The sequence below is a fragment of the Diceros bicornis genome, chromosome 27 (assembly GCF_020826845.1).
Source record: "Diceros bicornis minor isolate mBicDic1 chromosome 27, mDicBic1.mat.cur, whole genome shotgun sequence".
Classification (NCBI taxonomy): Eukaryota; Metazoa; Chordata; class Mammalia; order Perissodactyla; family Rhinocerotidae; genus Diceros; species Diceros bicornis.
Window position 1 is genome coordinate 41,541,788 of NC_080766.1, and position 144,179 is coordinate 41,685,966.

General features: G+C 49.4%; 2 protein-coding genes across 5 annotated transcripts in view; both read right to left on the minus strand.

The window, feature by feature from the left end:
- Positions 1 to 26,997: 26,997 nt before the first annotated feature.
- PRDM15 (PR/SET domain 15) lies at positions 26,998 to 95,809 on the minus strand. 3 transcript variants are annotated; one of them, XM_058523146.1, is made up of 24 exons: positions 95,764 to 95,809; positions 77,320 to 77,365; positions 76,641 to 76,734; positions 74,888 to 75,041; positions 72,680 to 72,932; positions 66,881 to 66,976; positions 65,317 to 65,541; positions 61,846 to 61,975; positions 60,231 to 60,412; positions 59,928 to 60,022; positions 59,431 to 59,518; positions 54,444 to 54,611; positions 52,933 to 53,027; positions 50,399 to 50,530; positions 48,514 to 48,648; positions 47,459 to 47,622; positions 46,444 to 46,523; positions 45,925 to 46,044; positions 39,948 to 40,079; positions 38,256 to 38,339; positions 37,657 to 37,832; positions 33,228 to 33,308; positions 30,904 to 31,113; positions 26,998 to 29,643 (listed from the first exon to the last, which is right to left on the minus strand). In XM_058523146.1, the coding sequence occupies exons 2-24, from the start codon at positions 77,354 to 77,356 to the stop codon at positions 29,164 to 29,166; spliced, it is 3,411 nt and encodes a 1,136-aa protein (XP_058379129.1). In that variant the 5' UTR covers positions 77,357 to 77,365; positions 95,764 to 95,809; the 3' UTR covers positions 26,998 to 29,163. The 3 variants fall into 3 exon arrangements, with proteins under 3 accessions (XP_058379129.1, XP_058379128.1, XP_058379130.1); XM_058523145.1 differs by having other exon boundaries at positions 66,881 to 66,982; XM_058523147.1 differs by lacking the exons at positions 26,998 to 29,643; positions 30,904 to 31,113; positions 33,228 to 33,308 and adding an exon at positions 35,356 to 36,976 and having other exon boundaries at positions 66,881 to 66,982.
- A 5,610-nt stretch (positions 95,810 to 101,419) lies between these two features.
- The window catches only part of C2CD2 (C2 calcium dependent domain containing 2), a 55,619-nt gene continuing 12,859 nt past the window's right edge, over positions 101,420 to 144,179 (minus strand). The window contains exons 3-14 of one of the 2 annotated variants that reach the window (XM_058523148.1): positions 136,454 to 136,573; positions 133,314 to 133,418; positions 129,889 to 130,011; positions 125,607 to 125,730; positions 124,013 to 124,121; positions 121,895 to 121,959; positions 119,909 to 120,033; positions 119,236 to 119,410; positions 118,290 to 118,403; positions 116,223 to 116,350; positions 114,008 to 114,317; positions 101,420 to 105,336 (exon numbers count right to left, since the gene is read on the minus strand). In XM_058523148.1, the coding sequence (XP_058379131.1) occupies positions 105,116 to 105,336; positions 114,008 to 114,317; positions 116,223 to 116,350; positions 118,290 to 118,403; positions 119,236 to 119,410; positions 119,909 to 120,033; positions 121,895 to 121,959; positions 124,013 to 124,121; positions 125,607 to 125,730; positions 129,889 to 130,011; positions 133,314 to 133,418; positions 136,454 to 136,573 (1,719 nt within the window). In that variant the 3' untranslated portion in view covers positions 101,420 to 105,115. The remainder of the gene's footprint in view (positions 105,337 to 114,007; positions 114,318 to 116,222; positions 116,351 to 118,289; positions 118,404 to 119,235; positions 119,411 to 119,908; positions 120,034 to 121,894; positions 121,960 to 124,012; positions 124,122 to 125,606; positions 125,731 to 129,888; positions 130,012 to 133,313; positions 133,419 to 136,453; positions 136,574 to 144,179) is intronic. The other variant, XM_058523149.1, reaches the window with a different exon arrangement.

Genomic DNA, 144,179 nt, shown 5'->3' on the forward strand with positions numbered 1-144,179 from the left:
ATAGAATTACCTATGATCTAGCAACTTCACTCCTGGGTATATGCCCAAAAGAATTGAAATCAGGAATTTAGACAAAACGTTGTACACAAATGATCATAGCGGCATTATTCGCAACGGCAAAAGGTTGAAACAACCCAAGTGTCCATTGGTAAACGATTGGATAAGCAAAAGGTAGTAGGTACATACAATGGAATAGTATTCAGCCATCAACAGGAATGAAGTGCTGACACACGGATGAACCTTGAAGACACTGTGCTGAGTGGAAGAAGCCAGACACAAAATGCCACAGGTTATATGAGTTCATTTATATGAAATTTCCAGAAGAGGCAAATCCACTGAGAGAGAAAGCAGATTAGAGGTTGCCAGGGGCTGGGGGGGAAGGGAGAATATGGAGCAGATGCTTAAAGAGTGTGGGGTTTCCTTTCGGGGTGATGACAATGTTTTGGAACTAGATAGTAGTCGTGATTGCACAACATTGTGAATGTATTAAATACCACTGAATTGTACTCTTAAAAATGGTTAAAATGATAAATTTTATATTACGTATATTTTACCGCAATAAAAAAGGTTAACTTTAGGTGAAGTGAATTGCACTTCAATTTTTTAAAAAAATATATATGTTCTAACAACTTAGGAGCTTTAAAAAAAAATCATATAAATTGAAGGACAAAGATGTATTTCGCTCTTAAATAAGCCCAGTTATGTCCTAAGGGAATGGTTATGCCTGTTGGGCACTGTACAACTTCTCAAACCTGGGAATCAAATTGGCCCCTGCCACCCTGGTTTATTGTCCCACACTGATTTTCACACAGTAATTGCTTTTGATGACAGCAACTGCCAAAAGCCCAACTTTGCAAAGATATGACATCATCTCATGTTGAAAGTGTGAATTACCTGGAGTTAGTTCACATGGTTCCTGATAGATTTCACTGGTTCTCTCTAAAATTTAAAATATCCTGCTGCACACCTGTGAGTTCTTGCTGCCCCAGGGCACCAGGGCACACAGTCTGGGGACTGTGGTCGTAAGTATATGCTGAGTTAAATTAATTGTGAAGTTAACACTTAAATACGTACGTCCATAAGATATCCATCCATTGCTTCTTCTTCCTCTCTCTTTTTATTTGTAATCAACCTTTCCTTCCAAATGATCTTGCAAGTATCTGGCCAATTTCTTCCAAAAAACACCCACTTCTGGAAGAAATATTGCACACCCTGGAGAATTTCTTTGCACATACACCCACTCTCACTAGAGGCGGCAGGAGTTTGATACGAGCTGGCTGGTTTGCATCATGAGACACGAGAGCCCAGGAAATAAAATGAGCCTAGGATTTTAAAATCGTGACACAAGCCAAAGGCAACCTCGTCATGTTGCTCTGAAGTCAGAAAAGAAGTGACAGACCAACTCCAGGTCCCATCCTTGCAAATGTTACAGAGCTTGACGGGAAGTGTAGACCCTTAAAGTCTCTGTTCAGTGCTGTACTGACTTCATTCCAATGCATGTTATCGTGACAAAGCATACTGAGGAAATGTGAAACTCTAAAACCCTGGAAACCAGCTTCCATTTTTTTTTGAGAGATAGAAGGCCAAAAGAGGAATAGCACATACTTTCTGGACCAATGATCTAAATGTCACCGAGCAGGGTCCAGGGGCCTGTGTTTGTTTATATAAAAGGGATTTGAACTTAGGAACAGGTAGTGAAAACTGTGAGCATTGAGCACCTGAGTGCTTTAAAATAACCCGGGGCAGGTGGGGAGGGGAAGGGGGCTCTAATCCTGAAAAGCCATTTTATTTTCCATGGTGGACATGGGCCTGGAGCTCACAGCTGAAGCTTGCCCACCCTGGGTTATAAGGATCAGGATCAGATCTCGCGTCATTAAACATGGTCTTAGTGGAAAGCAGGGACTAGTCCCACTTTATCTACGGCTGGGGGCAAGGCCCAGAGGGGTCCAGAAACACAGCCAAGCCATCCCTTCTAGCACCTGGATGCCTACTTCGGGAAGTTTTTCAAAAGCAGAGCTGACTTCAAAAAGCAGATCAGGGGATAGTCCAGTGGCGCAGTGGTTGTTAGCTCTGCTTCGGGGGCCCAGGGTTCTCAGGTTCGGATCCCGGGCGTGGGCCTATAATCCTCTCATCAAGCCATGCTGTGGAGGTGTCCCATATAGGAAAAGTAGAGGAAGATTGGCACAGCTGTTAGCTCGGGGACCATCTTCCTCAAGCAAAAATAGGAAGGTTGGCAATGGATGTTAGCTCAGGGCCAATCTTAAAAACAAAAGAAAGCTGGTCAGGAGAGCCCCACGACAGAGTGATCCAGGGACCAGAAAGTGACCAGCGGTCCCTGGTTTATTTTTACTAGACATGCAGGGGAAGATCTGACCAGTTAACGTGCCCACTGGCAACAGCTGGTCGGCCGCCCTCACCTGGAGCTCACAGCCGTGAGGGGACGGTGATGGCGTGCCCCCCACCCCTCCACCCTGAGCTCTGGATGATGAGCCAGGCAGAACTGTAGGAAAGAGCCCAGCTGGCAGGGCCTACACTTGGGGCCCAAGCCTATCCTAGGTGGTGGGGCCCATGGGGGACGGGGCCAAGGCCCGTGAACAGGGCACAAAAATCCGGCAATGCTTGATGCAGTCAACCCCACGGACTCATCCCAGGGAGAGAGGGCTGCAAAAATGATCAAAATGCTCCCCTAACTCCTCGAGGGGAGTGTTAGACATTTTGTCAGGGTCGTCTTACGGCTGTTGAGTTGCTTGTGGGCTCTTCACAGCTGTTTCAAGGGTCTTGGCAGTCCAACTGGCAGACAATTCTGCAAGGATCACAGGATGGAGGTAAGGAAAGTGGCAGTATCAAATGGATACCCAAAACCCCGGGACTCCCCAAGTCCCCCAGGAGCGGCTGGGAGGAACCTGGGGGCTGGGTGCCCACAGGACTTGGTGAGACCCACTGTTATGGGCTGAATTGTGCCCCCCTCCCCAAACAGATAGGTTGCGGTCCTAACCCCCAGTGTCTGTGAATGTGACCTTATTTGGAAATAGGTCTGTGCAGATGATCTGGTTAAGATGAGGTCATTAGGGGCCGGCCTCGTGGCTTAGCGGTTAAGTGCGCGTGCTCCACTGCTGGTGGCCCGGGTTCGGATCCCGGGCGCGCACCGACATGCCGCTTCTCCAGCCATGCTGAGGCCGCGTCCCACATACAGCAACTAGAAGGATGTGCAGCTGTGACATACATCTGTCTACTGGGGCTTTGGGGGGAAAATAAATAAATAAATAAAATCTTAAAAAAAAAAAAAAAGATGAGGTCATTAGGATGGGCCCTAATCCGATATGACTGTGTCCTTATAAAGAGGGGAAATTTGGACAGACACATATGTGCAGAGGGAAGACAACGTGAAGACACGGGGAGAAGATGACCATGTGGCCGGCGTGATGCATCTACAAGCCACAAGACACCAAGGATGCTGGCAAACACCAGGAGCTGGAAGAGGCAAGGAAGGACCCTTCCCCAGAGCCTTCAGAGGGAGCACGGCCCTGCCGACACCTGGATTTTGGACTCTGACCTCCAGAACTGTGAGAGGATGAGTTTCTATTGTTTTAAGCCACCTAGTTTGTAGTACTTGGATATGGCAGCCCAGGAAACTAATATACCCACTTAGATCAATATCTTTGTCACATTTACAGGGATCTTTATTTTGTCCGAAAACGAGAGACACTGAACTTCTCTGTGTCCACTCTGGGCCTATTCTCCTGCTGACTGTAGCTGGTTAATGAGCTCACCTGGGAGGTTTATGATAGTTAATTTTATGCGGCAACTTGATGGGGTCACAGGGTGCCCAGATATTCGGTTAAACATTCTGAGTGTTCTGTGAGGGTGTTTTTAGATGAGATTAACATTCGAATCAGTAGACTGAGTAAAGCTGATTACTCTCCCTAACGTGGGTGGGCCTTGTCCAAAGGGTTGAAGACCTGAAAAGAAGTAAGAGAGAACTCCTCTTGCCTGGTGGCCTTGGAACTGAATCATGGGCTCTTCCTGGGTCTCAAGCCTGCCATTCCTCAGACTAGAACTAAACCATCGGCTCTCCTGGGTCTCCAGCTTGCCAATTCACCCTGCAGATCTCGGGACTCATCAGCCTCCAGAATCATGTGAGCCAATTCCTTATAATAAATCTATCTATCTATCTATCTATCTATCTATCTATCTATCTATCTATCTATCTATCTATCATCTGTCTATCTACCATCTGTCTGTCTATTTATCTATCATCTATCTATCTATCATCTATATATCTATTTATCTACTATCTACCTGTCTGTCTACTATCTATCTCTCTATCTATCATCCATCTGTCTATCTATCATCTATCTATTTATCATCTGTCTGTCTATCTATCATCTATCTATCTATCTCTCTATCTCTTTATCATCTATCTACTATATCTATCATCAGGCTATCTATCTATCCTCTATCTATCTATCTATCTATCTGTCTATCAGTCTATCTATCATCTGTCTATCTCTCTCTCTCTCTGTCTAATTTCCTCTTGGTTCTGTCTCTCTGGAGAACCCTGACTAATACAGGGCTCTAAAGGTTTCCTGTTTCCCTTTAACACTATTCCCTAAAGCCAGGCCAGTCTTTTTATTGGCAAAACTGGTAGACTCACATTTTTGCAGGCTGTTTTGTGTTTTATATTTTCTTTTGTCTTTTAAAAAGCCACTTCTAAGCCACTACAATGGGCCCTGATCTGCTGTTCACGGTCAGTATAATGAATCCTCGGCACGAGGTCTCGCTTGTCTGGACAGGTCCTCCGACAAAAAGAAGCAGAGAAACCAGATGCTCTTTCTGGAGCTGAACTGGCTGTATTAAAATGATCTTAACAGGAGGCGTCTGAAGGTCGGGCTGCCTCCCGTTCTGCTCAGTGAGGGTAGAGGGTTTAGCTTTCACGGCTTCCTCTTTCCCACCACCCCGGCCCCAGGAGGAGGCTGCCTCCCCTCCCACCGTGAGTCCCGCCCACCCCCCAGGGCTGTGAGTCCTCATGCCTGTTGCTCTGCCAGCGGGGTCTCTCCTATCGCCGCTAAGCATCAGACAGCGCCAGCCAAGACTCTTCTCCCCCAGACGTCTGTTTGGAAAGGAATTCTCCCTGGGTTCTACTTCTCACACACACGCCCCAGTGGCTTTGCCAAATTCTCAAGGGAACGTTTCCACAAGGCGGCCATGTGCCATCTGTGGGCCGAGCACGGGAACTGCAGCCGTGGCCGCTTGGGAATCAGGAGGGCCCTAAGGATGAGCCGAGCCTAACTCCCAACCAAACGGTCACTCATTCACTTAACAAATATTTTTGGTTAAGTGCCTTGTGCCAGGCACTGCTGTTGGCACAGACAGCCGTGGCCCGGCTCTGCCCCCTGGGTCTCTCAGTGAAATCCTAGGGACCCAGCCCGATGGAAGCAGGCAGCAGGGTGCAGCAGCCAGGCTGCCTCTCAACCTCACAGCAGGGGACCTGGGCTCTCCTGCCTCAGTTTCTTCATAGAACCGTTGTGGGGCTTAAATGAACGAATGTGTCCTCAGAACAGTGTCTGCTGTCTGTGCCCTTCACCAGTGTTGGCTCCAACTGTCTGTCTTCTCTCAGTCTGGGCTGCTGTCGCAGGCTTTCTGGGGTGCACTGAAAATGTCTAGTCTACCGTTAATCCCAACTAGTGTGTCTTCCCATCAATGTGGACAAATATAATTTACCAAATTATCTTCAACGAAAGAGCAAGTTACAGGCATTTACATAATGAGATCTAGTTCTGTTAAACTATTATACTATTTGTCAAAGCAAGAGATTGGAAGCAACCCAAATACCCACTGATGGGGCACTGGGTGAATTATCATCACTCATCCACATGGAGGAGTACTATGCAGCCATGAAAAGGGAGAATAATGATCTCTACACATGGCTCTGGAGAGATCACAGAGATCTCTGTGAAGAAAGCAAGGTGGAGGAAAGTGCAAAGTGAATACTACTGTTTATCCACGATAGGCAGGAGATAGCAAGACAGCCAGCTATCTATCTATATCAATCAGTCAATTTATCTATCATAATCTATCTATCAGCTACCTATTAACTATTTTTCTATCACTTACCTATCATAATCTATCTATCAACTCGTTATCTATCAGCTCTGTACCACTTATCTATCATCTATCTATCCATCATCTGTCATCTTTCTATCTATCAACTGTCTACCATATATCTATCAACTATCTACTATCTATCCATCTATCTACCTATTATCAATCATCTATCTATATATCTATCTATCTATCTATCATCTGCTTCTATTTTAAAACTAAGAATTGGGAGAATACTCCGTAAGTATTTCTGAAGGGTACCTATAGAGGGAGGGAGAGCAGAAGGACCTGGGATGGAAAAACAACTTTATTGTGTGTGTCTTGTTTTATAGATCTGACTTTGGAACCATGCAAACATTTCACATACCTATAAAACAAATTAGCCTTAAAAGAGCAATCTCTAAGTATAAAAAATAAAATTAGACAAACAAACCAAATGGGTATCCATTTGGTGGCCTGACCAACCAGAGGGGAGCTATTCCAAGTGACTTTAAAATGTGGAAATCTGAAAGTCCTCCTAGTGGAAAATACGCCAAGGGTGAAAAGAACTACAAAACAGAAAGAAAAATCATAGACTTTTCCGATAATCAGGCTGTGGATGTTCTTATTTGGAGGCTGGTGTGTGTGTTGAGGGATAAAAAGAATGTGATGTTCAGGCTGTCAGCACCTGTGACCTGGGGAATGGAGATTTTTGGTGTGAGGGAATGGAAGTTAAGGAGCTCTGAATTTGAAAGGGAGATACCAGCACGGAATAATCAGCAACATTAGTAAGAATTGGTAATGCAAACGTGCTGGAAGTTGCGCTAGTTCTCCATCAGAATGTGAAGACATATTTGGAGGGATTTCTCCTCCAAACAGCAATGTTCTCTCGTCCTCCTCCACACTTTCCGCCAACTAATTTTATATAAATACGGAACTCCCATTTCTACCAAAGTGAGATGCATTGTGTTTAATGTAGGGAAACTTTAGGTCATTCTAAGAACAAAAGGTGAAATACATTATTCAAACTTTGCTTACAGTTTCTTAAAATGTCAACCCCTCCCCAGCTGATCAGTTATTTCTCTCCATAAGCAATAGTGAGATCGTCATGATTTTTTATTTTTTACTGTTAATTCTAAAAGTCAGTAATACATATTTACTTTTCCATAATAATATAGCATTTAAAAGTTATGAAACAACAGTAGGTCCAAGTTATATATGCAACTAATAAAATAAATTTTGCAGGGGCCGGCCCGGTGGCGCAAGCGGTTAAGTGCGCGCGCTCCGCTGCGGCGGCCCGGGGTTCGCTGGTTCGGATCCCGGGCGCGCACCGACGCACTGCTTGGTAAGCCATGCTGTGGCGGCGTCCCATATAAAGTGGAGGAAAGATGGGCACAGATGTTAGCCCAGGGCCGTCTTCCTCAGCAAAAAAAGAGGAGGATTGGCGGATGTTAGCTCAGGGCTGATCTTCTCACAAAAAAAAATACATAAATAAATTTTGCAGAAATCAGGGTTTTCATGCTCTCAGTGACCGGTTCCGGTTCTGAGTCCTGATCCGAAGGTCTGGAAGTCACACCCGCCCTGTCCCAGCAGAGGGGTCGTGGGCGCTCCCATGCGCTGACTCACGGAGGCAGACGCAGTTTTAAAGCTGGAGGGAACTCCGTCCGAGGAAAGTGACATCAATTAATGTCGTCTGTAAATTATTTCCAAACACACCCCTGCTTTGAGTTGTCACAATGACGACTCTTTGCATTTGTAATTTAAAGCTTAAACAAACGATGCGTTATTGAAACACTCATTTTTAACCTGTTGAAGGAAAAGTCAATATTATTAAAGATAAGGCTCAAATATAAGACCTATTTAGTGGGAGGCAGGAAAAGGTCAAAGGTGTGACTGTAGGATACATGAAAAGTTTATTAATTTTTATAAAACTTTATCCTTACATTGACTTCCCTCCAAGGGGGAGGTACTTTTCTTTACCCTGTGTGTGTGCATGTGTACGTGCACGCGTGTGTGAACCTGAACCAGTCTCGCCACTCAGCTGCACCAGACTCCCCTCCCCAGAGCGCCGTCACCAGAAGTACCCCCACACCCACTGCCCGCCACACAGCCCCACTCCTTCTACACTGGGGCATTCGGGGGCCCTCTGGGGAAGTCCCTGGTGAAGCTCATGGGTCCACAAGCCCTACTCGTCCCCAAAGAACCTTCAGGATTGGCGGAGATTTGGGGAACAACTCCAACATGAGAACACTCGGAAAATAATCAGAAAATGGGCACAAAGAAGAAAGAGAGACAGTTCAGAGGTGAGGGGCGCAGGCACCTAAAACAAAAGACCTGTGTGTCATCTCAGAGGAACAAGATGCTGCGCCGATGACGCTAGGTCAGAATGGGTGACAGAAAGAGGACTGAGAACCAGAAAGAACTCTTAGAAATTAACACACGATTGTCAAAACTCAAAATTTTAAAAAGCCAAGGAGATCCTCTGGAGATTACAAGAGGCAAAGAGATAAGATGTTAAAGAAAAAAGTGAAGCAGATCCACAGAAGAGGCCCAACATCCAACCAGCAGGAATTCCAGAAGGGGGAGGAGAGAAGACAGCAGGGTGGGAATTATCCAAGAAAGAACACAGGGAGTTTCCCAGGGTCGACTGTGGGACCTGAGGCTTCAGTACCTGCATCACGTGGATAAAAGTGAAAATGGGTAAGAGAAAGGCAACAGGGAAGAGAAGGCCGCATAGCATCCTCATCTTCCCGCATCCTCATCTCCCACCCGCCGTGGGTGCACCCACCTTAGGGCATCCCCGTAATAGCACGCCATTTCTCCTGGGTAAATACCTAGGAGTGGAATTGCTCAATTGTGGGGAGTTGTATGTTTCACTTTAAAAGATACTGACCAACAGTTCTCCAAGGGAGCGAACCACTTTGATCTCCCACTAATGCTTGCTATATACATACATATACACACACACACACACACTGTGTTCACACATATTTACATATACACACATACATATAAACACACATATACATACACATGCATACACACATACATACACACAGCTATACATGCTTACATACAGCATACACATATATACACTTACACACATATAAATGCATGCATGTACACATACATATACAACACACACATATACATACACATATACATACATATATGCACATACACACGTACACATACATATGTTATTTTATATGTATACATACATATATACATGTCTTTTAACAAAATTAACAGCCTTTTTTTAGACCAGTTTTAGGTTTACAGAAAAGTTACACAGAAAGTACAGAATTCCTGTACCCCCTTTCACTCAGCACCGCCCCCCCCCCCAGTTTCCCCTATTATTAACACTATTATTAGTGTGGCACTTTGTTACAATTTGTGAACCAATAATAATAAATTACTATTAATTAATCATTTAAAATAAACATTTAAATTAAGGAAACTGACATTAACATTTAAATTAATTAAACATTTAAAATATGTGAATGATTTTCTTAAAGCTTTCCGTTTTTCCACAGTTTTAGGTCAATTTTTAAGTGCGTTCACTTTCTGTGGAAATCATTTTTTCTGCAACTAGCTGGCATGCACATACGCCTCAGCACCGTGCAGAGAGGGCAGAGGTCATGCGTGAGAAGGGAGCGCACTCCTTACCTGGGTCAATATTGACAGGCTGGCGCCCGGAGGAGGCACTGCGGCTGGGCGGCCTGTTCCCCGAGGGCCTGATCCACTTGGGTTTAGAGTTCACGGGGGAGAAGGGGGATGCCCTGCCTCTCATGCCAAAGGGTTCTACAAGCTCCTCTTGGAGAGTATTTTGAACCTATTACATAAGAAACCACTCATTTACTTTTCTCCAAGACAGTGAGAAGACTGGTATTACAGTTAAGTAACAACACCCACCATACATCTGTCGTTCAGCTTTCCACCAACGTGCCCTGATTCACAACCAATCTCAGTGACTTGTGTCTGTCTTCCGATTTGTCTGACTCTTCCCTGTTGTCACAGATACCACGAATGAAGGGCCATTAGTCTCAGGGACGAGACATTTACACAAACCACGGTGCACAGTGGACAGCTCGTATGGCTAACTAAAAAGAAATCAGTAGAAACTTTAAAACAGTACGGTTTTTCTAATTCTTGATTTTAACCCTTCAATTTGCAAAACAAAACAAGGCCTCTGCAAGCAACCACCATGTCTTGTATTGTATCACTTACTAAAAGCACAATCTAGTATCAAAGATTTTTAAATAAGGTCGACTGTCTTGAATAAATACACATCTCTTGTCTCGAACAAACCCTAAATATTTGCAACGTACTTATGGCATGTTTTAAAGCGTAGTTTAAAATATGTTAGCCTACAGCCCAAATGGGCCCATATTTCTAGGACAGTCTCCTTGACAATGTTCCCGGGTGAGCGCCATGGCCCCTCCTTGCTGGCTTCCTCTTCCTTTCCTTGCGTTGACAAGGGAAGGGTCGATGCAGGAGGGAAATCCTAGCTGGCAGAGGCTCTCCCTGGTGACTCAAAAGCACAGGGAGAGTGGAGTGCCCCACACATTGCAGGTGAGCACGAGAGAATGCAAATGGCCATGGGTCAGAGAGAGGTAGGAATTGAGAGACAGAAATAGTAATTGTTGTGGAAACCACACATTTTTCTGTGCTAAACTATTCAGCATCAAATCATGGGCTGTGTGCCAAGGAATGAAAACCACCATAAAAAAACCTCATAACAAGGAAATTCAGAATATAAAGAGTCAATTTTTCTTCTTTACAATGAATTCTTCACTTTCTCTAGGGATTCATCTTAGTTTTTCTTTCCTTGGTTTTGGATTAATTAATCCTCTAATTAATCAAATTATAAAATTTAATAGAAATATAAATATTTGACTTATATCAAAATATAAAATTTGACTTATTCATACCCTTTTTAGAATAGACTACTATGTTAGAAAGTGACATATCTTATTGTATTTAAGTCTAAAAATCTCCATAAAGTGATCTGTGCTTTCAAGAAAAGTACAAAGAACTCTAACTCACCATCCATTCTAACCTGGCTCCACAGAATTCTCTTACTGGCAAAGTATTTGCTGCCATACTAATCCATAGGTGCTCTAAAGTTAAACATAAATTCATCAAAGTATGGTTTAACAAAAGATTCTTAAAGAATATAAATCATATTTTTCCCTGAAAATTGACACGAGATAAAAATAATGTCAACGAGGCCCACATGCAAAGTGTAGAATTGAGCACAGATAGAAATAATTTAAATCAAATAAAACCGCAATAAAAAATTTAAATATAAAATCGCAAGAATGATCAGCAAATATCAATATTTCAGAAGATGCATCTACCCGGACTCTAATGCACTAATGTTGAACACTCATTTGCAAAAATAATCTTGAATTTGCGTTGTGTATATGAATGTGTGTGTGAGAGGGACTGCATAGAAGAAAGTATTATCTTATTTCAACTGACATGTTCTACAAGAAAAGCTTCCTGTGAACAGGGCCTCAAATTTTGAAAGCAGAAGTAGGCCTGCAGCAGATTTTATTATGGGACCTGAAAGCTGAACCATAGACTGCTTGATCTTAAAACACGCTACACACGCATTCTTCCCATCTAGAAATGGAGAACTTGGGGCCGGCCCCGTGGCTCAGCGGTTAAGTGCGCGCGCTCCGCTACTGGCGGCCCGGGTTCGGACCCCGGGCGCGCACCAACGCACCGCTTCTCTGGCCATGCTGAGGCCGCGTCCCACATACAGCAACTAGAAGGATGTGCAACTATGACATACAACTATCTACTGGGGCTTTGGGGAAAAAAAGGAGGAGGATTGGCAATAGATGTTAGCTCAGAGCCGGTCTTCCTCAGCAAAAAGAGGAGGATTAGCATGGATGTTAGCTCAGGGCTGATCTTCCTCACAAAAAAAAAAAAAAAAGAAATGGAGAACTCAAGGACACTGTGGCTCATTCCAATTCAACAGAGATATTTGGGACTCAAGCGGTTTATAAGGTTATGAGGCAAGGGGCCTCAGCCTCCCTGCATCAGTACAAAATCAGGAAGGTTTCTAAGAGTTAATGCTTCAGAATAGTGCTAAATTCTTTTCTTGTTATTGTACCCAGAGAGCCCGATATCACCCTGATTCCTTATATAATCTGAGACTACCCCAAATTTGTCAACACAAAAGAAGTTTGTGTCACCCATAAGTCACACAAAGTTACGATAGGATGTGAAGAAAAATGCCTTTAATGGAACCTTAGATTTTTGGTAAAATGACTTTCCTTATCCTTATATCCAGAAGGAGATTTTTAATAGCATAAAGATGTCAAGGAATTTTTAAGTTGGGATGGAGCCATTCATTGGATGGCTATCCAAAAACAAATGCGTTACACTGCCAAAGAAAAAAAATATCTCTTCCTTTAAATGAACTAAAACCAATAACTGTAGAAAAATATGCTATTCTCTTTAAAAAATTCTAAACCTTTCTAAAACCTCCAATTTCTGAACTTCCATTTTTTTCTCCTGTGTTAACAACAAGTAATGCACTTTCTAAACCTTTCTTAAAAGAACTTCAAATTGAAATATAATTAACGTGAGAAAAGCACTCCTACCAAATTGCTCATAGGGCGTTTGCACAGTGACAGCTGGGAGGAAGCAAGGCTATGAATTTAGCCTCCAAGGGCATTTGCCTGGATTCTGAACCCATTTGACATCAGCATTAACGTCCATTGTCTGAGACTTCATTGTACAATAATGACATGGTGTCACTGATGTCACAGTCTTGTCAGTTCAGCTCAACTCTAAAAGAAGTTGTTAAAGACCTATTAAACTGCAATGATTAATTGAGGAGTTATCTGCCAATCTGTCCAGAACAGTTGTCCATCCTATATACATAGAGTTCATCCCCAGAACAGTAGTCCATCCTATATACATAGAGTTCATCCCCAGAACAGTCGTCCATCCTATATACATAGAGTTCATCCCCAGAACAGTAGTCCATCCCTATATACATAGAGTTCATCCCCAGAACAGTCGTCCATCCTATATACATAGAGTTCATCCCCAGAACAGTCGTCCATCCTATATACATAGAGTTCATCCCCAGAACAGTAGTCCATCCTATATACATAGAGTTCATCCCCAGAACAGTAGTCCATCCTATATACATAGAGTTCATCCCCAGAACAGTCGTCCATCCTATATACATAGAGTTCATCCCCAGAACAGTAGTCCATCCCTATATACATAGAGTTCATCCCCAGAACAGTCGTCCATCCTATATACATAGAGTTCATCCCCAGAACAGTCGTCCATCCTATATACATAGAGTTCATCCCCTAACTTTAGATTCAAAAGGAAGTACAAATTTAAAGCATATGACTATGATTCAGAAACCTTCAAGATTTCGTACTTTTAATGTCCTAATTGAATCCGCCCACAGAAAAAAAAATTTTGCAAGAGTATTTTATTCATTACAAGAAAAAAAAAAGCAATTGACTTACTGTCTTCTGGAATCTATTGTTTCACAAGATCAAAAACTTACCTTTTTGGAAAGCATTCCTGGACAAGAAACACAAGCCAGAACGTTTTCCCGAGGGTGCGTCCTGAGCTCACCCAGTTGGTGCCTGCTGTTCTACTCGGCTCCCACCCTAAGGACACCCTGAAGGCATGTCCTTGTAGATGATAGAAAGAGCTCCTTTAGCTGGGTCATGTCATAAAGGTAACAGTACTTTTTGCGAGGCATTCTAAAAATGAAATTAAGGTGATTATCTTAACATTTACAGCCTTTGTCTAGTGGAGGACTCTATTTACGTCAACTTAAAAGGGTAAAAAATATCAAGCACTGAATCAAGAGAGGATGATTCCAGCTACAGAATCCTGAAAGCTTCATTTCCCATCTGGTTATGACGGGACCATAAGGAACTGAAATTGGTCGGTCCTGCTACATGCTCTTTTAAAGAACAGGAAAAGACTAAGAAGAACATCAGCATCCAGGCTTCCAATATGTGCAAGCCCAGTTTAATATTTCAAGTTTTTAAAATGCATTCAGATTTGATGTAACCACAAGGCTTTGGATGCTGGAGAGGTTAAAAATGTAAATCCCCCTGGAAAACTGAAAAACTGATCATCAAAGAAATAAAGTTTGAAGTTTCTATGGAGTAATATGCTTAGAAAAGAAAACCACAAAATGTACAATAATGAACTGTTTTTGTGCAAGAACAAGAGATGGAGTTCAGACCGCATAAAAACGGGCATCTCATTTATGCACATTAAAAAACAGAACCACAGTGAACAACAAGCAGTTTTTCCCTTAGCCTTATCACTGCATTTTTTATTAAGTGTGTAAGGACTCTATATTTGAGCAATGTTCCTTGTACAGGATCCTTCAGAGGCTGCGTGCATTCCCCCATGAGCTACTCTTCATTACCTGTGCATAGATTCATGACACCACCATGGTTTAAACACATTCAGTTTTTCTTTCTCAGATCACAAGAAATTGGTTCAGACACTCCCAGGAAAGTGAAGAATTTAAAAAGGTTATCATCTCAGTAATGTTCTCCGAACATTTTTTGCCAAAGACAGAACAAGACTTAAGTCATGTTTAATTGGTATAAAATGATTCAGGATTTCTAAGTCACTAGACTTCAATCACACCCAGCCCTTGTCAGAAAGATCCTTAACTAGAAAATGCAAAATAATACTTAAGGTTTACAATCAATATTTGGAAGCTTTGAAGGGTCAGAGGAGAGTTGGAGAGGAAAAAGCATCTGGAGAGAATGCTGAAGGACTACTGCTGGTTAAGGAGTTGGTTGGTGGGTTTAAGAAGTGGAAAGTTATTAGACACAAGGCTATGATCAACTTTTGTTCATCTTTACCACGAACAGAACCAGAGGGAATACCCTCAATGATCCTATACAAGGATGTTTTTGGACAGGAACACAGACCAAGGTGTGATGCTGGGAAATCTCTTTTACTTGTTTCATTAACAGTAAAATAAACTGTGTCTGGGGTAGGTTAGCCATCTTTCTGTTCTTGGTTTGAAATAATGCTGCCAAATTGCAGCTGAGGGCTATAAAACTTGAGTTGGTCTCCAGTTGAGGAAAAAGACGCTCGGCTCAGCTCTGAGTCACCGGAGCCAGGAATGAGCCGTCCACCAGGTAGAAGTTCCCACGGCCATTTGTGCTGCAAGCCAGAGGTGACGGTAAGCCCTGGAGAGTCAGAAGTCTGACTGTGGCTGGTGACTAATCACTTAAAATATTTAGGCTTTGAGTCCACTTGAAGGCAGATGTCGGGCGGGGGTTAATTACAGCCAGAGCGGGAAAGCTCGCTGATGGGAGCCATGGGCGACAGTTGGTTAGGAGCCAGTAAAGTTATCTAATTTTTTCTTGTTCCTTTTTAAATTAAAAAGGAAAAAGAAATAGGTCTCTAGTTAAAAAAAAAAAAGTCTCTGTCGTATTTGGTGCCTCATTCAGATGCTGGTTATTTCGAGAACATTCTGACGAATCCTGGTGGGATGCTCTTAATCAGGAATATCAGCTTAGTGTGGGCTGTCTACACCAATATCGTTCTTTTCTTAAAAGGAATTATTTGGCCCGAGTAGGGGACTAACAGCTTCTCAAAATTCACAATTTCTCCAAAAGTACTGACACTGTTCTAAATATGAGAGAAGAAACCCAATTCCACAAACAGGGCATTACAGATTCACTAAGACTAAATCTTCTAACGATCACGTTTCCCTGGCAATGAGGTCCAGCTACCCTTTTGTCAAGAAATCACACAGCATCTCACAATGGGAGGACAGCCATCTCTGGAGGTCATTGCGGGGATTAACTGAGCTAATGTGGGTGGAACCCCTGCCCGACCAAAAGTTGGCTATTACTGGTCTTGTCCTAAACTCATAGGCTGGATATTTAAGTACAATTCATTTCAGTGATATATTTTTTTGTGATGCTTACAAGATGTACATAAAAACCGAAAACCGAGTAACACACATTTCAGCTCTCAGTTTCTAAAGAACTCGAAAAATCAGTGTCCAACCACCAGGAAGATAATCAACTGCAGTAAAAGATCTTTGCTTGAGATACTCAGATGCTAAGAACATGAGGCAGGGGTATTTTTTCATGATAGTATTTATTGGAAATTTCCACTGTTCCTTTAGCTCATCCATCAAGAGTCTCTAATGGACTGTTATAGAAAGGATACTAGAAAGTTCTGTAGGAATGATTGTGATATGTGGGGGAAGTCCGGGGAATACGATTTTTGAAAATCCAATGGGGTACAGTAATATTTCACCAGTTTCTATATTTGAACACTGATATAGACTTCAGGGTCTTCAAAAATGGGCTACAATTTTAGGCACAAGACTTATATGATTGTGTCAAATAAATGTATTTTTTATTTTGCCATTTCCATTATGTGAACATTTAACACAATGAACATCACTTTTCATAAAGAAAGAACCATTTTCTACCTCAGGGTCACCTCCATTAATCATTAAGATAGTGTGAATAATCAAAAGGCTTGAATAATCATGTTTTACTATTTGCTAACAAGGGACAAAAATTATAACTTAATAAACAAAGTTGAAGAATTAATTAATAATCTTATTAATAAGATTGAATCATTGGAGATCAGGATTTCCAAGAGTCTCATGAAGACAGAAATTTCAAGTGATTAATTCCAATATGTATTAGATATAACAAATTGTTTTTTTTTTTTTTTGGTGCTTCAAAAATTTGGCAGCCAAGGAAGTATGTTTTCCCCCAACACTTAGGAAAACTATGGTTAAAAATAAAAGATGTAGGGACTCCTCTCTCTCCATGATCCATCTGAGTTGGGCAAATTCTTTTCCTTATTTCCCAAAACCACAGTCTCAGATTTTTAAGTTTTGCCCTTAGAATACAGCATGAATAATTTTTACCACCTCTGTAGCTTATGACACCAGTTGCACGGAAAATACAAACCACACTTGAAAATTCCACAATTATTCCCCAGGTAAATCCACGTCCTGACCTGACAATCCAGTAATTGCACTCCGGGGAGGTTTCCTAGAGAAGTGAAAAACTTATGTACACAAAAATATCTGTATACCAATGTTCAAAGCAGCTTTTATTCATAATAGCCCCAAAGTGGAAACAACTCACAATGTCCTTCAACGCATGATTGGTTAAACAAACTGTGGTATATCCATACAGTAGACTCAGCAATAAAAAGGAATGAACAACTTGGGTGGATCTCTGAGTAAAAAAATGCCAATCTCAAAAAGTGACATTCTCAGTATTTTGACTGTGATGGTAGACACACAAACCAACACAGGTGATGGTATTTAGTACACACACACACACACACTGAGTGTCTCAGTCCATTCGGGCTCCTATAACAGAATACCACAGACTGGGTGGCTTATAAACAACAGAAATTTATTTCTTCACAGTTCTGGAGCCTGGAAGTCCAAGATCAAGGCACTGGCAGGTGAGAACCTGCTTCTTGGTTCATAGACGTGTCTTCTCACTGTGTCCTCACGTGGTGGAAGGGGCGAGGGGGCTCTCTCAGGTCCCTTTTATAAGGGCACTGATCCCATCATGGGGGATCCACCCTCACGACCTAATCACCTCTCAGAAGCCCCACCTCCTAATATCATCACATTTGGGGTTAGGATTACAACATATGAATTTTGGGGGGACACAAACATTCAGACCATCGCAATGAGTAAAACTGAGGCAACTGAATAAGACCAGTGGATTGTAGCAATGTCAGCATCCTGGCTGCGACGTTGTAACAGTTTTTCAAACTGTTACCACGGGGGAGACTGAATAAAGCATTAGGGATGTCGCTGAATTATTTCTTACAGCTGCACGTGAATCTATGACGACCTCAATAAAAGTTTCAATTAAAAAAAAATCACGTTGGCTAATGTGTAAAGAATAATAGCCTGATGGACAAAGATATCATACGTTTTTAAAGTTGCATTAGGTATGATTCCATTTTATGTGACTTTCCTGAAATGACAAAATTATAGAGATGGAGAAGAGAGGGTGATTGACAGAGGCTAGGAACTGTGGGGGGACATACAACTGTAGGGTCAGTTCTGTATCTCGATTGTGGTGGTTACACTAATCTATAAATGTGATAAAATCGCATAAACCACACACACACACGGTGAGATCTGAACAAGGTCTGACGTGCGGTTAATGGTGTTGACCCAGCGTCAGTTTCTGGCTTCTCTACTGTACTCTGGTGACAGAAGTCGCTCCCACTGAAGAAACTGAGTCAAGTGTTCATAGGACCACCCTGTCTTTGGCAATTTGCTGTGAATCTATAATTATTTCAAAATCTTTTCAAAAATCACTTTGCCTACCGTGCCTAATAACTTTGAAATGCACAGCATCAACTTCCCATTTCTTAGTTCCAGTACAAGAAAACCTGTGAGAGAAAATGAAAATGATCAGCATTTTGCACCTGCGTAGAAACACTGTACTCTGCAAGTACGGGCACCTTGTCTACCTCATCCCCGGGACTTTTATTTCAGAACACACCATTCACGACCCTTGTCATTAACAGGAAAGGGTCTTTACAACATTCCACAATACTTAAATACCGGACTCCCAGATTCAAACCTTCAGAAACTAAATCGGCAACAACAAAATGTTTTCAGGACAGTGAACAATCGCATTCATTTGAACCATATGAAATAACCAGTGTTGCACGTTTTTTGCCTACAGAAACAATGTTGTATGATTCAACCTACCACAATGTTCCTTTGGAAGATTTCCAGGCACTATCGCCTGGAGGCCAAGGGCACACAAAATCCTTGGCGTTGGGTATGAAATCCTAACTCCAGGACTTACCGACAGTGTGACGTGGGCAAGTTAAGGGACTTCACTGTTCTTCTCACTTGTCAAGTGGGGAGGATAACGTTATCCACCTCGTGGAGTCTGGGGTGCTCATTTGTGCTGCTCTGCAGCGATGCTCACTCCTCATCCCATCCAGGCCCACTCAGAGCTTCCTGCCCCCATGGTTGGGCGGGCTCTGTGACTGGCCCTTGCCAAAGAGCTGGGAGCAGAGGTGGGGACGGGCACTTCCTGAGCACAGAGTCTTATTTTAAAGTACGTTTCTTATCTGCAGCATAGGTTCAGGTCTTGTTTGTTTGTGATCCAATCTGACAACCTCTGTCTTTCGTTGGTGTTGGGTCATGTTGTTCCATGTGATTATTGACGTGGTTGGATTCAGTCCCCATCTTGCAATCTGTTTTCCATTTGTCCCCTCTAATCTTTGTTCCCTTTTTCCTCTTTCGCTGCTTTCGTTTGCATGAACTGAGCATTTTTTACGATTTCATTGTAGCTCCTTTGTTGGCTTATTAGCTGTAACTCTTTGTTCTCTGATTTTAGTCTTTGCTTTAGGGTTTCTAGTACCCAACCTTTACTTACCACAGACAACTTCAACGGATAGTCCACCACTTCATAGACAGTGGGGGAACCGCACAGCAGGACACTCCCCCCTCCTCCTCTCCCAGCCCTGGTGCTACTGTCATCACACAGTTTTATTTCCACAGATGATATGAGCTCCACAGTACATAGGTTTCATTGATGCTTTCAGCAACCGATTAGCTTTTGTTCAGCTTTATTGAGGCATAACTGACACAAGTTATATACAGGCATGCCTCGTTTTATTGTGCTTCGCAGATATTGGGTTTTTTACAACACCCTCCATCAGCAAAAAAGATTACAACTTGCTGAAGGCTCAGATGATGGTTAGAATTTTTTAGCAATAAAGTATTTTTAAATTAAGGATGTACATTTTTTTTTAGACATAATGCTATTGCACACTTAAGAGACTACAGTATAGTGTAAATGTAACTTTTATATGCACCGGAAAACCAAAAAATTCGTGTGACTTGCTTTATTGTGGTGGTCTGGAACCAAACCTGTGATATCTCTGGGGTATGCCTGTATTTACGGTGTACAACTTGATGTTCTGATATATGTATACATTGTGAAAGGATCAACACAATCAAGCTAATGAACATATCCATCACCTCACACAGTTATTATTTTTTTTTCTTTTTTCTTTTTTTTTTGTGGTAAGAACACTTAAGATCTTCCATGTTCACTGCAGCATTGTTTACAACAGCCTGGCTTTGGAAACAACCAAAATGTCTGTTGATGGATGAATAGATACAGAAAATGTGGTCTATACATGCAATGGAATATTATTCAGCCTTGAAAAAGAAGGAAATTCTGCCATTTGTGACAACACGGATGAACCTGGAGGACATTATGCTAGGTGAAATAAGTCAGACACAGACGGATAAATACTGAGTGATGTCACTTCTATGTGGAATCTAAAATAGTCAGACTCACAGAAGCAGAGAGTAGAATGTTGGTTGCCAGGGGCTGGGGGGGATGGGAAATGGGGAGATGTTGGTCAAAGGGTACAAAGTTTCAGTTATGCAAGATGAATAAGTTCAAGGGTATAATGTACTGCATGGTGACTACAGTTAGCAGTCAATTAACTTTTAAATACATTTAATGAGAAACAAAGTCTTTTGTATGTACCCACATAGCTACCATTCTCAGTGTTCATTCCTTTGTGTAGATCCACCTGGTGTCTCCCTGCTGCCTGAAGATCTTCCTTTCAGATTACTGTAGTGCCTGTCTGCTGTACGTAACACTTTCAGCCTCTGTATGTTTGAAAAAGTCTTTATTTAGCCTTCTTTTTTGAAAGATATTTTTGCTGGGTAGAGAATTTATGTTGACAGTTTCTTTCAATACTTCCAGGATGTTGCTCCCGTGACTTCTGGCTGGCATTACTTTTTTTTTTTAAAGATTTTATTTATTTATTTTCCCCCCAAAGCCCCAGTAGACAGTTGTATGTCATAGCTGCACATCCTTCTAGTTGCTGTATGTGGGACGCGGCCTCAGCATGGCCGGAGAAGCGGTGCGTTGGTGTGCACCCGGGATCCAAACCCAGGATCCGAACCCGGGCTGCCAGCAGCGGAGCATGCGCACTTAACCGCTAAGCCACAGGGCCGGCCCCCGGCTGGCGTTACTTTGATGAGAAGCCAGCTGTCATCGTTAACTTTGTTCTTCTATATGTAATGTGTCTTTTTCTCTGGGTGCTTTTTTATTTTTTTATTTATTTTTCCCCCCAAAGCCCCAGTAGATAGTTGTATGTCATAGTTGCACATCCTTCTAGTTGCTGTATGTGGGACGCAGCCTCAGCATGGCCGGATAAGCAGTGTGTCGGTGCACGCCCGGGATCCGAACCCGGGCCGCCAGCAGCAGAGAATGCGCACTTAACTGCTAAGCCATGGGGCGGGCCCAACTCTCTGGGTGCTTTTGGGTTTTCTCCTTATCACTGGTTTTAAGCAATTTGGTTATCACATGCCTTGATGTAGTTTTCTTCATGATTCTTGTGCTTGGGTTCATTGAGCTTCTTGAATACCTGGGTTTACAGTTTTCATCAATTTTTGGTCATTATTTCTTCAGATTTTTTCAGTCTCTTCCCTGCACCCTCCAAGGACTCCTAAGGACTTGAATAACACATATATTGGGCTGCCTGAAGTTGTCCCACAGCTCACTGATGCTCAGTTCATTTTTCACCCCCGTCTCCTTTTCTGCATATTTCATTTTGGGTAGTTTTCACTGGTCTAAGTTCACTGACCTTTTCTTCTGCAGTGTCTGACCTGCTGTTAACACTGTTCCGTATATTTCTCAAGTCATCATGTTTCATGTGTAGAAGTTCAATTAGGTTTGTTTTAAAAAATATATCATCCATGCCTTTAATATGATCAATCTTTCCTCTAGCTTTTTGAACATACGGAAAATAGTTACAAAAATAATAACTGTGGGCCGGCCCCGTGGCTTAGCGGTTAAGTGCGCGCGCTCTGTTGCTGGCGGCCCTGGTTTGGATCCCGGGCGTGCACCGACGGACCGCTTCTCCGGCCATGCTGAGGCCGCGTCCCACATACATCAACTAGAAGGATGTGCAGCTATGACATACAACTACCTACTGGGGCTTTGGGGGGGAAAAAATAAATAAATAAAATCTTTTAAAAAAAAAAATAATAATAACCGTTGGGCCAGCCCCGTGGCTTAGCGGTTAAGTGTGTGTGCTCCGATACTGGTGGCCCAGGTTCGGATCCCGGGCGCGCACCGATGCACCGCTTCTCTGGCTATGCTGGGGCCGCATCCCACATACAGCAACTAGAAGGATGTGCAGCTATGACATACAACTATCTACTGGGGCTTCGGGGAAAAAAAGGAGGAGGATTGGCAATAGATGTTAGCTCAGAGCCGGTCTTCCTCAGCAAAAAGAGGAGGATTAGCACGGATGTTAGCTCAGGGCTGATCTTCCTCACAAAAAAAAATAAAATAAAAAATAAAAAAATAAAAAAACAAATAATAACCGTTTATGTCCCTGTTTACTAATTCTGTCATTTCTGAGTTGGCGTTGGTTAATTTTACTCCTCGTCATGGGTCATATTTTCCTGATTATTCATGTGCCTGGTAAGTTTTGATTGGACGCTATTATGAAGTTTACAGTGTTGGGGGCTGGATATTTTTGTTTTCTTATAAAATATTCTTAAGCTTTGTTCTGGGAGTCATTTAAGTATCTTGGAAACAGTCTGATCCTTTCTTGTTCTAAGCTTCATTAAGTGGGGCCAGGGCAGAGTTTAGGACTGATGTCCCCTAATGTTTATGCAAAATGCTTCTGAGAACTCTGCCTTAAATTCCCTAAATTCTGAGGTTTTTCACTCTGCATGGTGGGAGTAGGTACCTTCTTCACATGCGTGCCCTGTCAGCGCTCAGCTGAAGACTCAAGGGAGATGCTCTGCTGATCTCTGCTTTTCTCTTGTACTGCTCTCTTGTCTCTGGTCCTCCGCCTGGAAAACTCCAGCTGCCTTGGCCTTCCTGGACTCCCAGCACTGTCTCATAGATTCAGAGACTGCCGCCCTCTGCCTGGGTTCTCTCTCGCTGTGCTGTGGCCTGGAAACTCCCTTCAGGCTGAGAGCTGGGCAATCGTAGGGCTCACCCTGCTTGTGTCCCATCTCCCAGGGACCAGTGTCCTTCACTGCGGATGCCAATGTCTTGAGCATCATTGTCTCATGTATTTTGTCTTGGCTTTTTAGCTGTTCCAGATAGAAGGGCAAACCCAGTTCCTAGACCCCTTGGCAGAAGCTGGAGGGTTCAGATCAGAGAACGAATTGCACGCGTGAGACCCTCCAGAGTTCCTTTCTTCCCTTTAGCATGACAGCCAGCAATGCATGACGGGGGCTGTTCTCTGAGTGACGCTAACGAAGGAGTTCCAGGAGTCACAGAGCTTGAGCGATAAAGATAATTGTCTTAAGCGGCTAAGATTTTAGGGTTGTTTGTTACTGCACCATAAACTAGCCTATTCTGATTGAAACAGTTTTCTAAGTATTACTGAGATGATGTATATAAAGATAACATTGTCCATATAAAGCACGAGGCACAGGATCCAGTCCACAGTAAGTCCTGTGAAACCACCCAGACCAAGGCTTAGACCACACGAGCAAGGGGATGGTCACTCCTTCTACAGTTGACTATTAATCTTCACTGTGCGACAGGCTTTACTGTGCTGGGTGGGCTCAGGGGAATACGATGAAATGATGAAGACAAAAAGCATGGTCCCTTCCCTCCCGGAGCCTACTGAATAGCGGGGAAGCACAGACGAGAACAAATGAGCTCCCTAGCAAATGGCCAACGTAATTGCCAACTGGTGAGTGCCGTGCTGAACACATACAGCTTGCTATCAGAGCAGGGAACGCGAGCTTCTGGAGGATTCGAGGCTTCCCTGAGCAAGTGGCCACGTGAGCGGAGATCCAAAGGACAAGCAGGCATTAACCAGGTGAAGGGCATTGGCAGGACAACCAGCACGTGCAGAGACCCTGGGCGGGCAGGGGCTGGAGGGAGGCCCTGCAGGCCTCGAGGCTGTAGAAAGGATGGAGTTGTGTCCAGAGAGCACTTAGAATCCGTTGGAGGACGTTGGGCTTGGTGCATGGGTGACACAATAGAAGGGCACTTTTACAAAGGCCATCGAGGCCATGGCATGGATCACAGACTCCTGGGGACAAAAGGGGTACTGGGAAGCCCCTTAGGGTTGTCAGCTGGAAACTTGGAGGGGGGGACAGCCATGGAGATGACGAAACCTGCACAGGTCCAAAACCACTAAGGACGTAAATGTGGGAAGCAAAGACCTGTCCAGGATGGCTCTGGGTTATTAGAGGGATGACAGGGCTGTCGGCTGTGAGTGGGGACAGTGGGGAAGGGCCAGGTTTGGGATGGGGGTCATGAATTCCACGGGTGAGATGTTCTGAACTTGATGACCCAGGTGGAGAAGAATTGGTGTGCTTTCACTGAACAAAGGATGGCACTCCACGATGACACCGTGGACGCTCCTGACCACAGCCAGCACCCCCCACCCCACCCGGGTTCATTTTAGATAAGCAGATAGTGCAGCCTTCCGATTTCTAGAGGCGGTTCCTGCAACCAGTAGCTGCAGGTCCCTCTCCTTCCTTCTTTATCTTGCTACCCGTTCTGTGGCCGTGACTCAGGAGAGAAGAGGGAAGCCCTGGAGTTCAGGCTGAGCTCGATTGTCACGCGCGGGGATGACGCACCAGCGTTTGGGGGAGTTGAACGTCCCACGCACAGAACAGGTGGTATTCAGCAGGCGCCATGTCCAGGCTCTCCATCCTCCCTCTTCAGAGAATGTGCTGGGCCAGGCTCTCTGGGAAGACCCAGGGTGGGTCTACATCCCATGGAAGGGATGCTTCCCCCTGTGGGTGTCCCTTTCTATGCAGCACATGTGGGAGGCAGAGCTGTCAATGGGGACAGAGCAGGCTGCTTGGTTCCAAGGTGGTCTGGACGTGGAGAGCTGTGCCCTCAGGTGGGTCTGGGAATGCCCACTGCCCACACCTAGGGATCATGGGGCCCAGGGGAGTCACAGTCCCCGGCCCAGGGAGGGGAAGCTCCAGCTCCACGGGGGGCAGGGCTTGAGCAGCAGGGGTGCTCCCAGCCAGCTCTTTGTCCTGGCAACCCAGGGCCACTTCCAGATAATTCCGCTGACTGCACCACCACACAGGTAAGATCATTCGCCCTGTCATTCCAGAACCAGGACCCCTTTGACGTGGATGCACTCGAACCAGACAAAAACTGATGAGAGGAAGTAGCTGGGGCCTGGCTCTCTCTCTCTTTCTATAGGATGTTTTTAATGCGTGAAAAGACTGGATTCACAGATCGATGCTGATAGTTTTTCATCACATCTCATGGCTGTTAGCAGAGCAAATCCTATGCGGTAATCTGTGCTTCACAAAGACACACAGGGGAACTGATGAATCAACTGTGTATAAACGACAACGGCCACTGTTTCTTCCTTTGGAGTGTTTTGAAAGGTTGCCTTTGGGTGCAAAGAGAACCACGTGGATCTGGCACACGCAAGAAGGTGCTCACAATTTCTTGAATGTTAAATGAACGACTGCCATTCACTCACTGAGAAATAGCTGCCACCAGATGCCATCTCAAGGATGACTAACGTATCTAAGACAAGGTCCTCATAGTTCAAACTCTTAGAAGATGGGATGACATTTCAGGTACTTTATAACTTCAAGATGACCATTCCTAACAAATCGGAATATCTAATTTATATTTGATCAATAAAATAAGGGATCTTCCAGACCACCTGCCCAAAAACGCTGTCAGTTTCCCCTCACTGGCTCCCCATCTTTTTGTGTTCATTCTTTCTTGATCTAATCTTTGCCCAAAAGGTTACATGAACCTTCTGTGTTGCCTTGTTTTTTTTTTTTTTTAACTCCTGTGGAAGCTTCTCATAGCTCGCCGTCTCAGGGAATACTTCAGATAATCCAAACATTTCACGGCTTCTGGACTGGAGAGAAATCAAGATGGAGTTGGCAGCAGGAATTACAACTGTTCTCAAGATGCACCAAGTGTGTCAACTACTTGGGACGGGCAATCTGAGCAGAGGGCCAGCAATCGAAAACACAGGTCACAGCACCTTTTCTTTGTCATCATACAAACTGATGGGACATGAAATACACTCAACTTCCCAAAACATTCTTGCTGCCTTTCAGAACCCCACAGGAAAGTCACGGATACCACCTTGAGCTGGGAGGCCACCAGCTTTACACCTTTGGACACCATGACTGGATAAAACTCATAAGGTCCGTGAATCAGCCTTCCACACCCAGAATTCTCCAGAGCAGTTCCCTGTCGGACACAGCAGGGCAGCACCTGGAACGGACAGCACGTCCCACATGTGAGCTGTCCCGGAGGCCGGTCCCCTCCTCACCACGGAGCTTGTGATTCATGTGGTCCCAGGGGTCCAGCTCTGCCAAATTCACACCATCACGTGTGACATAACTTCACGAATTCACAGGCCAAAAATAAATTCTCATGATTTATTAACTGAGAAAAACCAAGACAGATTCACAGAGCGTGGTGGCCACAATGGCTTGATCTAACTTCCTGCTAAGGATACAGCTGTGCATCAGGGATCAGTTAAAAAGATGAAACAATTTCCGTCAGTAAACAGTGAAATATGTGCAGAACAAACTAGAGTCAATGACCCTGTTGGCTGAGTAGTAATTTTTTTTTGTTCTCCAGTTTCTTATATGCAAATTCATAGCAACTGTTTTAAAACAACATGAACCTCTTTTGCCTCAGAAAGTGGCCCAAAACATTAAGACCAAATATTGCTACAGAAAACTCAGGTGTAAATCTGATTTTTATTTAGAGTTCTCACTTATAACAAGAAGTATTATTATGCGTCTGTGTATTTAAATGAACAGTGGTAGTACTGCAGGGCCACACAACCTAAATTAGGTTCTTTAAAAACAGTTGGTGCATTCTTACTCCAGGCACAAAAACAATTTCTTTAGTGATTTAAAAGGCCTTTATTCCATAGGGAAGAGGATTAAACGCTAAACGCCAGCAGATGTTTAATCACTTTTGGATTACTTGGTCATTTGCCCTTTATATTCTGCAAAGGCAAAAAGAAACTGTCGGCGATTTTTAAAAAAATATCTTAGGAACCTTGGCACTCTTGATGATTCCATGGATAACTGGACCACTTCTATTTGGAGAACGGAGACAATGTTTTAGAAAATATATCACCCCTAGCCCAAGTTCATTTGATGAAACTATTATGTATAAAGCAGTTAATTATATACATAAATAACATAAAAATAATTATCATAAATTAAAAAGTCCAACAATCTCCCACTATGAATTCACCTGAGAGGTGAGAGCTGGGAGTGTATGAATGAGCTGTGAGTGTGAACGACGTGGACTCTGAGACCCTTCCACACGCTGCATGGTGATGAATTTCCTTAGTTCATGAAGGCATGTATTGCACAAAACACATTCTAGCCCTAGCCTCAGAATCTCGCTATTTCCAATCAAGTGAAGAGCTAAGAAAGCTGCATTCTGCGTAACAAATCATCCTTAGCCTAAGATTATCGTGGCCTCATTTATCCACTACTGCCTCATGGTCAGTATCTCTTCAAGATGGTTTCCCAAATAACACAGAGTCTGGGACGAATAGTCATCAAGGACAAAATAAGGCAAATTTAGCATTTCAATTTGGACAGCGTTAGAAAATATCAGGAGGGTAAAAATCAAACCTTGCTCCCCACGCCTCCTTCTGTTTCCCTGGCTGGGCAGCAGGAGGCCGGCTCTGGCTGCGGGTTCCACGGCAGGCAGGAGCCTTGCCCGCTATGAGCCTCACCCACTGTCTCTGAAACGGGTGCGCACATATGAGAGCACGTGCCCCAGGGAGGCAGAGCTCGCTGTTCATCGGCACATTCATTTGTTAGGGGCGTAATGCTCCTACTTAGCGGACTAACCTCTTCTGCTGTCACCACTGCCTGGAGAGAAATAGCGGTATCTCATATCACAGAAAAACCTTTTCTTTTCCACTGTAAAGAGTCATGCTCGTTCAACATCTTTATAGAAAATTGGTCTTGAAACACATCAACCTTTGGAATTAAAGTTTATACAGAAAGAAGACATGAATTTCTTCCCTGTCCTTCAGTTCAGGGGATTTTGGCTGAGCCTCAGCCATAATAAATATATTTGGATGGCAGAGAATCCTGAGACGGCTCCGAAGGAGCCACCAGAAGGGGCAGCACGAGGCTGCCTTGTTGCACACACCGCGGGCCCCTCTGCATTTGGGCAGTTGTGCGGAACTGAACGTGGACCAACAGTCCTACAGTGCAAACGACTTTAGCACGTTAAAAGAAAATAAAAAAACAACATGGCCACAACAGAGTCCTGAATATATAACATATGAATGAAGTCAAGTTGAAAAAAAAAAAAGAACGATACTGAAAATCGATTCACAGACTATATTACTAAGATGCCTTGGTCAGCGACCTCACGTGACCCCTTGTCTGTGAGGAAGCTGAAGCCCAAGGGAGGGTCAGATGCTGTCACAGAGCATCTTCTCACATGTAGTTTCAGCCCAAAGTCGTGTCACAAATTTAATTTGACTCAAATTCAAAGAAGAGAATAACCGATACTTCAACTTCTACCTGTTCATTTGCAAAAAAAAATCCAGAAGCGAGGAGAAAACCGTGTTTCACCGTAGCATGCTGCCACATCTGAGGACTGTCTATATTTTCATACAACTGAGTTCTAAAGGAAAAATTAAAATGGACACTTATGTCCCTAATAACATACCACTCGCCTCTTACGATTCTGCTTCTCTGTACGTTTTGCTTCCCCAAACCCTGTGTCCATCAGACAAGTTGTGTAGGGGGGGCTGGGCCGTGCCCACGGCCCGTGATGCACTGCCTGCTAAGGCAGAGCTCGGAACCCGCTCACGTCTACACCGGCCTGTCGGGGTCACTTCTGGAGCTAAGCTGACAGACGGTAATGGTCGCTCGGGGACCTGGAGATCATTCTGCAAAAGCTAAGTCAACCTTACTTACATTGCGACGTGTGATTTTTTTGTTTGTTGGGTATCCAGCAAACAAATCTCAAAAACGCAAAGGGGAACCTGTGCGTAGCTGTCCTTCGAGTTCTCGCGATGCACTCAGTAGCTGTACATCTGGGGCTGCTGCTCAGCCGGCACCTGGGGCTGGGCGGCCGTCGGCTGCGGGGCCTGTGGCGGCGGGGGCGGCAGCACGTCTGTCTGGGGCACCGCCCGCCACGTGAGCGGGTGCTGGTCACTGAGCTGGCTCCCCAGGGGCGTGATGGAGTTGACCAGGGTGGTGAGATTGATGAAGTGGGCCACGGACTGCGGGTTGGAGGCCTCTGGCTGGGGGTGGATCTGGACGTCGTTCTGGCGGTTGTGCAGCATGGCAGAGCCACTGACGGTGTCAAAGGTCACAGTCAGGATCGAGTTGTCCAGCTGCAGCTGGCGTTCCGGGGCGGTCAGGTGCCCGACGGCCACCGGCTGGAGACTGGTAAACTGAGTCCCGGCTGCAGTGGTGATGGGGGTCACGGTGATGTTGGTCAGGCCGACCGAGCTCGACGGAGTGGTCACGTTTGGGTCACCCAGCGTCACCACCACCTGGAAGAGTCACACACGGCGTTAAATAATTAATAGTTTCCACAGAACTGAGACCAAAAGAACCTTCCCCTGCTGCACGTTGTGACAGAGGCCATATCCTCACGCTGGGATAACCAGACGCCTGGCCTGAAGGAGGAGAGGCAAAACGTCTTCTGGTGAAAGATGAAACCAAGTTAAGTTTGTCCAGAAGGAGAATTCTAGTGAAAAAGAGAATCAAGATACAGACATAACCACAGAGGCCATTAGCTGGAACTCAGAAACAAATGACTCCACTGGCTGGAAAAGAAACAGAGAAAAGCAATGATGAAAAGACAGAAGCGAGGCCGGCCCCACAGCCTAGTTGTTAAATTTGGTGCACTCCGCTTCGGTGGCCTGGGTTTGGATCCTGGGCACGGACGTACACCACTCGTTGGTGGCGATGCTGTGGCAGTGACCCACATACAAAATAGAGGAAGACTGGCAAAGTTGTTAGCTCAGGGCAAACCTTCCTCAGCACAAAAAAAAAAAATACTGAGGCATATTCTTCATTGTCCATTCCTTCCTCTAAAGTGCCTTGCTGTTGGTACATGAAAACCCCAACGACAAACCTAAAAACGGCGATAAACAAGTTTGCAGTATCAACAGCTAATGAATAAAAAAGAAAGCATTCTCGCCCATGGAGAGGGATGAAAGGCCAGAGAAACGCAGGAATGTTTGCCACCGGGATCCCCATCTCAGAGTCAAGAGAAGTGTGCGGTGTCGGACACACACCGATGAAAGATTTGGGGGCCTCAGAACCAAAGTGATGAAGGTTGAGCAAACTGGAAGATTCCATTGAAGAAGCAGGATCGGCCAGCCACGTGCATCCTTCCTCTCGCCCTCCGGCCCTCTCTGGACGGGTCCTTTGGTGCTCAGGGGCGGGCTCTCCCTGATCGCCGGCAGATGCACGGGGCCCCACTCCCACAAGAAAGGAACACATTTAGGCCATCTGTCATCTCCCAAAACCGGCAACAACCCAAGTCCCAAACAAGGGGAGATGGCCCTCCTTAACTTCCTAGAACGTTATGCTGCTGCCCACAACGCCAAGTGTGATTTCCAGATCTAAACTGGAAAATGCTTAGGGGAAAAGCAGGATGTGTGCTGACTGCAGCCACAGAGCGCCCCCGGACACCAGGCACACTGAACAGGGAATGGAGGGGCACACGCAGGGCCCCCGCACCAGGGCAGCTGCCTCTCGTGGAGGGACTGGGCCCCTGACTCGAGCACAAGAAATAAAGCGACCTGCTGGATGCTCTGCACCGCGGAGTCGGTCTCGTCTCCCACGCCGCCCGTGAACGCGGCCTCCTTCTCCGAGTACTCGCTGAAGGCGGCGTCCTCGGGCCCCGCGGCCCCCGCCTCCTCCTCGGCCTTCTGCTTCCTCTTGTGAGCTCTCCGGGCGGCCTTCCCGTGCTTCCCCTCCGCCAAGTCTTCCTGCTCCAGGCTCAGCTCAGGCTGCAGGGAGAGAAGTCTCAGCCACAGCCTGCTCGATGGGTCCTGTCCCCACGGCAGCCAGAGCACTGTCCTCGAACACACTCCCAGGGCAGCAGGGAGGCTCCTGGGCCACCGAGCTGCCACAGGAAACAGAGTGACCGCAGCTCGTCTGCTTACTTGTACTTCTAAGGATTGGGACAAGTTCCTGTTGGTTTCAGTTTTATTTTGTTTTTTAAGTGAAGGAAATTATTATAAAAATTACACTTTTAAAAGCCATATTTTGGGAGCTGGCCCCGTGGCGTAGCGGTTAAGTGCGCGCTCCACTGCTGGCGGCCCGGGTTCGGATCCCGGGCGCGCACTTATGCACCGCTTGTCAGGCCCACATAAAGTGGAGGATGATGGGCACAGATGTTAGCTCAGAGCTGGTCTTCCTCAGCAAAAACAGGAGGATTGGCATGTGTCAGCTCAGGGCTGATCTTCCTCATAAAAACGAAAAAAAAAAAAGCCATACTTTGTGCTCAAATATAAATATGTCTAAAAATGAATTTGTTTAAGCCACTGTTTCAGGCCTGGTGAGCTCAAATGCTTTCCCATCAGGGTCCCCATCCCCAGGCTGAACCAAATTCACTGTGGAAACAATCTTGGATCAAAATGGGTTTGTCCACAGGACCTGTACGGTCATCTCCTTTGGGACAGCAATTAGGGCACAGCTGTAACGGCAACCTCAGATAGGGTCCTCTGTGAGCTGCTGTGCCGTGGCCAGTCTTCTGACCCACGGCTGGGGTCACTCAGCGTCACAGAGGCCACTGGGCAGCAGTGGCTGGCAAGGCTCTCCACCCTGGTCACCCACCACCCCTTCCAGCCTCCGGTGCCATCCCATGTGACTTGGTCCCACTCAGAGGCAGACAGACCCAGAGGAAGACTGCCAGGGCACAGCCATTGTGGGACTGCCCTCATCAGAGTGGATGTGGTCATGGCTCCCCGGGGTACTGCAGAGAGGCAGGGCACGGGCATTGCCATGCTCACTCAGGACCACCCAGCCACCCAGCACTGCATTCAAAGCACCAATTCAAACCAAAGACGCATAAATGCAATTTTAAATTAAAATGAGAGTGTGACATAGTCTCTTTAAAATAAAAAAAAATTTTATAGAGGTACCGACTAAAAATTCCTTTAAAAAGTAAGTTTATCGGGGCCAGCCCCACGGCGTAGCGGTTAAGTGCGCGCGCTCTGCTGCTGGCGGCCCGGGTTCGGATCCCAGGCGTGCACCGATGCACCGCTTGTCAAGCCATGCTGTGGCAGTGTCCCATATAAAGTGGAGGAAGATGGGCACGGATGTTAGCCCAGGGCCAGTCTTCCTCAGCAAAAAGAGGAGGATTGGCATGGATGTTAGCTCTGGGCTGATCTTCCTCACAAAAAAAAAAAAGTAAGTTTATCTAACATGTTTAAAGTGATTTTGCTTATAACAATCTAATTATGCCAAGCTTTTCTGAAAACTGTCTGCGACAGTTAATTTTAAGTGTCAACTTGGCTGGGCTAGGGTGCCCAGTTGTGTGGTCAGACACCAGTCTAGACGTTGCTGTGAAGGTATTTTTTAGATGAGATCGACATTTAAATCAGTGGACACTGAGTAAAGCAGATTTACTGCTGTGTGTGGGTGGGCCTCATCCAATCAGGTGAAGGCCTTAAGAGAAAAAGACTGAGGTCCCTGGAGGAAGAGGGAATTCTGCCTGCAGACTCGAGCTGCAACATCCACTCTTCCCTGGGTCTCCAGCCTGCCAGCCTGCCCTGCAGATTTTGGACTCGCCTGCCTCCACAGTTATGTGAGCTAATTCCTTAAAATAAATCTCTGGAGAATCTAATATACTATCTATTCTCCAAAATGAGATAACATCGGTATTAAGAAAACCGAAGTTCTAGAAACGTTTACAGAAACTAAAATGCTCTTGGGGAGAAGAGCGACCAAAACAACCAAGAGTGACATGAGCGGGACACACAGGGCGTGGACTCCGGGGGCTCGCCCGAGGGCTGCTCACCACACCTGGCTGAGCCTCTGGGTCCCACTCAGCAGGTGTTTGCTTATCTAGAAGTTCCCAGCTGACATCACGCACCCTGCAGGGCCTGCTCCTGCTCACCTGGACGATGCCGATGGAGGAGGCATCGATGGTGGTGGTCTCCGGTAGGTGGTCCAGGTCATCGATCCTCACGGCCAGGACCTATGAGTGAGCACGGGGCATGAGCTGTGGATGCCGCACTCGAAGGGCAGCCCAGGTTCACGGCAGGCGGGACCCCAACAGCCAACGGGCCTTCAGCAGACTCTGATCCTTCCCTCAGGGACATCCCTGGCGTACCCAACCCAGCTCTGCTCAGGACTGACGGGGAAACCTTGTTTCCAGAACCCCATCCAGGCTGGTCCTTCTCTCATCCCAGGCCGCTCATTTCAAGTTTCTGCTCTATACACGGTGGTGTCTCCCTGCACCTGTCTGTGTGTCATCTCAAGTCCCCACCCCGCCGAGGGTGGAGACTCCATTTCCTCCCCTTTTTGCCCCATACTAATGTGCTTGCAGTAAGTGAATTTTCAGTGAATCTTGTTATTTCAAACCAAGAGCAGATGGGATAAGATACAGGACAGTAAACTCGCAAGGAATCACCAAAAATGAGACATTTGCACCTTAACCACTTTACTTTTTTTTTTTTTTTTTTTTTTTTGAGGAGGACCAGCCCTAAGCTAACATCCAATGCCAATCCTCCTCTTTTTTTGCTGAGGAAGACTGGCCCTGGGCTAACATCCGTGCCCATCTTCCTCTACTTTAAATGGGACGCCACCACAGCATGGCTTAACAAGCAGTGCGTTGGTGCGCGCCTGGGATCCGAACCAGCGAACCCCGGGCCGCCGCAGCAGAGCGTGCGCACTTAACCGCTTGCGCCACCCGGCTGGCCCCACCACTTTACTTTTTAACTTGACACACATCTAGGTACTTTGACTTGTCAATTTTGTGATGACGTGAACCCCCGCCCCTGCGTCCCTCCGTGAGCCACACTGAAGGTCCTCAGCACGCAGACCCTCAGGCCGAAGCGCACTCTTCGTGTGCCCACACGGTCCCCGCCTGACAGTTCAGGGGGTCCTGCCCCTGACTCTCATCCACGAACCCACTCACGCCAGTTGTACTTGTTACTGTGATTCCTTAAGGGAATTCAGTTATGAGGGAGACAACAGGACACGAGTGCAGAGAGGGAACTGAATACCCTAGGGAGGCGTAACAGAGGTGAGCTGCTTAAAAAAAGGGAATTAGCGGTGGAAAAACTATACAAGATCAGAAAAAACTATGAGATTCCGTGTGTAAGAGTTCTTCAAACAGCTGGGCAGCATCTTTACATTTTTGCTCAACTAAAGAAAATAAACGTGGGAAATTATAGACGATATATGGTGGGTGGGGCTCATCTAAGAAAGATGATAGGAAACTGCCCTTTGGATCTATGTTCAAAGACTAGTGCTGGGCCCTCCTCTGAAAGAATGGCCAACGAAGGTGGCGGTGTAGGTTTTAAGTTCACATAAACACTGAGGGTGGCACTGAGGACCCACATGTGACTGTGATGCTGCAAAACTGAGGAAAAGCAGCCAGATGCCACTGACATGTTTTCTACCACTGTCTCTACCACCATCACCTCCACCATCACCACCATCACCTCCACCATCTCCATCACTGTCACTTCCGCCACCATCATTGTTGCCACCACCACCTCCACCATCATCACCAACACTGCCACCACCATCACCACATCACTATCCTCTCCACCATCACTGTCACTTCCACCACCATCACCATCACCACTGCCACCACCACCACCACCACCATCACCAACATTGAGATCATCAGTGTCCTAGTCACACAGTCTGGAAGCAGATGCCACAGAAGAACAGCCATAGAAGTATTCATTGGCTTTACTCTTATTAGGAGATAAGACCATAAATGAAAACTGTTTTTTGTGCTTTAAGTTTTTTCAACATAATATTCATTCGAAGCAGAAAGACCGTACCTTGAAGTTATAAAATAGTATCAATTCTGAAAGATCACGAATATGTGAATAGTTTATGCTTAACAACATGTTAGTCTGCCTCCAATGACCCCACCACCACCAAGGCTGTGCTCAGTACCAACAGGGAGGCTGCGTGGCTCACTGACGCGCACACTCACGCAGCCAGGCCCCACAGCAGAGCCCACCTGAGTCCCTTCCCCGCCTCGTCCTCTGCCCCGTCTCTGCTGTCTGCGGCACCTCCTCCACATCACCTATTCTTCTCTCTAATCACTTTTCCTTCCGTCTACTTCCCTCCCACCCTGGACTGCCTTGTCTAGGAGGGTAGGAACGCACCCCTCTGGCTGGCGCAGTGCGTTCATCACTAGCAGATGCTACCCATGTATTTGTTTGAACCAACACAGAATGAAATGACAGCGAAATGCTCAAAGGAATGGCCCAGAGGGAAAGGCGACAGGCTGGAGAGACAAGAGGGGCTGAGCGGGCGAGGCCAGCAGAGCCCGGCAGCACTGTCTTCTCCCTTTGTCTGCTGGCCTCCCTCCAGTCCGCTGCTCTGCCCGGGTGGGCGTGCTGGAGGGGAGAGGGTGACGGGTCATCACGGCCCCAGGTTCCGAAGCAGAGCGCAGAAAGGCGACCTTGCAGAGTGATCAATTAGGAAGCGATCATGAACCCCGCAAGAGGACTCGCTGCACGAAAGCGTCTGCTGAGCACCTCGCTCTGCACCAGCAAGGCCTCTCTCTCTCCACCAGCAACGCTTATCACATGGCCAGCCTGCAGAAACCGGCCTGCACACCCTTTGTTAACACGTGTAACTACAGAAACCCTCACAGGAACAGAAATGGCTCAAACTTCAGACTCATCATGTGCCGCTGGGCCCCTCTGCAGTGTCTGCTCTGGGCCCTGAGACCCTGGGGACGCTGTGCTGGCTGACACTGGACAGCTGAGTGGACACTGACACTTCAGGCTCCTGCTCCCTGACTTTGTCTTCCTAGGGGAACACACTGGCTGGCCACTAGGGGAAAATGGAAGCAAGTAAGTAGAGCTCAGTTTGGGGGACCCCAGCTTCACATGTCAGACCCCACGGAGGACTGGAGAGATGGTGACCCCCTGCACCGCGGAGGGGACCTGAATGGGCTGCAGAGGAGAACATGGCGAGGTTCTGGAAGGAAAAGATTAAGGCAGATTGTGCTTTTACAACTGCAAAAGTAATTCATGTTCATTAAAGGAAATTATTAAAAATGAAGAAAAATATGAAAATAAGAAATCATCCATAACTTCAACACCGGAAGAAAACCACTCTGCAAGCTTTTCTTCTTTTCTTTTTCCACCTAAATCAATTTATTTTTTATAGGTGAGTGCTGTATACACACGTACAACGTACATGACGTATATTATATATACACGAACAATATACGCACAGTGTATACTGCTTTTTTGCAATGAGCATTTCACAATTTTACTTAGAATTCTCTGTGAACATGTTCGTAGAGTCAAGCACATTGCTAAACTACTGTTAATTTAATTAGGTTCCTCTTGCTGGACATTGAGGGGTCCAAACGACCATTGATCAAGCCCTGGAGAGACCGTCATGCCGCCCTCCAGGAGGACATCCAGCGGCAGAGCACCAGACTCATCAGCCAGCACCGTCATTCTCAATCTAAAACCCTCCGGCTAATTCAGCAGATGAAGGATGGCACCTTCTACTGTTATCGTTTGCATTTCTGGGATTCAGCGAGGTTGAACACTTTTTCCTGTTTTTAATCACGTGTATTTCCTCTCTCATGAACTGTCTCTCCTCGTACACACTGGGCCCCTCCTGTTCTTCTCACTGAATGGTTCAAGTTTATATCTGTTAACGACAGTAATACCTTACACATATTTTTCAGTTTGCCCTTGTTCATTGTTCTGACCTACAGAAGTTCTAAGTGTTACGTGGCTTATATAGTCAAATCGATTGACGTTTTTGTTCGAGACTTCTTTCATTACTTTTACACTGAGAAAGTCTCCCCCTTTCAGTGATCTGTTAGCTATTTACCTGCATTTTCTTCTAGTTTTGTTTTTCAGTTGGGTTCTTTTTAAGGCACATTGAATTATTTAATGCCCCAGACTCACTTTTAGAACAAAATTCCAGGTAAGCCAGGGTCTCCCAGCCTCTACAACTGCTCCCTCTCGGTCCTCAACGCCACCCTGCGATCAACCCCCCAACACTACGTGGAGGCGCCCCGTTCTGCACATTTTATTAGTTACTCCAAAGGGGAGAACGGGGGAGGAGGGCCGGGTTGTACTTCTGTCTTGCTGTAATTCCAGTGAGAATATAATTTATAACCTTTGCAAAAAATATGTTCGAGGCTCTTCTATTCTATTCATTCATTCAGCGCCTCCTATGTGCAGGCACTGCAATTCGGGGGGAAGGTAAGACCCAGGCCATGCCTTGAGGAGTCCCGGGTGTGCAAAGGGAGACAGATCCGCGAGCCAGCGTGGTGGGGTCTCCAAGCAGCAGAAGGACCCCCGCGCCCGCCCCAGGTTTACCTCTGGGTGCTTGCGCCGCATGTGTCTGCTCATGGAGGCCCTGGTGGACACCTTGGTGCCGCACAGCTGGCAGCTCTGCGCCTCGACCTTGTCGTGGGTGAGCTGCACGTGCTTCTGCAGCATGTACTCGGTGACATACTTCTTGTCGCACACGGAGCACGTCCACTGCTTGCCCACTTCCCACACACACAGCGGAGGAAGAGACAAGCACAGGTTACGAGTGGGGTCATTCCACAGCCCACAGGACAGCCAAGGAGGGTGCCCCACCCTTTGCACATGCCGTAGGGGTCGTCTGCCAGGTCAGCCACGGGAACAGCCGCACTGGCCGAGACAACTAAGAGAGTGGCTTCTCCCCACGAAGCACAGAGCCACGTCACTACTCCAATATTTGAAAATTCAAGAATGGATATTTGAAAGTTGTGGTGGGCTGATTTTTAGAGGGCAAGGGGCCACCATTGAGGCAGGACAGCACCAAAAATTCTGACAAAGTCTACCATACAGAATCACAGCCTGGTTGTTCCCATCCTTGCACACACAGATGGCCTCACAGGGACCGTGGCGTGAGGCCTGGAACTTTCCTTCAGGCTGCACCTGCTTACCTGTGTGGATGAGCTTGTGGGTCTCCATCGTGTTTCTCTCACTAAAAGTCTTTCCACACAATTCACACATGAAATCTTTAATCCCTGCAGAAAAAGTCACCCTTAATTTCACGTGTTTCGTAACTGTTTCAATTTAACTACACACAGAAGCTGTCTCGTCCTTGACATGTCTCAGTATTTGTAGAGGCTACAGGAGACAACAGACAGTAGACGTTCATTCCCACACTCAACCAGAAAACTGTGGCTTAAAAATTTACCCTCCCGCAGGTGGCCAGGTCAGGTTCAGGCCAGGGCCCACGGGTTTGCCAGAGTCTCAGTTAGCAGAATCCGACTCAATGAGCTTACTCTCCACAGCTCATGACAAGGGAAGGCAGAGCCATGCTGATGAACCTTTGAGGGTTCATCTTTATCCCAGTCCTGATGTTCAAATCAGTCACTCAGTCTGGGGCGATCAGCCTGCTCGCCTGCAACTGGGTGAGCGAGCATCGAGCCATCAGACTGTGTCACTCCCCAAAGTGACATGAAGGTGGACCCTTAGAACGCCTTTTAAACAAAGGGTTCCCTCAAAATGGAAACAAGGCAAGTGATTGTAAAGATCCACCTAACTTGCTCTGGTATTTATCAAGCCCCGTGTATGCACAGGGCCCTGGGCTCACCATGGCTTGCAGAGGGACAGACAGGGACAGAGGTCATTACACCCCAGTGGCTGGTGTGCAGAGAGCAGAGCTCGGAGAGTTACAGAACCCAGAGGTGACATGTGACCCCGTCCATGGCAGCAAGAAAGCGTCCCAGAAAAGGTGAAGCGAATATTGGATGAGCTTCTCCAGGGAGAGGAGGACAGCCAGTGACATCAGGGCTGGCAGTCCAGGGGGACCCAAAGCAGACCTGCATGGGGGCAGTGAGGGAGGGGGGCGCACAGGTGAGCTGGGCCAGGCAGTGGCAGGACTTAAGTTCACTTTGGGAAGGACACGGAACCAACGTAGAAGCTCCCACTAGAAATGTCATATGCAGACACAACTCCGTCACCTAGCGATAACCTTCCTTCAGTTCTGATGTCTGTCTTAATTCTGTCTCAACACACACACACACACACACACACACATTTATCCTTATATAAATGTTTCATAAAAAATGAACTCATATTGGTTGTACAGGCTTTTTCTCCTAGTGTATCATCATGAACTTCTATGTAAATTAACGTGTACATCTCATCACTTTTAAACAATCCGGTGTTCTTTTTGGTGGATACAGCGCAACTTAGCCGTTGCCCTGCTGATGGACACTTAAGATGTTCCAGTGTTTCCGTCCCGGACAATGACGTGATGCCAGCTTGAGCACACGTCTCTGGGCCCCTGTCTTATCATTTCCGGGGCACAGGTTCCCGCAGAGAAATGGCTGAGTGGGATGAAGGACAGTGAAGACCCCGCAGAATTCGGGGTCTTCACCCCGACACCCCACAGCGAGCGGTGCAGTGACCCGGAATCCTGTGCGCGCGCGCAGCGATGCTGCAGCGGAGCGCGTGCCGGGAGGGGAAGCTTCCTGAGAAACGCAGCCGCTTCCCCGCACCCCGGGATGTTCGCTCGCTCGCTCGGAAACCCGGGGCTTCCCCGGAGCTAAAGAAAGTGAAGAGCGGCTCTCGCCCGCGCCCACGGCGGCGGGAGCACGAAGGCGGGAGCACCGCCGCGCACTCACCCGTGTGGCGCTTGTAGTGCTTGAGCATGTTGACCTTCTGCGCGAACTTGCGGTGGCACTCCTTGCACTCGTACTCCTTGATGCCCTTGTGCAGCTTCATGTGGTGGCGCAGCGCGTGCTTGGTCTTCATGCCTGCGGGCACGGGGCAGTGAGCGCGCCGGCGGCCCCGGCCGCCCGCAGAGCCACCGGGGGCCCGCGCCCCACTCCGCGCCCCGGACCCTGCACGGTGCCCGTGCCCCACCCCGCGTCCTGGACCGTCAACAGTGCCCGCGCCCCACCCCGCGTCCCGGACCCTGCACGGTGCCCGCGCCCCACCCCGCGCCCAGGACCCCGCACGGTGCCCGCGCCCCACCCCGCGCCCCGGACCCCGCACGGTGCCCGCGTCTCACCCGCGCCCCGGACCCTGCACGGTGCCTGCGCCCCACTCCGCGCCCAGGACCCTGCACGGTGCCCGCGCCCCACCCCGCGCCCAGGACCCTGCACGGTGCCCGCGCCCCACCCCGCGCCCAGGACCCTGCACGGTGCCCGCGCCCCACCCCGTGCCCCGGACCCTGTACAGTGCCGGCGCCCCGGACCCTGCCCAGTGCCCGCGCCACACCCCGCGCCCAGGACCCTGCACAGTGCCCGCGCCCCACCCCGCGCCCAGGACCCTGCACAGTGCCCGCGCCCCACTCCGTGCCCCGGACCCTGTACAGTGCCGGCGCCCCGGACCCTGCACAGTGCCCGTGCCCCACCCCACGCCCAGGACCCTGTACAGTGCCGGCGCCCCGGACCCTGCCCAGTGCCCGCGTCCCACCCCGTGCCCCGGACCCTGCACAGTGCCAGCGCCCCGGACCCTGCCCAGTGCCCGCGCCCCACCCCGCGCCCAGGACCCTGCACAGTGCCCGCGTCTCACCTCGCGCCCCAGACCCTGGCCAGTGCCCGTGCCCCACTCCGCGCCCCGGACCGTCAACAGTACCTGCGCCCCACCCCGCGCCCCGGACCCTGCACAGTGCCCGCGTCTCACCCCGCGCCCCGGACCCTGCACAGTGCCCACGCCTCACCCCGCGCCCCGGACCCTCAACAGTGGCGGCACCCCACTCCGCGCCCTGGACCCCGCAAAGCGCCCGCCCCTGACCCCGCGCCCTGGACACCGCTCAGAGTGCTCACGCCCTGGACCCGGCACAGTGCCTGTGCCCCAGACCCAGGGCAGGCACAGGTCTCTGTGAGTGCAGAAGGACGGGGTGTGGGGGCTTGTCAGAGAGGACCCCTCCACTAGCGGTGAGGCGGGCAGTTGTGCCCTCAGAAGCCCTTAGGGATTTACTGTCACATCTAGACAGCTCATCTCATCAGGTGCTGGCCCAGCCCTGGGGTCAGTGCTCACAACAACACAGCTATCAGCAAGTGTCCAAATGTTGCCACTGTGACCCAATCGAAACATCTGGTAGGTGGCCTACAAGTCTCCTGAGGTTTCCTGTTGATCTTGGTGACGTAAAATGTTAACTGAGGTTAGGAATAAGCCCAAGTGACATGATGCTCTGTGGTCTAAGCCGGACTCTCCACCTACCTTTAGATTAATGTAGCAAAGCCAGCCTGTGCCGACACCTCACTGACTCCGGCCAGTGGAGAAGGGACAACCCTGGTCCAGGGTTTGAATTAGTGGCCCAGGGTCTTAGTCCAGGGAGACCCACTAGGGGAGCAATGCTGTGCAGGCAAGGCTGGTGGGGGCAAGGGGCACTGCAGGGCAGGGTGGGCAGCAGCTCATGAGCACTAGGCAGACGCGTCCAGTCCCACAGGCCACAAGCAGACCCAGGCAAGAGCCTGCTCACTGCCACCCAGAACTGACCTGGGGGCCTACACAGGGGGTGGGCACAAAGTCAGACCACCGCTCTTACTGCCTTCACGACAGCAGTGGGAGACCTGCCGTGCCTGAAAAGGGTCCTCTCCTAAGCGGTCGTCAGCCCCCCACGAGGTCACCTAGAAAACCCTCTGTCCAGTTGATGCGAGGTGACCTTCACCCAGCTCATGAGTAACCGCTCCTGAAAACTGGCCGGGCTGAGCCAGCAGGGGAGCAGGAGTCCCTGACATGACCTGTCTTGTCCCCACAGAGAGGTTCCTAGGCCACCGGGTGGGCAGGACATGTGTGGGCCTACCACCGACTTCGGAAGAGTGTTTTTCCCCTAAAAACTTATTTTTAATCTTTTCGATTAAAAAAATCACACACACTCATAGCAAAAAAAAACTACAGTAGATGAGAAGTTAGCACAGAGGACGGGGCTCCAGCAGTCCGGCCCTTCCAGGCCACCTGGGGGCACACTGCTGAGCGCATTCTGGCCCCACACTCGGAGCAGCTTCACACCACCCGGACCCTCCGCTCTCCACCACCTCGGCCAGCCCTATGGTTTGTCACTTGCCTCCACATCAGGCCCAGCCGGTACAAGCCTGCCCGTCATGTTGCTTTCAACGTAAATACAACACATGGCTTGTTCTTGTTGATTAACAGACACCTGAGCCCCTATCACGGGCTGGCACTCTTCCAGGCGCCAGAGGCTGAGCAGTGAGCCAAACAAGGTCCTCAGCTTCACGGGAGGGACAAAGTGTCCCCTGAGAAGGGTGAAGAGAAGCAGGAGAGAGCAGGGAGGGGACGGAGGGAGTGGAGGTGGCTGGGATGCTGGCTCATCAGGGGGGCGTGAGGAGTCCCTCAGATGAGGCATCTGAGAAAGTGACCTGGAAGACGTGTGGGAGAGGCCAAGAGCTACTTGAGGAAACAGCATTCCTGGTGGGAGAAACAGCCAGTACAAAGGCCCTGAGACCAATGTAATCAGTCCCTCCGTGTTTCAAGCTGTTCTCTGACACACACAATACTGCAGTGGATGCTTATGCACATCTTTATGCTGCAAATAGATTTTGGACTGCAAATAAACGGGATCCATTTCCAGCTGCAGCTAGCTTTGCCCAACTGCTCATCCCAACGGTACCAATGTACACTCCCACCCAAAGCCTGTGCGCGTGCCGGCCTCCTCCTCCTCCCAGCCCTGGCTGCTCCCCCGGGCTGCGTCTGGCACAGCGGCATCTTGGCTCTGACCCTTGGTGGGATGGTCACTTCAGGGTCACTACCCAGTGGGTAAATGTACAGAAGGGAGCTGGTCCTGATTGTCCTGCAACAAACCAGCACCTCTGTTCCCTATGCATCTAAGATGAATTTATTCTCAATCACAAAAATAATGCACGGTCATAAGAAACAGAAAACGCACAGAAGGAAAAACAACAAAGTTCACCCCTCACCTGACCTCCCCATCACAGCCACTGTTGGTGACATTCATGTTTCTCCTTCTATTTTAAAAAAACACCTGTGAACACTTTAAAATACACACGACAGCCACACGGTGGAAACTTTAAGGCTCTATTGGGATTTTGAATCAATCTGCATCACATTTACAACTTACTTTGGGGAAAAGAGATATTTTTTAAATACTCAGAATTCCCAAACCTGGAACGGGTCTGCCCGTCTTCTCTCTCTTAAGGCCTGGTGGTTTTCTTCACGCAGGCCACACAGCTGTCCCGCCAAGATTCGCCCTGAGAATTTCATGGTACATGAAGTTATTCTGAACAAGATATTTTCCTCTGTATCCTCAGCTACTACTGCTGTACACGGAAGCCCACTGGGCGGGGGACACTGGCCCCCTGCTGCCGGGTGACAGGAGTCTCATTACTTCTAACAGCCTCCCACTTGAATGAGTCCACAGTCAGGTCTAGAATTTCTGGGAAAAAATGTAAAGTAATAATATGCAAGAGCATTTTCTGCAACATCATTTCTAATGATAAAAGACTGCACAAAAAAAACCTTTAAGATATAAATAAAAGGATCTGGTTATAGGAATCCACAGGATGGAATCCTCTCAGGGTTTTGAGAGAAAAATTAGGGCAGTATTTACCTGTTCTGATATGAAAAGATCTCTGATTTTTTTTTTTTTTGCTGAGGAAGATTGGCCCTGAGCTAACATCTGTGCTCATCTTCCTGTATTTTGTATATGGGACATCACCACAGCATGGCTTGATGAGCGGTGCATAGGTCCACACCAGGATTCGAACCTGCAAACCCTAGGCCTCCGGAGCGGAGTGCACGAACTTAACCACTACACCACCGGGCCAGCTCTGATGGATTTTTAAGTAAATGAAAAGCAAGGTATGGAAAGAAAGCATTTGCTTGAATATGCAGTGACTGTAATATGAAGGCAAAATGACAATACCAATATTTTAGGACTATGTGAAATAAATAACGGTCACCCAAATGTTAATCCCAGCATTTATTAAAGCATTCAGAATTCATGAAAGAAATCATGAAGCTAAATATTAAATATATTTCAAATATAAAAATGTATATGATAAGATGTGGCTCTGACCTCAGCAACCGCCCTGCCAGGCCCTCCGGGGGAGCCAGGTTTGGTTTCTCCCTGCCCACTTGGGGGGCACGGCCCAACCACACCTGTCCACCCCCGACCCTTCCCCCCTCTACCCTGCTCTCCAGTCTCCTCCAGCCAGAGGGGCAGGTGGCAGCACGTGGCGAAGGGGCTGGAAGGGCTCGGGCAAAGCTGGGGGCTGCCAAGGGAGCGTGAGCCAGCGTGGCCATGACTAAGATAAGACGTGCATGGAAACTGCTAGAAATGTTCCCATGAAACAGTAACAAGAGCCGAACAAGGTCTGAGGTGGGAATAACTTTATCTTGCGCATCCATTTGCATTATTTAAAAAAAAATTTTTTTTGGCTAGATGCCTGCGTTACTTTTTCAATAAAACAATCTACACGCTGCACAGTTATTTTGGAGGACAGACAAGAAACTGTCACCTCTGGGGAGGGGGGTGGGGGGCCGGGGCTGGGGGAGGGAGCGTCTCACTTGCTGCTTTTCTCTGCAGTTAATTCTGTTAACTTTTTTGCATGTCATCTTATTTATGCGTGCTAGGAGGGCTAACCGGTGAGCGGAATCATGGAGCATTTGTGTTTTCCTCAGACTTTTCTGTTTAATTTTGAAAACCAAATAAAAGAAAAAATAAAATCTTTATGCAATATCAAATTTTTAAGAGCTCCGAATGGCAAAGCAGATAAACCTGACTTGCCCCCATCTGACTGAGGGTGGGCCTGCTGCTCTCCATTGCGCGCAGCACCAGCAGACGCCTCAGACTGCCAAAGAACCATCCAGTGCTCCAAGTGTTCTACACAGCTTGGATTTCTTCTTTTTCCTTTCTTTTTTGCTGAGGAAGAGTGGCTCTGAGCTAACATCTGTGCCCATCCTCCTCCACTTTTTTATATGGGACGCCGCCACAGCATGGCTTGATGAGCAGTGTGTAGTCCACGCCCGGGATCCGAACCTGCGAACCCCGGGCTGCTGAAGCGGAGTGCGCAAACTTAACCACTACGCCACTGGGCCAGCCTCATGGATTTTTTTTTAAATAAATGGGTTAAAATTTTACCATGTTTTGGGATTACGTTCTTTTATTTCACTTACTGATGTGAGATATTTTATTAACAGGTTTACTATTATTTCACCAGATAAAAATAAAGGTCACAGTCATCACTGGTCACAGTAAGTCTCCGTCTTAATACATAGCTGGTTCTAGTTGGTAGCAGTTAATAGCCAAGGATTTTGCATCCACAGTCAGACCATTTGGTGATTCTTAGAATTATTTTGTACTTTCAGCAGGTATATGTTGCACCATCTCCCCAGTTTTAAAATGACTTAGTGTGCCTTGAATTTACCGTGTCTTTCTGCCCTTCGGGCTGCTTTATCTTCTAGGTCCCTCACGTGAGTACCTTCCTCACGTCGAGTTTCTTCTTACGAACTTACTTAGGTCTGGGGCACCTCCCACACGGCCTGGCGGCCCCTTCACGTTTTCACGAGCCGGGTGGCGCTCGCCCCGCCTTTCGGGGCCCCGAGTGGCCGGCGGCACAGCCGCGCGCCTCTGCCCGCGACCTGGGCGTCTGGACCCCGACACGCACGCACCTTTCCCGCACTCGGCACACAGGTACTCGCGGATGTTGTCGTGCACGCGCATGTGCTCCTTCAGCATGTCCTTCCTGGCAAAGGACTTCCCACACTGCTCACAGGCGTGGCTCTTCACCCCTGCAACAGAAACACCGAGACTGCCCACCTGCAAGCTCCGCACCCGCGGCTACCGCCTCGGGCCGTTCACCGGGAGAGAAGCGCGGCCTCGGCTACAGCTGGAAGCACGGGACGACGGAGCCACCCTCCCTCGGCCCCCCCGGAACCTCCTCTTGGGCTCCTTGGCAAATAGAAGGTCTCCAAAGACCCAGAAGGGGTGACGGGGCAGGGAGTGGCCGTGCTGGGAGTGGAAGTGGCGGCACGGATGGCCAGGACCGGCGAGGCCGAGACAGAAGCAGAACGCACCGGCAGGGGCGATGCGTGACCGCTCGCGCACGCAGCGGGCGGAGAAGGCCCGGCGGGTCCAGGGCGCTGGGCACCCCCACAGCGCGGCGCCCGCGTCCCGCAGCAACACGGTACCTGTGTGGATGAGCTTATGCCGCTCCAGGTTCCCGATGCTGTTGAAGATCCGCCCGCAGATCTCGCATGGGTGAATGTACCTGAAACAGACACGCGCCTAAGGATGGGCCGCGCAGCCTCGGGGGACCGTCAGCGGCAGAGTCCACCTTCCCTAAGAACCTTTATCAGCATAGGTAAAGGTGCTACATGGATGACAGAAGACACAGAGATTTTAGCCTCCATTATGGGCTGAATTGTGTCCCTTTCCCAATTCACATATTGAAGTCCTCACTCCCGGCACCTCAGAATGTGACCTTATTTGGAGACAGGGTCTTTAGAGGAGATTATGTGAAAATGAGGTCATTAGCACGGGCCCTAATCCAGGATGACTGGTGTCCTTATACAAAGGGGAAATTTGGACACAGAGACATGCACAGATGGAGGACCATATGAGGACACAGGGAGAAGATGGCCACGTCTAAGCCAAGGAGAGACACCTGGAACAGACCCTCCCTCTGAATCTTAGAAGCTCTCAGAAGGAACTAGCCCTGCCGACACCTTGATCTAGGACTTCTGGCCTCCAGAACTGAGACAATGCATTTGTATTGTTCAGGCCGCCCTGTCTGCACAATTTGTTATGGCAGCTTGAGCAGATGACTCCAGCCTCTAAGAGGACCCTTCACCCACTCGCTTGTGCAAATAGCACTGACTCTGGGCTGTAGCCAGATGCAGGGCTGGCACTCAGGAAACCTAATTACTGTGGGGAAAAAGGGTCCGGTTGTTCTGTGGGCCGGCTGATAACCACACTATCTTTCTGTAATGTGACTTCTTCATGCCGTGAGTCCAGGCGGGAGGGTGTGGAGCCAGGAGAGACGACCGAAGAAGCACAGAATAAATGAGGCAAGTGTGCGTCCCCAAAGACCCAGCCATGGGGCTCCCAGAGGAGATGGAACCTTCTCGTTCAAGCACCTGCCTCTCTGTAGGGAAATGCGCCCTCCCTCCTGGCACCGTTCTAGACTCTGAGCCCCAGCCTCACTTCTGCACGTTGGGGTCCGGCAGGTTCTCGCGGTGGATGACCATGTGGGCGTGGTAGGTGGCCTTCAGGGCGAAGCGCCGGTGGCAGATGCTGCAGCCGTAGCCCTTCTCCTTGTGCACCTCCATGATGTGCTTCAGGTACTCCTTCCCCCGGCCAAAGGTGAGCTGTGGACGGCACACTGCTCACACCTGCACACAGGCCCAGCCCCGGAGCTAAGGACGGCGCTGCCACGGCGCCACACACGCGGGTGAGAGCCCACACCCAGGCAGCAGAGGGAGGGCATCCTAGGGGCAGGGCCAGTGCCGGGCAAAACCGCCAAGTGGAGGGAATCCAAGAAGTGGACCTCCGGCTCCTCCTGGACCTCCTGGCCTCCCCAGCCTCCCCTCCAGACTGGCTGGCGCCCTGAGCTCTCCCCTTGCCCCCAACCTGACCTCCCTCTCTCTCACCCACACTCGACGGCCGTGACAGGTGCACGGCCAGGTGCATGGCCAGCTGCCCTGATGAGCATGCAGGTGCCAACGCTCACGGAGCACACAGAACCCTGCACTCGACAGGGCGTGAACTCCAGTGCTCCGAGCGGTGGAGCCCGATGCAGGGGCTGCCGCTCTTATAGCAAGCTGCTGAGAACTTGGAGCATGGCTCCCCTCAGAAACAAAACCGCCCCCTCCCAGCAAGCCCCTTCCGTGTGGGGCAGGCCATGGAGAAGGGCTCCGGGCCTGCGGGGAGGAGGGGAGAGGGGAGGAGAGGAGAGAGAAGCCCTGGCCAGAGATGGGTCCCCCACCCATCAGCCACACTGCCATGTGCGGACCAGCCAGGAGGCTGGTTCTCAGATGGCGGTCCACGTGACAGTGGTGACACCCACATCTACCATCCCTCAGGGGCCACGTGACATAGGACAGCCTTCCAGGACGTCTGTGGCCAGGCAACCCGGCTGAGGTGAGTGGGGCCGCCCCTGCCTGATGGAGCCCGAGCCTCTGCAGGTGCAGCAGCCCTGCAGTTCGAACTTCCTTCCAGACGCTGCATGCCAGTGGCCAAGGGCAGGGCGGTCACATTACCTGACACCTTTTGCAGCTGTACTTGTGAGGCTCCGAGTCTGCACTCTCGTCAGAATTGTCATCGTTTTCCTCTGAGGAGATCCCGATCTTGCCAATAAACTCCTCCCTCTGGTGGTCATCCATCAGCGCGATGTCCTGGAGACACAGTCACAACATCTGCTTTCTAGCCCGCTCGGCGGAAGCATTAATCAGTTATTTATGCCACGGCAACAACGAGCTTCGCCACGTGGAGAAGGCAGCGCCTCTCTGACGTGTAGGAGTCCCACCCAGCTCCCACTGGACGCGTCCCCTGTGGGACAGACACTGGGCCGATGCACTGGGCGGGCGCCCTTGGGTCACCCGTGCACACCCTACTTCCCTGCCGATAGAGCCGCCAGGCCCTGCTTGCATCCAGATAATTCTGCGACGCCCACACGGGGTGAGGGCAGGGGCAGCAAAGTCGACAGAAGCCTCTGCCCTGGGTCCCTGGGTTCAAGCTGAGCACTGCCTGGACTTGGGAACGCCTGACTTCCCCCGCCTCGACAGTGGCGTCTGCCCACGGGGCAGGATCAGTGGTCTCTAAGGCCTCTTTCCCTGCGAGCTGGCTAGGATCGCCCTGAAGTTCCATTTACTTTTCTGGAAAGGACTGCAAGAAACACTTCAATACTCATGCTACAGGCTAGAAAAGCTCAAGGATGAGCAGCTGTGTGGTGGCTGGCCCAGGAGCTGGGGAGGCAGCACTTCATGGACTCAGCAGCCGCGGGTGGAACGGAGGGGGGCTCGCTACGCAGGGTGGCTGGCTCCTGTCTTAGCAGCTCCTTCTGATGGCCGCGCGGGCCTGTCGTCCACTCTCCTGGCCACTGCCCACGTTCCAGCAGAGGCTGCCAGGAGGTGCAGCCGTGCTGGCCAAGTCTCAGTTTTAGCAACACTTAGGATTCTGGGAGGGTAAAGGGTTTCCTTTGGCAAGTTCACCATCCTGTCTCTTGTCCTGAAGCACAGGTTTTCACAAAGGCCTATTGCTCCATTTCTCCTCTTCCACTGTCTCACCTCCACTCCAAACGAGTCCTTTTCCCTATTTTCCATTAGCAAAGAAACGGCAACACCGTTTCGAAAGAGCAGGGCCCGAGGAGGACAAGTATCTGGCTAGGGGCCACGCAGCCGGGGGCACCCAGACCTGCCAGGCCCCTCCTCTCCATTGGGTCTACTTTAATCCTCGTGGAAGCCCACGTTCCGTGGCAGGTCTCAGGGCCTCCGTTTTACAGAGAAGTGGAGGCTCAGAAAGGCTGCAGGACTGGTGCCCCCAGGTCCCAGCTGGACATAGCAGGGTCCCATAGAGGTCTCAGTCCTCCCCCGAGGCTCTCGGCCCCTCTCAGGCTCTTCCTTCCACCCTGGCTTCGTCCACGTGGCTTGCCCCTGCACTGGGGAGCCTCCCGCACTCTCGTGCTTGCCCCCACTTTCTCTCACACCCGCCACCGAAATCCCACCCTATGCCCGGGGCTGCGAGCTGCCTGGGAACAGGCGCTGAGCTGCGGCGGGCGTGTCTGGGGTGAGTGCTCTCCGTCTTCATTTAGGCCTCGGCACCGCCAGTCATTTCTTCGTTCTTTCCCTGGATCGGTACTTCTCCCGCTCTTAATGATGGCCCCGAATCCTCGCTGCCCCCCAAGCTCCCACCAACTCCTCACCTTCCTCAAGGGCAGGGAGGGAAGCAAACCCACACCCATCCTTGTTCTTTCTCTGGGAAGCAGCTGGCGTGGGGGAGTTTTATTGCGAGCCCTGCAGGGCTGCGTGAGACGCAGAAGTAGACCTGAGAATCCGTCTGAGGAGAGGCAGCGTGGCCCGGCGGAGCTGACCCCAGGGCCCGCCACGCCTCCGTGAGAGCTACCCGGGAGAGGGCATGCTGGCCGACCTTGAAGTGGACGTGGATGTGGTCCCTGAGCACGTCCACGCGGAAGAACTTGCGCCCGCAGATCTCACAGGTGTACTTCTTGTCGCCGTGGGTCAGCAGGTGCTTGTTCATGTTGCTCCTGCAGGAGAACACCTGTGGGCAGAGGAGCCGGCACAGGAGGAAGCCGTTCACCACCGGGCTTCGCCTGGTAGACCCCAACCGGGCACAAAAAACGCAGTCAGTTGCCCCCAAAGTGTGAGTGCCAACCACTCCTCAGTGTCTGAGACACACCTCATCACTCGCTGCTAGAACCACGATCGCCTGCTTAATCGTTTCCCTTCGTGCTTACGTTACAATACAGAATTACAGGAGAGCGCGTGGGAGATGAATGAGGGAAGTGATTCTCAAGGAACAGAAGGCTAACGCTTTCTTGGGGCACTTCAAGATTTTCAGGTGACTTGGGGCTGACAGCCTGGGACCACAGGCCTGGGAGGCTGGGTGGGAAGTTGACTCAACAGGGGGAGATGGGCCTCCTGGGGAGGGACAGAGGCAGCAGGTGCAGCCAACACCTCTGTTTCTTGAGGCAGACAGGGCTGAAGAAAAAAAATTGTTGGAAGCCGCAGAGAACTCAGTTTTAGAAACATTCACGCTCCTTCGCCACCTGCCTAGACCCTCCCTAAATATCAGTGAGCATGTCACAGGATAAAACGTGCTTGAAAGAGAGCGCAGAGCTGGTGGTTTCACACACACCACCTCCCAAAGGCATGGAGGGGACATGGTGTCAGCACTGCCCCAGAGCCAGCGGTCAGCAGGCGGGATGACCAGGACACGTGGACACGGGGCACAGGCTCCATCCCAGCAGTCAATGGGCAGGATGACCAGGACATGTGGACACGGGGCACAGGCTCCATCCCAGCGGTCAGCGGGCAGAATGACCAGGACACGTGGACACGGGGCACAGGCTCCATCCCAGCAGTCAATGGGCAGGATGACCAGGACATGTGGACATGGGGCACAGGCTCCATCCCAGCGGTCAGCGGGCAGGATGACCAGGACATGTGGACATGGGGCACAGGCTCTGTCCCAGCGGTCAGCGGGCAGGATGACCAGGACATGTGGACACGGGGCACAGGCTCCGTCCCAGTGGGCAGGATGACCAGGACACGTGGACACGGGCAAAGGCTCTGTCCACTCCCGCCCCCTGAGCGGCTAGGCCTGGCCACCTGGGCCCATGCGTATGCTCCATTGCACCAGCTCTCCCCGCCGCCCGTCTGGCCTCACCAGCCCCACACCCACAGCTCTAAGTCAGAGGCCCAACGTGGGGCCACAGGCCACACTACCCTGCTGACCTGCTCGCTTTCTGGTTTGAAAAAAATCAGGAAATTTCACATAAAAACACATATTTCCGTTTTCTCTTGAAAAGGTCAAAAGATCTGGCAATGCTGCCACGTGCCGGCTGGCTGGGCCGAGTCACAGCTGGCCATCCGCCCACAGCCTTCACTTCTTCACTGTCTGGAACTGGCACTGCTGAGGGTGTACTGTGGCTCCAAGGCCCCAGCACCATGCGGCTCACGTGGACTGCGTGTGGCTGAGACACACTCGGCAGCCATATCCAAACACAGGCTGGCGGTCATGGCTGCCCCCCCTCATGGTGGCATAGAGACCACCTGACAGCCCCTCTGCAACTCCCCCTCTGCAGCACGTGCTCTGCATACTGTGATGGACACAAGTTCCAGTCCTGAGGACACAGCCGACTTGGGCAAATTTCCGAGTCGTAGGAGATGAGTCTGAGGAGCAAGCAACCACACTTGAGTCAAGACCATGGAGCTCGTGTGCAAAGAACACCACTATTTTATGTGGCAGCCTGACGTGGCTTGGACGGCAGTGCCAGGACGGGGTTCTCAGCACGGTGCTGACGAATGGCCGCACTGCTGATTGCGACCCTGCGGGCTCCTGACAGGCAGTGCGCTTCTGGACGTTCAGGGTCCAGTGGCTCTGCTCAGGAGCCGGCCCTCTCTGACGGCCCACCTTGGACAGATTTGCTCATAAGGGTGACGTCATGCCTTGCTCACTCAGGGGGCGCCAGCATCCACTGAACGTGCCACAGAGCGCCCGTGGCCATGGGTCGTCAGTGCTCTCGCTAGAAATGCTCCACGGGAGACCAGCCCCGATGGGGCAAACTAAAGCCCTAGACCTCCAGCTTGCTCAGTGCGCTCTGCTCTGGTCCTCCACCAGAGGGACCCGTCTCAGAGATGCTCAAGAGCAGAGCGTGAGCACTGGGAGTGGTGTAGGTGGAGAATCATGGCAGAAGGGAAGACTGGCTGGGAAGGAGGAACACTTATTCCTAGGCTCCTCCCCCGAGACCCATCTCAACGGCCAGAGACCAAAATGACAAGGGCGTGAAATGAGCGGACACTGCAGCGAAAGACAACCGAGGGTCCACTTTTACCCTAAACCTTCTTTCCCCTCGATGGTCAACGAGTGGAGTCTGAGTTTTAACTTAAGAAACGATGAGCTTTGCCTTCCAGGTCCCGGACCCGAGCGCGGGGCATTACCTTGCCGCACACGGGGCACCCCGACGGCTCCTTCTTGTAGCGGACCGGGTTGTCCCCGCTCGGCTCCAGGTCTTCCCTCTTCACACGCCTCACTCCTGGAATCCCCGCCCCCAAGAGCACAGTCAATACACACAACATGCGAGCATCGGGCAGCTTCTACGTCAGCCCAGGGAGGTTCCAGCTGGACGGGAGGACCGAGGTGCCCACGGGGGTGGGACAAACAAGTGAGTGGTCACTCGTACAGGACATGTCAGCACCAAGCGCTGCTCCTACCCAGACTCCCGGGGAAAGAAGACAGACAGACAGACACATACGCCCACGGGATGCGGTAACATGGTTCTTGCATCTGAGACATTTGGAAATACACGGGCAGCGAGTGTTTTAAATTTCATAATGTGGAAGAGTTATAATGAGCTATATGAAAGAAGGTATTTGTGCTCAATCTGAAGACTCAAGGCACAAGTAGGATTCTTAGAGATGCCTGTAAGTAGGCAGACATTTTTTATTAAAAAGATACGAGCATTCATCCTTCAAATTACATCAGTCGAACTGGGATCAAGGTGAAAAGTTAGATGATAATAACATTTTTATGGTTTTAAGACATAACTATTCATTATTGGGATCAAAACAGACTTTTAAAAGTTTGTGTAAATAGGCTACTTTTGGACAAAAGAAAAGAGAGAAATTCACTTCTCATGATCTCTTCCTGCACCGCTGACCTGTTCCTGGACATTCCTGCATAACACGGTGTGAATACAGAGCTGGACTAAACAACGCCCGGCCAGCTGCACATGAGACAAACACATCCTTCTCTAAAGGGCTCCTGGTGGCACGAAGCGCACCAGCTCTGAAGCTGGGGTGTAGACTACGCTCCAACGTAAAGGGAAAACCAAGAAAGAGCATTGGTTTATTCTCACGGAAAATGATCTGAGTTACGTGTCAGTTGTAAGATGCTGTAAAATACAGGCAGCCTTTTTGTACTCCAAGGCTGCTATGAAAGCACGGGCCATCAGGAGCCCCAGAGGAAACACAGAAAGTATGAGGAATGAGGGAGAAATCCCTCACGGCCCCACCAACAGCATCCACCTGGAACCTTCTGCTTCATGCACACGGCTGAAAGCATACCTGACACACAATTTCATATAGTGCTTTTCCCTCCTCTCTGTCATATTGAGAGCATTTTCTGACAATATCAAAAAACTCTTTGAAAAACTGCTTTAAATGACCATCACACTCAATCCTACAAAGAGTCCAGTTTTCTTAACTCTTGCCCCACTGTGGAATGTGCAGGACGTTTCCAATTGTTCCCGTGAACACACGACACTATTAACCCCCCGTCGGTACCTCTCTGTGCCTGAGCCGGGTTCCCGGAGGATGCCCCACCAGATGGCAGCATCGCCAAACTGTGTCCACAGAGGCTGTGTCAACAGCTGCCCCTCCCCGCGGCACAGGGGGCACGCCCGCTCCACACCCCCGCCCCGGGGAGCTCGCCCCCAGGCAGGGGCGCCCACCTTCCAGGTGCCTCCTCTGGTGGTCCAGCATGACGTCCTTGCGGTAGAACATCTTGTTGCAGACCTCACAAGCAAACTTCTTGTCACCGTGCTTCTTCTTGTGCTTGGAGAGGTTGCTGTTGGTGGAGAAGAATCTGAAACACATCTCACATTGGAACGTCTTGTCGTCTGTCCGGAAAGCAAGCAAACACACAGCGACCTTCAGGTAAATGACGTCCAATACAGGCTCAACCTCGTGGCCGTGGGGGTGACAACGAGGCGCAGGGGACAGCAGGGATGCACGAGGACCACACGGCCGGGAAAAGGCCTCACCTGCGCTGTTGTGGCCTCTGCCCCAGCACCAGGCTCCTCTCAACGTGACGGCAAACATCTAGCTCAAACCCTTTCTCCACCAAGCCATGCCCAGCCCGCCTCCCCCGCGTCAGGCATCTTGTGCAGCATTTGGGGGTGATTCCCCAGAAGGAAAGAGCCTGAACCACGTGTCCTGGGCCCTCACGCCGCCTCCAGCCTGCTGCAGCCCCCGCCCCACTTCCTCCAGCCTCAGGCTCAGCCCTCCACCTGCTCCTCCGCAGCCCACCCATCACCCGTCCCTTCTCTCCACTTCCCTTTCCACAGGCTCCTTCCCCACGCACACAAACATCCCCAGGTTCTCCCACCTTCAAACAAAACCGTCTTGTTCCCAGGTCCCCTTTAGTGAACACCCCCCACTCCATTCACAACCCCACCCACACACACACTCTCTCACACACTCCCATACCCACAGCAAAGCCTCCAGAAATACCCACATCCATGTCCTGGCCTCACCTCCGGTCCCTCCTCAAAGGCGGCTAATCAAACTGCTCCACAGGGGCCTCTGACAGTCCCCACCCTGCTCTCTCCAGGAGCCCCTGAGGGCCCACTCGGCCCTCCTGGCTCCCCGCTGAGCCCTCCAGCCCAGCCCTGAAGGCCTCTCGGGGTGAGTGCAAACAGCGGGTCACGGGGCACCTGCACAGCTGCGGCACCTCCTCCAATGTCTGTCTTTGCCCGGCCACCTGGCCTCCCCCTTGGTTTAGGGGGTCCCAGGGCCTCACACCCAGGTCAGGCCCTTAGCCAGTGCTCTCTCAACCTTGTTCCCTGCCCTGCTCCTCTCCCCCCACAGCAACCTCCCCCTCACTCCCCACCCCCCCACACCCCCAGTCATCCTCACTCCCTCCCTGCCCACCTGTTTCTGCCAGGACACGTAACTGTCCATGGGTCTGTCGCCTAAACAAGCCCCAGCAGGGAGCCCTCACTGCCCGGCCCTCCTGCAGCGCCAATCCGGAGAACACTCGGTCCTTCTGATGCCCAGCAGAGCTGCCCTCCCCTCCTCTCGCTCCCCATGTCACCGACGCAGGTGGGCATGACGGCATGAGTCACAGCGTGCGTCCCCTCCAGAGCAAGGGCCTGAGGACACACCGTGTCATCCTCATTTCTGGGCCCTGGGCTCTAGCCCACTGATCGGCTCCGGGAGTCAGTAAACGTCTGCCAAGTACACAAATCCCTGAGGCCACACGCAAAGCTGCCATTTTCTACAATGGATCTGACCAGGGTTCCCATTCTGCTGCACAGTGGAGCCCCCGGGGCTCATCTAAGGACACCCACCGCCAGGGCCCTCAGCCTGGCACTGGTGACATTTGGGCCCATCACTCTGTTGTGGGGCCGTCCTGTGCACTGTAGATGCTGTGCAGCATCCCTGGCCTCCACTCACCAAACGCCAGTAACACCTGCCCCCAGCCAGTTGTGACAACCACAGCGTCTCCAGACGCTACCCACCGTCCCGGGGGGCTCAGGCCTCAGTAGTTCTTTCCCTTCTCTCAGGGGACCCGGATGTGCAGCCCAGGTGGAGGCCCAGGGGTTCCCACACAATCCCCTGTACACGTGCTCATGTGTATGCAGTGTATATGCTAAACATGCAAGGCATTTTCATGCCCGTTTTAGTGGTTACATAATAAAGAGTCCACCCAGTTCATTTGTCACAATTTACTTCATTATTTTTGATACTGTAGAAAATTTCGTGATCCTTACTATACAGTTTTTTTCTTCCTGCTAAATTTCTTTAACATGGATTCTTAGGAATGGGACCACCAGAGACAAGGGCATCTGCCATCTTGCTGTGTGCAGGGCCACGCCCTTACAGCGCTGCTTCATCAGATCACCAAAAACCCCCACCCAACCTGGGCCTGCTATAAATCACACAGGTGGGCCTCCCTCCCAGGTAGGTACTAATGGCACAGGTGGGCCTCCCTCCCGAGCAGGCACTAATAACACAGGTGGGTCTCTCTCCTGGGCAGGTACTTATAGCACAGGTGAGCCTCCCTCCCGGGCAGGTACTAATAGCACAGGTGAGCCTCCCTCCCGGGCAGGTACTAATAGCACAGGTGAGCCTCCCTCCTGGGCAGGTACTAACAGCACAGGTGAGCCTCTCTCCTGGGCAGGTACTTATAGCACAGGTGAGCCTCCCTCCCGGGCAGGTACTAACAGCACAGCTGGGCCTCCCTCCCGGGCAGGTACTAACAGCACAGGTGGGCCTCCCTCCCGGGCAGGTACTAACACCACAGATGAGTCTCTCTCCTGGGCATGTACTAACAGCATAGGTGAGGCTCCCTCTCAGGGAGGTACTAGCAGCACAGGTGAGTCTCCCTCCTGGGCAGGTGGCTCCATTAGTCCTGGGGCCTGACAGCCATGGAAGATGCAGAGCCGCCCCTCGACTTTACCTCTCTCTCTCTTATGAATCCCTCCCAGTGTATAGAGAGAACCCACTTCTAACCCTTCCTGAAGGCTCAGATGTGGCTTCTGCCTGGTGAGAGCAGAGCTGGAGCAGAGCTGTCAGGGACCAGTCTGTCACACCACGGGTGGCTTTTCCTGCTGTGACATCTACATGCCACCAGTTCAGAGATCCGACAGGCACCTGGTCCCAGTGAAAACCCTGTCTAACCAATAATCCTGCTGGTCCATATCCTCAAGGTCCGCACTTATGTTCAATAAAATGCAGCCAGTGGGACCCCATGCCCATGACTTGGGCTCTGTACAGAGCGTGGGCACAGGGTCACCCAGAGACAGGCCGGTGGATTTCTGGAGAAGGCATGCCGCACGGGAGGCTGACGGGTCGTGTTTTGCTCGAGGGCCTGGACGTGAACGTCTGCTATTCTCTAGCACAGTCAGGACAGGCGAGGGCAGGACAAGGACCGTTTAGAGGAGTTACACCAACAGCTCGGCACACCCAGGACAGGTCCCGCTGAGCGAGAGCTTGAGAAAACCCATCAGACCACACATTTTAAAGCTTCTCCCCATGTTGTCCAAATTCTTGGTTTAATGGTCTATGGAAGACACACATTCACTTAACGTGAATACCATAAAAAGTGTTCACAGTATACAAATAATATATTATGCAAATAAGCTCTGATTCCAGGTTTATCCTTTGTTTTCCATCCCAAACTTCTAACCTTTGAAATTAGAGGGAAACTGCATTTCAGTTCACTGCTGCTCTGTTATTTCTACTTAATGAAGAAAGAAAAAGGCCTGGTTTAACAGAACTTTGAGCTGACATGTAGCAAATGCTGCTTTGAATTCTTTTATTATTTTCTGTTTCATTTGAGTCCACAGAAACAGTTAAAATGAAAAGAGGACAACTTCTCTTCCTGGACCCTGAGTCTGCCTCACCAAACACAGGACAGGACGGGGCGTCATTCTCCGCTCTGACAGCCCACCCCTGCACCATGAGATGGGTCATTGACTCCAGTCCACAAATACGGCTGGGGCTCGTTGACTGACACTGCACCCACGGACACAGCTGGGGGATGTCCCCCGAGTCTGGGGACACTTGGGGTGCAGGGCTCAGATGCAGCCGGTGCCGCACACGGGAAGTTCAGGGATGCTGGGGACGGCTGGAGCTCGGGTGAAACAAGACACGCTGCCACTGGGAAAAGCCCCGCAAGGCGCTGTGGACTGGAGAAACCAGCCAGGTAACATGGGAGCCCTCAAAGCAGCACAAACAAAGGAACAGGCAGATGCTGCAGGAGCAGGTGCGGGGAGGGGCGGAGGAGATTAGCCAACACTGGCTAATGGTTCTCTGAGACACAGGGCACTGGCACCTCAGCAAGAACTAGCACAGAGACACAAGTGACGCACACTGAGGGTCAACAGCATCAAAGGCCACCCTGGTGGGTCTCTGGTCCCCCCTCCTGGGTGTGGTGTGACTCTCTGCCAGGCTCCCTTGGGTGCTTTGCACCAAGGAGAAGTGCAGCTGGCAGGAGGGGGCTTCCTCCGCTGGGTGGGCTCTCATTGCCGCCTTGCTGCACTCGGGGAGTCACGTATCACGTATGCTCGCCAGCTGCAGACTCAGCCAGACACACCGTGTAAGGCGCTCTCCCAGGCCCAGAGGGCCCCTCAGCCACAGGCCCGTCCAAGCACGTCAGCTTCCGACCGCACATGAGCAGAATGAGGCTCCATTTCACTTTGGGAGACTGGCGGACAGAGCAGCCTCAGAGCAAAAACGGTCTGTGCAAGGCAGCAACATTGCCGTTCCCTGGATGCTGGCAGGACCGGAGGATAAACATCGGAAAACTAACAGCTAAGGAAACTCCTTCCAAACGTGAGGCGGAATCCTCCCTCCTCCAGCCACTGCTCCCGCCTCTTTATTTATTCCTCACGTGGTCCTGGAACAAATCCTGCACCGCTGCTCACCTTTGTTAGCAAGGATGAGACCCCCTGCACCACAACGGTCTCAAATGTGGGGCATATACAGCTTCAGTTAAAGAATAATAGAAAGGAAGAAAATAAATTCCTTCCAACATGGAAGTTTCCACCTGTCTCTTTAGAACAATAACTGCTTAGAAGCCACAGGAATGGGGGGAAACGTAAAAAGTGAGGTTATTTGTTAATCCACTTTGCTCCCATCTAAAGTTCCAGGTTCCCTCCAGTTATCTGAGAGTCGATGTGGGATCGCGTCTGGGGCCCGGCCGGCGCTCACCTGTCCTGCAGTTGTGGAACTCCAGCGCGCTCTCGATGCGGAAGGTCTTTTCGCAGGTGCCGCAGCGGTAGCGGTACTCGCCGTCCACCTGGAGGGGGGCCGCTAGTGAGAGGAGGGCCGGGGCGGATGCAGCGGAACGCACCCCCCGAGGGACCGCGCTATCGACTCCCAAGTGTGTGTGGTTCATCCCGTTTTTCTCTGCTACTCTCCCACTCAATTGGGAACACAGAATTTTTCACTCTTGCTGCCCAATTCCCCTACAAAGAGGATCCACGTTCAGGTAACCACACTGCCGGTGCCAGTCTCTTGGCTCCTCGTGCCGCCCTGTCGGCTCCTGGCCAGGCGTGGGTGGCCACACGCAGCCCAGGCCCACCTCGGGCACATCGGGAACCGCTGGACTTGGCCCGCTCTGGCTCTCTCGCGACCCTTTCTTCTCTTCCCAGTCGACTATCTGCTTCTCCCCGACAACTGGCAAGAACCGGGTGATCTGCACCCACCTCATTCCTGCTGTGCTTGTAAGAGACGTGCTGCTTCAGGCTCTCCTTACGGCTGAACAACTTGGCACATTCTTCACACTTAAACAGCTTGTCACCTGAGGAACAACCGAGAGAGAGCTGGCTCACACTCCAGGCTTGTCTGAAATGACACGTGAGCACGAGGTCCGCAGAGCCCTCTCTCCCTCCACCTCGGATGGGGCAGCCCCTCACCAACGCCACTGGCAGAGGGGGACCCGGCGAGGGGCTCCCGTCCCATCCTCCTGGGTGTCCCGATCCTCCTGGCGGCGGCCACGCGCGACTCACCGTGCGAGCGCACGTGCCTGCTCAGGTTGCTGCTGTTCTGGAAGATCTTGCTGCAGATACTGCACTGGTAGACCCGCCGGTGCTCCCCGAGCTGCCTGACGAGCTTCCGCCGCATGCCGTGTCGGCTCGAGAGGATCAAACTCCTCTTGAGGGTGATGGTGCTGCTCTGATGATGGGGGAACCTGCCAGGGCACACAGACTCGTAAGACGGGTGGGAACCTGAGTCGGTGGAGAAAAAAGTTCAAAGTCGAATCATCTTGGAAAGAGCTCCTCTCAAATCTTCCCGGCTCGATGCGAGAAAGGAGGGACGGTGCTCAGGTGTCACTCCAGCTTCAGGGGCATCAGAAGGGAGGGGCACCACGAACCTAAAATGGCATCTGTTACTTTCCTCTACCAGACACACATCTTACTGTGTTTTAACTCTGGCCACCAGGAAGCTTGCAGCACAATTTGTGCCTCGACTAGAGTAACCCTGTCTGTGCTCTGTTCCTCTCTCTTGGTCTGGTCTCTGCTCTGTTTTATATTTTCCCTGAACCTGATTTTTACAATTTCTTCTACCTATTAAATGTGTTTCTGAAGGTAAGCCACCCAAATCCTCTGGGCAATGAGATAGAGTGTAAATAAATAAACAGGTAACACCATTTCCGATATTACTTTGGTCTCAGTTTTCATGTTTCCACAGGTTCCCAGACCGTGGAGGACTGGGCACATTTTGACAACTGTGAGAGGCACTCCGAAAACGGCCGGAAGAAAAACCGCCACCTACTCATTCAACTTCAGGGAAAAAATTTACCCAAGAATAACAACTAAAATACAAATATTTCCCTGGTTCACAAAAAGGAAAGAAAAAGAAAAACACAGAGCTAAGTGTTAAATTTACAGAAATTCAAATATGAAGCTCTTTCATCACAGCAGTATTATTCATAATAGCCAAAAGGTGGAATTAACACAAGTGTTCACCAACGGAGGAATAGATAAACAGAATGTGGTCTATACATAATGATGGAAGCTTATTCAGCCTTAAAACGGAAGGAAATTCTGACACGTTACCATATGGACGAACCTTGAGGACATTATGCTGAGTGAAAGAAGCCAGTCATAAAGGGACAGATACTGTATGATTCCACTTCTATGAGGTGCCTAGAGACATGGATACCTCATGTAAGGTCATCATAGAGACAGACAGAATTGTAGGTCCAGGGGCTGGGAGAGGGGGATGGGGAGTTAGTGTTTAATGGGGACACAGTTTCAGTTAGGGAAGACGAGCAAGTTCTGAAGATGGATGGTGGTGGTGATGGTTGCATAACAATGTGAACATATTTCATATGACTGAACTGTACACTTATAAATGGTTAAGATGGTAAATTTTATGTTATGTATATTTTACCACAATACAAGAAAATTTTTTTAACTGTTTTCAGAGTGGACACACTATTAAATTCAAGCTCCAGAATGTTCCTCCTGCTTTCCAAGCACATCCATTTCCCGCTGCAAGGAATAAACCAGTCCCTCTTGTCAGGTCTTCTCGCTGGGAGGCACCATCCCCCCAACAGTGGATGAGCTGCCACGGTGCTTCTGTCCCCAGAGACGGTCCCCAGTGCAGGGCAGGACTTACTTAGGCACCGAGCTGGCCTCGCTGGGGGTGGCGGCCAGCTTCCCCAAAACCAGCTCCATGATCCGTTCGTCCGGCGTCGCGGCTGTGGGCTCGTCCGGTGGGACCTCAGTAATGATCTCTGCCACTTGCTCTGTGGGAAGGGGAGGGGACAAGCCATGTCGCTACCAGGGCACGGGACAGAACGCAATTGAATCAAGAGGAAACTCCCAGGGGACCGAAGCCAGGCCAAAGTTGTAGACACGAATTGTAAGATTTACACAGAAAACACAAAAAAGATGGAAAAACTAGCAGTTTTAGAATCCACATATTTATCCGTATACACAGAAAAGGAACATATTATTCTTAAGGGAAAATTGGAGGTATCAATTGTGGTTCTTTCCCCAAACCACAGCAGTCATGAGACTATTTCAAACCCTCTTCATTCCAACCCAAAACATTTTATATATAAGGGGATCTTACAACTTATTAAATTAGTCCTGACAGAGACTTAGAAACATTTTTATAATGAGACCAGCCATCTTGAGTATGTTCAAAAGCATATAACCATTTTATACCAGAGTCAAATATCAAAGAATCACAATAATAGGGACCTAGGCCTGAGCCTCAGGACAAATGAAATATGAGATTACACAACAAAATTTAGCCATTGGCTCTAGGACTTCACCTAAAATGTGTCTTCCTAATGCAACTGATAATTAGTGAAATAATCACTCAATAAGCTTTCCGCCCCCTTCTCACTGTCTATGTGTTTATGGAGAAGTAGGGATACTGCCCAGGGGGGTTTAGCCACTTGTCCTTCTGTCAGTTCCAAACGGTACACAGACGGGGAGCTGGCTGCACACTGGAGCAGAAAACACGAACTAAGACTACCATGTGAAGGCCACGCCTCTGAATTCTCTTTTTTAATTTTGAGAAAGAATAAGGATTTCTTCTCATTCTCACAAAAGAAATCCTGCGATATACCAGAGAGCGAAAAGAAAAACTGCCCAGGGGTGAGTAAGGAAGGCAGTGAGAGGACCCGTGTCCAAGCATCACGCCTGGTCCTCACGTAAGAGGCCCACCAGGAATCCGCTGGCACCAGGCAGGGCTGGCAGGGGCCGCGTGAGGACCAAAGGGACATGGCCTTGCAGGACTGTGCACCGAGAAAGTGGATCAGAGGTCCCTCCAAACTCAGCTGAGGACACTGTATAATCAGGGAAACAAGCTATGTGTCCATCCACAGGTGATGCGGGAGCAGACAGCGGGACCTTCACACGATGAACCAACCCTGCTCGGCAGCAAGGGAGAAGGAGCGGGCCAGAAACCCATCAGGGACGCAGCTCACCCCATATGCCGCGTGCCAGACACTGGGGACAGAGGGTCCACATGAAATCCCAGGATGGGCAAGAGCGCTCATGACAAGGAGGAGAGTGGCTGGGGAGATGGAAATGCTCTCTGACCTGATCAGGGCACTGGTTACACAGGTGGACCCATTTGTCAAAGTCCATAACCTGCACACTTTGTAGTGCAAATTGTATTACACGTAAATTCCACTCGAAAAGAGCTGATTTACAGAAAAAGAGAAGAGCTTAGAGTCCACCTCCATGTGGTCTCTCTAGACTGAAGTTTCCCACCCGGCACAGTGGTGACATGGCCTCAGGTGCCTCCCTCCTCCCTGGCACTTGTCTCCCAGCACCCACCCCTCACCTGCTGGCTCCGCCCCCGGGACGACCCCTCACCTGCTAGCTCCTCTCCCAGGACCATCCGTCACCTGCTGGCTCCTCCCCTGGGACGACCCCTCACCTGCTAGCTCCTCTCCCAGGACCACCCCCCACCTGCTGGCTCCTCCGGCAGGACCCACTCCTTACCTGATGGCTCCTCCCCCAGGACCAACCCCTCACCTGCTAGCTCTTCTCCTAGGACCAGCCCTCACCTGATGGCTCCTCCCCCAGGACTAGCCCCACCTGCTGGCTCCTCTGCCAGGACCCACCCCTCACCTGATGGCTCTTCTCCCAGGACCAGCCCTCACCTGATGGCTCCTCCCCCAGGACCCAGCCCCCACCTGCTGTCTCCTCTCCCAGGACCCACCCCTCACCTGCTGGCTCCTCCCCCAGGACCAGCCCTCACCTGCTGGCTCCTCCCCCAGGACCCAGCCCCCACCTGCTGTCTCCTCCACCAGGACCCACCCCTCACCTGCTGGCTCCTCCCCCAGGACCAGCCCTCACCTGCTGGCTCCTCCCCCAGGACCAGCCCTCACCTGCTGGCTCCTCCCCCAGGACCCAGCCCCCACCTGCTGTCTCCTCCACCAGGACCCACCCCTCACCTGCTGGCTCCTCCCCCAGGACCCACCCCTCACCTGATGGCTCCTCCCCCAGGACCACCCCTCACCTGCTGGCTCCTCCCCCAGGACTAGCCCCACCTGCTGGCTCCTCCCCCAGGACCCACCCCTCACCTGCTGGCTCCTCCCCCAGGACTAGCCCCACCTGCTGGCTCCTCCCCCAGGACCCACCCCTCACCTGCTGGCTCCTCCCCCAGGACCCAGCCCCCACCTGCTGTCTCCTCTCCCAGGACCCACCCCTCACCTGCTGGCTCCTCCCCCAGGACCATCCCTCACCTGCTGTCTCCTCCACCAGGACCCAGCCCCCACCTGCTGTCTCCTCCACCAGGACCCACCCCTCACCTGCTGGCTCCTCCTCCAGAACCCACCCCTCACCTGCTGGCTCCTCCCCCAGGACCAGCCCTCACCTGCTGGCTCCTCCCCCAGGACCCAGCCCCCACCTGCTGTCTCCTCCACCAGGACCCACCCCTCACCTGCTGGCTCCTCCCCCAGGACTAGCCCCACCTGCTGGCTCCTCCCCCAGGACCCAGCCCCCACCTGCTGTCTCCTCCACCAGGACCCACCCCTCACCTGCTGGCTCCTCCCCCAGGACCAGCCCTCACCTGCTGGCTCCTCCCCCAGGACCAGCCCTCACCTGCTGGCTCCTCCCCCAGGACCCAGCCCCCACCTGCTGTCTCCTCCACCAGGACCCACCCCTCACCTGCTGGCTCCTCCCCCAGGACCCACCCCTCACCTGATGGCTCCTCCCCCAGGACCACCCCTCACCTGCTGGCTCCTCCCCCAGGACTAGCCCCACCTGCTGGCTCCTCCCCCAGGACCCACCCCTCACCTGCTGGCTCCTCCCCCAGGACTAGCCCCACCTGCTGGCTCCTCCCCCAGGACCCACCCCTCACCTGCTGGCTCCTCCCCCAGGACCCAGCCCCCACCTGCTGTCTCCTCTCCCAGGACCCACCCCTCACCTGCTGGCTCCTCCCCCAGGACCATCCCTCACCTGCTGGCTCCTCCCCCAGGACCCAGCCCCCACCTGCTGTCTCCTCCACCAGGACCCACCCCTCACCTGCTGGCTCCTCCTCCAGAACCCACCCCTCACCTGCTAGCTCTTCTCCCAGGACCATCCCTCACCTGGTGGCTCCTCCCCCAGGACCAGCCCTCACCTGCTGTCTCCTTGCCTTCAACGATGACTGGAGGCTGCTCTGGTTTTGATGCTTTGGGTTTTCTCCCCCTTCGAGGCTTTTTCTTGTGCTCTTTGGCGGCACTGACACTCTTGGGAACTGCAGGAGCCTCGCCCCGGGGCACGTCTGGCTCCTTCTCAGGGGCTGCTTCGTGCTGGCTGGCTGGGGGAAGGCTTTTGGCTTGTTCCAAGTGACCCAGCAGATGCTCTGCAGAAGAGGGAGACAAACACAAGGAAACACACAATGACAGGGAGGGAGCCGGTATGTCCACTCTCTACCCCCATTTTATTTGTTGGTTTATTTGCTAATAGCGTGCCCTCTGCACAGGTAAACCAACCTTATTTCCACTGGTTTTGAAAATAAAAGCATTCCCACTGCACCAAACATGACTATTATTTTAAAAAAATTAGGAGACAGAAGCAGAGCAGGGTCACCATGCACACAGATTTGTAAAAACTAAAAGCATACGCACACACGTATGTGCAAAGAAAAACTAGGGAGGGATATGTCACAAGACTAATGTGGTTCTTGCTAGGTGGGGACATTACAGGCAATTTTTCATTTTCTTCCTTAAGCTTATTTGTATTATCTAATTTTTCTACAATGAAGACATAATATAATTACTTAGAAATGAAGCCTATGAAGAGGAATACTAAGAAATGTTCTATTCATGATAAACAAAATTATCCTCAAAAACACTGCCTGAAAGCAACACTCCTTTGCTTTATTTTCAACTGAAGAAAGCTTCAGAGAGTCTCAAGAAAAGATGACTGTAAGAAACACAGGAAGCAGGCAGGGAGGGGTACAAAGTTCGAGAATGGCCAAGCTTCCCAAATGAAGGTGAGGCCAGCTCAGACCGGCCGGACCACAGGGGCCAGCAGGCGGGAGGAGTGACCCACGAGACAGATGGAGACCGATGCCCTCCGAGGACAGAAGGCGCCCAGGTGCACTGGTTCTTCCCACTCTGCGTCTCAGCTGTTCTACACAGGCATTAGTATGAAGCGGTTGTGACTTCTTCATTTGTTCCTTATTTAGGGACATTGCGCTGGGTGAGGGCCCTCAAGGAGCCAGGTCTAGTGAGGGGAAGAAAATTAACAGGCAAACACACCATAACGTGTATAATGTGACACGTGTTATTGGAAGGGTTTGGCAGCTCGGCCACATCTCACAACAAACTCACAATGGGCCCGCCTGCTGAAAACGCTTGGAAACACGAGATAAGACAGAGACCCGCCCTGCTCCCAAATTGTAACACATTGTGAGCTTAAGAGAAAAGACAACAAGGTCCCCTGGTGCCAGACGCAGAGGTAGCCTCAGGCGAAAGCATAAAGGCACAGCTGAAGGAGGCACCGGGACGGGGCCACTGCTCTGGTCTACACTGGGGTCCAGGATGGAGCTGCTCACATAAAGCCTGGAACATCCCAACGGCCACGTGTTTTGCCACCCGTCGAAAAGGGATGGTGTGGAAGTGACGGCACAAATCAGAGTGAGCTCAACGTGGGGCGTTTTAAAGCGAACTTACTAAGCTGACCCGCCCCCGCCTTACCATTCAGGAGCTGCAGCTCGAGGAAGGAGGCGGAACACACTTTACACACCCACTGGCTGGGCTCCGATTCCACCGGGGTGCTGTTTTCTGGGGTTCCTGCAGCTTCAAAAGAGAGGAGAGAAAGGTGACCCACAGCAGCGCATCTCTCTGTGAAGCCCCATCCCTACGGAGAATGCACCCGTCCTAACAGGTGAGGATGGTGAAGACAGCAGTGACGGCTCACGAGCACTTTCAATGCTCCAGGCACCATTCTCGGGGTTTTACACACATGCACTCATCTGGTCCTTGTGAACATACCCATTTCACAGATGAGGAAACTGAGCACAGAGAGTGGAGCCAGGGCAGCCCGATGCAGAGTCTGTTGCCAGTCACAGAAACGTGCTTCCTCTAAGAAGCCGGTCCAGTGGGACCAGGTGCATCCCTTCATATGGCTTCAAGAAAAAAAATGCATCCTAGACCAGATGAAACTCCTCAGTCTCTCATTGGCTCATGCAACAAGAGACGGTTGACCTAAAACAGCCAGTCAGGGGTGCCCTGAGCCCAGCCTGGCCACGGCTCTAGCCCAGCACCGTCCAACAGAACTTCTGCAATGACAGCAACGCTCTACCACTGTGCTCCCAGGATGGCAGCCACACGTGGCCAGTGCCCCAGTGAATTTTAATTTAATTTAATTTAAATTTAAATTTAAATAGCGACCTGGGGCAGGTGGCTACTGTCAGGACAGTGCCTCTAGCCTTCACTGCACTCCCACGGGAGTCTGGGGAAGGAGACGATGACCAGGTTCATGGAACACAAAGGACACCCTGGCTGTGAAGAGGGAATCACAGGCTCCTTTTTCAAAAAAAATTATGGATGCTCTTGTGGGATCTAAAAGTTCATGCTCTCCTGGCCCAGCCCAGTTTCTCTAAAACTCATCTGGCAGCCTGTCAAGGCTGGCCTGGGGCCACGAGCCCTCACCATCTCTTCCACTCTGTCACTGTACATCCTCTGTGGACACTCACGACCCATCACAACACTACAGGGGCTGCTCACACAGCAAACTCCTGGGTCCTTAAAAAAATCATCCAGAATTGCGATTCACATGCATTCAGCACCAGGAAAAAAGCACACCTCTTTCCGTAGCAAAAACTGGTCAGAAGGTTGCAAAGAACGGAAATAAGAAATGTAGACCATTGCTGCAATGGTTTGCGTGCATTTTCTGAGTCCTCTAAGATAACAAGGAGGAAGACATGTAAATGCAATATGAAATTTTTTGTTACACTAAAACAGAGCAGAAAGAGGCAGGAGCGAGGGCCATGGAAGCGGGACATTGTTATGGGATGCCCCATCCCAGCCAGTCTCTGCTCCCTCCACTCGCTCTCTGGGAATCTGCTGGTTGAAGAATATCAGATGGAGACCAGGGACAAACGGAAATCAGAGCCAAATTCCCATTTCTCACTCGCCTTCCCAAACACCCATGGTGCTGAAGAGGGAAAACCACACTTGCACAGGAGAGTTCCAGAAGAGGAGGATGAGGAGCGGGTTAGCTGGAGGCCGGCACTTGTGAATCAAGGCAGCGAATGAGCTGCAAGGCTCCCCCACCATGGATGTGAATTAGAACTAACCTGAACAAGAAACCCTTCTCTTCAAGCGGTGCTCTGCTGCTAGGTCAACAGGACTAACTAGAAGAACTAGTCACCACCACTGTCCTCTCATCAAGGGAAGTACTCTATTTTCCAAAAATTACTTTAAAAAATTAAGAATTTTTAAGAAAAAAATTAGCCAACAATCAGAAGGCAGTTCTTGATTGCTAATCACTTACATATCCAACAATAGAGAGTGTCAAAGCAAAACGTCGCCCCACACAGCCATGAAACAGTGCCACAGAGATGGCAACGGGGGAAACGCTTAAGACAGGACGGTAAGTAAAGTATAGCTGTAGGTAAAAGCAAGCAGCCAGATGGCACATCCAGTGAGACCTCAACTGTGTAAGAACGCAGAGCTGTTCAAAAGAGAGAAGGCAACGGCTGAACTACAGGGACAGACAGCAGCTGGCTGGTCGCCAGGGGGTTGAGGGCAGAGCCACACGGGAGAGCTTTCTGGCGATGAGAACGTTCTGTACCCTGATTGTGGTGGAGCTTACATAACTGCACACATTTGTCAGAACTCTGAACCGCACACCTAAAATTGGTAAGTGTTATTGTCTGTAAATTCTATGCCAACGGTGCTGATTTTAAAAAATACTAGAAAATGCTTGTCAAAAATGCCAAGTCAGCGAGTTAAAACGGTGACATTATATGTGATTTAAAATAGTTTCCCAAATGTTAGGAAATGTGTTTATGTTTTATCTTTTTCAGTAGAAAATTAATTTCGAAAATCTGATGACAAGAGCCGATTCTGAACCCTACACACCTGTCCATTAAGACCCATTATGCTTCTTGGGCCTGCTCCTTCATCTGTCAACAGGCCCAGGTTTGTGTAAAAAGAGAAAATCACCCTCAATGTGAGCTCAAGATAAAAATGTAATTAGAAAGTCAATCCACTACCAGAAAAAAATTAGTCAAAATTAATTTTCTAAAGGAGTATGTCACTGCTCCTTCATGTTGAGACCAACATTTCTCTATATGTAGGAGTCTGCTCTGCCAATCTGCAAATAGGCTGATTTCTGTAACAAAGACGCATTTTGAAGCAAATTCAGAAAAGAGGCAGAATTAAATTGAGTCTTAGCAGTTCTGACGCTCACCAAGGAAGATTCTGAGTAACAATTTATGGGAAGACTACTCGTTGGTCCACTGGCCACCAACATGATTCTTCTAGAACATCCTGGTGGTTCCTAAGGCCCCATTCACCTTCCTCTGCCCCACCCCCTCAGGCCAAAGGCACAGCAAAGGTCACAAAAGGCCCCCTTCCCTCTACCATACAGCAGTGGGCTCCCAGGTGCGTCCACACTAGAGGCTGGGATGGAAAGAGGCCTCATCGCTGAGAAGGAGGGAGAAGCCATCTTCTGTAGGATCTGGATAATCTGAAGCATGCAGAAGACCCACTTTCCATATACTTCGAGGCCTCTCTTCACAGGTCTTGTCATCAACTCTAGTTTCTAGGAAGCAAGCAGCGGTGGGCTCCTAATGCGTGGCTTCAGCTGGGTGAGGCATTCAAGACACGCACACGAGACTGCTCTGGGCCCCAGCCACTTGGGGTGGGCAGGGCTGGAGCAGGGTTCTAGAAGCTCCGCTGTGGCAGGAGGGGACACCTGGGGATTCAGGGAGGAGGGGCTTCGGGAACGGGCTGGGCAGAAGGCCAGGGTGCTGGGAGGCAGTGCCGGGGGGTCCCCAGGCAGCTGCTATGTTGCTATTTTACCAGCAGCAGATAGTATCACTGACCCCGGGGCGGAGAAAGCCTGCCCAGGAGTCACCAGCGCCACCAAGGCTAAGCGATCATTCACCAGGTGGCGCTCTCAGGAAGAAAAGAAATAAGGAACCCAACCAACCAACTAGTTGACAGTACTGAATAACTTTCACTACATTTCCAAGAAATCCTTGGTTACCATTTGTCTGAAAACAAAGTGAAAACTGTAGAAAGTATTTCTAAAATTTTAGCATACCTAAGTTGCTTATTTATTTTCCCAGTTCAAGAACTTGTTTAGGTGACCATGCCTTCCAGTTTATGCTGGTCGCCCTGGCGTAATTATTAACGGTGCCCTGTGTCCTCAGAATCTAGAGGAGGAAGCAGTCACGCCAGTATTCCTGCATGAGAGCAGTCAGGACGCAATCAGGAGGCAGCCGTACTGGACCACACAGTCCCGGGTCATCATTACAACCTATTCTCTCAGACTCGGCGCCAGATGAAAGAGCTCTCCAGCAGGTGAAATGCAAACAGAACTGTGTCTCCGACAGCGGCAGCAACCTTTGCTTTGACTTTGACCTTGAGCATCATGAGGGGTGTGCCACCATCCAAGACACAACTGACAAGGTCAGCCTCTAACAACCCAGACCCGACACGCGGTCTGGGCTGGTCCTGGGGCACACACGGCAGCAGCTGCCCAGGCCCTAAGGAACGGGGACATGAGAAAAACGGGTCAGGAAGATCTCGGTGACCTTGGACAGCACCAGGAGAGCCCGGCCTCCTCATGCTTGGAAGTGACGCCTGACCCAGCGGGGTGCCCCTGATGCCTCTCTCGGGGGCCAGGCCAGGTGCCTGGTTTTAGCAAATCCTAGAGGATGGGGCTTGAAGCAGCCAGGTGAAAAGCTGTGGGTCTCTCTAAACTCTGTCCCCTTCACGATCAAAAGAAAGAACACCCCACAAAGCCCAGCCTTCCTCTGCAAATATCTCTGTGAAGAGGGCAAACCCTCCGTTGCCACCAGAGCCCGGAGTGCAGGCCATCTGGCTCCCACATTCCCACAGGCGTACTCAGCAACTCACACTCCACCACCCCTCACCCAGCCTGCAGTGGGTTGAAGAGTGGTCTCTTGAAATTCACATCTGCCTGGAACCTTTGGAATCAAGATAAGATGAGGTCAGGCTGGATAAGGGTGGGCCCTAAATCCACTGACTGGTGTCCTTATAAAGAGAGAGCACAGAGACATAGGGAGAAGGCCTCACGAAGATACAGGCAGGGATCGGGGTGAGGCATCTACAAGCCGAGGAATACCAAGGCTTGCCGACGACACCAGAAGCTGGGAGAGAGGCCTGGAAAGGATTCTCCCCCACAGCCTCCAGAAGGAACCAACCCTACTGACACCTTGATCTCAGACTTTGGGCCTCCAGAGCTGAGGGACGATACACGTCTGTTTAAGCCCCCGGTCTGTGGTGCTTTCTCTGGGTAGCCTCACAGACTCCTCCCCTCCCACACTGCGGTGTGTGCCCACCAGGAGCAGAGATAAGCAGGAGGGCTCCATCGGAGAGCAGTTCACAAAACCTCAACCACAAGGCACACACACGACAGACCAGAACCTTCCAAATATGCTAAGACCCTTACTCTGTAGAGCTGTCTGCATCACAACATGTTCATAATGAAAAGGAAACCATTCTTTCGTCAGAATCCTGCTGTTTTAGGGCTTAGAAGGAGAGTCAGTGCCTATCTCTCTCCCTTGAGCAAGTGATCTTTGCGGCCACAGTAAACCTGCTCGCCCAGGGCAGTATCAGGTTGAGCACGTGACCTGCTGCTGTTGCAGGTCAAAAATGCCAGGCACGAGCAATTTCACACGGCCTCTCAAGGTTATGTGAACAGGACCTGTGTCAAACAGACCCTCAGTGTGGGCAGGAAGGGCTTCAACTCAACGGACCCCCTTCACAGAGCGATGCCCAGACCCTGGGTTGGCAGGACACGTATTTTGATTTGCATTTCCAATAGGAACGATGGATTTGGGCAAATCACACAGATGACCTTCACTAGGTTTTTCTTTGAACACGCGTGCACACACGCGTGCGCACGCACCCCAAATCCGGGAGGAGGCTGCTACAGGGTGGACAGCACCAGCACTGGAGCCGGGTTCTGGGTTCGAATCCGGATTCCTCCCTCTCCTGCACTGTGACTCAGGGCAGGTCCCTTGACCTCTCTGTGCTCCGTTTCCTCTGCCCAAAAACAGGGACAATAGCCCTGCCTCAGTGGACTGGGAGGACGAGTTACAGTGCAGAAAGCCCAGGGGTAGCCGTGGTACCCAGCGCCCAGATTCCCTGTGGTAGAGCTGAGAGCTGGAACTTTCCACCAGCGCTGTCCTCTCACTAGTAGTCAGGATACTGCGTGTGGCCACGGGGCCGTCAGTCCCCGGGGCGAGGCCCCACGGAAGGCAGGCCACAGGGCAGGGGGGCGTCGCCACGTACCGTGGACACCTGAGCAGGCCTGCTTCAGCATAGGCTTGTCCATCTTCTTGGCGTAAAAGGCCGCGTACCACACGCGCAGCTCGGTGCCGGGGGGGATGTCCCGCGACGTGGTGAAGTACACGTCGCTGCCGTGCTGGTAGGCCGTCAGGTTCTGGTGCTCGGGCTCCGCCGCCGGCCGCACCAGCATCATCCAGTTGCAGTCGTCCTCATTGGAGGTGTCGAAGCACACGGGGTGCCCGTCCTTCTGGAACACCTGAGGGTGAGCACGAGGGGCCAGGGAAGGAGCTGGTTATCCACTGGTCTGCATGTCAGCGTGTCTGTGTGTGTGTGTGTGTGTGTGTGTGTGTGGCGGGGGGGTGGGGGGAGGGCTGCCGAGCAACCAGTCTGGACAGGGCTGCATCAGAGGCCCACTCAGGCTCCGTACAAGACCTGTTTGGGTTTACAGTCATTAGGAGGGTCACAGGTGGGCCACGTGGCTTAGACAGGTCAGGCTGGTCACAGGCACAAGGGAAGTAGTAGCCACAGCAAAAGGTCCAGCTGTCGTCGGGAGACCCGAATTCTACACACGGCCCAGTTGGGAATTAGGATGCTTGAATTTTACTCGTGGTCCAGGTGGGCATGAGGACACTGGCTCTGTTACAAGCGTGTCTGGTGGCTTTAGCAAAGTTCCTCGGTCTCTATAAGCTGCGCCCTCATCTGTAATACAGCACTACTGCCTTACAGATTAAATGCAGACAGGGAGCAGAGGGAGAAACTTAAATATTTTGATGTTCAAAGTAACCACACGAGTCTAAGAAGGTTCTTGTTGCCTGCTTTCTGATGCAATCCCGGCTTCCTTGCTGTAGGAAGAAACTTCTCCCCTCTCCTGAGCCCTCCTGTAGGGACCCACTGCTAATGAGCTACAGGCCCCCTCTGAGGATGCAGCCCTCAGAAGCGAGGGGAGTGAGGAGAGAGGGTCACTAGGCAGCTAGTGGCCCCCAGTTGGTGTGGGGCATGCTCGCAGTGGGCTTCCGCCTTCCCTCCGGTGGGCACGAAGCCGTCCCCGGGCACACAGGTGCTCAATGCTGAGCCTCTGCTGAAAACAACTCAATACCAGATGCAGACCTTGCAAATCAAGCCCCTGAAAGAAACCAAAATGGGCACAGAGGACTTTTTCAAAGAGGCCTCAGCCCAGCCACGTGTGTGCCCACAGCAAGGATGCCGTCGACCGCCTGGGGCCTGTGAGGGTGGCAGCAACAGCCTTCCTGGGGCTTGGCTTCAGGCCTCTTTACATCCTTCCTTCATGCCAAACAGCCTTTCCTTCTTTTAGTTCTTTTTTTGTAAACAAATCCAGCGCCTTTCCTTTTACCCCATTTTGCCCAAATTGCCTTATAAGCTCAATTTTCCAAGGACTACAAAAACCCAGGGTTATCTGTTTCATCTCCGTCCTGAAACATGCAGATCTTTGCTACGGGTCCCTAAGAAACATCCACTCTGCGTAACTGCCACCCAACCAGCACCTGATCCTCTCTCATTTACTTCACAGGGGTTTCTGAAGCCGTGCCCTGGGCCGGGCAGCGTGCTGGCCACCTGGACGGAACCGCGAACACCCGCCTCTCCCGGCCTCACAGTGCATCCATGGGTCTTATTTTAAGTATTCTAAGTCCTCCCTGCAATTCACATCCATTTTGTTTTTCTCAGTTTCACGTAAAAGCTGCCTTTTCCCAGTCTGATGTGCTTTTTGGAGCTGCCAAACTTTGTCCCGGTGGCTCACCGCTGCCTCAACCAAACATCTCCCTTTCGAAAGAGTTTTGCAGAGTATAACACACTCCACAGAGGTATGAAAATAACCATATGATGCACCCTTGCAAAAATCTACAGAATCACCACCTCCCGAAGCCTGCGACATCAACCTGGGCTGTCAGAGAAGCAAAGGCAGCATTGTGGTCTACTCTTGCATACGTTTTAAATACACTCTTGTTGGTGTTTTGCAAAGTTGAAAATTATAAAATACTCACTTAACTTTGATGCTCTTGTGATACAAAAACAAACTAAAAACAAAAAAGAAGAAAGAAATATTGTGTTGGAAATTGAGCAGAACTACAATATTTAGAGCTGCTTCCAGGACGTTTCTAAGTCCCTAGAACTCGGTGGTTACAGCTCCCTGTTCCCACAGAGGAAGGTCATAAACCACCAGATTCCTGAGCTCTTGTAGGCACCAGCCTTTACCTTCAGGGGAAATGCAGATTCCTTCTCCCATTTGGCGACTCTCCTCGACTCAAATGGACCAAACTGTGTTCGCTTGACAAGCTGAGTTACAGCAAACACGCCTTCGGCTCCGTCCTCCAGTCGTCTGATCTCCAAGTTGGAAGGAAGGGACGACCTAGAAATGGAACAAACAAGAGACTCTTGGCCCCTGAGCGCCCTTGGCTGAGGGCGGCCACCCACACCAGGGGACAGACAGTTAAGCTAAGAGCTCACTCTCACAGACCACCCACAGCACATGACGGAGGAGCCATTCACTACAGGATGCCTTTAAAATCCCCATCTGGGAGACAGGGCTGACACGCATATACGTTCTAGGTGTGGGGGCGATGCGCCAGCAGAGAGGAACCAGGCTTGGCTCTTGCCTACAGAGGCGCACGGTCCAGAGAGGGAGGGAAGATCAGAGAGAGCCCCATGACCAGGTGCCACATGGAAACTACCACAGGCAAGATACAAAGTGCCATGGCATTCCACAGACCAGAAAAGGGTTTCCAGCTAGGCTGAACCGGGCCGGTTTCATTGAGGATGTGGCCTTTTTAAGTAAACCAGGAGAATGTCAATGATGGGGCGCTGAAAGACGGAGGCAGGTGGGCTGGGACCTCAGGATGAGCAAACCCAACCCATGTCCAGGAGTGGGGGGGACGTGCATGGCACCTGGAGCACAGGCCTCTCGCAGGAGTGCATGGGAGGTACAGTGAGATGAGGAACCCAACCACAGAGGTCCCACTGCAGGATTGGTGGTTCCCACTGGATTTTCATAGGCAGCAGTGAACCACTGAAGGTTTTGGGGGAGAGCTGATCAGATCTCTACCTTAAGTAAAAATATTAATCTCTTTGTTTTGAGAAGGGAAATCACAGTAAGAAAAAGTAAATAAATTAAGAGGCTGGGAAAACCAGCTGGGAGGCTTCTAGAAACAGCACTGATAAGATCATAACAATGTTAGTGCCTCCATGCGCCAGGCCCTGTGTCACGTGTATTGGTCACAACTTTACGGGGGGTACTGTTATTCTCTCCACTTTACAGGTGAGGCACTGAGGTACAGAGAGGAGAATGCCTTGTCTGAGTTCAAACAGCCGCCACGCGGCAGACGGGGCTGTGAACCGGGCTGTCACTCAGAGCCCCTGCTCCAGCCCACTGGGTGACACGGGCCCCCAAAGGGAGACATGGAGTGGCAGAGCCTCTGAGCCTTCTCACCAGGTCTGCAGGTGCTTTTCCAGAAGCTGTGATGGCTTTGCCTTGTTACCCACACTCATTGCCCAGGGCCCCCCACCCCAACTACCCTGCCCACGTGGGCACTTGTCAGATGGCAGGTCTGGATTTGGACCACGCGGTGAACTGAGCAAGAAGACTTGCAACTTGGCCATCGCTGCTCATCACATAAACCCACTCAGCCCATCGGCTCTTCCACAGTTGCCGTGCTGTGTCTTGGACAGCTTGGCTCCTAAGAACCACAAACTAGACACAAGGCATTCCCTCTGAAGCCTCTGAAATGCGTCCTGGCTCATCCTGGCGGCAGGCTACTCAGTTCTCAGTGGGATGGACATCACAGGTGCCTTCTGGAACCTGAGGACAGTCCTCACTCAGCCTTTCCTTCTCCCTCTTCTGTTTCCTCCCTTTTTGCAGACGTGGAGGCCGCCAGGCTCTCGCCCCAGTTGACACATAGACAATCCTGTTTGCCAGGCAGGACTGTAAAAACAGCTGGAGGCAGTCACTCACCTTGCCCTGCTTAACACAAAGGAGTCTTTGACCATGACCACGGGGCCCAGCTCGGGACATTCAGAGTCGTGATACTGGCTGCAGTCTTCACACCCTGCGAACAGACATCCGAGCATCAGAGTGGACAGTGTGAAGGGAGGGAAACACCCAAAGAACATCGCACGGCTCCAAGCCCAGGAGGCACAGACTCCCTGCTTGATAGCAGTGACTGGCAGTGCTCCCCACAAATATAAAAGAGTGGGAACACAGGACGTGCCCCCCCAAGGAGAAGACTCAGCTCTGCGGCACATTTCAAAGCACACAGAGCCACCTCTAGGGCGACAAAGAACAGGATCTTCCCAAGGAATGAGAATAAGTGAAAAGTCACCAATTTAACCTGTTTAGCATAAATCTAACATACTGCAAATCCCTTTCTAAACCCTTGGATTACTTTCCTGAATCAACTGCCACCCCCGCTGCAAAGTGCCCTTTCAGGAGTCCTGAGAAAGATGATCCTTTTAAAACCACACATTTGTCACGTAATAAATCATGTAATAAATTGTTTCTTAAAGCAAGTAAAATCATTTCCATTTAAAAAGCAACCATTTTTCTGTATTATAAAACAAAATGTGGACGTGGCTTTGCCCAGACAGCAAGGGCGCGCCCGTCTGCGTTTGCGGACAGGCCGCGGGCCACTTACAGATGAACATGATCTCCTCGCTCCCGTCTTCAGCCATCTCGGACACCTGTCGGGACACGAGAGAGCATCGTTAACGATGAGCTGTTTGCCAAAGCAATTTTTAAAGACAATTCCTGCTAAGGGCCTCGTCGAGCCTCCATGGATCTTACCTCGCGCTTTAAAGGCAACGTGCAGTGGGGTCCCCTTTATTGTGGGATGGGGCTGGGGGCCTCGAAATGTTTCTCACCTAAAATAATGTTATTCTTCAATAAAAGCAATTGATTCGAATGGCTCTAGATTAGGAAGTCTTCCTGAACTCAGATTCTCATCTTTTTACACCAGGCATCGGTTTCCATTTATAAAATAACTATATCACCATTTTTAAAAAGCCAGTTTTCACACTGTCACTTCTTTTTTTTGTTTTCCTCTGTTACTGGACTGTGAATTCCTCCAGGGTAACCACATCTAGTCTAGTGCAGCCTCCATTTTTCTGCAGCTGCTAACCTGTGCCTGACACCTAGGGACACCTGTTTCTTTGGGACTAAAGCAACACGTGACATCATGGAGGAGAGCGCTCCTGCTCTCCACATAAGCCTTCATCAGATCCCGTCGCTTCTATTTCCTAGTCATCCTTTGAGCACAGCAGGCAGCTGAGGTCAGGGCCCCACATATGTGTGGGGTGATCTGAACACGTCAATTCTGGGGCTTCAGGTTCTTGACCAAAAATGCCATAAAAATGCTCACCTCGTGCAGTTTTAGGGGGAGCATAAAGTGAGACATACCCAGTATGTGCCACTAAACAATCTCTCCTCCTCTCTCCCACTCCCTCCATCACCGATTCAGCCGCCCCAGCACATCCTTCCTGCACCCCACTTCTGGTCCGAGCCCCTCCATGTGTACTGGTAGGTACCTTTCAGGGAAGGTGTGCAGGGTGGCACTTCCTGGATGCTGATTCCACCCGCCCTCCGCCCCATTCCCATCCCCAGCAACTGGAAGACATGAAAAGCAGACAACGCAAAGTGCAAACGAAAATTTAGATCTTCCCAACACGTTTTTATGAGAAGAGCAGAGAATGGAAAACGTCACTGTGGAAGAGTGGATCAGCTATAAGGAAACAAGGCAGAGAGCTGAGATTTCCAATTTGCCCTTAAAATGCCAAGGATAAATAACCAGGGCATATTTTTTTCCAGACACAGCACAGTGTTTTTTCTTTTTCTGGTAACACCCATTTAAGTTAGAAGGTGTCTCCTGTGGCCCTAGCAGGTTTAACGTAGGGTTTCCTAGTTGATGGGCTCCACGGGCGTGCTCAGGGACCAGTCTGAACGGGGACAGCAGCTGGTCACCGAGCAGAAGGTGAAGAGGGAAAAGAGGCAGAAGACACAAGTGGAGGCCTGCGTTGAGGAGCTGCTGAAGGGCCCCCCGGAGCCTGAGCCCGTCCACCCGCCGGCAGGAACACTCTCCACCCGCAACACCGGCTCACAGTCGAGGAAGCTCTGCTAAGGGAACAGCGGGTTCCCAGGAGGCAGCCCCGAAACTGCAGTGGGATCACGGGAAGAATACAGTCCCTAAAACGCTTGACAGACCCGGAGAGTACGGACAAAGGGAACTGGCTCTGGTCCTCCTTGTGCAAGCCTGGCTAGATCCCCCGAGGCCTGGGGTGGCTGCCTCTCCCCTGGGCCAGCGCCTGCCCCTGGTCTGGTCTCTCAAGGAGGCAAAGCAGATAGTCCCTGGCTCACCCAGTGTCCCCAAAGAAATGGCTCTTCCAAGCGTACCCACTGGGAGAGGAAACTCAGCCAAAACAGTTTTAGAAGTCGCATGGGAAGAAAATGAGGAAGGGCAGGAAAACAACTCAAAGCTTTAGCCTCTTATTATCCTGGGCTCTTGTCATATTTAAATGTTTGAGTCCTGGGAATAACATTCTTTATTAGAAGTATCTAGCCCTTAAAACATGGCCTCTGAAATGGTTCTTTAAGCCCAAAAGCACAGAGCACAGCCACCCAGGGCAGCAGGTCAGGCCTGATGGAAGGCAGCATCTTGAAATCTGTGCTCGCGGCAAAATCCCTTTAGTGCTCAGAATGTTCCTTTGCAGAAGGGAAGTCCAGTCTCCAGATTTCTCCAGCATGTAAAAAATCCCAGAATAAGGGACTGTAGATCCTACTGCTGTAGGAAAATGACAAAAAAAAGACTGAAAGCGTGAGTTTCGGCCACTTTAACCACCAATCCCGGGAGAATGTGCCTTGCACGGGTGGTTCTCAAAGTTGGTCCCTGGACCAGCAAACAGCAGCACCAGCAGCACCTGGGAATTTCTTGGAATGCAGATTCTTGGGCCCCGCCCCAGACCCGCTGCGGCAGACTCTCTGGGACGGGGCCCCACACCCTGTGTCTTCACAAACCTCCAGCTTATTCTGACGCAGCTCAAGTCTGAGGACCACTGCTTAAACACTCATGTGACTACTACACAAAACACTAACCAACCAACCACACTGCGATCTTTGGAAGACCACAGGAATGGCATCAGGAACCCAGATTTATCACGGATGTCAGTTAGGCTCAGACCAGGACCATCTGCACGTAACGTGGTGGGAATTGGGGAAGGAGGGGGGATCTTGGATGAATGTTCTCTAGGACAAGTGGAGTACACACAGCAGGCCCCTGACGTCAACTGTTACAATAATTTTGAAAAACAAGACTAAGTGAGAGGAATGGGTCTACCTGATTTCAAGCTTAATTATAAAGCTACGGTAACGTAGACTTTGGTACTGGTGAAGGGACAGACATAGAGATCCATGGAAACCGAGTAACAGATCCCCACAAACACGCCCAGTGATTTCTGACAGATTCATAAAAGCAGGTCAATGGAGGAAGGACAGCCTTTTCAACAAACGGTGTCGGAGCAAATGGACACCCACGGGCAAAAGGAAGATAACCGTGACCTCATCTTACACAAAAATTAACTCATAGTGGATCACAGACTTAAAACATAAAACAGTATAATTTTTTAGAAAAATGTTGGAGAAAATCTTTGAGATCTAGGGCTAGCCAGTTTTTGGACTTGTCACCAACAGCATAGTCTATAAAAGGAAAATTAAATTGCACTTTATCAAAATTTGAAATTTTTGCTCTACAAAAGATGCTGTTAAGAGGATGACACGACAAGCTGAAGACTGGGAGACATTTGGGCAAACCACACAGCTGTATCCAGAATATGCTAAGAACTCTCAAAACTCCACAGTAAAAATACAAAGAATCCAATTAGGAAACAGGCAAAAGACATGAACAGACATTTCACCACGGAAAATATATGAACAGCAAAGAAGCACATGAAAAGATGTCCAACATGAGCCACCAGGGAAAAGCAAGTCATAACCACAGCGAGATCACCACACACCTACTGGAACCATGAAAATGCTGGCGAGGACGAGGAAACACTGGGGCTCTCATCTGCGCTGGCGGGAACGGAAAACCGCTTGGCAGTTTCTGATAAAACCAACACGCACTTGGCCTATGACCCAGCAATGGCACTGGGGGCGTTTATCCCAGAGAAATGAAAACTTACATCCACACAAAGTTCTGCACACTATTGCTCCTAGCAGTGTTATTCATAACAGCCCGAACTGGAAACAACCCAGATGTCCTCAACGGGTGAATAAGCAATCTGTGGTCCATCCACACCCCGGAATACTAGTCAGCAATTAAAAGGACTGAACTGTTGATACACGCATACAACAGATTCTGAATGAATCTCCAGAATGGTGCTCAGTGAAAAAAGCCAATCCCAAAAGGTTCATACTGTGTGATCCCATTTATATGACATTCTTGAAATACAAAATCATAGAGATGGAGAACAGATTAGTGGTTGTTGGGGGTCAAGGAGGGGATGGGGTAGAAGGAAAGAGAGTGTGGCTCTAAGAGGGCAGGAGGAAGGATCCTTGTGGGGAAGGGACGTTCTGTATCTGGACTGGACCAATGTGAGCATCCTGGATGTGATATTGTACTGGAGTTCTGCAAGATGTTACCGGGGGGGAACTGGATAAAGGGCACACGGGATCTCTCTGTATTATTTCTTACAACTACATGTGAATCTACAATGATCTCAAAATAAAAAGTTTAATTAAAAAAGATATGGATGGGAGATCTGTAGATTAAAAGTGACTTCAAGCGCAACATGTGGGTGTGGTCTGGATCCTGATGGAAACAAAGTGAGTATGACTTTTATTGGATCACTGAAAATCTGAATGCTGACTGGACACTTGACCACATTATGGAACTAGTGCTAAATGTTTTAGGTGGGCTATGGTATTGTGGTTATTTTTTACAGGCTTTCTCCCGTAGAGACACAGACTGAAATATTTACAAATTCAATTACATGATCAGGGTTTGCTTCCAAGTCTATTGGTGGGGAGTCCTGGACGGGGGTGGATGGGGAAGATCGGGCCCAGGTGATGGCAGCTGGGCTGGGTGATGGATGCAGGCAGCAGTTGTTGCTAGTCTGTCCACTGTTTTGTGTGTTCAAATTTTTCATAATAAAATTACTTGTAAATGGTGCCGACACACACCCTTCCCACATCCCCCCTCCTATTCACTATTCCCATCCTTCCACCAAAGCTGGCCTTGGAAATGTGCCAAGTCCAATAAACTCTTTTTCTTCACCTCACTTGACCTCCTGGTTGCACTGGACACGGCTGACCACTCTCCTGTCTCGACAGTCCCTCCTCTCTAGTTCTCTCCCCCCTGTAACTCCCCCATCTCAGAACGTAGCTCCAAGAGACCTGGACTCACCGCATCACCTCCAACTGTCACACGGACTCTACCTGCAGCCTCTATCACCTCCCTCGGCCACGTCTCACCTTTTCCCCCTGGAAGGCCGCAAGGGTCTCTGGATGGCTCTTCCTGCTCCACTCAGGCCAGCCAACCCACTTTCCACACCATAGATAGATTCTTCTAGAACATGAACCCAATCATATTACTTGACAGCCTGAAATTTAACGGTTTCCTACCATCCCTGGGACAAAACCCAAACTCATCAGCCTCCTCTGACCACCTCCCTCTTGCTGACCCTCTGGGGCACAAGACCTTGTTTTAGTTTCCAGAAACACCAAGCTCCTTGCTGCCTCCAGGCCTCCGACATGCTGTTCCCTGGGCCTGGAACCTCTCCCGGCTTCACCGCTGGCTCACGCTTCCTCACTCTTCGCGTCTTGGCTTAACTGTCGCTTCTTCGAGGAGGGGTGCCTGATCCAACTGCCTAAATGAGGGCCCTCGTGACGCTTCCTAAAAGCACCCTGCAATTCTCCTTCCCCCACTTTTCACCTCTGCAGTCGTCTATGTATCATTTATCTGTGGCCCTGAAGGACCAAGAAGACGAGAACCACCAGCACAGGCTCAGGCCTGCACAGGCCGGGCACAGCATGGCGGGGCATCTGATAACAGCATCAGCCACTTCTCGGAGTACCTCCCTCTCCTCCCTCGGGCCACCTCCCCGCCGCCGACACCCCCCCCCCCCCAGCCAAGCTAGGGACAGGAGTCTCCCCGGGGCACACGGCCTGCTTCCTGCAGTTCCCATTCTCCGTCTGTGTCCTCCTCCCCCGGAGTCCGCCCACCTTTCAGGACAGAGCCCAACCCCCCCAGACACCCTCCTCCCCTTCAATTACCCTCCCCGCCCCTAAACTCCCAAACTACTACGCAGTTATCTCAAGCTGTCTTTAGGTCATGTACACTGTTTTTTGTACCAGATTTTTAACAGAAGCTTGATATTTATCCTTCTATTCACTCTCTCTCTCAATTCTTATGGACTCTGTACACAACACTCTGTATGCAGTAGAGTCTTGATAAACCTTTAGACTGGACTCCCTCTATACTCCAGCTAAGTAAGAGTTGGTTGGAAAGTTCCAAATGCTTCGTTTGTACCATTTATGCCAGGAAGTTCAAAAGTTTGGTTAGATGAGCAGTGAGACCTGGAAAAGAAATATTATGCATTCCAAGTAAAAAGTGATTTTAGGGGGCCAGCCTGGGGGCATATTGGTTGAGTTTGCAGGTTCGGATCCCAGGAGCGGACCTACGCACCGCTTGTCAAGCCATGCCGTGGCGGCATCCCACATGCAAAATAGAGGAAGATGGGCATGGATGTTAGCTCAGAGCCAATCTTCCTCAGCAAAAAGAAGAGGATTGTCAATAGACATTAGCTCGGGGCTGATCTCCCTCACCAAAAACAAAAACAAAAGTGATTTTAAATACTTACATCACTTTTTCACTATTTACAGAGCACCCGCCAGGCACAAGGTTCGCATGCCACCCCCAGCCCAGGACATGGACGGCGGGCCGCGCTCAGTCCTGCCCCACGCAGGCCAGGCCCAGAGCTGAGGTCCTTCTCCTCTGTGGCCTCCTGGGGTATGGCTACATCGGCCTGTCCTTGCTTTCACAGGGTTCCTGCCTTCCTTCCCTTGGACACTAAGCCTGTTTGAGGGTTTCCAGCTACACATACTTGAAAGAAAGTTTAAACAGAAAATCTGTGAGTGAAGAAATCCTGCAAACCAATACTGCTGTTATGGGAAACGGTAGCTCGTCCGGACAGCGTCTGGCGCCCGTGAGAACGTTTTATCAACTCAAATAGACAACATCCCTCTCCTGCCCTGGTACTCCCGGGACACCCACCACCACCAGGTTGGGCTGAAGGACTGTTTTATTTGGGGCAGCAGAACAAGGATGAGCCCTCCCCACTTCCACAAAATACTGCAGGATGAGGGGCATCCAGGGCCTGCTGGAAGGAAACTTGGGGGGTCGATGCATAGGACCCAGATTTGGCCAAACAAACATGTCCTCATCTTCCACTTCTGGGGAGAAGCCAGCGAATGCTTCAGCCCCCCGGGGAAACGCTACGCATTCGTTTCTCAGTACAAAGGGGGAAAGGTCTAGAACAAAGTGCACCAGCTCTCCCCGTGGTTACCAGGCAGAACGGCCCTGGCAGGTTCAATCACAAAGTCGCTCCGCTGTACAGGGCCCAGGAGCACGGCTGCAGGGGAGCACCAGCCCAGTCCCATCCCTCCAATCATGGCCTAGTGCTCCAGGGCCAAGGTGACCCGCCGGGCCCAAGCCTGGCCCCCTCAGGCAGGTGGTAAGGGGACCCAGGTCCCTTTCTGCGGCTGCGAACGTTCATCACCCAGAACTCTGAGACGAGGGAAGATGCCCCACCACCATCCTCAGCTCAGAAAGCCCAGAAACGTCAGTTTTGCACGAACTGTCCATAAACACAGTGTGGTTCTGCAGAACACCAGCCACTCGGAGTCTCCCACAACCTGCCGCTAGTCAAACACTGATCGAGAGAGGAGAGAGAGAATAAGATGAGCAAGCCTTGTATTCCAGCACAGACCAGCTCAATCAGTTTCCCCAGGAAAACAGGTCTGCGTCTCGGGTCCTGGAAGGGGAAAGAAAAGCAAGTGGAGGCTCTGCTCCGCCTCAGTGGAACATGAGACCAGAACATTTTTAAAAGATTAATATGAATCTGACTCCTCTGGCTCCCTCATGTAAGTGGAATCATAACAGTATTTGTCCTTTTGTGACAGGCTTATTTCACTTGGCATAACGTCTTCAAGGTTCATCCATGATGTAGCAGATGTCAGAATTTCCTTCCTTTTTAAGGCTGAGTAATATTCTATGGCATGGTTACACCACATTTTGCTTACCCATTCATCTGCGATGGACACTTGAGCTGCCTCCATCTTTTAACCATTGTGAATAATGCTGCTATGAACATGGGTGTACAAATACTTCTTCAAGACCCTGCTTTCACTTCCTTTGGGTGTATACCCAGGAGGAGAATTGCTGGATCACATGGTAATTCTATGTTTAAGTTTCTGAGCAACCGCCATACTGCTTTCCATGGTGGCTGCACCATTTAACATTCTCCCCAACAGTGCACAAGGGTTCTAATTCTCCACGTCCTCACCAACACTTTGTTATTTTCTGTTTTGTTTTATTTTTTTAATAGTAGCCATCCTAATGGATGTGAGGCAGTAAAAGATTATTTTTTAATGTGATCTGCAAAGGTTGAGATTTAGAAAAAGTAATCAGTTTTGAAACACTGGAAAACGAAAACTTCACAACTTTAAAACACAGGTAGCTAAAAATAACTCAAATAAAAGGCGTTTTCAGGGAGGTTGTTGATGTCAGTGTGAAATGAAGATTATCTCCTGTCTGTTAACCTGGCTGGGGCTTCCCTGCCTGCCCCCACCTACTTACGTGACAGAGGGAGATGGATAAAAAAGCAAGGTGATAGGGGCTGATGTCCTGGGAGTCTATGACTGGCCTGGATCGTTAACCAGAGTCTTTTCTCTTCAGTGTCCAAAGCAGCACTTTACAACAGAAATATGAGGTGAGCCACACAGGTAATACTTTTTTGGCTGTTGTTAAGTTTTGAAATAATTATAGATTCACAGGAAGTTTCAAAAATAGCACAGAGAGGTCCTGCACATCCCTCACCCAGTTTTCTCCAAGGGTTATATCTTATGTAACTATGAAGACGATCAAAACTCTTATATAACTATAGCATACCCTCAAAACCAGGAAATTGACCTTGGCACAATGTGTGTGCACATAGTTCTTCATCATCTTATCACAGGTGGAGACTCCTGTGACCACCTCTGCAAGATTCAGGACTGGCCCATCACTGACAGACCTCGCTCATGCGTCCCCATTACAGTCACACTCCTTTCCCCACTCCCACCCCTAACCCCTAGCAACCACTAATCTGTTCTCCATCTCTATAATTTTGTCATTTCAAGAATGTCATATAAATGGAATCATACAGTACGTGACCTTTTGAGATTGGCTTTATTCACTCAGCATAACACTCTGGAGATCCGTTCATGTTGCTGTATCAATAGTTCATTCCTTTTCACTGCTGAGTAATATTCCGTGACACACTGGCAATTTCTGGAGAGATCCAGTTTCTTCATATCGCCGCCAGTATTTGGTGGTGTCACTATTTTTTATTTTAGCGATTCTCACAGAGGTGTAGTGGTGTCTCATTGTAGTTTTATTTGTATTTCCCTAATGACTAATGATATTGAACATCTTTTCAAATGCTTATTTGCCATCTGTAAATCCTCTTCAGTAAAATGTCTCTTCACATCTTTTGCCCATTTTCTAGTTGGATTGTCTGGTTTTTTTACTGTTGTGTTTTGCAAGTTCCTTACATCTCTAGATCTTTTGTCAGATATGTGGTTTGCAATTATCTTCCCCCGCCTACAGCATTGCTTTCCATCCTCTTAACAGGGTCTTTTGCAGAACAAAGGTTTTTAATTTTGATGAAGTCCAACTCTGTGATTTTTCCTTTTATGGATCGCACTTTTGGGGTCATGTCTAAGACGTCTGCACCAAGCCCTAGGTCTCCTATGATTCTTTGAGAAGTCTTATAGTTTTGCATTTGTCTATTATCCACTTAGAGTTAATTTTTGTATACGATGTGAGGTTGAGGTCCAAGTTCATCTTTTTGCCTATAGATGTCCAACTGGGCCAGCACCACTGAATTGCTTTGTCCAAAACCGGTCTGCCATATTTGTGTGGTTCTATTCCTAGGTTCGCTCTTCTGTTCCATTGATCGTGTCAATCCCTCCACCAACACCACACTTGGTGGAGGTCAATCAATACAGTCTTGATTACCGTAACTTTATAGTAAGTCTTAAAATTGGGTAGAGTGACTCCTCCCATTCTATTCTTCTTTTTCAAAATTGTTTTAGCTATTCTAGTATCTTTGCCTTTCCATATAAATTTTAGAACAATCTTGTCTATATCTACAAAAAATCTGGATGGGATTCACATATGTAATTTTGATAACATTTTATTTAACAGCATATAGCCATAATATTATCATTTCACATGTAATTAATATAAAAAATTATTAATGAATTTTTTCATACTAAGTCTTAGAAATTCCGGGTATATTTTAGACTCATAGCCTGTCCTAATTCACATCAGCCACATTGCAGGTGCTCAGTAGCCAGCCCTCGTCTAGAGGCTCAGGGAAGTTTTTTTTAAGCAAGAGGGACATTTTCCCTGGGCATGTGCCCTTGTGACAATATTAAAAGCATTAAGGGAAAAATCACAAAAGGGAAAAAACAAACAAATGAGAGCTATTTTCAAAAACCTGTGCTGCAGAACAGTCCTCAAAGACACTCTGGGGGGGACCCAGGGTGGAGGGAGTAGGTGGATAGAGAGGAATTTTGTGGCCAATAAATTTGTGAAACATGGCAGATTCCCATTCTGGAGTCCTGATACACAATTAAGGGCCCTGAGGAGTCCTGCAATGCCAATCTCCTGAAATGGGTTTAGCCCAGCAGTTCCCGCATTTATCTGGACCAGGAACACTCTAGCACACGTTGATCAACATGCTAGAGCACCAAGGTCCAGAGCACAGACTTTGGGTGCATCGGTACAGGGGAAGGGCCTGGTCCTGTTGTGAGAGGATGGATGCTGGGGACCCGGGTGTGAGTCTGGCTCTGCCGTTCACAGGATGTGAGAACCCCGCCCCCCTCCATGGGCCTTGGTTTCCTCATCTCTACAAGAGGGATGGCATGTCTACTCTGAGCCCCCTTCCAGCCTGCACAGGTGCGATTCTGAAATTCTAGTTCATCGTTAGGATCTCATAAAACGGTGGTTCTCAAACACTTCCATCCCACCCTCCTCTCTCCCGCTATCACTACTTTGCCATGTATGTATTTTTCAAAAGCGAGCTTTCAATGTTACAAAGAAATGGCAGGACACAGTAGTCACTTCTCGTTGTTTATTAACCAACAAAGTTCAAACTCATGAATTTGGCATTAACAATTCTGTAAACCGGCTGTAACTTTCCTTTCTTCCTAATCTGATTTCCCATTATACACAATGCTTTGCTCCAGCCAAATTAAGTGACTTCCCACGCCCCAGGAGTTTCCACTTCTGGACTCTTCCTGATCCTCCATTACCCCATCTTCCCCCGCCCCGCCCCCACCACCCGCACCACTGCCTTCTTTCTCTTCTGGGTTCATCTCTCCCTCTCTCTGTTTCTCTCTCTGTCTCTCTCACACAATTGCCATTGTTAAAGCCCCAGGCCGTCACTGTTTATGCCCATACCCTTTCTCACCCGCCACAGTGAGTGCACCACGAGGGCAGAATTCGAGTCTGCCAGGAGCCACATGGCCCGGCCCAGCCCGGGGCTCAGGGACCATTTGCGGAACATTTCACGTCCTGGAGACCAATTTCCAAGAGCCACTTCCCTCGACCCACTGGCTCCCAGCCCAGGATCTGCAGGCTGACAGTGGTTCACGGCAGTAGACGTGCGGAGCCCAGAGTGCCTCTCCATGTGTCTTCCAACAGGACAGAAACAGACAGTGGGACTCTGCCGCTGGCACGGATCACCAGGTGGTTCAGCCGCTTCCCAACCTCAGGACGGGCCCAGCTCGCCAACAGGCACCGGGTTTCCAGGCACGGGAGACGGGGGCAGGAGGGCCACCCTGACTGGTCCACACCAAGCCCCCAGGTCCAGCCTCTCCTCCTCCGCACGTGCGGCCCAGTCTCCCACTGCCGCTTGCGCATCCGCGCACCTACAAGGTCAAAACCGGCCCCCCGGCCCAACGCAAGCCACCTCAGGGCCAAGCCCCTCCATACGTTAGAGGGCTGGGTCTTCTTCTCCCACTCCTTTCTTTTTTTCTTATTTTTATTCTATTAAAGTGAACAGCGATGATGCATATGCACAGCTTTAGAAATCAAAAAGTGCCCTCTCCCACCTCCCTCGTTTCCTACCCGGGTTCCCAGGTCCACCATTCTCAAGTCTCCCGGTTTTTCTGCGTCATCTACTTCCACATCTCAAAATAACATGCTTATACTCAGGTCCCCTAATTTCTGAATTTGGGGTGTTGTATTTTTAGTTCTTATTATGGTCGATGAGTAGTTAGCCTTCCTACACTCCTCTTCTCTCCCCTCATTCCTCAATATAATTTTAGTTAAATCGGTGTGTCATTTATTTAATGACTTTGAAAATATTATTGATTGCTTGCTTCAGCAAATTCATGATTAATATATTTGCTTTCTAGTACAACCTTTTTAAATGTAATTGATTATTTTGTATTTGCTTAGTTCTTGCTTGTGTGTGAACTTTGTCTGTTGTGTATATGTTTTGTTTTGTTGTTTTATGTGTATGTTAGATTTTGTGTTGTTTTGTGTAGGTCTTGTGTAGTCTGTATTTTGTTGTGTGTTGTTTTGTGTAGGTCTTGTTGTGTTGTCGTGTGTGTAGATTTTGTGTGTTGTTTCTGCTATTTGTGGAGGTTCTGTTGTGTGTGTACGTGTGTAGATTCCGGTGCTGGTGGTGGCAATGTTGGGAGGAGGGTCCTCATGGCTATACCTCCCCACATCCTGCAGTCGCTTCTCCTTACTTTTCTTCTTCACAGGGTCAAGCCAACAGGGCCCAGGGGTTCCACCGCGTTCCTGGAGCCCGCCCCTTCCCATCCCGGCTGCCCGTCAGGTCTGACCCAGAGCGCATGCTGGGCCTTCCCCTCACCATCACTGGGATTTGTTTGTCTGTTCTCTTGGGTGTGGAGCTCTTGTTTCCTGAGGCCTTTGCTTCCATTTTCTCGGCTTATTCCTTCGATCCGGGGAGCACATTTCCCGCAGTTTCCTTAGAGTGGAACCTGGGAGGTAAGCCTTGTGAGTGGACTCGCCACGTCCACAGAGGTCTTTACGCTCTTCTCACACGACGGCTGGTCTGCCTGGGGACACGGTCGTTTCCAAGCAGAACGCTGAAAGCAGGCCTCCGTCGTCCTCCAGCTTCCAACGCTACAGCTACCTGAGGAGGCTGACATCTTCCTAGAAGGCAAACCTGTATGTGACTCCCTACCCCAGATCTTCTAGAAGTTTTGTTTCAGCTCCAGTGATCAGACGTTTCCGGGCCTGCTCGGATGCTAAGCACTAGCTGGCCCTTTGGCCTGGCATTCACGGCCTTCAGCCTGAAGATTTTCTTGTATTATTTCTTTTATAATTTCTTCTGTTTTCTCTTTCTGAACCTCTTAGTTTTGTCAAAGACTCCCCTATATTTCTGATTTTAAGAGGGACTTCTGAGCAAAGAGGGGAGAGAGGTCTGCACCCTGCCCTCTTAAAAATGGAAACTGCGGTAGTGCTGAGCTTCTCAGGCTGATGAGGGCTCTAACAGGCAGTCATCTTTTTGCTTAACAAAAAAAAACAGGGAGTGAAGCCTAATTCTTACTTCATAATGGGCCTTGTGTGACAGACAAGATATTACAAAACCAGACCCCTTGGGAGCTTTGATGGTGAGAAGATCCTCACGCACTCTCAGCATAAGGCTGGGGAGCACTGTACAGAGAGAAGCGGCCGAGAGCAAAGTTCAGAGAAGTCAGATGTGCTGTGGAAAGGGACCCAGAGGGACACGAGGGGATGTAGACAATGGGACCAATGAACCAAATGGAAGTGGCCTGGTCAGAACCAGGATTTTGTAAACCTCATGACTAATATGGTACTAAAATTGCACTTATGCTTCTGGCCACAATAAAAGGCAAACTTACTATAATCAGCATATATATTTTTTAAACTTACAAAAAGCTTGAGAGTTACAAAACACTTGGAACACTCCTCAAAGACAGATGCTTTGCTGGCAGGTATGGTCCCTGGTCCCTTCTCCCCAGAGAGCAAGCGGGAAGGGACAGCTCTGCCACATGACCCCACACAGGCCCCTTGCACGAATCATGATTTGAGGACAGTCGACTTATAATGAGTTTGCCTCCAGCTGCCTGGAGGGCAGAAGGCATTTAATAAGGGTTTTGTGATGATACTTGTAATATATTGGTGCTCGAAGTTGTATGCTGGAGACACAGACTCTGCTGAAGATGAAAAATATGGAAGCCAGACGAGGCCAACAGCACAGGCACATCTCAGGTAAAGAGTGGCCTCATCTCTGAGAAATCCAAGCTCCAGTTCTATGTAAGTTTGTGGAAATGGGACCCCACAGGCTCCGGAAGACTGGAGGGGACGATCCAGAGATGGGCTTCTTCACTTTATTAGGACCAGAGGCCTCAACAGGGCCCCCACCGTGAGCCTGAGCTGCCTCCCGGGGCTGGTCCACGGGTCCCTCTCCATCCCAAACCACCCAGGACCACTTCCCAGCCTCCACGCCTCCCTCCTCTTATTTCCTCTTCCAGAAACTCTCTCCCTCCATCTCTCAAACTCCTACCTCATCTTGAAGACCTGATCCCAATGGCCCTCCTCTTGGAAGCCCTCTGGGCCACACCTGTCACACACCAGGCACGCCACACCCACCTCTCCCTGGGAGGCCATCACCACCTGTGCCTCCCGTGTTACACACCTCTCTGCAGCACCAGTTACGCCTCTCAGTTATTCATGCCAGCCTCCAACAGAGCTCACTCAATAAAACAAACCAAAGTGCTTTCCTCCACGTCACCTTCCCCATGGCTCTAAGGCCCCGTTTCTGTTTCCTTTGGTGGCAAAAGTCCTGGGAAGAGCCCTGCTGGCCTCCTCACCTCCTGTTCTCTCTTGAAAGGGAAGATTCGCCCCCACGGCTCCCCCAAGGCCCTCCCACCGGCCAAGTCACCTTCCATCTTTCAGGCCAACCCTCCTCGGGGCCAGCTCTCGGCCTGGGCACCATTCCACAGGTAGGCCCTCCCTCCCTCCCTCTGTAAACCCTTCCTCCCGTGGCCTTCCGGTCTTCTTGCCGTCTCACTGGATGCTCCTCCCTAAACCCCCTTCCCTTCCCATCTCCCACCCAACACATGAGCCACAGTGGGGCAGCCCAGGTTGGCTCCTTGGTCCTCTCTCCCTGTGGACCCAGCAGTCAACCCCACGGCACCCCCAAGCCTGCATCCCTGGTCCAGCCCTCGGCACCCCTCAGGCCCCTGACCCCACCCGATGCCTGGTTCCAGGCACAACCGACCTCTCTGCCAATATTCCCGAAAGTGTTTCACTTCCTCGCACTTCCGATGACAGCTCAAACTGCTCATCCCGAGTCTAAACAGCTGCGAGGGGCGTAATTTCCAGCATATTATAAATATTGATTTCTTAAAATAAAACTGTTATGTCACCCTTCTAAACATGTCTACCGGCATCTAAGCACTTCATTGATACCCTCTGTTTACAAAGCACAGGAACCCGCTCTTCCTCACCGTCAGAAGTTCACAGCCTTCCTTCTCTACGATCTCCTGTCTCCATCACTGCAAGTGTTAAACCCAATGTTACACATTCGTGCTTGAAATGCCTCTACTGATCACACGACAGATATGCATGTAAATCAAATTAGTCTTCATTCCCTAGGACCGTAAGGTTGTGCTATTTTCTTCTGGATTGAGTTATCGTTGCAATAAATGGAACCCCACTGATCAAAACAGAAATACAGCACACACTTTGGTAAACAGCCATCTAACAGAAGCTGTGTATACTGAGGCAGACAAGGCGTCCTCCCCCAGTCAGTTCACATACGATGGACAAACGTTCAATTCTGTTCCTAGTCTTGGGTTTTACAATGTGAGTGCAGGAGACTCTGTTCCACAGACAAGTAGACGGGAACGGAAGAGCTTTGTTACTGCAGTGTCGCTCACAGCCACTATCAACGACCACCATAAATGCCCACGGGTCCACCTCCTCCATCAGCAGACAGACACCTTCCACCTGCTGACAGCTCAAAGTCTGTTGCTCACAATGGAGTCGCTCCCCTGACACCCACACATCTGTTGGGCCCCTGGGGTTCCCACATACCAAGGGCCATGGCCCACGTTAAGACTGGGGAGGGGGGTTGTCGTCTCCTGGACAGCGGGAGGAGAGACCTTCCCTAGGATGAGCTGTTTGATGAGAGCGTCTGGAGAAGGTGAGGGTCCTGGGCCCCAGGCAAGGGTCTCCCACACCCCAGAGGATGCTGGTCTATAGGGCCCTGATTCCTCCTGCTCACCCCCCTAATCTGCACACCTGCCATGTGCCCCTCAGTAAACGGGACCTCCGTCACCCACCACACATGTCCCAACCAAAACAGCAGCAAGGCCTGCCTCGCTCTACAAATAGGCTTTGTCCTGACTTCTCATTTCCTCTTCCGCCTCCACCCTGTTCCTAGTGGAATCTTGTCGGGCCTGGATTCCCCACGCAGCAGCCACTGGGTCATCTCTATAAAGACACAGATGCTGTCCCACCCATTGGCACTCAGGACAAACTCTGAATGGTGAACAGCCTTGCTGCCCTTCTGTGCTTCCTCCCCTCAGCCAGACCAGCCTTTCTCATCCTTGGGTGCACAAAACTTAGTCCCACCCCAGGGCCTTTGCACTTGCCATTTCTCTGCCTGTGACACCCACACCCCAGTTCTCCACTGAGCACCTCAGAGCACTGGTCTCCATTCAGACGTCCTCTGCTCAGATCTTTCTAGTCTCAACTGCCCGAGTGTGCCCACCCCTACCCACAACGCAGCCTTCACCTGCTGCCCTTCCTTCTTTCTTGTCCCTGCTCCAGCCACCGTCCACCTAACACAGTTTTATTGTATATTGTCTGCACCTCCCTCCCTCCAGAACATCGGGTCCACCGAGCAGGGCCTTCTCTCTTGTTCTCTGCAGTGCTGGGCACATGATAGGCACCCACTGAATAAATATTTGCTGTATGACCGAATACGTGCACTCACGAACTGTCTGAAGTGAACTGGACAGGTAGCGCCCACACTTTACAAATATGAGAAGGAAGCATTTAAGTCATTGCTTACTATCTCAACGGCTGAAACCATGTGTAAGAAACAGTTGCCTTAAATCTCCCTTAAATCTGCAAAATGGGAGGAGTGTTCTTTTCCTGGCCTACACAGATAATATCAAAAGAATGATATATGAGAGATATAGTCTAAGCTAACAGAGTTCCTTCTCAAATATAACTATTCCAAGAAAAGCTATGAGTCTTGCAATTGGAGTTGATTTCTTTATTTATCGTCTTCTGGAAAAAATAACTGTCTCTTCTGCTTCCAAAATGGAACATATTATTTTATTTTTGTTGGCAATTTTTCTGCAAAACTATGAATCAAAGATATCAAGGGAAGAAAACTCTATCAAGGATAAATTTTACTTTTTTTCCCTTTCAAAATCCAAACGATAGTTCTCTTTCTTAGCCATTCACCACAAGGCAGTGATGTCAAGGAAATCCAGAGAAGCAGAGTGGAGCAGGGAAAATGTGGAGCATGTGAAAATGTCCAGGTTTGAAACAAAATAGGGTGGTGGTGTGCCCACATTGTGGGGGAGGGGGCACCTCACTTATAAAAACAAAGTGTCTCATGGTTGCACCCTCTAGAGAGAATTCTCATCGTCGCCTTTGAGGTTTAGCACAAAACCAGGTGCTCATCTACTTTTCATCCTTAAAAATACCTTCAGGAACCAAGCTGGGTTCTCCAAATTTATCTGGTTAGTCTGGATTTTACGAGAGTGGTTTAAGCAAACATGGTTTTTGTGCGTCGGCAGCTATAAATACATACACGGGTCCACTGTCTCTGAGCACACACTTGTTTCTACCATGTTAACGTACCCTCGGGGAGTGTGTTGGGGGGGCGATCTGTGAGCATTTGTGGAAAAAACCTCATCCCCTACATTAACCGCTTCATAAGGGTAAACACATAATAACCATAACTATCAGGCAGGTCGATGTTTCCGTAACGAGTTTTCACTTCTGTCTTCTCAAAGCTGACCCTCGCCGCCAACACCTGTCCCTCTCGCCAGAGGCCACGTGACCAACTTGTCCACCTGTCCGCGCCGGGGCGAGGCCGGACCTCACCTGTGGCCGGCGCGCCCCTTCCCAGCACCGCCACCCACCCCGAGGGCGGGCACATGTCACCTGTCCATGGATTTCACTACCTTCCCTCTGCCACCCAAGGGTTTACAGAAACGGGATGCAGGGCGCTCTGGGGGGCCTGGGGAGCCCCATCGCCCGGACTCCGGGGGTCTGCTTTCCTAACGCGGGGGGCGGGGGTCCGGCGCTCTCCCCGTGCGCCCCCGGGGTCTGTGCCCCAGGACGGGGGAGAGTGACATCACGAGGGACCGCCGGCGACGAAGGCGCCCGGGGCGGGGGCGGGGGCCGGGGGGCGGAGGAGCCCCCACGCCGCGCCCACGGGCGAGCGCGGCCCGCACCCCGGCCCCGCGCCGGCCGGCGGGCGGGGGGCGGCGGGCGGGGGGCGCGGGCCCGGAGCGCCGGGGCGGCGGGCCGGCGGCGGGCCGGCGGGCGGGCGGCGCGCAGGGCGATCCCGGAGCGGCTCCGGGAAATCCAGCCGGGTTTTGACTCCGATCGCCCGCGGTGCCCGCAGCCGGCGAATGTAACAAAGAACAGTCGGCATGGCGGCTGGACCGGGGCGGGCGGCGGGCGGCGGGCGGGGCGGGGCGGGGGCGGCGGGGCGCGGGGCCGGCGGGCGCGGGCGGCCGGGGCGGCGCGCGCGGGGGCGGGCGGCGGGCGCGGGGCCCCGGGCTTTACCTGCCTTCGGAATGTGCAGAGCGGGATCGGATCCGGACTCCGGGTTGCGATCCGCTCCGGAAACTGCGCAGCACCGGAAGCCGGGGGGCGGCGGCGGGGCATTGTGGGAGTTGTAGTCCTGGGGGAGGCGGGCGACGTGGACGGGGGGAGCTGGAGAGCGAGCGGCGTGGACCGTGGAGCGGGAGCTCAGGCGGTGTGGACGGGGGCAAGCGGGCGGCGTGGACGGGAGAGCGGGCGGCCTGGACGGGGAAGTGGGAGAGTGGACTGCAGAGCCGGCGGCGTAGACCAGGGAGTGGGTGAGCGACCATCGTGGACAGGAGAGAGGCAGGGCGCGGGCGGTGTAGACAGGGGAGCGGCGAGGCATAGACGGGGAGTGGACGGGAAGCGGGTGGCTTGGACAGGAGAGCGGACGGAGTGGAGGGGGAGCGGGCGGCGTGGCCGGGGAGCGGGTGGTTTGGACAGGGGAGCGGACCGAGTGGACGGGGAGCGGGCGGCGTGGACGGGGAGCGGGTGGCTTGGACAGGGGAGCGGGTGGTTTGGACAGGGGAGCGGGCGGCGTGGACGGGGAGCGGGTGGCTTGGACAGGGGAGCGGACGAAGTGGACGGAGTGGTCGGGGAGTGGGGTGAGCGGGCGGCGTGGATCCGGATCCGTCGAGGGAAGCGGGCGGGCTCCGGCTGTCCTTTCCCCGAGCCGGAAGGGGCGTCTGGCGGCCACGCGCGGCCCCTTCCCGGTGGCGCGCCCGGTCCGGCGACCCCGACAGCACATGCGGGCAGCTCGCAGGGCCCATTCCCTTCTTTCTGATGGCTACGTGGAGCCTTAATTTCCCTTGGCGGGGGGCTAGGTGGGGAAGGGGGTCGAATTTTTCTTTAAATTGGGTCTGAGGTTTGCTGTCCAATCAATAAATTCTGGATGTAGCCGTTGGGCTCCTCTCATTCTTGGTCGTCTTTCTGGTCCACTCGAACACTTCTAAGCGCTTACTCTGACCCCCAACAAGTAAAGGGCTTCTGAAATCCCCACCTTTAACCACTGTAGCGATGCTACTGTGTGGAAAGTTCGGGAAACGCACCAGGGCGGCAAATTGAGGCCAGAGTTCTCCCACCTCCTAGGTCCTCGTGGCTTGTGTAGCCTCTTGATCTCCTCCATCAAATGTACGTGTGGTTACAAATCTTAGAAACAGGAGGGACTAGAGGTTCGGATCTCTGACTCTAGACCTGGCCTCAGATTCAGAGAAGTAAGCCGTCCTGTTCATTTCTGCCTGGCAAACACCTCCATTAGTAAAGTCAAGGGGAGGTGATGAACTGAGGGGAAATGATTTGAAATTGATATCAGAAAGGGCTGGGCTGTTTTCCTCATGTATGTAAAGCTCTTAAGCATCAATGAGAAAAAGATAGCCCGATACAAAATGAGCAGAATCCGTGGACAGTTCACGGAGGAGAAAGTACAGTGGCTCTTAAGCATAAAAGCAGCTATTCAACTATAACAAGAGAAAAAGCAAAATTGCAGTGAGGTCATTTTTGTCTGTTACATTAGCAAAAATTTTCTAAAAGTTTAAGTGCATTATTTCGAAGAGACTGTAGAAAACCAGTTGTCTCATCTTTCCTGGTGGGAGAATAAATTGGGATTGCCTCTACCTGGGCCATTTGTTAACATGGAGAGAAATGCTAAATGCATATGGCCTTTGGCCCAGCATCCCACGTGCAGGAATTTGTGCTCCGGCCAGACGCACTTGCGTGAATTGGTATTTGTATAACGGCACATCTGTAGGGTGGGAGCTGAGCCACTGGAGAAGGAGCATGGGGTGTGAACTACCACGAGGGCTCGTTTCTCCACCTTCTCGAACATTCTCCAGTGCTTCCCGGGTGGGCTTACATAAGGTCTGAACCACAGCCTCCCAGAACTTTCCTTTTTTTTTTTTTTATAATTTTATTTATTTATTTATTTTTCCCCCCAAAGCCCCAGTAGATAGTTGTATGTCATAGCTGCACATCCTTCTAGTTGCTGTATGTGGGACACGGCCTTGGTATGGCCGGAGAAGCAGTGAGTCAGTACGAGCCCGGGATCCGAACCCCCGGCCGCCAGCAGCGGAGCGCGCACACTTAACTGCTAAGCCATGGGGCCGGCCCTCCCAGAACTTTCTTGGTCATCTCCCCCGTGTCCCCTCACCTCTGCCCTGCTTGGACCCCACCCACCTGCCTTCTTTTGCTCAAACACGTTCTTGAGATCTTTTGTACTGGTTCCCTCTACGCTTGGAACACTTTCCCATCTTTCCATCACCACCATCTTTCCATCATCCAGGTCTTTGCTGAATGCACGCCAACTCCCAAGAGCCTAGACTGACCACTACAGCTAATGTGCACCCCCCGACTTACACACCCACTCTTCTAGTGACATCACTCACAATTTCAAATGCCCAGATGGCTGGTTGCCTGGGCCTCTGCACACTATAGGTATGAGCATACGTGAACTACAGCAGATTGTCTACAGGAAAAAGTGACGGGTCACAGCAAGAGCAGAAAACGAAGACTTGCACCCACTTAAAGCCATTTCTTATAGCGATACATACAGCATGGGGCTGGGCTTCACACGGTCATTGCGGCTTCAAAAGAATTCTCCACGTGGTCAGTGTATTCCTTCTACCAAGGCTGGAAATAATTTCTTTTAAGGCAGAGTTATATCTAAAATTCTAAATTAAAAAAGTTTTTGTTGCTTAAAGTGTCACATTTTCATTGTTAACAACTAATGCAATGCACAATCTTTGAACTTCAGTTGGAAAAAACAAAAAAACAACTATAAAGTTTGTTATTGGGGCAACTGGGGAAATTTGAATATGGATGGTGATACTGGAAAATAGCTTGCATCAATGTTAAATTCCCCAGGTGTGATGATTGTACTGAAGGTCTCATACGAGGATGCCATTGTTCTTAGAAAATGCATTCTGAAGAACGTAGGGTGAGTCATCACGGTGTCGCCAAACAACAATGGATAGATAGAAAGATAGATAAGTACAGTGAATGTAGCAAAATTGGTGAATCTAGGTGAAAGGTATATGGATTATTCTGTAGGTTTGAAATTTTAAAAAATAGATTGGGGAATTTAAAAGAACCCGTAAACAGAGAAGAGCTTCCATTATTACCAATGGATCTTCCTAAGAACACGGTATACCTCCCCAACAGTCTCGCTGTGGCATTAGCATGTGATCCCTCTACCGTGTGGCCCAGTGGGGTGTGGCGCTCCGCCCCGACACTGGCCGGCTTCAGACATGTACTTTCCAACTCACATCTCATCGGCTCTGACTTTTTGTTAATTATAGAACTCCTTTATTACCGGACACTGTGGATGTCATATCCTAAATCACTTGTCCACACCACATCTGGCTTTTGTTCTCAATCTGGCTACTTTTTCCCATCCAGATACAGAGAAGTCTAATCAGCAAATAACTTAATTTCTACTATGTGCAAAGCATGGCATCTCACTTTATATTATTCTCACACATAACATGGAGCATTAAAGTTCAGAAAAGACCATATAAGGCCATAAGTCCTTGGTCTCTCCATTTGACACAAGGTAGTGGAGATTCCTGGCTGTGGGCACGGATTGTCCAGCCAGACAGCCTGGGCTCAAATTCTGATTCTGCCACCTATCAGCTGTGTGATCTTGGGCAAGTTACTTAACCTTTCTGTGCCTCAGTTTCCTAATCTGTATAGCGGAGCTAGAGCATAACTCACGGGATTGTTTCAAAGAGCCTAGGGGTCAATACATGTCAAACCCTTTGAAAAATTCCTGGCACATGGTAAGTGCTCAATTAGTTTGACTATTATCACTGTGATCTCAAGTCTTTCTCTCTTGGTGTTTCTCTGAAATACTAAGTAGCCCAAGGCACCTAGGCATCCAACTTTATAAATATTGATGACATCAATATAATCAATAGTTTTGAATGCCCGGCACATGCAGGGCGCAACTTGGACGGCCACGGTGCAGAGCCGAGGTGAGCTGTGGTCCACGTGTGAAAGTCAATGCTCTAGGTCACTGTGGGAAGAGTGTCTGGCCTGACAGCTTTCTCTCCAGACAGGGCACGGCACTAGGTCATCCCTCCTGTACCCAACCCTCTGTCCTGAGCGATCTGCCTTTTCTTGTTTGTAAACTGTTTATTGACATATACACACAGCACCCTGTATTTGTGGGGTGACCAGGAACAGAAACAGCATGTTGTCACGTGCTTCCCCTCCAAGTCGGGCTCTGTGCCCTGACCCTGATTAGTCGAGTGGGGTGGGCGTGAGGCAGACTTCCCGCATGTGCTTATATAAGGCTGTCAGCTCACGTCCGTCAGGTGGGAACCATCCTAAGTCCAAGGGACACGGACACTTATATACTCGCCAGGGAGCGAGCATGGGAGGGAGTGATGCGGGCTGAGTGACAGGCTGAGTGACCTTCAGAAGTGCCCTGGGTCATCCTAGGTGGCCGAAGCCACTTCACGGAGAAGGCAGGGCTCGAGTTCGGTTAGATCATTAGAATAGGAGGGGTGTGCTGGGGACGAGCAGAATGACCTCAGGTGGCTGCAGTGGGTTAATCTGGGCAGCATAGGTGGGACTGGCAAGAACAGTGTCCATCTGGAGGTGACCGGCAGGAGATCAGGTAAGGAAAGCTGGTCAACTAGAACCAGTTTGGCCTTCCAGGAGGTCCATCCGGTCTCCTCCTGGACAGTCAGCACAAAGTGGACCCCAGGTCACACAGGAAGCAGCAGTTCAATCCCAGGCCCCTGGACACCTTGGTCCCCAACGAGACGCAGTGCCATCGCCACCTTGCCGCATCCAGAGCTGAGGATCCGGAATCCAAGCCCCTCTAACAGCTGGGGCTTTCCATAGGTGGACCCTTCCCCTGAAATGCAAAGCTGTGAGTCAGGCTTGGCTCCCATGTGACCACACACCACCCAAAAGGGCTGGTGGGTCAGGACAGCTGAGAGGAAGAGCAGGTGTGGGGGTGAGGGGGCTGGGGTGGACTGGTACTTCCCCCAGTGCACCAGTCCTCCAGACCCCGAGCTCGGGCACCGCAGGGGGGATGACGACCAGGAAGGGGACGAGACGCCTGCAGGGGCTGTGCAGGATGCATCCGTCTGTCCACCAATCCAGACCCCACCACCCCATCCCCACCCGGTAACCGCCACGAGGCCCGTGCACCTCCTCTTACCCCACAAGGGAGCCCACTCTGCACCCACCCCCCGGCCACCTCTGGGCCAGGTGTTGACAACAGGGGTCAATAGATGGTTAAAAGCTTCGCCCCAAGGGGACAGCGCCCCTCAGAAAGTCCCTGGGGATCACGCAGGGTCACACAGGCACCTTGTCCCAGGTTTCGCCGCTGGGGGACCCAGGCCAAGCAGACCCTGACTGGCAGCACCCACAATTCACTGGGATCATTAACTTTCTAGTAAATGATTTTAGCCCCAGGCCTAAAACAGGCTGCTAAGTGACTTAAAACTCGTGTAAGAAGGACATTAGGAGGAAGGTCCTTTGCCAAGAACTGCGCAAAGAGGAAGCCTCTTCTTCCACACCAGCTGACGGTGATGGTCACATGCGGTGACCGCTGAGGCCCTGACAGAAGAAAGACCGTGATTCCAGGACCCTCAGAGAAGACGCAGGACTTATGGGGCAGCACAGGACTGGGCAAAAACCACTCGGCCTTTAGTGATCCATGTGCACATTTATTTCTTTCAAAGACCATTCATGTTCCAGCCACATCGTCTCCAAATGAGCCAGCTGCACAGGACTGTAATGTTTTTAAAGTGCTACCAAGGAATACAATCATTGTCATGTAAATTCATCCCCACACTGGGGCATCAAGCCAAACCTTGCCACAGACCTGGGAAACCTTTTAGTTTCTTCTTTGTTTAAAATGTAGCTTTGATGTGACATTGGGGGAAAAAAACTACTAGCCTAAATTATAAACGGTGCATTCCTGACCTGCTGGAAGCTGGGCGCGCTGGGCGGGGGAGCGTGTTCCAAAAGCATCCTCGCGTGTAAGGAGTAGATGGTGAGGCAGAGGAACCCGAGGTACCCTGAGTTTGCTTTGCAGGATTCGGCAGTTCGGCGGGCCCTGCCTTGGCAGTCAGGCCTCGGCAGGTTTGGGGCCGTGGAGAGGGGCCTGGCGTGAGTTGTCTGCACCAGTGCCGACACCTGTTTTCCATCTGGTAGAGAGAAATGTTGTGACTTCCAGTGTCTGCCAGCTTGTGCTGAGGTTTCAAGACCAAGAGCTGTGAGACTGTTACTCAGAAAACACCCGCATTTGGTGGCAGCAGTGTAAGTTAATCTTTCCCTTTCTTCTCAAGAAGCAAATCTGCCACTCTCTTCGGTAGACGCCAGTAAAACCCATCAGAAACCTAGCCCTGCACCTGATTTGTGAGTGGTCGGCAGCACCTGGCCAGGTAGCCATCAGGAGGAATCCAGGGCTGGTTTCGAGCTCACACTTGAGATTTGATTTAAATCAAGTGCTCTGTCTAGACCTTCCTCCTCACAGCAGGTTTTCCGCTGGAACGTGAGATCGCTACTTTCGTTATTGCTACATTAAAACACACGTAAAGCTCATTCCAGTTCATGCCTCCACAAACACGCGGGCACATCCTTACACAGAGCACAGGGAGGCGTCGCCAGCTCACTAAAGCCAACATGAGCACCTACTTCCAGACATACAGACACACGTTAATATTAGTGTTCACGGGGAATCACTTTTCAAATACCACTCTGCAAAAATTTCATCCAAGACTAAATAACAAAAGCCCTCAAGCCACTGCAGCTTACAGAAAAGCACAGGGAATAAGGTGATTTACAAATTAGTATGTTCAGCATTTGGTGTCTCACCATAATTGCTCTTTAACCTTAATGACGTTTACTTTAACATAAATACCCTACACCATTCAAAACCAAACCTGGATAAACAGCTTGGAGAAGCATTCACAGTATCAATACAGCCCGTTTTCTCACGGTGTGACCCCAGATGCATCCTTCTTTTTCCATTTTTTCGTCTAAACTCCCTGCTACGTTAGTGTCCTTGTCCTCCGTAACTTCACAACAGGATATTAGATGGAGACAAAGTGTGTGCGTTCTGAGTGTGGGCTCCTGGATCTTACTCAAAGGTACAGGCGTCTCAATGTGCACCCCAGAGACACAAAGAAATGGGGGTCTCCTGAACAACACTGCACCTCCCGTGTTAATTTATTTGCTTCACACATGGGACAGACGCAGCCCACCTGACACTCCCAGGACCCTGAGGAGGTTTCAAGTCACGGGGACGTTGAGAAAGCAGAGCCCTTGACGAAGGTGTTCAACAGAGAACAGAATGTCCCTGGGGGTCGTCTGGGAATGCGAATGGCTAAAACTTTTTTTTTGGAGAGCGAGAAAGCCCAGTCTAAAACTCTGATACCTTCGCACTTGAATAAACTGAGTCCATCTGAATTTCAAAAGCAAACAAACCAGAAAACTGTACTAAAAACTTCTGATCAGTGTCTGAAATTCTGACACATAATATCCTCTTAGAATTCATTCCTGAATGCCTCCATGAGAAAGAACAGTCATCCTTCAAGTAAAAGAAAACGCTAAGTGACCACCTGTTCCAAAAAGACTAGCAGTGATCGCTAATCTGTGGGGACTAACTTGGTATTAATATGTTTTGGAATGCCAACTGCTGTTTTACAATAATTAAAATTGAAATATAATCTTTAAAAACAAAGCATGGTGAAAAAGTCATTTTACAGTCACTTGATAATTCCTGCGACACCTAAGAATTCTTAAATGTGCATTTAAATTATTTTAAATGTGCATTAAAATTATTAATCTCTCCCTAAAAAAAAGGAAAAGAAAAAATTCTATAATTTTGGTTTTTATAAAGGTTTTTGCTCATCAATGGCTCCATGACCCCTGAAATATGTTTAAGGATTAACAAAAACACCTGTAGGAAGGAGCTCACCCAATTTCACGTCTGTGACAAAAGTTGTTTTCATAATAGCCTTTTAAATCTTACTGGAGGAAAATGAATCTTATTCAACTGTCCAAGCCTTTCACCCTAATGACAACTGCTCTTGAAGAAGCACATCTCCTAGAAGTGGCAGATTCAGGACAGGGTGGACCAATGAGGAAACTGTGAAAGAACCTAAGTGGAAAGTGGTTGGAAAGATACATAGGGGTATTAAAATTATGTGCCAAGCTTATCAATTTTTCCACTGGAAATCAAAACAAGGGCACCCCAAAACATGTCAAGCACTGTTCACAGTAGAACTCTAAAGAGCTCATAAAAGGAGTCTGATGCAAGATCGGCCCATTGGTTATTAAACTTCCATTCCTAAGACTCACAGCTGAGATATCAAATAATTTTGTCTTTTACCCTAAGGGAACTTTATTTCGGCTATTGGCAATATTTGGCAAACCAACCTCGGACTAAAGAAAAACCACGTGTGCGTGGTTACCATGTTCTGTAGCTGTCACTTATCACTCCCAACTTCATCTGAGAGGCTCACTGCACTCCTGTTGAGCAAGTATGCCAGACTGGAAAAAAGAGATCAGTGTGTTGACTGCTCCACTGGTATTATTAGAGCTTTTGACACTATAGAGAAAAATGTAAAAACCACTTAAGAATTTATATATCTCCCACCTTGCAAATAGGCTCAAAGTAAACTTAGAAAAGTGTTCTGCATAATATGCATAGGATATATTTAGTATTTGCATAATTTTTCAAGTTATATGGCTAATATCGAAGGCAAGTGTCTTCCTACATTTGTCATAGTGTTTCCATTCCTATCGTAATTTCTCTGTTTACCAACAATCCTGCGTATGTGCCACCTCTCTGTACTCAGGGCCAGCTACACTTTTTTATTCTGAGTAGCCCATTCAGAGAGGTGACCCATCCATTCCATTCACAGTGACAGCACAGAGGGATGCCTCCTCTTGGTGATGCGGTCCAGGCATGGACCCAAAATAATATCTGTTAGAGCAGAGAGTGGGTCGAGTTGAGTCCCCCAAACCTGCCCCATCCACAGTCCATGACAGCATGTTCTTGAGTTCATCCTGTAAATATCCTTCTAATATTGACTGCAACTCTTAGATTTGAGCACAGCCCAATGGGCGGACCCATCAAGTCTCCTTTGGCATCTGGTGGCAAATCAAGCTTTGTGGGTTCTCTCTGGGGGAAACCTCCTGGTTGGAGACTCAGATTTTTCTTCCCCTTTAAAGGATGAAGTTGTTGGGTAAAACCCAGCTAGGCAAGGCAGGCCGTCCGACAGCTCACTGGCCCTCTCGCTCTGTCCTGGCAGGTAGTTAAGATGGGCCCACATCTCACAGCATCAAGGTAAAGAGGCTGCCAACCGTGGACCTATGCACAGGGGTCCGGGGGGGCGCCGTTCATGGTGCTCTTGCTTCTGTGCCTGGAGAGCAGCTTCTTGTTCAGGATCCTGGTGAGCGTTGTCCCCTTCCTCCGGGCCCTCTCAGGCTGCTGCAGGAACATGAGGTCATTGTGCGACTGGCTCATCCCGGGGTCTTTCTGCTGATGCCGTCGGCGGAAGAACAGCTTTGCGCCTTTCCTTAAAATCCCTCCTGGAACAACAAAGCATAGGGGGCTGTCAGGTGGGCAGCAGATAAAACGCCAGAATCACTAGTCCAAGTTGAAAAAGAAAAAAGGAAGTTTGAATGACTCTAACAAAGAGCAGTTTATTACTTCAGTGTGCTGTTGGCTATTCGCATGAGAAAAACAGCTGGAATCCACAGTTGTCAAGATGAAATGAAAGGCAGATTATGAATATAGAAGCAGTAGGCTGGACTATCATTTGGGATCTATTCCCAGGGCAGGTATTTATATCACTGGCGTTTTAGTCAAACCAGATGGCGGCAGGCTGTCCCCTGGTGTCCCCTAAGCCCACCTCCTCCCCTTCATCAGGAAGGGTGCAAATATCAAAGCAGTACCATGTGCCCCAGAAAGGATGGTCATGCTATTAAAACCAAATTAAAGACCCTAAGAACAATGGTATTCACTTTCTTAGGCAAGTTAAATAATATCTGTTCTTTGGGGAGTAAGATTTTCTATAACTCCAGATCCTACCGTATATATTTCAGGCTAAAACGTATGAAATGTCTGTTCCTTGATCATTTTTGACCTACAAAACCTCAATTTTTTGTATGGTTTGACCTCTCTGTACATGATGTCAGGCAGTGGAATAATGGAACAGAAAAGAAAAATTACAGCAGCTGCAGCAACAATAATTTCAACAGCAAGGATTCCTTAAAGATCAAATGCAAGCTAATGTGGAAACAGGGGCAGGAACCCGCTAAGCTGCTCACACCTTCACCGATGAGCGTCACGTCCTACGAACCAGGGCCCAGCCAGGGCCGGGAGCTAGCCTGTGAAATTCATTACCTTTTCAGGTAGGGGTTAACGACTTTGAAAGAAGACAGACCTGGCCATTGTGATGAGGAACTTTATAGCTAATTTGGAAATTCATTCTTTTTATGATAGAGCCAATAAATACCTCAATGGCCATGACACAGACAAAGAACCATCCAGGTTTATTCCAAGGGGAGGATGAAGAGCGTCAGGTGGCTCTCCCACGTGAAATGTGTACCACAACCATGGGATCTGATCCAGCCCCGTCTACAGGCCTTTGAATAACCAACACTTACCACAGAAGAGCAGCTCACCCACGACCTCAAGAGGCTGGACCCGGCGTTTACGGGTGAGCTTCCTTGTCCCGTTGCCTCTGGCCCAGGCTGAGCAGCAGAACGGAGAAGCTCCAAGGCACGGACCAGTTTAATCTGGTCACGGCTGCTGAAAAGACTTTTTTTTTTCATTTTCTCTCTGGATGTAATCAAGTAGCCTATTACGAAGAATCACTAGGGCATTTTTTTTACAATTCTCTAACGTTGGGAGGCTGTGTGCAGGGGTTTTAAGGACGGCTGGGAAGGGAATAAAGCAGGAGGGTGAGTATAAATGTAAGTGGCTTTTCTCCTGTCCGCAGGCCTCGTGGGCTACATCTGTGGGCCATAGATGTCCGTTCCTGGAGCCATTTGGCTCCCCGCACGATGCGGCGTATCAGGAAAAGTCGCCAGATAGGGTGTGTTGCAATGCAAATCGTACCGCCGCCTGGACTTCACTTTGGAGTCTGGCCAGTAGGGTGGATGCAGTGGTGCCTACCAGTTAATTACCCAGCAGATCAGAAGCCCTGGGCTCTCACTCTGGAATAGAGGAGAGGAAGGAAGGTCTGAGGGATCCATTAGCCTGACCTGGACTGCTCTGATCCCATCCCGCACCCCAATCTCCCTGCAGGGAACAGAAGCCTGGGGAGGGATCAGACCAGTCCACCCCCTGGGTCAGCTAGTGACCTAGGGACTTGGAAGCCAGCCCTAAGAGGTTCTCTCTGGAAGGCTCCATCTCCAAAGGCCATTTCATATGTGTCCCTGCACTGAAATTCAGTCTGGGGTGGGGAGCAGGGTCTGAGGTGTGAGCAGGGGCGGTGTTATGGGCTGGATTGCATCCTTCCAAAATCCATACGTTGAGGTCCTACCCCCAGTACTTCAGAGTGTGCCCTTATTTATTTATTTATTTATTTTATTTTTTTATTTTTTGTGAGGAAGATCAGCCCTGAGCTAACATCCATGCTAATCCTCCTCTTTTTTTGTTGAGGAAGACTGGCTCTGAGCTAACATCTATTGCCAATCCTCCTCCTTTTTTTTTTCCCCAAAGCCCCAGTAGATAGATGTATGTCATAGTTGCACATCCTTCTAGTTGCTGTACGTGAGATGCGGCCTCAGCATGGCCGGAGGAGCAGTGCGTCAGTGCGCGCCCAGGATCCGAACCCGGGCCACCAGTAGCGGAGCGCGCACACTTAACCGCTAAGCCACAGGGCTGGCCCAGAATGTGCCCTTATTTAGAGACAGGGTCTTTACAGATATAATTGTTACAGTGAGGTCACCAGGTGGCCCCTACTCCAATGTGACTGGTGTCCTTATAAAAAGGGGAAATTTGGACACAGACACACACAGGGAGAACGCCACGTGAAGGTAAAGACAGAGATTGGGGTGATGCTTCTACACGCTAAAGAACACCAAGGACTGCCAGAAAACCACGAGAAGCTAGGAGAGGCCTGGAACATTCTCCTTCACAGCCGCAGAAGGAACCAGCCCTGCTGACACCATGATCTTGGACTTCCAGCCTCCAGAACTGAGAGAGAATATATTCTGTTGTTTAAAATCACCACCCTCATCTGCAGTACTTTGCTTTGGCTGCCCCAGGAATCTAATACAGATGGGAAAGGTGAGGGGAGTATCTGACATAAGATGAGGGTCCTGAAACAGCCAGCCTCGTCTTCCCACTTAGTCCTCGGAACCCTGGCATGTCACGGAGAAGACGAGGAGCTGGGGGGTGGACAGCAGAGCAGTGTTCTCAGCCCCGAGACGCACTAGAGTCGGCCAGCAGCTTTTTAAAACGCCAGAGGCCAGGCCCATCTGGTGTGATCGGGTCTGGCGAGACACCGAGACATCAGCATCTTCTAAAAGATCCCAGGGCTTTCTAACATGCCGCTGGGGTTGAAAACCACTGGCCCAGGTCAGCTCCAACTGCCACTAGCACTTCAAACATCTAGAACACTTTGCTGAGGGCCAGAGATGTCAACACCAGGGGAACAGACCAGAGATGGACAGTAAGCGGTATGTTTACTTTCTCTTACGTAGTTTTCTGATGCCTTTTCACATTTTCCAGTATCTTAGGGCTGTGTGGATCAGGCGACAGAGGCAGCCACCCTGCGGGGCACAGCTCCTGGCTGCTATAGGAAGCATGGGTTTGCACCAGACTAAGAGGGAAGCCAGAGCGTGGGGACAGGCAAAGGGCGGCTGTGTTCAACATTCTTTAAAAAGGGCAGCTGCATGTTTTCGATCAATCACTATAACTCGTTTAAATGAAATTATACTTTAAATGCCTACAGTTCAAATTCTTGCCACACTAGGATAAAATATCAAGGACTCGCAGCCTGTGAATTAAGTCAGGAGAGTAGAAAGATGCCCTATTTGTTCTAAGCTCCACCATGGGCTGCGGTCTGTCCTGGTCTAAGGCCCACTGGTTTCAGCAGCTTCCCCCCCGCCTGGCAGCCCTGTGCCTGCTTACACGCGCCGCGCTGACGGGCCCATGGCGGGGTACTTGGTGTTCCTCCGTCCTCGCTCACGCCCTCCCCAACAGGTTCAGCGTCCATGCCAGAACGAGACAGGGTCACATGTACCCTGGTGCAAATTGTCCTGAGGTTGTTTGCACAACTCACCAGCCCTGCGTTTCCCCTAACTTGATACAACATGTCACAGCTTCTATGGGGACAACACTGGCCTCTTGGACAGAGGACATTCGTGTGAGGGGAGGGACTGAGGTTTGCAAATCTGCAGGCTGGAGCCCCAGTTACGTCTCCCAAAGACCTCCGAGGGAGATCTTATCTCTAACTTATTACAAATGAGGAAGTCATGGTTCAAAGAGGTGACATGCTCTGTCCTACTAACGTGGGCCCAGGTGGAAAGCCCGTGTTCTCATGTCCGGCTCTTCTGTGCTGCTACGGACGGCGTCTGAGCCGGAGGGGATGTGTCCCATTTCTGAGAAGTGGCCAGCCAGGAGTCTGGTAAAGGGCACGTCCATGGGCGATCACTGGGGAGGCCTCCGGAGAGCAGGATGGATCGCAGCTCTCAGAGGGATCACGGAGCAGAGCCCTCCACTCCGGCATGGACTCAGGCAGGAATTCTAGAACTACATAAATCTCCCGAGAGGCACGCTGGTGGCATGGGCCAGACAGGACATTCTAGCAACGCAAACCCCTCTCCAGGGCCCACGGTTTAACTCACCAAACATGAAGAATAACTAGCATACACAGAGGTTACTCCATTTTCATTTCTAAATAAAAAATGTTAAAGTCTGTTTAAACTCAACCACTATATCACAATTACCTTTGGGGTGGATAATGCGGGAAGAACATGGCCACAGATTTGCTCAGGGGACCCTGGCATGGCCATTGCCTGGGGGGTGTGGGTCGTAGCACAGACAGGCAAGCATACTCCCTCACTGGCTGGGAAGTAATACTACGTGGTGCCATCTCGACTAACAATGACTGCAGTGGTCAGTTTTTCGTGTCAGCGTGGCCCGAGCACCCAGCGATTCCAGGCTAATCTAAGTCTTTCATGAAGGCACATGGTAGATGTGGTCAACCTTGACAATCCGTTGGCCTGAACTAAAGGAGATTAGCCTGGAGAACGTGGATGGGCTTCATCCAATCAACTGAATGCTTTCAGAGCAAAAACTAAGGTCTCCGGAGAGGGAGAGATTCTGCCTCAAGGCTGCAGCATCAGCTCCTGCCCACGACTCCAGCCTGCCGGCCGGACCTACAGATCTCAGGGTGTCAGCCCCCGCAACCACGGAGGCACTTCCCTGAAATACAGAACCTATGGGCTGTTTCTCTGGAGAACCCTGACTGACACAATAACGAATAGTTTGGTATGTCACACTGGACTGTGGGCCCACAGAATCTGTCTCCCTTCGCTGAGAGGAACATTCACATCAACTGGGTAAGCGGGGCTGGTACCATTTGAATTCCATAAATCCAAACTCCTTGACCCCAGGCCACCCTATCCACACCAGCAGGCAAGAGGCAAGACTCAGATTTCACCCACGACCATAAAGATTCCTTAAGATAAAATCTGGAGATAGGTTATGTGAAATATGAAGCAAATAAGCAAAATCTTAAATGGGTGACAGGGAGGAAGGAAAAAAAAAATCTTTCCCAGGTTCTAGCAAAGTTAAAAAAACATCACAAGAAGGCTGGAGAATAAACAAGTAAATGAAGGAATTCAAAACTAATTATTCTAAGTTAGAGCTTTACTATTGCAAATATTTACAAATTTATTCTTGCTTTGTCTTCAGAGTCTAACAGATATAAATAGCTCATTGGGGGATCCGTGTTAAAATTGGATAGGCAGAAAAACAGTGACTAGGAGCAACCTGACGAACTGCAGTTTGCTGCCCCAAGAATAGCTTGAGATTTCAAGTTAAACCATACATGGTCTGTTTATGAAAGTGACTCCTCTTTAGTCAGGAGGATGATTAAGGGAACCAGTCCGTATGCATTTCACAGCCAGGCTGTTTTGTCACATCGGCTAACAGGAATGCCCTCCCCTGACCCACTGAGATGAAGATCACTAACCTGACCACGGCCCTTTAAGGAGCAGAAGGGAAAACCAGCGAACTGGGAAAGTGACACCGGAAAGAGAGAGGAAGAAAAAGGGAGAGAAGAGGGACCCACTTCCTCCTCTGTTAGAATACATGCTTTTCTCATAGCAAGGCTACACTTCATTTTTTTTAAAAAAAATTTAAGACAAAATTAACTTACTGTGTAGGCAATTAATTCTGGTTGGCATAGCGATCCTCTTAAGTGAAAGGGAATGAGCACGAGATGAAGAGACGGAGAAGGTAAGAAAAAAAAGCATTCGAGAGCAAAACAAGAATGAAAGACAGTGAGAGTTTGGAAGCATTTCCATTATACATACATATGAAGTTACTGTGCAGGACATTTGGCAGGGGTTTTTTTTTTTGCTTTTTTTACTTTTTAATATTTTTCAAAGTTCCATCAATACTTTTGTTCTTAACTGTGGCAAAATACACATACAATTTACCATCTTAACCGTTTCTAAGTGCACAGTTCAGTTGTATTAAGTATATTCCCATTCTTGTGTCACCACATCAATACTTGTGAAGGTAAAAATAAACCCAAATTTGGGGAATAAATTTCCTGTATTGGCTGGTAGCATCTCACTATGTACATTTCCAACCAGCAAAATTCGGGAAGAACTCTAAATATGCAGGCAGTCTCAGAAACCTAGTGCAAACTCCTTGCCGCGACAGAAGATACAGGTGGTTCTTAAGCCAAAAAATAAACTTTAGTTTAAAAATGAGAGAAAACTTCACAGGGCCACTCCTTCTATCACCAGTTTCGGAAAATTTTTGGCGGAAAACGAAAACTGTTTGGCACCCATCACACATAATCGTCTAAGGTTCTGCCAACATCTCATAGAGATGCTGAGTACAAATCTCGCAGAAAACACTGGAATGAAAAGCAATTTTAAAAACACTGCCAAATATGTCCCTTTAAAAAATCTGGGGTCTGAGGGGGAGATGTAAGAGTGGAATGTGCCGCAGGGCTAAATATCCCGCTTTCCTTCCCAAATGCCAAGCCTCTGGGTGGAGCACGGAGCACGTGCTGGAGGGGCCCCCAGCATGCTTGCTGGCACCTAGGTCCCCAAAAGTGCCTGTTTTGAGGGGGTCATCCACCTGGCCAGTGATGGGAAAGGAGCAGGATGGCCACGACACAGCAAGATGGAAACCCAAGGGAAAGAACTCTCTGGAAGGAAACGCAGAGGGAGGAAGCAGAGGGATGAACGGACAGTGGTCTCTGACTGGACCCGGGGTCAGAAGGAACAGAGGAGGGCGGGGTGGGAGCTTGGGGTTCTGTGAGAAGAGGAAACGCTCCGTCGGGCGGAAGAAGGGAGAGGAGGGGCACCCCACCCTGCGCCTCCCTGTTTCTCCACCTGCCCAGTGCCCACCCGCCTTTCAGGTCCAGGCGAGCCCCCTTGGGCTGCTACGGCCCCAGGACAAGGACCAGGCCAGGGCTGTGTGTCACACTGCGGATCAGCAACCAGATTGCCTTTTCCATAACCTGGGCCGAGCCTTCTTAACAGGAGTGAGGGAGCCACCAGAGGTCACTGCACGGTGACAGCTTCCCAAGCTGCTCCAGGTGACCCAGACCCGGTCTACGGGATCAGGTCCCCCGAGACTAGGCAGCAAGCAGATGGAGGCCAGTGGCCCGATCGCCATCACAGGGTCTGGAAATCACATCCGGGAATCCCCCTCCTCTCTCTCTCTTTTCTTCTCCTAACTTCCAACTCCTCCCCGACCTGTGCCCTCTCTGCTTCAGCCAGGGGGGTGGGCCACGGGGGAGAGACGTGCAGCCAATGGGAAGAGGTGGGTGAGGATGGACACAGACCGTCCACAGCAGAGTTCTCGACCACGGCACTACGGACATCGGGCCCGCCCTGTGCACCGCGGGGTGTAGAGCAGCGCCCCGGCCTCTATTTACCTGCCAGCAGCACCCCCACTCCCAGTTGTGACAACCGAACTATCCCCAGACACTGCCAGTGTCCCCTGGGGGCACAATCACCCGGTGTGAGACACACTGGTCTATAGCACCCAGAACAGAGGAGCAGAGAGGCAGCGGCAGGCAGCTTCCAGGTCCCCGACCCAGAGAGGCTGGGACTTCCCGAGTCCACACTCCCGGGGAGCTGGGACCTAGCACTGAGCTGCACCCAGGACTCCCACCATGGCCCAGCACCTGCCTTCGTCTCCCATCCTGTCCTCTGCACAGGGACCTCCCACTCCTGCCTGGCTAGGGGGATGGGTGGGAGGTGGACACACCCCCGTCTAGGGAGGAGGAAGTTGAGGCTCAGGAGTCCAGTCTCCCATCTAGAACCGACGCCTAGACTATGTTCCCTCCGCAAGTATCTTTAGGTGACTGTCACGCCAAAGCACCATCTGGGTACACTGCATACACTGAGGAAATTTACAAATTTAGAGCACCGACTTAGTGCTAATAGAAAAAATCGATGATTCTAATGACGTGATTACCTCATCACTACACACATATTAAGTTAATCGGTGAATTTTCTAGGGAGCTTGTCTCCCCGTGGATCCTATGAGGTTCAAGCGGTGAGGTGTGGTCTGGTATAAGTTGGCGGGAAGAGTCTGCGAGGCACCAATGAGTAGAGTGCCAATCCCCACAGCTGGAGGAAACCAGTCTCCGCCCGGCTGTGCTCGGAGTCTCTTGCTCCATCGTGTCTAAGGCTCTGGGTGACCCCTCTAAATGCTCTGGATAGTTCTACTCCTGGGAGGGTGGGGAGCCCAGACAGAGGAAGGCTGACCCCCTTCCCTGAAAGGGACCCCCCAAAATGCAGAGAGATGACCCAGCCACTCACACTAGGAAGGATTCTGAATACGCCCCCTGGCCCACCCCTGCCCATGGGCTCTAAATGGGCTCAACCATTCAGTACAGGTGTTTTTCTTGGGGTGGGGGTGCTGAGGGTGGGATGGATTTGTAGAGGAGAAGGGAAAGAAAGCAGACGATGAGAACTAAAAGTGAGGTTGGCAACTAGCAGGAGAGCAAAGCCATCAGGTGGGGCGGTGCAGGGGGAGGGCAGGTACCTTTATGCTTTTTGGCAGCGCCCGGCTCCGAGACACTCAGGGAGCTCTCCGAGAGCTCGTCCCCGTCGGGGTCCAGCAGGACTTGGCTGCCCCACGCCATGGCCTGTGACTCCTTCTCCAAGTCCCAGGAGTCTAGCTCACTCTCCTGGGGCTCCAGGGCCGGCGGGGCCTGGGCTGAGGCCTCTTCCTCGGGCGGGTCAGAGGCTGCGGCCGCCCCTGGATGGGACGGGGCGTCCGCCTGGCGGGCGCTGTCCATGGAGCCCACGTAGTCCAGCATCAGGGCGGCGTCAGTGTCCTGAGACAGTGAGGTCTGTCGGGGGGTGGAAGAAAAAGTCAGCGTAAGGAAAGATCACGAAGATGCATGGAAGGAGGAACGGGCGTGGGATGGCCTGAAAAGCACTGTGCAAACATCTTGACTGGTGATCTCAGTGTCAGAAGACGCCCCGGCCCTCCACAGAGGCAGCTGAGAAAACATGGCAGCTGTATCTCAGGGGGTGAAAATGCAGCCATGCAGCTCCCTGCTCACAGCAGAGGGTCGGGGCACCTGGCAGTGAGGAGTTCATAGGTTGGAGGGTGTTGAGGAAGCGCTCAGCGTCCTTCCCCAGCAGAGGGGCCCAGCTAGGGGCGTGTGGAAGGCTCGGGTATGAGACGGAAGAGTGGGCACGTCCTTTTAAGTCTCGGATAGTAGGCAGAATGGCAGAGGAAGGGGGCTTCGGAGTTTCGGATTCCGTTTATCTTTCAATCTTTGATCCTACAGCATTTTTATGTTTCCTGCAAGTGGAAATTAATCCGTATACACTATGTATCCTGAGAACTATACTTGTGTGTAAAACATATGTATGTGCTAAACTAACCTATGGGGTGGGGAGTTGGGAAGGTGGTTCCCTGGAGGGTAGGGAAGTGACTGCAGGGGACACGGGGGCTCCTTGGGGGCGGTCTGCTGCTCAGGATCTGCAGGGCTGTTACACAGGAGACTCCGCTTAGTGACAACTGCGTGTTTCTGACTCAAGTGCCAGCTTGCAGAAGTGCCCACTGACTCAAGAGGGGACAGTTTGAGCATCAGTAAAAATAATAACTGCAGTGGGTTGAGTACATTAAATGTTAAGATCCATGAGTTCCTAATGACTCTGAAATAAAACCTTAGAGAAAGTTTGGAGGAAGCGGTCCCCAGTCTCATCCTTATTTTGTGCAAGTTCATCCAGGACTAAAGAAAACCCAACATTGGGCCCTGGGCGCTTCCAGAGGCGCCATCGCCCCCTGCTGGCTGACACTGGAAGTGCACTCAGAAAACCCAGAGAGGCACCATATCGCCTCTGGGCGATGATGCTCAAAGCCACCTGGGAGCTGTACCTGTTGGGACTTGAGCACCGGCCACTGCGTCCTGAGTATAATGGCAGCATTGGTGACTCACCTCTGGCACCTCCCGTGACCCGTTCTGGCCCCTCTCCCTGAAGCTGAGGGGTGGATTTTCAGCGTGCCCTGCTGTCCTACCCTCTCATGCCCTCAAAGCATCAACCCACCCTCCCTGTTCAAAACTTCTTCTTCCTCCTCAACCCCTCCCAACTACCAAATCTCCCAACCGTCCCCCCACTGCTCACACTCTCCTTGTTCATTCTAAAATGTTAAAAAAAAGGAAGGCACTGTAAGGTAACCCTTGCCCTGAGGGGTTGGCCTCTCCAGCAGCCTGGCCTGCATGGCGTCCACCAGGGACGACCTCGCACCCACCATCTGCCTGGACAAATGTCACAGAGCAGGAGAAGGGAAGGAATGGGGATCGGGATATGTTTTAAAGCAATCTGCGTTTCTCTCTGATTGCAAAAGGCAGACACATTCATTGCAAAAAATTAAAATGGTTTAGAAATGTGTAATGTGGAAAGCGAAAGCTCCCCATAATCGAACGGTGACGAGGGTGGAGGTTCTGTCCCAGCGGGGAGTCTGACATCATGTCGGTCTTTCTCTTTCGATAATTTTTCTTCAAATGATTCACCAACCTCTCAACAGCCAAAGCATCCCAGGTCAGAAACTCAAAAATTTCCTTCATAAACAGGATAAGCCACGTAAACGCAATACCACGAATAACCCCCTCGTTGGGTGAGGAAAGCAACCTGACATTTATAAATGGAACTTTCTGGAAGTTGACCAAGAGCTGGGCTAACTTCTACAAGGGGGAGGGGTGGCGGCCAGGATAGACGGGAGCGCCCAGGCGAGGCTGCACCTTGGAGACCCCGGATATGATGAGGGTGCTTTTCTTCCTCGGCGACTTGAGCGGCAGCTTCGAAGATTCGCTGAGCTGTCGAATGGCGACTTCGGCCACTGGGTCAGAACCATTCAACACCAACAGTTCTGTGGAGGGAAGGCAATGTCGACACATTAGCAAAAATTAAAAATGTTTATTGACCCTCGCCTACAGCAGATTCTCTGTGTGGTTACATGCTACTTATCGCAGCGTACACTTAAGATCCACGCGTTTTATCATATGGAAGTTACACCTCCATCGAGGTGCTGAGAAAACACTGAACGCAGGTAAACAAACAAAAACCTCTAACCTTTGGGGAGAGTTTGAACTTTGCAAGGCAATGCAGTTACTCCTTTTCTGGACCAAGAGTGGTTAAACACACACGGTGGTGTTCAGAACCGTGAAGGGCCAGCTCCTTCCCACGGTTAGAAATACCCCACCCTGGGCAACGCCTGCAGAATGCTTACTGTGTACCGGGCACCGTGCAAAGAGCTCGGCGCACGCTCCTTCATTTTAATCATCCCCCAAACCTGATGAGGGAGGTAGTTTTTTTATCCCCATTTGAGAAATGGGGGAATTGTCAGGCAGCCAGGTAGGCGGCAGAGCCGAGATGTCCAGCCAGGTCTCTTAGACTCAGAGCTGGTGCTTAGACCTTACACTTTTCTGTTAAGGTTAAATTAAAAGCACAACACAATTAAAGGAGCAGGATGTGAATAGGAACTTTTCCCTTCTTGGTTTTGGCCGTGGCCTGTGGACAACAGAAGCTACGTTTCAAAAGGGAGGGGTGACCAGAACAACGTGGCCAAGAACTGCTCGACCATGACCCTCGGGGAGAAGAGAGATGGTCACGAGAAAGGACTCGGGGAGGACTCCTGAGGAGAGAGCTGTGCTGTGATTCTCAATGCCTCCAAGGGACAGGTATGGGACTGCCACCTCTGCACACCAAGCCCAGAGCTTCTGTGCCGTCCTCGGAAAGCCCTGCCCGGCGTGCCTGAGAATGCTACTGCGGCCCCTGGCTACGAGGTGGGAGCTGATGCTGGGGGCCGCGCCACTGCCACGGACCAGGGGAGGAAGCCACAGCGGGAACGTCACCCCAGGGTCTTTTAAAAAGGGAACCTGCCCAGGTGCAGGGTGCCCCGCAGCATGAGGCAGTGGGGTGTCCTGCCAGGGGCAGAAAGAGAGAAAGGGCCTTCAGGAGCAGCCAGCCAAGGGAGAGGCACTGCCTGTGTCTAGGAAGTTGCAGCTGGGGGGACCCTGCAGGCTGTATCCCAAGAACCATGACAACTCCCACAAAGGAAAGAGGCCCTTTTCAACTTCCGCCCAGGTTGAGAGAATGCAAAACCATCTTATGACAGCACCGTCAAATGAGAACTTTCTACCCACCCCCTCCACCACTCCTGCTTGCCTATCCTAGACCTTGGCAAGATCAGAACAGGACTCAGTGAACGGGGACACGAGCCAGAGAGAAGTGCCTGCTCGCCCCTTCTCTGACGGCAGGTCATATGAGCCAAGGGAAAACATTTAATCCCCAAATTTAGATTGTGCTGTGACTCAAAAACGCAGTAACACAGCTCTTTACAGATGTTTATTACCTGAAAGTGACCAAAAAATGGGAAATTTGCATCCAGAGCTCTGGAGGAAACTACTCCTATTAAACAGGTTTCACAGGACCAAGGGAGACAACAATAAAGTTGCTTTTATGATTACGTCTCCTGAGTCCTACTTATTTTATGGTATTCATGTAACTGGTATGTTGAACAAGAGAAAAAATGATGTTCAAAAATTTCATAAAGTGCGGCATCAGCTGAGTTTTTCTGTTTATTTGGTTAAAGCGTTCCCTAAACTTAAAGCAGGGATGCTAACATCACTCCTGGTCTTTGATCGACCTCGATTTCCCTTTTCTCCTTCTAGTTCTTCACTTATTACTCAAAAAAACTCCCACGCTCCAGAAAGGAAATTCAAACTTCTCATCAGACGAGAGAGGCTTTTGAGACGAGCCTGGAGGAAGCTAAGAGGGAGAATGACCACGAGCGTGGTGTCCGTTACCTGTATCTGACGAGGAGAATGTCTTACTGACTGGAGCGCCGTGGCAGGAGATGGCCTGGACGGAGATGTCCTTCTCGATCACCCTCACCTTGACAGGCGTCCTCAGGGGAGACTCTGCCAGGGAGAAATCCTGACGGTGACGCCCCTCCAAAAGCTGTCGAATCAACAGTTCCCTGACAGTGAAATCACGCCTCCCTTCCACTCGACTTCATGCAGGTGGAAAAGGCTAGGGCCAAACCTTAAGATTTTTTAACATCTCTCTTATCCTTTTTTTGGGGGTGGGGAGGGTTTGCTCAGAAGTGGTGTTGGGAGCCCAGGTTTAAATCAAATTTCAGAAACATTTTAATTAAGGCAGAATTTCACTTTCTGTTTTGCCTTCAAGAACTGTGCCAAGCAATCTGTTCTGGGAAGATAATACTTTTGTATAAGCAGAAACCAGTATAAATAAAAAATAATAATCATAAATCGTACACTTGTATGGAAGTTGTCTCCCAGGTGGTGGCTGTGGGGACAGGTACAGAATTCAGCTGGGTCTAAAACGACTGCACATCAAGTCTTCTAATGAATGGTTTTTAACATAAAAAACTACACTGACTGCTTATATCTAATGTTTCAAGATAGTGTGCTGTCCCCATGTAAAGGTAATGGAGTACTTAATTTAACTACATGTTTCATCCAATATCTAGAGTTTAGCATCAGAATATACTACAGGGTTGATCCTTGCTGTAGCTTGTCATGTATTTATTGGACAAAATAGAAAGATAATTGCCTAATAAAAATGCTAAGCAGAAGTTTTTCCAATTACTATCCTTCCTGTGCCATGAGATTTTCTTAATAATACTCAATACCGCAGCCTGCAGCGTTCTGCAGTTTATAGAGGGAAGACACCCACAGGGAGAGCCTGACTTCAGAGCTTCTGTGGGGACACCGTTCTCCACTCTCTCACCAGAGCTCAGTGGGGATGCCCTCCCCGTGTCAAAGCGAGGCTTGCTTTTCACGGCAGTGACAGTAGTGACCACAGTCCCACACGGCATCACCGTGCGGTCTTTCTCTATCTTTGCAGCAGGAACAGGAGGAGGCATTTGCCAGGGTTTCACTTCACCGGGTTCTACGTAAGAAAACTGCAGAGAAGGCTGGTTACGTGCCTTAGAGTCAGTGCAAAGACCAATATCCCACCATGGAATGCTGACTTGCTCCAAAATCACCACTGATCTCTTCAGTTAATGTCACTTAGTATTAGAATTAACTTATAATTAACCCAGATTTCCCCAGAATTGACAGAGGATGATGAAACCCATGCTCAAACCCAGCCACCAACACAGAATGATGGGAACAAAAGCTGGAGAACCAAATGAAAGAAAAAAGCCCTTTCTGGGTTAAGCCCGCATGAAAAGGCATCCTGGAAAGTTATTTCATATGGCAGACAACTCAACACCATCATGGGCAGGAGGGGTCCCTGTCAAATCTAGAAATGCCTAGCACAAAAGAGCAGCTCTTCTTGGACGAGCTTCTTGTTTTACGCTGAAGCAAGAACAAGACTCTGACAGACAGGGATGAAGATGCTCCCATCCCAAGTGAGTCAAGCCAGAACTCGGCCACGGCGGGGAGCCACGTCCTACCTCCGCAGTGACCGACCCCAACACCGAGCTGCCGAAGGAGGAGCCACTGGTCAGCGTGAAGCTCTGTGGCCCAGAGGGCTGCTTCTTAAACAAATCTAGAGGAACAGTCGTCATGGCCAGCAGAGCTGAAAGACAGGAGACAAGCAAGGAGCCCCGTGGATGTTTCCACAAGAGCAAAAGGTCAACATGACCAGAACAACCAAACTCCTGGGGGACGTCCTGTTCACTGGAAAATGCTCCAGTTTCAGAACACTTTAAAAACGTCAACGTCATAAAAGACAAAGAAAGGCTGTGGAAAGTTTCCAGACCCAAGGAGGCTAAAGAGAGGTGACGATTAGAGGCAATACCTGATCCTGTACTGAAGTGGGAAATAACCCCTATGAGGGACGTTAGCGGGTCAACTGATCAAAATGGGAATATGGGCGGTAAAGAGCTGTTATCAGTGCAAATTCAGGAAGCTGATAACTACCGTGGACACTTAAGAAAACATCCCTGTTCTTGGGAAATACACACTGAAGAATCTAGGGGTAAGGGCCATTGTGCGTGCAGCTGAACCTCAGATGGTTCGTGCATTCACTCGTGTGTGTGTGTGTGTGTGTGTGCGCGCGCGCGTGTGTGTGTGTGTAGACGGAGCAAGTGAGAGCAACCACCAAGTGTGGACACCAATAATAAAGGAAACAGGGCAAAATGTTAAAAATATGTGAGTCTGAGTAAAGGGCAAATGGTTGTTCTTTGTTCTGTTTTTTTTTTTGCAGGAGAAGATTTGCCCTACGCTAACATCTATTGCCAATCTTCCTGCTTTTTTTCCCTTTTCCCCCACAAAGCCCCAGTCCATGGCTGTGTATAGTTGTAATTTTTTTTTTAGTTGGAAATTTTTTTTTAAGTTGGAAATTTCATAGATCCCATCAGGCTTGACTAGAATGAAATTCCAACGGTGCCAACAGGAGTGGTGCCCCAGGAATGGACTAGGAGCCGGCTTCTCTCCAGGCAACCAGCTGCCCCACCCTGTGTTCACACCACGCGCCCAGTCTGGGAACATCAGCCCTTATCTCAGGAGAATCTCTGTTATCTCAAGACGACAGAATCAAGGAAACTGCCTCAGAATTCTTGCTAATAACCAGGAGCTTTGATTGCTTTTTCCTGTGTCTTTGTGACTGTAGGAGATGACAAAATAGCTTGGATTCACAGCTGGATAAGCCAGGCAAATGTCCCCCTCTCCCAATTTTGGTATGTTTGTGGAGATTTTTAAAAATCTAATAAATATGGAGGCACTGATTTATACATGGGCACACATTCAGGTCCATGTCCACCGTAGGGATTTTACTTCTCATTGTTTCTTTCTTTTATCTAAAGCATGTGCCCAATTTAAGTTGCTGTGGCTTATTTCACCAGGAAAAGCCAGTTGAAATCCATGGAGACAGAAAGTAGAATGGTGGGTGCCCGGGGCTGGGGGCGGAGGCAATGGGTCGATGTGGAATGGTACGATGTGGAATGGTACGAGTTTCAGTTTTGCAAGAGGAAGAGTTCTGAAGATGGATGGTGGCGATGGTTGCACAGCAACGTGAATGCACTTAATGCCACTGAATTCTACACTCAAAAATGTTAAGAGGGTAACTTTTATGTTATATGTATTTTACCACAATTGAAAAAAAAAAAAAAAAGAGAGAGAGTCTATTGAGGCCGTCACGGTTGAGAACTGCTTCTCTAAGCCAAGAATTCTTGAATAAAAGATTTTGGGTATTTGTTACAAAAACAAACAAACCAAAAAAACCAGTTGAACATACTCTCTCGGAAAATGTATGACCTTGTTAATAACTGAAATGGACTTTCAAACAAATTTTCCCTTGGGAAGACCTGGAGTGGTTTGGGGGAGGGCCGGCCTCCTCTGCGGGGTCTCTCGCCCTCCCCGCTTCCCAAGGCTGTGGTCAGCGCGGCTAGACGACCCTCCCAGAGAGCAGGGCCTCCGGCCACCTGCTCATCACCCACCTTCTGAGGCTCGCCCATCCTGTGAAATCTGCAGGTACAACTCCTTCGACTTAGCATTCAACTCACTGCAGAAAGGAAAAAGAGCTGTGATCCTTAAAGATGCTTTATTATTTTTTCAAAATAGTATTTTTTTCTGATTATAGAAAAGAACACACATCACCATCAATATTTAAGAAACTACAGAAACATATAAGCAAAAATATAAAGATTATCTGCAACCTCACTATCCAGAAATAGTTACTGTTAATAATTTGGTGACTAGTCTTCTAGAATTGTCCAGTAGAACTTTCCAGATGACGACGGAAATGTTCTACATAGGTGCTATCAAATATGGTGGCCTCTAGCCACATAAGGCTATCGAGAACCTGAAATGTGGCCAGTGCAACTGAGAAACTGGATTTAATTTTGTTTCATTTTAATTCATTGAAATTTAAAGAGTCACATGTGGCTAGCAGTAGTTACTGTAGCAGAAAGTGCAGCTATATAATTATCTAAAAACAAAATATAGAACATAATATACCCCCCTCCTCCTTTGTAACCTATTTTTTTCACTTAAGATATCATGGACATCTTTCCATGTCAATAACTACAAAGCAACATAATTTTTAATAGGTGTATAGTATCCCACTCTCTGGCCTTATGAGATTTCATTTAGCCAAATTCCTTAATAACCAACCCTTGATAATGGGTTGGTTGTTTCCAATATTTCATCATTATAAACAAGCTGAGATAAACATCCCCATATAGATATCTTTGCACACACTCTGTGAGTACTTCCTTAGGAAACCTGTAATTGACAGTCAAAAGGTACACGCATTTAAGAGATTTTCTTCTTTTTATACATGTTGATGACCTCCAGAATGGTTATTCCAATTTACACTTCCACTGGCCATTCCTATTCTCTTATTCTTTACTAATGCATAAGGTCAAAAAAATGATCTCTTGTTTATGATTCATTACTTTATTTCTGAGATCAAACGTCTTTTCAGAAGTTTCTGGCTATCTATAGTTCTTGCTTTTGTATTTCTAGTTCATAAATTTTGCCCAGTTTTCCAAGAGAGTCTTCACATTTTCATTAATGATTTATAAAAGCTCTTTATATTATACATGGGACATTTTCTTCCATTACTTTTTCTAATTTTTTATTGTTTAAGCATCAGAAAGTGATTTCTATATTTTTGTAGTCAGCCTTTACTGAAATATTATTTCTATTAGTTTTTCTAATAGTATTTATTTCTATCCTATATCCATTATTTCTAATAGTTTTAATTGATTTTCTTGAGTAGTCTAGATATGCAATAATACCATCACTAAGTAATGATTGGTTTTCCCTCTTTCTTTCCAGTACTTGTATGTTATTTCTTTTTCTTACCTAATTGCACTAACCAATACTTCTAGAACAAAACAGTGGATCCTTCTCTTGACAGTGAGACGGCTTCTATTTATCATTTAGTGATTTTTTTTATCTTATTATAGAAGTGCCCGTAAATCTTGTCCTAATTAAGATTTATAAAATTAGGAATGGGTATTAAATGTCACTGAATATCTTTTGGACATATATAGAGATAATAAGTTTGTTTTCTTTGATCTACTGACACAATGAATTTCATCAATAGATTTCCTCACATTAAACCATCCTTACATTCTTGGCATGAACTCAGCCAAGTCTTAGTGTGTTATTTTTAATGTACTGCCAGATTCTATTTGATAACATTTTATTTAAGATTCCTATATCATTATTTATACGTGACGTATACTTTTCCTTTTTTCTACTCTTTTTGTCAGATTTTGCTATCGATCAGAAGTTTCTTTCTATTCTGCTCTGGATGGTATGTGTTTCTAAAGCAAGTGGAAAGCCCAACAACAGGTCTTTCTTGTCACAAGAGGGCATGGGGGAGTAGGTGAGGAGGAAACGGATACTAAGAGCTGCCTTCAAAAAGAATCTATGTTTGACTTAAAGCTACCTCAGAGGCTTAATACACTTAAAAAATTTTTTTTAAATTTTGTCTTTTGGGTATGGAAGTGCTACAGTAAACTGATTTCAGGGTCTAGCAGGCTTGGCTAGGCTGCTAGGTATGGCTGGGGACACCCAAGCCCATGACATGGGGTTGTACGCACAAGGTGAATTCTTCTTCCCAAATGAGGTCGGTAGTGTTTTTCGCGAGGGCGCTGGAGAACTTCTGAACAGGATCGTTCAGCTGAACTACACACAGTGGGTTTATGTGGCCTGTAATCAGACAAAGGAGCAGTGTATAGGCTTTTATTTTTGTTTTTTAAATTGCATTAAGACATATTTGCATATAAAGAAAGACGGAACTAAATGCCTTAGGTCTCGGCTCACCCACTTCTGCAGGTCCAGTGTTTCTTTCATTGCTGTTTACAAACCCTCAAAGCACCTGCTTCCTTTGGGGTTAAACATTTTCTACCCTCACTTGGTCTAGAGCCCTGGGCTGGCCCCACGTGCCCCTGCCCTCCCTCAGGTCTGGCTGCAGGCACAGCCTCCCAGTGGGGGACCCTCCCTGGGAGCAACATCACTACAGCAGAGATGTGTGCCCCACTTTTGGACAAGACTAACCACTGGCCAAAGGAAGGGTAACTGGGATGACTCCTAAATTTGGGGATACTCACAGAGAACCCATCTCTCTACTTAAAATGGATGTATGTTTTTATACCTGACTCTGCTTAGTCAAAACCTCTTTCGAGTATTTGATCAAGATAATAGGAATTCCACTAGCAAACAGTTATCTCTGCTTCCAGGCAATGCTTGTCCTGAGGCATAAAGCCGTGAATACACTGTGTGATCGATAATCCTGGAATGTTCTGGCCCTTTACCAGGTACCAGGTGGTGTTAGGTGTTCTGCACACATCATCTCACGAATCTTCACCTTCAGTGGGAGACTCAGACCCAGACGGTGATCTGCTGGCAGAGGCGAGGAACGGGGACCCTAACCCTGGCCGGCTGTGTCCAGGGAGCCCCTCTCAGCTGCTAAGCAAGGCGGCCTCAGAGGGCAACATACAACGCTTTTACCAAAACTCTCACCTGCAGCTAGCTTTGCAGAGTCTTGGCTGTTAAATGTGGTCTGTGCTTTTGGAACCAGAAGAAATGCCTTGCAAATAAAGATAAGTAATCCCTAACGTTCTCAGCCAGTAAAAAAGAACCCATTCCTATTCTGAGCAAAATTGAGTCACAGGGGAAACACGTGTCCTGTCCAGGCTACTCCGCCTTTGGAGCCGCAGCAGCAATACAGAATCGCCTACAGAGTTACCGTTCTGCAGCACGGCTGTCCTCACTCAGAGAGCAGCCAGAGGCCCTTGTGACAGCCTATAAACCTCCCATGTGGCACCTCACCTTCCCGGAAAGCAGAAGGTACGCATTGGTCAGGGGTGCTTAACATGTATTTACAGGTTCAACAGAAAGAAAAAAAAAGTTACTTCCAGACTATAAAAAAAAAAACCAAACGGGCAAAGCAACAATTGTATTGCTTTCTTCATGTATGCAAAATCGGGATTGTGTTTTTAACTGTCTCTCTGTACTATTTCAGTTTCCAGGTGCCCGTCTTCGCTCAGAGGCAGGGATCACACAATTGGAGGGAGCCACAGGAGACGTCAAAGGCCACTGAACCTACAAGTCCCCCTCCCCTCTGCTCAGGATGCAGGACAGTCACCTCTACGCCAGCCCGGCTCCTGCCGCGCCTCGGGCCCCGTCACCCACCTGAAGCACCGGGATCACGTAGCAGCGAGGCTCGGATGTTCTTCACCAAGAGTTTGAATTCGTGAGCCCTGGGAGGTTTGGGAGGACAGGATTCCTGAGGAGTACGTGAAGCGCACTGTAGATTCTGCGGAAGAAAGCCAAAGAGATGACGCGGGGAAAACAGAGGACCGGAGCGGCGGCCGCCGGACACCTGTTACGGGGAGGGGCGTCTGAGAAAACCTGCACGGGAGCCTGAACGCCGGGGTCTGCTCTGTAACAATTTTCCCTTCTCATGGAAGGGAGGGTATGCACCAACTGTAAACACGTCCCCTGCTCGGGAGCCTTTTCTATCCCCAAGAAAGCAAGCAAAGTAGCAATGCATTCAGCCAGAGACGGCTCCCCAGAATCTTGCTGTGGGTGGAGACCAGAGCAAAGCTTGCTGTGCGTCCATGCCTACCCCAGGCCAGATGCTGAAGGGAGTGGGACGCCCTCTCCAGGCTGCAGGCACCCACTGCCCACCAGCACCAGCAGGATGCCAGCCAGACACGAATGGCTAAGGCCACGAGCCCGTGACCACTTCCCATCTCCAGGCAGATCCACCGTCCACGTGGGAACATCTAAGTATCGTTTGGGTGTTGCTCTAGAGAGGAAGCAAGCAGGTGCAGCTGGGACAGCTTTGGTCATCGTATCCCCAAAAGGCATCAGAGCATTTCCAACAGAAAGCCCCTCCAAGTCTGGAGGACCCCACTTTCAAACCAGCCTTTCCCAAACTAGCTTCCACCTTTCACTCACGGCTGTGGGTTGTTCTGTGAAAGGGGCTCCTTAGGGACGAACATTTGGGAATCCTGGAACAGCTTCTCAGAGATGTCATGGGCCTCTGCACAGTGAGAACCTTCCAGGGAAGGATCCGAGGTGCTGATCTGACCTCTGAACGCTTTGTGGGGGATGCTGACTAACATCTGAAGCGATACTAGTGTTCTTTAGGTCACCATTTGGAAAATGCTACTCTGAACCAGGGCCTTGCCAACTGTGAGCTGCGGGTGCTGGGAGGCCAAGAAGTAATTGCAAAAGTCCGTAAGATCCAGGTCCATGAGCACTGGGGACAGAGCAATCCACATATCTAGGATGGAGACAAAATGTTTTTTTCACTTGTATATCTGTGATGGTTAATTATATGTGTCAACTTGACTGGTCCGTAGGGTGCCCAGGTATTTGGTCAAACATTATGCTGGGTGTTTCTGTGAGGGTGTTTTTGGATGAGATCATTATTTAAATCAATAGACTGAGCAAAGCAGATTGCCCTCTCTAATGTGGGTGGGCCTCATCCAATCAGTTGAAGGTCGCAATAGAACAAAAGGCTGACTCCTCCAAATAAGAGGGAATTCCTCATGCCTGACTGCCTTCAAACAGGGAGATCAGTTTTTTCTTGCCTTTGGACTCGAATCGAAACATCGGCTTTTCCCTGCTGGCCTACAGACTGGAACTTCACCATCAGGTCCCCTGGGCCTGCAGCTGGCTGACTCACTCTGCAGATCTTGGGACTTGTCAGCCTCCATAATCATGTGAGCCAGTTTTGGCTCACGCGATTATGGAGGCTGACGAGATATACATACACACACACACACACACACACCTTACTGGTTCTGTTTCCCTAGAGAACTCTGACTACAACAATATGTATGCTATTTTGATATACAAATTCTACAGATTTATTTAAAAACATTATTGAATTTATGGTGGTTTTGGTCCTTTTATTTTCCGAATTCATGTATTCTAAAAATACACTACTATTTTGCAAAGTTTCTCAAATTTTGACATTAAAAATTTATTGTCACATTCAAAACGGTCAGGCTCCTCTGATCTGAAACAAAGCTGCACCATAGGATTACTGGAAGAGAGAGCAGCTGAGACTCTGCTCTCACCTCCCAGGAAACCTGGCCCGGCCCCCTCTCTCTGGGGGGCTGAGCACCCCTGGCTGCAAGCCCTGGGAAGCCTGCATGAACACCCACAAGCACGTCACTCTTCCTGTCTGCTTTTCCAGCTGCTCCTTCAGCTGCACTGTGCGCATCAGGAGGGTGAAGCCATTCCTTATACTCTCGTAATCCCCAGTGCCCGGAGCTTAGCACAAAACACCGTGATCAACTGATATTTGTCCAATGAATCAAACCGATTTTGCCTGCAGACTCTACACGCTAACTGCTGGTGATGGGTGATGCCTGCCTGAATCGGAACCAGGGACCAAGAGCCCGCACCATAAAAATCACATTAAAAGTTATATTTTCAGTGGACCAACTGCTATCCCCATTCACAAAAATTAACTCAAAATGGATCAAAGACCTGAAGGTGAGACCTGAAACTATGAAACTCATAGAAGAAAATATAGGCAACACACTATTTGACATTGGTTATAAAGGAATCTTTTCGGATGACATGCCTACCCAGACTAGAGAAACTAAAGAAAAAATAAACAAGTGGGACTTTATCAGATTAAAGAGCTTCTATAAGACAAACGAAACCAGAATCAAGATGAACAGACAACCCACCAGCTGGGAGAAAATTTGTGCAAAACATATATCCGACAAGGGCTTAATCTCCATAATATATAAAGAACTCACACAACTTAACAACAAAAAACAAACAACCCAGTCAAAAAATGGGCAGAGGAAATGAACAGACGCTTCTCCAAAGAAGATATACAGATGGCCAACAGGCACATGAAAAGATGTTCAACATCACTAATCATCAGGGAAATGCAAATCAAAACAACACTAAGATATCACCTTACGCCCATTAGAATGGCTATACTCACCAAGACAAAAAACAACAAATGTTGGAGAGGATGTGCAGAAAACAGGAACCCTCATACACAGCTGGTGGGAATGCAAACTGGTGCAGCCTCTATGGAAAACAGTATGGAGATTCCTCAAAGAATTAAAAACAGAAATACCCTATGATCCAGCTATCCCACTACCGGGAATCTATCCAACGAACCTGAAATCAACAATCCAAAGAGGCTTATGCACCCCTGTGTTCATTGCAGCATTATTCACTATAGCCAGGAAGTGGAAGCAACCTAAGTGTCCCTCGACTGACGATTGGATCAAGAAGATGTGGTATATATATACAATGGAATACTACTCAGCCATAAAAAAAGACAAAATCATCCCATTTGCAACAACATGGATGGGCCTGGAGGGTATTATGTTAAGTGAAATAAGCCAGAAAGAGAAAGACAAACACTGTATGATCTCACTCATATGTGAAATATAAACAAACACATGGACAGAGAAAACTGTATTGTGGTTACCAGGGGCAATGGGGGTGGGGGGTGGGCACAAGGGGTGAAGGGAGACATATATATGGTGATAGACAAACAAAAATGTACAACCCAAAATTTCACAATGTTATAAAATATTAAAACATCAATTAAAAAAAATAATTTAAAGAAAAGCAAAAAAAAAAAAGTTATATTTTCAAAATGACTTCACCAAGAACTACATAATAAAGATGGATATTCTACCATGCCACACAAAATTACCAGAAATACGTATGAAAAATACCTTTAGGGATGATACATGCATGTTTTGCATAACCATAATAAAAAGATCAACTCATAATCGGGAGAATTAATTCACCTTAAGCAACGGTTTTCAAACAGGTTGCCAATGAAGATTTGAGAGACCAAGCCCAGTGAGGCTGGCCAAGCCAAATGCCCAGGATGAGAATTTAGCCAAAGAAGTAGCGCCCGCATCAGGCGGTGGAGAAGGGCCCCAGAACGGGGAGGGAGGAGTACGGACAAGGGCGCCACACAGAGGAGATCGCCCCGTGTGTCCCACACTGCCCAGTGGAGATAAAGCTCCAAGGGGCAAATGCTATTAGAGGCAGGGCCAGGTCATCAGGCCGTCCCCCAGCCTGGGCATCCAGTGCGCCTCGCCCTGCTTACTTCGGGGACACGTTCTCATTGCTGATTGGGTTTCCCAGGTACCTCAGTCCCAGGAGGATGAGGTCCCAGACAATGGGCTCTGAATGGACAGTGAAAAGTCAAGTTTTGGCTCCTGAAAATCAGAGGGTCAGGGCTAATTAGTGTTGGACAATACTGAGTGGCCCAGACACCTCTTCCTTCCATCCCACGGGGCTTTGAAACCCTGTGTGCTGAACTCGAGGCTTTGTCCCGACCGTGGCCACTCTCAACCAGCAGGCGCTCGTGCCATCTTGCTCCACCACGAAGGGTGGAGGGACAGCAGAAATGCACACAGATTCTCCAGGGGAGGCGGACCACCATCCCTCCCACGAATGGGCTCACCTGAACTTCCCTCACGTCCATGGGCTTGGTGCTCAGAACCACTGATGGGGAGGCGGAACTAACCAGGTGCCTCAAAATATCCTGGAGTGTCTCAGACACTGCCTTCGTCTTGACCGTCCGGTCCTGCAGAAAGGGGAGGAAGTCACCAGATCATTTCACACCCATGCACGCATGCCAAGGACAGGCAAACGCACGGCTCTCCTCACTACGTCCCTGAGACGGAGCAAACGTGGTGTCGCCGGGGCCCCAGTGTCGGATCAGGGCAGGCGAGATACCCACTTGTTCTCTCCCGGGAGAAGGGGTCCTGTTACTGATCTCAGAAGTGACTCATGCTCCTTATTTTAAGAAATGGTAAAAATAAAGGCAGGTGCAACTCAGAAATATGCTAACGTTTCTCTGGATGTCCTTTCAGTCTTATCCCCCAAACGTACAGACACGTGCTTTTTCATTCTTGCGTGACATTTGATATTTTTTTTAATTAAAAAGTATTGAAGCAAATGAAAAGGCCCAAGAAGAAAGAATAGAAGCTTAGAGAAGAAGAGCAAAGCTGATGACTTACATTACCAGAAGGCAACCTCCATAAAGCCACAGTAACCAATACCCAGCAGAAATGCGTTCACCTGCTCTAGAATGTTCACAGCACCGCTATGCATAGCAGCCCTGAACTGGAAACCACCTAAGTATCCACCAACGGCTAAACAGATACATAAATTGTGGTGCAGTCACACAACGGAATACGACACGGGCCGTCTGGTGTCCCTCGTCACCTCTGGCATAAATGCTCTCACTGTGGGCTCCAGCCATCCCCGCCCCGCTCACAGGGATGGGACACTCACAGGACTGGATTGCCACCAGGACTACAGCGCTACTGAAACCTTCCGACTTGTGGGGCTGGAGTGATCTCAGAAATTCGTCTGCAGTGTCTCAAGGATGACCAGCTGGCCAGGCCTTGTTATAACAACCTTAGTCCAAATCAGCCATTTATTAAGAATCTACTCTCTGCCAGGAACTCTAATAATAACCAAAATAGCTAATACATTATTCTTAGGATGTGGCAGGCTTGATTCTATACACTTATATGTATTAACTAATATAATTCTCACAACCATGTTGAATATGATTCTCCCCACTTTACAGAAGAGGGAACTAAGGCACAGAGAAGTTAATTAACATGTGTAGGGTCACACAGCTGGAAGTCAAACCCATGCAGTAAGGCTACAGGGTCTGCACTCACAACCGCTCTACCATCATCTTCTCTTCAACAGGCCCTTGATATACTTATTTTTTTTTAATTGAGGTGAAATTCATATCACATAAAATTAATCATTTTAAGTATACATTACAGTGGCTTTAGTACATTCACAGTGTGGTACAACCATCACCTCTATCTAGCTCCAAAATATTCTCATCCACCCCAAAAGCGAACCCCGTACCCATCAGTAGTCACTCCCCATCCGTCCCCACCAACAGCCCCTGGTGACCACTAATCTGCTGTCTCTATGTATTCGCCTGTTCTGGACAGTTCAGAGAAATGGAGTCATACAGCATGTGGTCTTTGATGTCTGGCTCCTTTCACTGAGTGTGTTTTCAAGCTTCATCCGTGTTGTAACATGTGTCAGTACTCCATTCTTTTTTATGGCTGATTAATATTCCATGGTATGGATAGACCACATGTTGTTTATCTATTTTAATCTTTTTTAACCCCCACAATTTGTCCTCATTTTACAGAGGACAAACTCTGTGTGAAAGATGAGTTTGGGGTGCTCAGATATCAGCCTTCATCACATCTTAGATTGCCCAGAGCAGCTGACGTGGGACCTTCCTTTAAAGCTACTCCCTGCCCCATGCCATCTCACCCGCCGGGTCAGAGGGTCAGTGCCTGGAGCTGGCTTCATTCTATATAAGTGCTTCATTGGGGAGGTCATGCTTCTCATTAACACGAGGAGCATGGGGTGGTCAGAGAAATGCACAGGGCTTTGTGGGGGCAAGGAGTGACGAGCACACACAGCATGCCACTGTTTGGGCAAGAAAGGGGGAATAAGATCATTTTTGCAAAAAGAAGCCCAGGACAGATAAACAAAAACTAAGGGAACACATTACCATGTGCAGGGATGGAGGGAAGGGCAGAAGGGGCAGGGACAGAGAACGGACTTCTGAGTACAACCTTTCACGTCATTTGGACTTTTGAACCATGTTAATATTTTGCACATTCAAAAAACATATGTAAGTCAACAAAGACAGAGACAAAACCCAAACTGAATACAAACAGAAGCAAATGCACTTAACCTACATTAGGTTGGTAACATAACCACACAGAGAAAAAAAATAATTTGAGGAATTTTTGAACACAGAACTCTGTACCCTCAGTGGGATACAGCCTGACACAAAGGCCAGCAGAAAAATCTTGGACTTTGGTGGGCTGGCTGGCAGTCAGCAGTGGTGTTGGGAAAGCAAGTGACAAAACGGTTCTGTGCATATTGTAGGCCTGAACAGAGGATGCCCATTGTGGGAGAAAGGAGATAGAAATATGGGAAACAAAATGAATTGGCGGCAAGGAAAATACTTAACACACACACCTTGCATAACTAAATGGCCAGGCCAAAATTACAATTCTGATGTACACAAGTTAAAAGAATTACAATACAAACTCATTCGTCTTAAAAAAAAACCTGCATATATCTACATCAAGGCGTTGACAAACTATTAAATTCTCATATTTCAGCTGTGGTGACATCTCAGCAGTTGGATGAGTCTGAAATAGAGTCAACTGCAAGCCATTGCAAGGGAGTAAGCTAACAACCTAAGCCTCTGGTATAAATGATTTTCCAGGATCTTTCCAGCAACTGAAAGTGACAACATTGACTCGACTTGGCATGCCCACTGCCTGCTCCCATATACACTCTCCAAACACCTAACACCACGTGGAAGCAGGAGGAGCTTGCCTCCAGATTTCAAAGCATCTTTGCAAAAACTGTGGAGAGAAAGGAGTTGTGCCCTTAGGACAACCAGCTCGAGCTGTAAGCGAAGCACCTCATGGTTGGAGGGAGGATCTGATCATCGAGCGTGATGGAATGTCAAGGAAAATCTAGGTTTCTATCACTCCAGTGGTTCTCAACCTCAGCCACACACGAGTGCTTTAAACAAGTCCCAGCCAATTAAACCCACATAGAGGGTGGGGGGCAGGCTCTAGGCTCCAGCATTTTTAAAGGGGACAGGTGATTCCAGGTATAGCACGGGTTGAGAGCCCGGCATTAAATCTATCAAAGCCCTCCGCTGACTGCCCTGTCACTGCCCTGCCCTGGGAGGAGGGAAGGAGACTGCACACATCAGCAGCGCATTGATCCTCCATTTCCCGGAGCAGTTTCATAACGCACACATGTCCTCACACATACCGATGGAGGAATCATCAGAACTGACAGACTGACCTCCCCCAGTGCTCTGGGCTGGACCATAACGGCCATTTCCGGCACGCTGATGAAGGACCAGCTGATCTGAATGTCCTCTCTCTTCTCTTTCATGTGGAGCTCCAGCTAGTTAAAAAAAAAAAAAAAGGTTACTGGAGGGCTGCTCTCTCCACCAGAGCCTTAACATGCCTCTGCGTGTTCATTTATTTTCATGAACAATCGCTATCCTCCCCTTGGGACTGCTCTGTGCTTTCAAAATGGAGAGGAGGGCCCCAAACTCCCTTCAACCTCCCCCTTCACCATCATGTACCCCACCCCGCCCCAGCCAGTGCCTTCCTCCGCCTCAACCGACTGACCACTCAGAGAGGAGCCTCAGTGTAGCTGGCTGAGGGCCAGATGTCATTAAAACTCTGCAGTCTCCTAAGTGAGTAATTTTCTGCATTGCATTTCTCTTCTGGGAGCATCACCAAGGCATAAAGGAGGAGGAGTAACAGAAAGGACCGAGATGCCTCATCTCGCGCCATGCTCACACATCCCTGAGGCTGGGGGACACAGCACATCGGAATTCTTACCCTCTCATGCCTGGGATGCCACACAACCTCTAACTGGACTCCCATCTCTCAAAATGCCCCATCCAACCCTACCCATCCGTGGTGGCAGAATAACAGCCCCCCGACGATGTCTATGCCCCAATCCTTGGACTTGTGAATGTGTGACTTTACATGGCAAAAGGGACTTTGCAGGTGCGATCAGGGTAAGGACTTTGAAAGGGGCAGATAATCCTGGGTTGTTCTGATTCCATTGGAATCATAATGATCCTTTAAAAAGGGAGAGGAAGGGGCCGGCCCGGTGGCGTTGTGGTTAAGTTCGCACGCTCCGCGTCAGCAGCCTGCGGTTCACAGGTTCGGATCCCAGGCGTGGACCTATGCACCACTCATCAAGCCATGCTGTGGTGGGCATCCCACATATAAAATAGAGGAAGATGGGCATGGATGTTAGCCCAGGGCCAATCTTCCTCAGCAAAAAGAAGAGGAGAGGTAACAAATGTTAGCTCAGGGCTAATCTTCCTCACCAAAAAAAAAAAAAAAAAGGGGAGAGGAAGACAGAAGAGCAGGCCAGAGAGATGATCCCTGAAGATGGAGGAAGGATGCCAAGAGCCCAGGAGTGAGGTTCCCTTTAGAAGCTGGGAGCAGCCCTCAGCTGACAGCCAGCAAGGAAAGGGGCCTCAGTCCTACAACCGTAAGGAACTGAATTCTGCCAACAACCAGAATGAGCAAGAAAACAGATTCCCCCTAGAGCTTCCAGAAAGGAAGACAGCCCACCAACACCTTGATTTTAGCCTGTGTGGCATATCAGACCTCCAGGATAGTAACGTAATACATTTGTGATGTTTTAAGCTAAGTTTGTTTCAGCAGCCTTAGGAAACTAATACACCGTCCTTCATTTTTCAGCCAGAGACTCTTTCTAAAGCAAAATCTTCGCTCTTCACATCTCCATCCCTTCTCCCCACCAGCTCCAATAAAAGGGCAGGAAAGAATGGCTTTAGACTGTATTTCTGAATACTTGGGATTCTCACCTCATGATGGCAACAGGGTAAGAGAAATGATGCCTTCCCTTGCCCTATAATTTTGGGTAATTCCAGAAAAAGTGCACTTTAATTTCACTGCCACAGGTCCTGGAGTCACCCCCCAACCAGGCAGGGTTGGGGAGGCACGGAGACAGACTGCTGGCCCCTCTCTGCACCTTTTATCTGACAAACAACACAGAAGCAGGAATGCTTTCTGTCCTGATGTTAACCATTGACCAATCTCCAGCAGCCGCCTCTGCTTGGAGAGGTAATCCACAGACTGCTCTCCAGCTGTGCTCCAGATCAAAGATACAATTGTGTTACTCGTGTCTGAGCTGTGGAATAGAAACACCATCCCAGAAACATTTCCTCGGCTAACGTCTGTGGTCCTTGCCGGACTCACTCAGCCCTGAAGCGTGTTTCAGATGTTGGGTAAGTGTGTCCCAGACTACAAATTTATTTTCTAATCACATCATCCAAAATATTTGTGGGAGGGCATTACATCTGACATGTCCACGAAGCCAACACGCCACCTCTCCAGCTCTCAAAAAGGAAGTGTTATCGGGGTGGGGGTCGGGGGCCTGGATTTCAGGGAAAGAGCCATTTAGGTAACTGGAAAATCTTGTTGGCCCTGGTCATTTAAAACCATGTCTTTGTAAGAAAAGCATATGGAATATCATCTTCTCTGGTGGTGGAGAATCCTGTATGACTTGGGCTTGTCCCCAAAATTAGCAGCCCAGGACAAGGACAGAGGAAAGGAAACAAATGGCAGTGACCCTAAAACAGACCCAGAAACTCACACACAATTTCTGCACACTGGCGAAACGGGAGCTTCGGTGAACTTCTGCTTAATGTGAGATGCACCGTTATCTGACGGTTCAGGCATCCAGAAGTTTCACTAATAAGTCTACCATCATTATTACATATGTCTCTCTCTATAATTTTTATACATATAATTATATATTATATACAAATTATAAAATATATAGTTATATGTCATATATGTCTATTATAATTTATTATAATAAGTCTATTATCCAAAAAATAATGGTAAGACTCATTTTTTAACTTATAAAAATAATAAGCGGTCTTTTAAAGCTGACTTTTTCCAAAAACTAAAAAGAGGAATGCCCAGTCTGGCCCCTAAGCTGTTTTTCCAAGCTGCAGTGGACTTCTGAAGCCCAGCGCCTGATTCCGAGACAGAACCACTTTCCTCATGTCAGCCGCCGCTCACTTTATGCTATCAATCAGCCACACTCCTGATTTGTTTACATGCCTTGAAAAATACCATATATCCCATTTTTGATAGATGGGCAACCTTTGAATTCATTATATATGTACATATGTGTGTACGTGTGTGTATACATATGTGTGTGTATATATACATGTGTGTGTATATATATACATATACATAACACACACACTTTTTTATTTCCTACAGGTACAGTAGAATACAAAAGGTTACACTTTGAAAATTATGAAGTGAATAGTAGTTAATGAAAACGTGGGTATTCGTGGCCTGTGACGACACCATGCTCACCGTACAGGTTTAAGAGAACGTTTCCCATGACTCGCACAGCCTACCCGACTTTACCTGTAAACGGAACGGGGAGAGTCGCACGCCATACAGCTGGCGCCCTGCGTCCTGGGGGGAGGCAGGCCCCGCGCTGACCAGGAACTGAAGGGTCTCGCCCACCACGTGACAGGACACCAACTGGAGGAGGACGAGATGACAGATGAAACTTTATATGAGAGAAAGGAGAGTTTGTATCATAAACATCTTTATTTTATCAAAGAAAATCACCTGGACAAGAATCGCGAGTTTCAAATTTGGATAAATATCCAGATGTGCATCTTGCCTATTACGTCGTAGTTTGAAAGCTGGAAATAGTATTTCAAATCTTTTCTTCCTGACAGATTTCTCAGGAGCTAAACTCTGTTTTGTCCTTTCCACACATGAAGATTGCTTTGCTCTTTCCACACATAATGACCTTTATCTTTAAATATTGCTTTGTTCTATTTCTCCACATCGGCTGATTTTAAATTCCCCAGGCAGTTCCACATTCATACGGAGTAAAAGTCATTAGCCATCTTCTCTCACTAAAAATGATCCCTAAAAAAAAATAAGTTAGGGGCCGGCCCCATGGCTGAGTGTTCTGCACACTCCACTTCAGCAGCCCAGGTTCATGGGTTCTAATCCCAGGCACGGACATACTCCACTCATCAGCCATGCTGTGGCAGCATCCCATATACAAAATAAAGGAAGATTGGCACAGATGTTGGCTCAGGGTGAATCTTCCTCACCCAAAAAAAATATATGCGTATAGATTTTACAAGTAAAAAATAAAAAATATACCCAGAACACAAAAAAAATGTTTTTATCTAAATAATTTCTAACCTTTCATGCTTTTCAAAGATGTGGGGATAATTCAAAGAACATATGAAATATTAAACAGTTACAAAATTATATAGCCTTAACAAAAATAGAATTATCAGATGAGCTCATTTAAGGCCCCATAAGACAAAGACAAGTAATTACATCAGGAATAAACCAGACCACATTCCCGATATAAATCACAAAGCATTTAAAGGGATGACTGTTACCACACAGCACAGAGAAATATCGAGTTGCTGCCACAGAATCCCTCTATAGGAGGGAATCTTCTAGAATGAGGGGTTGCCACCCTCCTGGGCAGAATGCCAAGAAAGCCCAGTATGGGGTGACTACAAGGCCAGGTGCCAGGTGTGCACAGGCTGGGAGGATTGGCGGTCAGGGAGCCCAGGGACATGCTGGGCACTGGATGGAGGGAGTCCAGTAGGTGGCCAGTGTGTCTGGCTAAAGCCGAGTCATCAGGAGGCAGAGAGTAGGCAGGACAGACCCCCACATTCTCAAGGGAGCTGCTGATCTCACATTGGAGGATGTCACTTGGAAAGGAAGAGAAAATTCTTTAATTCTCTGGAGGATTTATCAGAATCTAAAATACCAGTGGAAAGATGATCAAAATAGTTGTTTGTCGGGCCTGCTATTTCACGAAGTTCAGGCTAGGACATCTCCCCCTCCCCTGTCTCACTCCCCAGCTGACTCCCTTCCTCCCCACACCCACCTGCCCTCCATCCAACATCTCTCCACTCTGGGCCACCTGCCCCATTCCACCAAAACCGGACCTGTACACCAGGTCCACTGGCAAAGGGTCTATTTCCAACGTCCACCCTAAGAGACCTCAACGGCACAGATCTAAAGAAAATCTTGCCTTTTCTCAATCCTGGCAGAAAACTGCACACCCCTTATTTACAGCAGTGTAAGGTCACTCTCAGAAGAATGATCTACACGGGATTAGTTACACGTCTTTATCGTGTTATCGCCTCTCCAGAGTTCATAAAAGGTTGGAACAAAAAAATGTTTGTATAAGAAATGTCATCTATTCATTTTAAAAATAAATGCTCTATAAACAATCCTTTTTGGAGGAAGATATTTTGTCGCCAGATGAGTTACACACACAAATGACTTGACAGAGAGAAAATCCACTATCCTTTGTCTCAACAGCCCGGGATTTTTACTGCTTAAAGTAAAAAACCAGACAATGACTGGTTTGCTTCTGTTACTTCTTTGGAACCTTCTCTACTAAGTTAATTAGAATTTTACCAAGAAAATTGACAGCTTTAATGCCTTGACTCAAGCTAGAAATGGTTTGGCTTCCCTTTGCATCCAATTCTACAAAAAGCTTCCCCACTCCTTCATTCCTTGATATATACAGAGCCCAAGCGCTCGGTTAAAAGCAAATAAATAACTAAACAAGCAAACAAAGATGTTAAGACGATAACACTTCTAGAATGCAAGATTCCAAAGGTCACAATTACCATTCAAGTCACATCAAGAGAGTAAGTACCACACTAAAAATGGGACCTCTTTAGGTTCTCATGGAGACCCCTGGGAAGGTCTTCCCCCGCCCTAAGGTTCCCGACCCTCTAAATAAAACAGTCACACAGACCAACCATTTCTTGGCCTCCTTGCAGTGGTCAGCTGGAAAAGCTAATTAAAACAACAATTGGAACCTGCCTCGACATTTCCATACAGCCACACAAATGCTACCACTGTTTCCAGGAGCCCAGGTGGAGGGACAACGATTAGGGCCAAGTCCTTTTCCAGGGCCAGCCTCAGCCCCTGCCCCCTGAGAATAATAATGCTCCATTTGTCAAATGGACGAGAACAAAATGGAAAGGAGCTTTTAAAAATAAGTAATCTCCTTTCAGTGTATTGAGGTGTTATCCACAATGGGGATTAAATTCTCTCAACGCAGGCAAATTGTAGCAAGGCCTTCACCCTCCCAGAGGGGTCCCCTCTTGGAAGAGCAGAAGGCAGGACCGCCTGAGGCGAGGTTAAGCAGACACTTCCAGCTAGTTAGCCTTCCCAAGCGGCCAGAAGATCCCGGGTTGACATCTACCTCAATACGGAAGAACAAGTAGAGACCCTGATTTTGACCCTAGAGTCTCCCTCCCCAAAACACAACCATGTTAGGAGGATCCCTTCTGAAGTTTCCGAGTTACCATCTTAGAGCATCCCAAGCATATGGAGCTGCTTAAATACGGCTGTTAAATCCTTAATGCTTGGGCTCCCCGCTGAAGCGGTCTGATATCAATACTGAATTTCTCAAGTTACATAGAAACAATATCTAGTATCCATGCTGGGACCAAGGACAGAAGTGCCACGGGCCCCAGAGCAGGACTCCACGAAGCCAAGATCTGCAACCATAGGAAGAAACTCCCTTGAAAACAACCAGCCAGGAACCCACCTGCTTTCCTCGAGATTTTCTTTTTTCTAAAGCAAGCACAGAACTCCTTGATTACATAAACCGTTTCAAAATCACCAACAGAGGCTGCACTGTGTATTCAGACAAACCCCCTTCCTCTCTACATAAGGAGGGCGTATTATGGGGGGTGGGCCATACGTGGTGAGGGTCCCAAAGGTGGAAGTCTTGAGCACAAGGAGCACCTGGGCTGACAGGTGAAGGGTCAGGACATCGCTGGCCCACCCCCATGGATCCAGAGAGAAGGCGGCCGAGGGAAGGAAGCGTCATCAGGATGAAAGAGAGCATGCTTCATTATAACCTGCACGGTCGGAATAGAGGGGCGAGGCCCCCATTCACGGTGTTTTGTGCTCCCTCCAGCTTCAAGACCTTAACCTCGAATAGTCACACACCTATGCAAACAGATCTTATCTTGAAACTACACGCTTTTGTTAAGACTCAGAAGCCGGGCCACAGAATTCCCAGCTTAGGTACTCCCAAGTTTGCTCTTGCCAATGAGCAAGTCCTCTAATGTCTTCCAATCTCACCACACTCTTTCCACTTTCCTTTGCAATTAAGCTTCTTGTACAGCTGTCTCAGCTCCTTCTTCTCTTAGAACACTCTAGAGAACCAGAAATAATTTAATTACTTTTGTCTCCAAAAGAACTAGGAACACAGCCGAGAACACGCATCTGAAAGGTTTATGTCATTGAATATTTTTCACTTTAATCACTACTTAACATCCTGAGGAAAGAACTCCAAAACAAAATGGAAGCAAAGACCCTTCACTAATCATTCAGAGTTCCCAATCAGACTGCCCTCCCACCTCTTCAATCTAGGCTTGCCTCTGTAAATATTCAAGACAGCACAAATCTGATATAAAATATTATTTCTACTCTGGAGCAGAGACTCAGTTTAAAAAGTAAAATCCATTAGGGCTAAATATTATCAGAACACAGTCAATCCTATTTGCCCACATGTTCACAATCTATGGCTGAAGATGTATTTTTTGTGTGTGTGCTGAGGAAGATTTGCCCTGAGCTAACATCCTTGTCCGTCTTCCTCTACCTTGTATGCGGCTCACCACCACAGCATGGCTGACGAGTGGAGTAGGTCTGCGCCCGGGATCCAAACCCGCAAACCTGGACTGCTGAAGTGGAGCACACTGAACTTAACTGCTACACCATGGGGCCGGGCCCTGAAGACGTATTTTTATACGGGACTCTCCCAGTGGACTGAGATGAAAAATGCTGGAAACAAGATGGCAGCCAAACTCAAGGAATGCTGGGTAGATGGTCTATTCTGTTGTACTCGAGGGGTGTGCCTTGGACTGCACGGGGTCCGACACGCCACCCCCAGCAACACTCTCCATCCCTTCTCTTGTTGTGACACTTCAAAATGAACAGGAGGCTTTTCAGTAACATTACACTACCCGGAGGTATTGTTACTACATATTGTGATTTCACGTGGGCATGCCTTAGCTTAAAAATCTGCTTGTGAACGTGTTGTTCTCTTTCATCAACTCTACGTATTAAAAGACATGTGCAAGACATTTCCTATAAAATGAAGGTGGGAGGCAACTGGGTTTCTTCCAGGCTGGCTGTCAGTGCTCCCTGCCTGGGGCCAGGTTGCTGTCACATCTACCCCAAATGCCACTGCTGGTATTCCAACCTCAGACAAAACCACAGCCTGCCCGTGGGTTCTTTTACCCTGTCTTCCCTAGGCGAAGTCAGGCTGTACCCTCAGCCCAGAATTTCACACATTGTAACCAAAAAAAAAAAAGGTGGCCCTCCAGGGAGGCATTGCTCCCATTCAGGGGTGGCATCCACACTGGGTCTCAGAGGGCGGGGCCTCCCATGAGGCATCTTGTGCCTGCCCTTGGAAAGATCTCACGTCAAGACAATTCCACCACCTAACAGCATTTTTGCATACATACCAGGTTAATGGGGTACCTGGAATTTCAAGTCAGGCAAAGCAAAAAAAAAAAAAAACCAGTGAACCAAGCATTCTATTCTCAACTAGAGAGACATCATGGATGTTGGATCATGGTACCCTTGCAAACCGAGGGGCCCACCAAAGTCTGGAAAGAGCAGAGGAGACCCCAGAAGCTCTCAGAGTGTATTTCAGTATATAAATGTACAACAGACAGCCTTAGATAGAAAAAAAGCATGTGCACACAATACACAATACACACCCAGTGACGGCCGTGGGGTTCCCACGTGCAACATAGAAGGAGATTTGGGGGGAAATTCCACGCAATTGCCTGAGTTCTGCTTGTTGCTATGGTTTCACAGAAGCAAAGGCTGGTTAGCACCTTTTAGTTCTCTTTTCCCGGTCTTCATTGTCTCTTTCATGATGGGAGTGGGAGTGGGAGCTTAAATGAAATAATAATAATAGTAAAAAAGTCAAAATAATAGTAACAGCACTGTTTATGGCGTGCCGTGGTTGGAGCTCATTTCTGGAGGCCAGCTTAGGTTCAATTCCAGCCTCTGCTCCTTAGGTGCTCTTAGTCACCTTGGCCAAGTCACATAGCCTCTCTCTGCCTCAGTTTCCTCCTCTGTCCAATGGGCAGGATACTTGTTCGGGCAGGGGAGTGTCGTGAGCACTATGAGAATGGACACGAGCCTATCGCCCAGGCCTGGTCACACCCGCGAGCCTCAGGAGCTGCGTCCTGTGGGGTACTGCACAGGCTGGAGCCCTCATTCTCCCCAGACCCCCACCAGGGAGGGATTCATACTTTAAGACACAGACGCTGCGGCTCAGCGAGAGAAGGAAGTGCCCCCCAAACAAGCTCAGATCCAACCAGCCGAGCCCTGAGACACGAGCCGGGCCTGTCTCCGTGCTGGGTGGGTTATTACGTTTATTTACAACTTGAACCTACAGTAGATCATTACGCCATTAGAAGCCTCTATTAATTTACAAATGGCACTGAAAATGGAGATAATTAATGCTTTTCACAGGACACCTGGCCTCACATCAAGAAAGCCAACATCGCTCGCAGTCCCCAAAGATCACTCCCAGCACCAGCTGCGGCCCCTGCTGGCAGTGGAAAGCTTTCCCAATGAATGTTATGTTCAAAGAGACACTTGTCACGCTTCCTAAAGGAAATGCATGGTGCTCTCGGTGGCGCCTATCACAGCACAGCCCCCAAAACCCCAGTTCCCGTGCAGTGAGCTTCCAGGCTACCCTCATAGACCTCACGCCTCCACGGAGCTGAGTGGGGAGCTTCCAAACCCGCAGACATGCCGTGGAAGGGCCATTGCTGCATGCTGCAGGGGAGGAGCCGGCTCTCGGGCCACTTGCGACAGAGAAATAAAGGTTTCCTTTTCTGGGTCAAACATTCTGGAGCAAACCTCTCCCAGAACGTGAGAAAGGAGAACGCAGACAGAAAGCTCATTCTCGTGTCAGAGCATAACTACAGTCTGGGAGAAGTCAGTGTACCCGGTGCGTGCTGAGCCTGGAAGAGACGGCCGAGACAGCCCCTGGAGAAGTGTAAGGTGATGCCTTCTTCCGTGCAGAGCGCCCCACCGAGAGGGCCTCTCCGGACGACAGAGCCCTCGCTGGGTCCTGCCACCCGGCCCGGGCAGAGCATGTGTCTGCACACAATGAGCCCTGGTCACAGGGATGCTTCCAGTTGCCATCTGGAAAGATGCCCTGCCAGGCAAGCACAGGCTTTCTGCACCCGGGAGAATCCCCTTAGGAAAAGGCCACGACCCCTGCAGGGCCTGCTGCCTGGGATAAATAAATATTTGATCTTCGTCCCCAGTTCCTGGCACACAGCTCTAAAACCGTTGGACTGTCTGGAGTGATAAGAGTGTCTTCTGTGTGCTAAGGAGATGACTGGTGGCTGCGGGCCCCTAGATAACTTCAGGATGGGGGCTGGTCACCAGAAAGACCAAGGCATGATTGGACGGTTGGAACTTCCAGCCCCTCTGCCGATCTCTGACCTCCGGGGAGGGCAGAGGGGCTAGAGATTGAATCAGTCACCAATGGCCAGTGATTTAATCCACCATGCCTATGGAATGGAACCTCCATAAAAACCCTTAAACAATGGGGTTCAGAGAGCTTCTGGGATGGTCAACACGTGGAGGTGCTGGGAGGGCGGGGCGCCTGGAGAGGGCACGGAAGTTCCATGCCCTGTCTCCCTAACCCTGCCCGGTGCATCTCCTCCATTTGACTGTTCCTGAGTTGTGTCCTTTATTATAAACTGGTAATAGTAAGTAAACTCTTTTCCTGAGTTCTATGAGCTATTCTAGCAAATTATCAAACCTGAGGAGGGGGTTGTGGGAACCCCCAACTTTACAGCCAAGCGGTCAGAAGTACAGGTGGCCCAGACTTGGGATTGGTGTCTGAATTGGGGGGCAGTCTTGTGGGGCTGAGCCCTTAGCCTGTGGGGTCTGTGCTGACTCCAGGTAGTTAGTGCCAGAATCGAACTGAATGGTTGAACACCCAGCTCGTGTCCAGGGGGTTGAAGAGTCGCTTGTTGGGTAGAAGAAAAAACCCACATATCTGGTGTCAGCAGCGTTGTGAGTAATC

Coding starts and splice junctions, on each gene's coding strand:
- PRDM15 (XM_058523145.1), bottom strand. CDS start 77,356: ATGGCTGAAGACGGGAGCGAGGAGATCATGTTCATCT. Junction 54,612..59,430: donor GTTCCACAACTGCAGGACAG/GTGAGCGCCGGC, acceptor CTTTCCGGACAG/ACGACAAGACGTTCCAATGT. Junction 38,340..39,947: donor GCACTACAAGCGCCACACGG/GTGAGTGCGCGG, acceptor CTTTTTCTGCAG/GGATTAAAGATTTCATGTGT.